The sequence below is a fragment of the Salvelinus alpinus genome, chromosome 27 (genome assembly GCF_045679555.1).
Source record: "Salvelinus alpinus chromosome 27, SLU_Salpinus.1, whole genome shotgun sequence".
Taxonomy (NCBI): Eukaryota; Metazoa; Chordata; class Actinopteri; order Salmoniformes; family Salmonidae; genus Salvelinus; species Salvelinus alpinus.
The window spans coordinates 22107114-22234367 of record NC_092112.1 but is presented as its reverse complement, the minus strand read 5'-3'; the positions used below and the strand labels follow the sequence as shown (position 1 = coordinate 22234367).

At 41.6% G+C, this 127254-nt stretch overlaps 5 protein-coding genes, 2 long non-coding RNA genes and 121 other non-coding genes across 141 annotated transcripts; 125 read left to right on the top strand and 3 right to left on the bottom strand.

The window, feature by feature from the left end:
* Positions 1-14245: 14245 nt before the first annotated feature.
* Positions 14246-19501, bottom strand: LOC139556170 (mitotic checkpoint serine/threonine-protein kinase BUB1-like). The gene is made up of 11 exons (XM_071369759.1): positions 19172-19501; positions 17811-17979; positions 17529-17598; positions 17148-17364; positions 16587-17058; positions 16385-16485; positions 16021-16182; positions 15550-15707; positions 15149-15326; positions 14951-15057; positions 14246-14779 (listed from the first exon to the last, which is right to left on the bottom strand). Exons 1-11 carry the CDS (start codon positions 19187-19189, stop codon positions 14584-14586), a joined length of 1848 nt encoding a protein of 615 aa, XP_071225860.1. The 5' UTR covers positions 19190-19501; the 3' UTR covers positions 14246-14583.
* A 1528-nt stretch (positions 19502-21029) lies between these two features.
* Positions 21030-29363, bottom strand: LOC139556168 (mitotic checkpoint serine/threonine-protein kinase BUB1-like). 4 transcript variants are annotated; one of them, XM_071369755.1, is made up of 24 exons: positions 29206-29363; positions 28940-28999; positions 28223-28561; positions 28107-28150; positions 27910-27998; positions 27750-27796; positions 27472-27656; positions 27103-27239; positions 26474-27003; positions 26233-26279; positions 26000-26119; positions 25661-25777; positions 25337-25418; positions 25153-25228; positions 24839-25007; positions 24510-24579; positions 24129-24345; positions 23367-24039; positions 23164-23264; positions 22800-22961; positions 22329-22486; positions 21928-22105; positions 21730-21836; positions 21030-21559 (listed from the first exon to the last, which is right to left on the bottom strand). In XM_071369755.1, the coding sequence occupies exons 1-24, from the start codon at positions 29226-29228 to the stop codon at positions 21364-21366; spliced, it is 3927 nt and encodes a 1308-aa protein (XP_071225856.1). In that variant the 5' UTR covers positions 29229-29363; the 3' UTR covers positions 21030-21363. The 4 variants fall into 4 exon arrangements, with proteins under 4 accessions (XP_071225856.1, XP_071225857.1, XP_071225858.1 ...); XM_071369756.1 differs by having other exon boundaries at positions 25337-25412; XM_071369757.1 differs by lacking the exon at positions 26000-26119.
* Positions 29364-29448: 85 nt separating this feature from the next.
* LOC139556171 (uncharacterized) lies at positions 29449-34229 on the top strand. Its single transcript, XR_011671079.1, has 3 exons — positions 29449-29599; positions 30129-30161; positions 34124-34229. It is a non-coding gene; the product is annotated as an uncharacterized lncRNA (long non-coding RNA).
* On the top strand, positions 34213-34284 carry LOC139556747 (small nucleolar RNA SNORD50). Its single transcript, XR_011671224.1, has one exon. It is a non-coding gene; the product is annotated as a small nucleolar RNA SNORD50 (small nucleolar RNA).
* A 177-nt stretch (positions 34285-34461) lies between these two features.
* LOC139556752 (small nucleolar RNA SNORD50) lies at positions 34462-34533 on the top strand. Its single transcript, XR_011671229.1, has one exon. It is a non-coding gene; the product is annotated as a small nucleolar RNA SNORD50 (small nucleolar RNA).
* Positions 34534-34704: 171 nt separating this feature from the next.
* LOC139556713 (small nucleolar RNA SNORD50) lies at positions 34705-34776 on the top strand. The gene has a single exon (XR_011671192.1). It is a non-coding gene; the product is annotated as a small nucleolar RNA SNORD50 (small nucleolar RNA).
* Positions 34777-34953: 177 nt separating this feature from the next.
* LOC139556712 (small nucleolar RNA SNORD50) lies at positions 34954-35025 on the top strand. The gene has a single exon (XR_011671191.1). It is a non-coding gene; the product is annotated as a small nucleolar RNA SNORD50 (small nucleolar RNA).
* A 169-nt stretch (positions 35026-35194) lies between these two features.
* Positions 35195-35266, top strand: LOC139556746 (small nucleolar RNA SNORD50). The gene has a single exon (XR_011671223.1). It is a non-coding gene; the product is annotated as a small nucleolar RNA SNORD50 (small nucleolar RNA).
* A 176-nt stretch (positions 35267-35442) lies between these two features.
* Positions 35443-35514, top strand: LOC139556714 (small nucleolar RNA SNORD50). The gene has a single exon (XR_011671193.1). It is a non-coding gene; the product is annotated as a small nucleolar RNA SNORD50 (small nucleolar RNA).
* Positions 35515-35694: 180 nt separating this feature from the next.
* On the top strand, positions 35695-35766 carry LOC139556711 (small nucleolar RNA SNORD50). Its single transcript, XR_011671190.1, has one exon. It is a non-coding gene; the product is annotated as a small nucleolar RNA SNORD50 (small nucleolar RNA).
* A 171-nt stretch (positions 35767-35937) lies between these two features.
* On the top strand, positions 35938-36009 carry LOC139556745 (small nucleolar RNA SNORD50). Its single transcript, XR_011671222.1, has one exon. It is a non-coding gene; the product is annotated as a small nucleolar RNA SNORD50 (small nucleolar RNA).
* Positions 36010-36187: 178 nt separating this feature from the next.
* On the top strand, positions 36188-36259 carry LOC139556779 (small nucleolar RNA SNORD50). The gene has a single exon (XR_011671255.1). It is a non-coding gene; the product is annotated as a small nucleolar RNA SNORD50 (small nucleolar RNA).
* A 180-nt stretch (positions 36260-36439) lies between these two features.
* Positions 36440-36511, top strand: LOC139556710 (small nucleolar RNA SNORD50). Its single transcript, XR_011671189.1, has one exon. It is a non-coding gene; the product is annotated as a small nucleolar RNA SNORD50 (small nucleolar RNA).
* Positions 36512-36690: 179 nt separating this feature from the next.
* Positions 36691-36762, top strand: LOC139556709 (small nucleolar RNA SNORD50). The gene has a single exon (XR_011671188.1). It is a non-coding gene; the product is annotated as a small nucleolar RNA SNORD50 (small nucleolar RNA).
* Positions 36763-36941: 179 nt separating this feature from the next.
* On the top strand, positions 36942-37013 carry LOC139556769 (small nucleolar RNA SNORD50). Its single transcript, XR_011671245.1, has one exon. It is a non-coding gene; the product is annotated as a small nucleolar RNA SNORD50 (small nucleolar RNA).
* Positions 37014-37184: 171 nt separating this feature from the next.
* Positions 37185-37256, top strand: LOC139556744 (small nucleolar RNA SNORD50). Its single transcript, XR_011671221.1, has one exon. It is a non-coding gene; the product is annotated as a small nucleolar RNA SNORD50 (small nucleolar RNA).
* Positions 37257-37432: 176 nt separating this feature from the next.
* On the top strand, positions 37433-37504 carry LOC139556708 (small nucleolar RNA SNORD50). Its single transcript, XR_011671187.1, has one exon. It is a non-coding gene; the product is annotated as a small nucleolar RNA SNORD50 (small nucleolar RNA).
* Positions 37505-37681: 177 nt separating this feature from the next.
* Positions 37682-37753, top strand: LOC139556707 (small nucleolar RNA SNORD50). The gene has a single exon (XR_011671186.1). It is a non-coding gene; the product is annotated as a small nucleolar RNA SNORD50 (small nucleolar RNA).
* A 171-nt stretch (positions 37754-37924) lies between these two features.
* LOC139556743 (small nucleolar RNA SNORD50) lies at positions 37925-37996 on the top strand. Its single transcript, XR_011671220.1, has one exon. It is a non-coding gene; the product is annotated as a small nucleolar RNA SNORD50 (small nucleolar RNA).
* Positions 37997-38172: 176 nt separating this feature from the next.
* LOC139556706 (small nucleolar RNA SNORD50) lies at positions 38173-38244 on the top strand. The gene has a single exon (XR_011671185.1). It is a non-coding gene; the product is annotated as a small nucleolar RNA SNORD50 (small nucleolar RNA).
* A 179-nt stretch (positions 38245-38423) lies between these two features.
* Positions 38424-38495, top strand: LOC139556768 (small nucleolar RNA SNORD50). Its single transcript, XR_011671244.1, has one exon. It is a non-coding gene; the product is annotated as a small nucleolar RNA SNORD50 (small nucleolar RNA).
* A 171-nt stretch (positions 38496-38666) lies between these two features.
* On the top strand, positions 38667-38738 carry LOC139556742 (small nucleolar RNA SNORD50). Its single transcript, XR_011671219.1, has one exon. It is a non-coding gene; the product is annotated as a small nucleolar RNA SNORD50 (small nucleolar RNA).
* A 178-nt stretch (positions 38739-38916) lies between these two features.
* Positions 38917-38988, top strand: LOC139556778 (small nucleolar RNA SNORD50). The gene has a single exon (XR_011671254.1). It is a non-coding gene; the product is annotated as a small nucleolar RNA SNORD50 (small nucleolar RNA).
* A 180-nt stretch (positions 38989-39168) lies between these two features.
* Positions 39169-39240, top strand: LOC139556705 (small nucleolar RNA SNORD50). Its single transcript, XR_011671184.1, has one exon. It is a non-coding gene; the product is annotated as a small nucleolar RNA SNORD50 (small nucleolar RNA).
* Positions 39241-39419: 179 nt separating this feature from the next.
* LOC139556703 (small nucleolar RNA SNORD50) lies at positions 39420-39491 on the top strand. Its single transcript, XR_011671182.1, has one exon. It is a non-coding gene; the product is annotated as a small nucleolar RNA SNORD50 (small nucleolar RNA).
* A 179-nt stretch (positions 39492-39670) lies between these two features.
* On the top strand, positions 39671-39742 carry LOC139556767 (small nucleolar RNA SNORD50). The gene has a single exon (XR_011671243.1). It is a non-coding gene; the product is annotated as a small nucleolar RNA SNORD50 (small nucleolar RNA).
* Positions 39743-39913: 171 nt separating this feature from the next.
* Positions 39914-39985, top strand: LOC139556741 (small nucleolar RNA SNORD50). Its single transcript, XR_011671218.1, has one exon. It is a non-coding gene; the product is annotated as a small nucleolar RNA SNORD50 (small nucleolar RNA).
* Positions 39986-40161: 176 nt separating this feature from the next.
* On the top strand, positions 40162-40233 carry LOC139556702 (small nucleolar RNA SNORD50). The gene has a single exon (XR_011671181.1). It is a non-coding gene; the product is annotated as a small nucleolar RNA SNORD50 (small nucleolar RNA).
* A 177-nt stretch (positions 40234-40410) lies between these two features.
* On the top strand, positions 40411-40482 carry LOC139556701 (small nucleolar RNA SNORD50). Its single transcript, XR_011671180.1, has one exon. It is a non-coding gene; the product is annotated as a small nucleolar RNA SNORD50 (small nucleolar RNA).
* Positions 40483-40653: 171 nt separating this feature from the next.
* LOC139556740 (small nucleolar RNA SNORD50) lies at positions 40654-40725 on the top strand. The gene has a single exon (XR_011671217.1). It is a non-coding gene; the product is annotated as a small nucleolar RNA SNORD50 (small nucleolar RNA).
* Positions 40726-40901: 176 nt separating this feature from the next.
* On the top strand, positions 40902-40973 carry LOC139556700 (small nucleolar RNA SNORD50). The gene has a single exon (XR_011671179.1). It is a non-coding gene; the product is annotated as a small nucleolar RNA SNORD50 (small nucleolar RNA).
* A 179-nt stretch (positions 40974-41152) lies between these two features.
* Positions 41153-41224, top strand: LOC139556766 (small nucleolar RNA SNORD50). Its single transcript, XR_011671242.1, has one exon. It is a non-coding gene; the product is annotated as a small nucleolar RNA SNORD50 (small nucleolar RNA).
* A 171-nt stretch (positions 41225-41395) lies between these two features.
* On the top strand, positions 41396-41467 carry LOC139556739 (small nucleolar RNA SNORD50). Its single transcript, XR_011671216.1, has one exon. It is a non-coding gene; the product is annotated as a small nucleolar RNA SNORD50 (small nucleolar RNA).
* A 176-nt stretch (positions 41468-41643) lies between these two features.
* LOC139556699 (small nucleolar RNA SNORD50) lies at positions 41644-41715 on the top strand. Its single transcript, XR_011671178.1, has one exon. It is a non-coding gene; the product is annotated as a small nucleolar RNA SNORD50 (small nucleolar RNA).
* Positions 41716-41892: 177 nt separating this feature from the next.
* Positions 41893-41964, top strand: LOC139556698 (small nucleolar RNA SNORD50). The gene has a single exon (XR_011671177.1). It is a non-coding gene; the product is annotated as a small nucleolar RNA SNORD50 (small nucleolar RNA).
* Positions 41965-42135: 171 nt separating this feature from the next.
* LOC139556738 (small nucleolar RNA SNORD50) lies at positions 42136-42207 on the top strand. Its single transcript, XR_011671215.1, has one exon. It is a non-coding gene; the product is annotated as a small nucleolar RNA SNORD50 (small nucleolar RNA).
* A 176-nt stretch (positions 42208-42383) lies between these two features.
* Positions 42384-42455, top strand: LOC139556697 (small nucleolar RNA SNORD50). The gene has a single exon (XR_011671176.1). It is a non-coding gene; the product is annotated as a small nucleolar RNA SNORD50 (small nucleolar RNA).
* Positions 42456-42634: 179 nt separating this feature from the next.
* On the top strand, positions 42635-42706 carry LOC139556765 (small nucleolar RNA SNORD50). The gene has a single exon (XR_011671241.1). It is a non-coding gene; the product is annotated as a small nucleolar RNA SNORD50 (small nucleolar RNA).
* A 171-nt stretch (positions 42707-42877) lies between these two features.
* Positions 42878-42949, top strand: LOC139556736 (small nucleolar RNA SNORD50). Its single transcript, XR_011671214.1, has one exon. It is a non-coding gene; the product is annotated as a small nucleolar RNA SNORD50 (small nucleolar RNA).
* Positions 42950-43127: 178 nt separating this feature from the next.
* LOC139556777 (small nucleolar RNA SNORD50) lies at positions 43128-43199 on the top strand. The gene has a single exon (XR_011671253.1). It is a non-coding gene; the product is annotated as a small nucleolar RNA SNORD50 (small nucleolar RNA).
* Positions 43200-43379: 180 nt separating this feature from the next.
* Positions 43380-43451, top strand: LOC139556696 (small nucleolar RNA SNORD50). The gene has a single exon (XR_011671175.1). It is a non-coding gene; the product is annotated as a small nucleolar RNA SNORD50 (small nucleolar RNA).
* A 179-nt stretch (positions 43452-43630) lies between these two features.
* Positions 43631-43702, top strand: LOC139556695 (small nucleolar RNA SNORD50). Its single transcript, XR_011671174.1, has one exon. It is a non-coding gene; the product is annotated as a small nucleolar RNA SNORD50 (small nucleolar RNA).
* Positions 43703-43881: 179 nt separating this feature from the next.
* On the top strand, positions 43882-43953 carry LOC139556764 (small nucleolar RNA SNORD50). Its single transcript, XR_011671240.1, has one exon. It is a non-coding gene; the product is annotated as a small nucleolar RNA SNORD50 (small nucleolar RNA).
* A 171-nt stretch (positions 43954-44124) lies between these two features.
* On the top strand, positions 44125-44196 carry LOC139556735 (small nucleolar RNA SNORD50). Its single transcript, XR_011671213.1, has one exon. It is a non-coding gene; the product is annotated as a small nucleolar RNA SNORD50 (small nucleolar RNA).
* A 176-nt stretch (positions 44197-44372) lies between these two features.
* LOC139556694 (small nucleolar RNA SNORD50) lies at positions 44373-44444 on the top strand. Its single transcript, XR_011671173.1, has one exon. It is a non-coding gene; the product is annotated as a small nucleolar RNA SNORD50 (small nucleolar RNA).
* A 177-nt stretch (positions 44445-44621) lies between these two features.
* On the top strand, positions 44622-44693 carry LOC139556692 (small nucleolar RNA SNORD50). The gene has a single exon (XR_011671171.1). It is a non-coding gene; the product is annotated as a small nucleolar RNA SNORD50 (small nucleolar RNA).
* A 171-nt stretch (positions 44694-44864) lies between these two features.
* Positions 44865-44936, top strand: LOC139556734 (small nucleolar RNA SNORD50). The gene has a single exon (XR_011671212.1). It is a non-coding gene; the product is annotated as a small nucleolar RNA SNORD50 (small nucleolar RNA).
* Positions 44937-45112: 176 nt separating this feature from the next.
* Positions 45113-45184, top strand: LOC139556691 (small nucleolar RNA SNORD50). The gene has a single exon (XR_011671170.1). It is a non-coding gene; the product is annotated as a small nucleolar RNA SNORD50 (small nucleolar RNA).
* A 179-nt stretch (positions 45185-45363) lies between these two features.
* On the top strand, positions 45364-45435 carry LOC139556763 (small nucleolar RNA SNORD50). The gene has a single exon (XR_011671239.1). It is a non-coding gene; the product is annotated as a small nucleolar RNA SNORD50 (small nucleolar RNA).
* A 171-nt stretch (positions 45436-45606) lies between these two features.
* Positions 45607-45678, top strand: LOC139556733 (small nucleolar RNA SNORD50). The gene has a single exon (XR_011671211.1). It is a non-coding gene; the product is annotated as a small nucleolar RNA SNORD50 (small nucleolar RNA).
* Positions 45679-45856: 178 nt separating this feature from the next.
* On the top strand, positions 45857-45928 carry LOC139556776 (small nucleolar RNA SNORD50). Its single transcript, XR_011671252.1, has one exon. It is a non-coding gene; the product is annotated as a small nucleolar RNA SNORD50 (small nucleolar RNA).
* Positions 45929-46108: 180 nt separating this feature from the next.
* Positions 46109-46180, top strand: LOC139556690 (small nucleolar RNA SNORD50). Its single transcript, XR_011671169.1, has one exon. It is a non-coding gene; the product is annotated as a small nucleolar RNA SNORD50 (small nucleolar RNA).
* Positions 46181-46359: 179 nt separating this feature from the next.
* On the top strand, positions 46360-46431 carry LOC139556689 (small nucleolar RNA SNORD50). Its single transcript, XR_011671168.1, has one exon. It is a non-coding gene; the product is annotated as a small nucleolar RNA SNORD50 (small nucleolar RNA).
* A 179-nt stretch (positions 46432-46610) lies between these two features.
* Positions 46611-46682, top strand: LOC139556762 (small nucleolar RNA SNORD50). The gene has a single exon (XR_011671238.1). It is a non-coding gene; the product is annotated as a small nucleolar RNA SNORD50 (small nucleolar RNA).
* A 171-nt stretch (positions 46683-46853) lies between these two features.
* On the top strand, positions 46854-46925 carry LOC139556732 (small nucleolar RNA SNORD50). The gene has a single exon (XR_011671210.1). It is a non-coding gene; the product is annotated as a small nucleolar RNA SNORD50 (small nucleolar RNA).
* A 176-nt stretch (positions 46926-47101) lies between these two features.
* On the top strand, positions 47102-47173 carry LOC139556688 (small nucleolar RNA SNORD50). Its single transcript, XR_011671167.1, has one exon. It is a non-coding gene; the product is annotated as a small nucleolar RNA SNORD50 (small nucleolar RNA).
* A 177-nt stretch (positions 47174-47350) lies between these two features.
* On the top strand, positions 47351-47422 carry LOC139556826 (small nucleolar RNA SNORD50). Its single transcript, XR_011671299.1, has one exon. It is a non-coding gene; the product is annotated as a small nucleolar RNA SNORD50 (small nucleolar RNA).
* A 171-nt stretch (positions 47423-47593) lies between these two features.
* LOC139556731 (small nucleolar RNA SNORD50) lies at positions 47594-47665 on the top strand. The gene has a single exon (XR_011671209.1). It is a non-coding gene; the product is annotated as a small nucleolar RNA SNORD50 (small nucleolar RNA).
* Positions 47666-47841: 176 nt separating this feature from the next.
* LOC139556825 (small nucleolar RNA SNORD50) lies at positions 47842-47913 on the top strand. The gene has a single exon (XR_011671298.1). It is a non-coding gene; the product is annotated as a small nucleolar RNA SNORD50 (small nucleolar RNA).
* A 179-nt stretch (positions 47914-48092) lies between these two features.
* LOC139556824 (small nucleolar RNA SNORD50) lies at positions 48093-48164 on the top strand. The gene has a single exon (XR_011671297.1). It is a non-coding gene; the product is annotated as a small nucleolar RNA SNORD50 (small nucleolar RNA).
* A 171-nt stretch (positions 48165-48335) lies between these two features.
* On the top strand, positions 48336-48407 carry LOC139556730 (small nucleolar RNA SNORD50). Its single transcript, XR_011671208.1, has one exon. It is a non-coding gene; the product is annotated as a small nucleolar RNA SNORD50 (small nucleolar RNA).
* Positions 48408-48585: 178 nt separating this feature from the next.
* Positions 48586-48657, top strand: LOC139556775 (small nucleolar RNA SNORD50). The gene has a single exon (XR_011671251.1). It is a non-coding gene; the product is annotated as a small nucleolar RNA SNORD50 (small nucleolar RNA).
* A 180-nt stretch (positions 48658-48837) lies between these two features.
* On the top strand, positions 48838-48909 carry LOC139556823 (small nucleolar RNA SNORD50). The gene has a single exon (XR_011671296.1). It is a non-coding gene; the product is annotated as a small nucleolar RNA SNORD50 (small nucleolar RNA).
* A 179-nt stretch (positions 48910-49088) lies between these two features.
* Positions 49089-49160, top strand: LOC139556822 (small nucleolar RNA SNORD50). The gene has a single exon (XR_011671295.1). It is a non-coding gene; the product is annotated as a small nucleolar RNA SNORD50 (small nucleolar RNA).
* A 179-nt stretch (positions 49161-49339) lies between these two features.
* Positions 49340-49411, top strand: LOC139556760 (small nucleolar RNA SNORD50). The gene has a single exon (XR_011671236.1). It is a non-coding gene; the product is annotated as a small nucleolar RNA SNORD50 (small nucleolar RNA).
* A 171-nt stretch (positions 49412-49582) lies between these two features.
* LOC139556729 (small nucleolar RNA SNORD50) lies at positions 49583-49654 on the top strand. Its single transcript, XR_011671207.1, has one exon. It is a non-coding gene; the product is annotated as a small nucleolar RNA SNORD50 (small nucleolar RNA).
* A 176-nt stretch (positions 49655-49830) lies between these two features.
* On the top strand, positions 49831-49902 carry LOC139556820 (small nucleolar RNA SNORD50). Its single transcript, XR_011671293.1, has one exon. It is a non-coding gene; the product is annotated as a small nucleolar RNA SNORD50 (small nucleolar RNA).
* Positions 49903-50079: 177 nt separating this feature from the next.
* LOC139556819 (small nucleolar RNA SNORD50) lies at positions 50080-50151 on the top strand. Its single transcript, XR_011671292.1, has one exon. It is a non-coding gene; the product is annotated as a small nucleolar RNA SNORD50 (small nucleolar RNA).
* Positions 50152-50322: 171 nt separating this feature from the next.
* On the top strand, positions 50323-50394 carry LOC139556728 (small nucleolar RNA SNORD50). Its single transcript, XR_011671206.1, has one exon. It is a non-coding gene; the product is annotated as a small nucleolar RNA SNORD50 (small nucleolar RNA).
* A 176-nt stretch (positions 50395-50570) lies between these two features.
* On the top strand, positions 50571-50642 carry LOC139556818 (small nucleolar RNA SNORD50). Its single transcript, XR_011671291.1, has one exon. It is a non-coding gene; the product is annotated as a small nucleolar RNA SNORD50 (small nucleolar RNA).
* Positions 50643-50821: 179 nt separating this feature from the next.
* On the top strand, positions 50822-50893 carry LOC139556817 (small nucleolar RNA SNORD50). Its single transcript, XR_011671290.1, has one exon. It is a non-coding gene; the product is annotated as a small nucleolar RNA SNORD50 (small nucleolar RNA).
* A 171-nt stretch (positions 50894-51064) lies between these two features.
* Positions 51065-51136, top strand: LOC139556727 (small nucleolar RNA SNORD50). Its single transcript, XR_011671205.1, has one exon. It is a non-coding gene; the product is annotated as a small nucleolar RNA SNORD50 (small nucleolar RNA).
* A 176-nt stretch (positions 51137-51312) lies between these two features.
* On the top strand, positions 51313-51384 carry LOC139556816 (small nucleolar RNA SNORD50). The gene has a single exon (XR_011671289.1). It is a non-coding gene; the product is annotated as a small nucleolar RNA SNORD50 (small nucleolar RNA).
* Positions 51385-51562: 178 nt separating this feature from the next.
* Positions 51563-51634, top strand: LOC139556774 (small nucleolar RNA SNORD50). The gene has a single exon (XR_011671250.1). It is a non-coding gene; the product is annotated as a small nucleolar RNA SNORD50 (small nucleolar RNA).
* Positions 51635-51814: 180 nt separating this feature from the next.
* LOC139556815 (small nucleolar RNA SNORD50) lies at positions 51815-51886 on the top strand. Its single transcript, XR_011671288.1, has one exon. It is a non-coding gene; the product is annotated as a small nucleolar RNA SNORD50 (small nucleolar RNA).
* Positions 51887-52065: 179 nt separating this feature from the next.
* Positions 52066-52137, top strand: LOC139556814 (small nucleolar RNA SNORD50). Its single transcript, XR_011671287.1, has one exon. It is a non-coding gene; the product is annotated as a small nucleolar RNA SNORD50 (small nucleolar RNA).
* Positions 52138-52313: 176 nt separating this feature from the next.
* On the top strand, positions 52314-52385 carry LOC139556813 (small nucleolar RNA SNORD50). Its single transcript, XR_011671286.1, has one exon. It is a non-coding gene; the product is annotated as a small nucleolar RNA SNORD50 (small nucleolar RNA).
* A 177-nt stretch (positions 52386-52562) lies between these two features.
* On the top strand, positions 52563-52634 carry LOC139556812 (small nucleolar RNA SNORD50). The gene has a single exon (XR_011671285.1). It is a non-coding gene; the product is annotated as a small nucleolar RNA SNORD50 (small nucleolar RNA).
* A 179-nt stretch (positions 52635-52813) lies between these two features.
* LOC139556759 (small nucleolar RNA SNORD50) lies at positions 52814-52885 on the top strand. The gene has a single exon (XR_011671235.1). It is a non-coding gene; the product is annotated as a small nucleolar RNA SNORD50 (small nucleolar RNA).
* Positions 52886-53056: 171 nt separating this feature from the next.
* On the top strand, positions 53057-53128 carry LOC139556725 (small nucleolar RNA SNORD50). Its single transcript, XR_011671204.1, has one exon. It is a non-coding gene; the product is annotated as a small nucleolar RNA SNORD50 (small nucleolar RNA).
* Positions 53129-53304: 176 nt separating this feature from the next.
* On the top strand, positions 53305-53376 carry LOC139556811 (small nucleolar RNA SNORD50). Its single transcript, XR_011671284.1, has one exon. It is a non-coding gene; the product is annotated as a small nucleolar RNA SNORD50 (small nucleolar RNA).
* Positions 53377-53553: 177 nt separating this feature from the next.
* LOC139556809 (small nucleolar RNA SNORD50) lies at positions 53554-53625 on the top strand. The gene has a single exon (XR_011671282.1). It is a non-coding gene; the product is annotated as a small nucleolar RNA SNORD50 (small nucleolar RNA).
* A 171-nt stretch (positions 53626-53796) lies between these two features.
* Positions 53797-53868, top strand: LOC139556724 (small nucleolar RNA SNORD50). Its single transcript, XR_011671203.1, has one exon. It is a non-coding gene; the product is annotated as a small nucleolar RNA SNORD50 (small nucleolar RNA).
* A 176-nt stretch (positions 53869-54044) lies between these two features.
* On the top strand, positions 54045-54116 carry LOC139556808 (small nucleolar RNA SNORD50). Its single transcript, XR_011671281.1, has one exon. It is a non-coding gene; the product is annotated as a small nucleolar RNA SNORD50 (small nucleolar RNA).
* A 179-nt stretch (positions 54117-54295) lies between these two features.
* On the top strand, positions 54296-54367 carry LOC139556807 (small nucleolar RNA SNORD50). The gene has a single exon (XR_011671280.1). It is a non-coding gene; the product is annotated as a small nucleolar RNA SNORD50 (small nucleolar RNA).
* Positions 54368-54538: 171 nt separating this feature from the next.
* LOC139556723 (small nucleolar RNA SNORD50) lies at positions 54539-54610 on the top strand. Its single transcript, XR_011671202.1, has one exon. It is a non-coding gene; the product is annotated as a small nucleolar RNA SNORD50 (small nucleolar RNA).
* A 176-nt stretch (positions 54611-54786) lies between these two features.
* On the top strand, positions 54787-54858 carry LOC139556806 (small nucleolar RNA SNORD50). Its single transcript, XR_011671279.1, has one exon. It is a non-coding gene; the product is annotated as a small nucleolar RNA SNORD50 (small nucleolar RNA).
* Positions 54859-55036: 178 nt separating this feature from the next.
* On the top strand, positions 55037-55108 carry LOC139556773 (small nucleolar RNA SNORD50). Its single transcript, XR_011671249.1, has one exon. It is a non-coding gene; the product is annotated as a small nucleolar RNA SNORD50 (small nucleolar RNA).
* Positions 55109-55288: 180 nt separating this feature from the next.
* On the top strand, positions 55289-55360 carry LOC139556805 (small nucleolar RNA SNORD50). The gene has a single exon (XR_011671278.1). It is a non-coding gene; the product is annotated as a small nucleolar RNA SNORD50 (small nucleolar RNA).
* Positions 55361-55539: 179 nt separating this feature from the next.
* Positions 55540-55611, top strand: LOC139556804 (small nucleolar RNA SNORD50). Its single transcript, XR_011671277.1, has one exon. It is a non-coding gene; the product is annotated as a small nucleolar RNA SNORD50 (small nucleolar RNA).
* A 179-nt stretch (positions 55612-55790) lies between these two features.
* On the top strand, positions 55791-55862 carry LOC139556758 (small nucleolar RNA SNORD50). The gene has a single exon (XR_011671234.1). It is a non-coding gene; the product is annotated as a small nucleolar RNA SNORD50 (small nucleolar RNA).
* Positions 55863-56033: 171 nt separating this feature from the next.
* LOC139556722 (small nucleolar RNA SNORD50) lies at positions 56034-56105 on the top strand. Its single transcript, XR_011671201.1, has one exon. It is a non-coding gene; the product is annotated as a small nucleolar RNA SNORD50 (small nucleolar RNA).
* A 176-nt stretch (positions 56106-56281) lies between these two features.
* Positions 56282-56353, top strand: LOC139556803 (small nucleolar RNA SNORD50). The gene has a single exon (XR_011671276.1). It is a non-coding gene; the product is annotated as a small nucleolar RNA SNORD50 (small nucleolar RNA).
* A 178-nt stretch (positions 56354-56531) lies between these two features.
* LOC139556771 (small nucleolar RNA SNORD50) lies at positions 56532-56603 on the top strand. Its single transcript, XR_011671247.1, has one exon. It is a non-coding gene; the product is annotated as a small nucleolar RNA SNORD50 (small nucleolar RNA).
* Positions 56604-56783: 180 nt separating this feature from the next.
* Positions 56784-56855, top strand: LOC139556802 (small nucleolar RNA SNORD50). The gene has a single exon (XR_011671275.1). It is a non-coding gene; the product is annotated as a small nucleolar RNA SNORD50 (small nucleolar RNA).
* A 179-nt stretch (positions 56856-57034) lies between these two features.
* LOC139556801 (small nucleolar RNA SNORD50) lies at positions 57035-57106 on the top strand. Its single transcript, XR_011671274.1, has one exon. It is a non-coding gene; the product is annotated as a small nucleolar RNA SNORD50 (small nucleolar RNA).
* A 179-nt stretch (positions 57107-57285) lies between these two features.
* On the top strand, positions 57286-57357 carry LOC139556757 (small nucleolar RNA SNORD50). The gene has a single exon (XR_011671233.1). It is a non-coding gene; the product is annotated as a small nucleolar RNA SNORD50 (small nucleolar RNA).
* A 171-nt stretch (positions 57358-57528) lies between these two features.
* On the top strand, positions 57529-57600 carry LOC139556721 (small nucleolar RNA SNORD50). Its single transcript, XR_011671200.1, has one exon. It is a non-coding gene; the product is annotated as a small nucleolar RNA SNORD50 (small nucleolar RNA).
* Positions 57601-57776: 176 nt separating this feature from the next.
* On the top strand, positions 57777-57848 carry LOC139556800 (small nucleolar RNA SNORD50). Its single transcript, XR_011671273.1, has one exon. It is a non-coding gene; the product is annotated as a small nucleolar RNA SNORD50 (small nucleolar RNA).
* A 177-nt stretch (positions 57849-58025) lies between these two features.
* LOC139556798 (small nucleolar RNA SNORD50) lies at positions 58026-58097 on the top strand. The gene has a single exon (XR_011671272.1). It is a non-coding gene; the product is annotated as a small nucleolar RNA SNORD50 (small nucleolar RNA).
* A 171-nt stretch (positions 58098-58268) lies between these two features.
* On the top strand, positions 58269-58340 carry LOC139556720 (small nucleolar RNA SNORD50). Its single transcript, XR_011671199.1, has one exon. It is a non-coding gene; the product is annotated as a small nucleolar RNA SNORD50 (small nucleolar RNA).
* A 176-nt stretch (positions 58341-58516) lies between these two features.
* On the top strand, positions 58517-58588 carry LOC139556796 (small nucleolar RNA SNORD50). Its single transcript, XR_011671271.1, has one exon. It is a non-coding gene; the product is annotated as a small nucleolar RNA SNORD50 (small nucleolar RNA).
* Positions 58589-58767: 179 nt separating this feature from the next.
* Positions 58768-58839, top strand: LOC139556756 (small nucleolar RNA SNORD50). The gene has a single exon (XR_011671232.1). It is a non-coding gene; the product is annotated as a small nucleolar RNA SNORD50 (small nucleolar RNA).
* Positions 58840-59010: 171 nt separating this feature from the next.
* On the top strand, positions 59011-59082 carry LOC139556719 (small nucleolar RNA SNORD50). The gene has a single exon (XR_011671198.1). It is a non-coding gene; the product is annotated as a small nucleolar RNA SNORD50 (small nucleolar RNA).
* A 178-nt stretch (positions 59083-59260) lies between these two features.
* On the top strand, positions 59261-59332 carry LOC139556770 (small nucleolar RNA SNORD50). Its single transcript, XR_011671246.1, has one exon. It is a non-coding gene; the product is annotated as a small nucleolar RNA SNORD50 (small nucleolar RNA).
* Positions 59333-59512: 180 nt separating this feature from the next.
* On the top strand, positions 59513-59584 carry LOC139556795 (small nucleolar RNA SNORD50). The gene has a single exon (XR_011671270.1). It is a non-coding gene; the product is annotated as a small nucleolar RNA SNORD50 (small nucleolar RNA).
* Positions 59585-59761: 177 nt separating this feature from the next.
* Positions 59762-59833, top strand: LOC139556794 (small nucleolar RNA SNORD50). The gene has a single exon (XR_011671269.1). It is a non-coding gene; the product is annotated as a small nucleolar RNA SNORD50 (small nucleolar RNA).
* A 179-nt stretch (positions 59834-60012) lies between these two features.
* LOC139556754 (small nucleolar RNA SNORD50) lies at positions 60013-60084 on the top strand. Its single transcript, XR_011671231.1, has one exon. It is a non-coding gene; the product is annotated as a small nucleolar RNA SNORD50 (small nucleolar RNA).
* Positions 60085-60255: 171 nt separating this feature from the next.
* LOC139556718 (small nucleolar RNA SNORD50) lies at positions 60256-60327 on the top strand. Its single transcript, XR_011671197.1, has one exon. It is a non-coding gene; the product is annotated as a small nucleolar RNA SNORD50 (small nucleolar RNA).
* Positions 60328-60503: 176 nt separating this feature from the next.
* On the top strand, positions 60504-60575 carry LOC139556793 (small nucleolar RNA SNORD50). The gene has a single exon (XR_011671268.1). It is a non-coding gene; the product is annotated as a small nucleolar RNA SNORD50 (small nucleolar RNA).
* Positions 60576-60752: 177 nt separating this feature from the next.
* LOC139556792 (small nucleolar RNA SNORD50) lies at positions 60753-60824 on the top strand. The gene has a single exon (XR_011671267.1). It is a non-coding gene; the product is annotated as a small nucleolar RNA SNORD50 (small nucleolar RNA).
* A 171-nt stretch (positions 60825-60995) lies between these two features.
* LOC139556717 (small nucleolar RNA SNORD50) lies at positions 60996-61067 on the top strand. Its single transcript, XR_011671196.1, has one exon. It is a non-coding gene; the product is annotated as a small nucleolar RNA SNORD50 (small nucleolar RNA).
* Positions 61068-61243: 176 nt separating this feature from the next.
* Positions 61244-61315, top strand: LOC139556791 (small nucleolar RNA SNORD50). Its single transcript, XR_011671266.1, has one exon. It is a non-coding gene; the product is annotated as a small nucleolar RNA SNORD50 (small nucleolar RNA).
* A 179-nt stretch (positions 61316-61494) lies between these two features.
* LOC139556753 (small nucleolar RNA SNORD50) lies at positions 61495-61566 on the top strand. The gene has a single exon (XR_011671230.1). It is a non-coding gene; the product is annotated as a small nucleolar RNA SNORD50 (small nucleolar RNA).
* A 171-nt stretch (positions 61567-61737) lies between these two features.
* On the top strand, positions 61738-61809 carry LOC139556716 (small nucleolar RNA SNORD50). The gene has a single exon (XR_011671195.1). It is a non-coding gene; the product is annotated as a small nucleolar RNA SNORD50 (small nucleolar RNA).
* A 178-nt stretch (positions 61810-61987) lies between these two features.
* On the top strand, positions 61988-62059 carry LOC139556750 (small nucleolar RNA SNORD50). The gene has a single exon (XR_011671227.1). It is a non-coding gene; the product is annotated as a small nucleolar RNA SNORD50 (small nucleolar RNA).
* A 178-nt stretch (positions 62060-62237) lies between these two features.
* LOC139556790 (small nucleolar RNA SNORD50) lies at positions 62238-62309 on the top strand. The gene has a single exon (XR_011671265.1). It is a non-coding gene; the product is annotated as a small nucleolar RNA SNORD50 (small nucleolar RNA).
* Positions 62310-62488: 179 nt separating this feature from the next.
* Positions 62489-62560, top strand: LOC139556789 (small nucleolar RNA SNORD50). Its single transcript, XR_011671264.1, has one exon. It is a non-coding gene; the product is annotated as a small nucleolar RNA SNORD50 (small nucleolar RNA).
* Positions 62561-62731: 171 nt separating this feature from the next.
* LOC139556780 (small nucleolar RNA SNORD50) lies at positions 62732-62803 on the top strand. The gene has a single exon (XR_011671256.1). It is a non-coding gene; the product is annotated as a small nucleolar RNA SNORD50 (small nucleolar RNA).
* A 176-nt stretch (positions 62804-62979) lies between these two features.
* LOC139556788 (small nucleolar RNA SNORD50) lies at positions 62980-63051 on the top strand. The gene has a single exon (XR_011671263.1). It is a non-coding gene; the product is annotated as a small nucleolar RNA SNORD50 (small nucleolar RNA).
* Positions 63052-63229: 178 nt separating this feature from the next.
* On the top strand, positions 63230-63301 carry LOC139556786 (small nucleolar RNA SNORD50). Its single transcript, XR_011671261.1, has one exon. It is a non-coding gene; the product is annotated as a small nucleolar RNA SNORD50 (small nucleolar RNA).
* Positions 63302-63480: 179 nt separating this feature from the next.
* On the top strand, positions 63481-63552 carry LOC139556784 (small nucleolar RNA SNORD50). Its single transcript, XR_011671259.1, has one exon. It is a non-coding gene; the product is annotated as a small nucleolar RNA SNORD50 (small nucleolar RNA).
* Positions 63553-63685: 133 nt separating this feature from the next.
* Positions 63686-65244, top strand: LOC139556167 (uncharacterized). Its single transcript, XR_011671078.1, has 3 exons — positions 63686-63932; positions 64133-64188; positions 64742-65244. It is a non-coding gene; the product is annotated as an uncharacterized lncRNA (long non-coding RNA).
* Positions 63731-63802, top strand: LOC139556751 (small nucleolar RNA SNORD50). The gene has a single exon (XR_011671228.1). It is a non-coding gene; the product is annotated as a small nucleolar RNA SNORD50 (small nucleolar RNA).
* LOC139556772 (small nucleolar RNA SNORD50) lies at positions 63974-64045 on the top strand. Its single transcript, XR_011671248.1, has one exon. It is a non-coding gene; the product is annotated as a small nucleolar RNA SNORD50 (small nucleolar RNA).
* A 4507-nt stretch (positions 65245-69751) lies between the features above and the next one.
* LOC139556165 (heterogeneous nuclear ribonucleoprotein Q-like) lies at positions 69752-81514 on the top strand. Of its 6 annotated transcripts, none has more exons than XM_071369752.1 (12): positions 69768-69922; positions 70642-70819; positions 73472-73590; positions 73682-73789; positions 74080-74193; positions 74469-74645; positions 75907-76042; positions 76211-76416; positions 76832-76981; positions 77088-77209; positions 77386-77767; positions 79329-81514. In XM_071369752.1, the coding sequence occupies exons 1-12, from the start codon at positions 69920-69922 to the stop codon at positions 79359-79361; spliced, it is 1728 nt and encodes a 575-aa protein (XP_071225853.1). In that variant the 5' UTR covers positions 69768-69919; the 3' UTR covers positions 79362-81514. The 6 variants fall into 6 exon arrangements, with proteins under 6 accessions (XP_071225848.1, XP_071225853.1, XP_071225852.1 ...); XM_071369751.1 differs by having other exon boundaries at positions 79326-81514; XM_071369749.1 differs by having other exon boundaries at positions 77386-77924.
* Positions 81515-81924: 410 nt separating this feature from the next.
* LOC139556164 (sorting nexin-14-like) lies at positions 81925-104101 on the top strand. 6 transcript variants are annotated; one of them, XM_071369743.1, is made up of 31 exons: positions 81925-82107; positions 82287-82438; positions 82649-82769; positions 83081-83154; positions 83387-83465; positions 83592-83635; positions 83740-83827; positions 84022-84106; positions 84240-84396; positions 84646-84721; positions 85008-85052; positions 85141-85221; positions 85583-85697; positions 85972-86127; positions 86248-86372; positions 89464-89522; positions 89901-89927; positions 90898-91027; positions 91385-91571; positions 91822-91905; positions 92069-92169; positions 92710-92821; positions 93113-93153; positions 93338-93454; positions 97691-97811; positions 98870-99034; positions 99349-99444; positions 99735-99826; positions 99939-99995; positions 100357-100437; positions 103935-104101. In XM_071369743.1, exons 2-31 carry the CDS (start codon positions 82302-82304, stop codon positions 103965-103967), a joined length of 2886 nt encoding a protein of 961 aa, XP_071225844.1. In that variant the 5' UTR covers positions 81925-82107; positions 82287-82301; the 3' UTR covers positions 103968-104101. The 6 variants fall into 6 exon arrangements, with proteins under 6 accessions (XP_071225844.1, XP_071225842.1, XP_071225843.1 ...); XM_071369741.1 differs by having other exon boundaries at positions 100882-104101; XM_071369742.1 differs by lacking the exon at positions 89901-89927 and having other exon boundaries at positions 100882-104101.
* Positions 104102-104831: 730 nt separating this feature from the next.
* On the bottom strand, positions 104832-113780 carry LOC139556166 (snake venom 5'-nucleotidase-like). The gene is made up of 9 exons (XM_071369754.1): positions 113188-113780; positions 111884-112106; positions 111402-111590; positions 110142-110339; positions 109173-109327; positions 108974-109082; positions 108646-108795; positions 106590-106790; positions 104832-106253 (listed from the first exon to the last, which is right to left on the bottom strand). Exons 1-9 carry the CDS (start codon positions 113515-113517, stop codon positions 106087-106089), a joined length of 1722 nt encoding a protein of 573 aa, XP_071225855.1. The 5' UTR covers positions 113518-113780; the 3' UTR covers positions 104832-106086.
* Positions 113781-127254: the final 13474 nt, after the last annotated feature.

The following is a 127254-nucleotide window of genomic DNA, read 5'->3' as shown; positions in this document are numbered from 1 at the left end:
AGAGCTTCCGGCGACAGTTCCCAGTCCAGAGCTTCCGGCGATAGTTCCCAGTCCAGAGCTTCCGGCGACAGTTCCCAGTCCAGAGCTTCCGGCGACGGACCACAGTCCGGAACCTCCTGAGACGGTCCACGGCCTGGAACCTCCTGAGACGGTCCGCGGTACGGAACCTCCTGAGACGGGTTCCCAGTCCAGAGCCTCCTGCGAGGGTTCCCAGTTCAGAACCTCCTGCAACGATCTACGGTCCGGTTCCTCCGGCGACAACCCACGGTCCGGAGCCTCCGGCGACGATCTACGGTCCGGTGCCTCCGGCGACGATCCACGGTCCGGAGCTTCCGGCGACGATCCCCGCACCAGAGCCGCCATGGAAGATGATGTATCTGCGAGCGGAGTGGGTACTTCGCCCCGCACCGGAGCCGCTCCCGACGGTAGATGCCCACCCGGACCCTCCCCTATTGAGTCAGGTTTTGCGGTCGGAGTCCATGGAACTGTCACGCCCTGACCATAGAGAGCTGCTTATTCTCTATGTTGGTTGGGGCGTGACAGTGACTAGGGTGGGTTATCTAGGTGAATAATGATCTATGTTGGCCTGGTATGGTTCCCAATCAGAGGCAGCTGTTTATTGTTGTCTCTGATTGGGGATCATATTTAGGCAGCCATTTCCCCATTGTGCTTTGTGGGATCTTGACTATGGATAGTTGCATGTTAGCACTATTGTTAGCTTCACGTTTCGGTTGAGTTTTATTGTTTTGTTTTGCTGTGAGTTTCACTTAGTAATAAAAAGATGTGGAACCCAGATCACGCTGCGCTTTGGTCCACTTAATATAACGATCGTGACAGATGGGATATTTACAGATGGGCTGTGTATAGCTGCAGCGATCGGTAAGCTGCTCTGACAGCTGATGCTTAAAGTAAGTGAGGGAGAGGGAGTTAGTGAGGGAGATATAATATATATATATCTCCAACTTCAGTTATTTTTGCAATTCGTTCCAGTCATTGGCAGCAGAGAACTGGAAGGAAAGGCGGCCAAAGAGGTGTTGGCTTTGGGGATGACCAGTGAAATATACCAGCTGGAGCACGTGCTATGGGTGGGTGCTGCTATGGTGACCAGTGAGCTGAGATAAGGCGGAGCTATACCTAGCAAAGACTTTTAAATGAACTGGAGCCAGTGGGTTTGGCAACGAATATGTAGCGAGGACCAGCCAACGAGAGCATACAGGTCGCAGTGGGTAGTATATGGGGCTTTGGTGACAAAACAGATGGCACTGTGATAGACTGCATCCAATTTGCTGAGTAGAGTGTTGGAGGCTAATTTGTAAATGACATTGCTGAAGTCAAGGATCAGTAGGATAGTCAGTTATACGAGGGTAAGTTTGGCAGCATGAGTGAAGGAGGCTTTGTTGTGAAATAGGAAGCAGATTCTAGATTTAACTTTGGATTGGAGACGCTTAATGTGAGTCTGGAAGGAGAATTTACAGTCTAGCCAGACACCTAGGTATTTATAGTTCTCCACATATTCTAAGTCAGAACTGTCCAGAGTAGTGATGCTAGTCGGGCGGGCGGGTGCGGGCAGCGATCGGTTGAAGAGCATGCATTTTGTTTTACTTGCATTTAAGAGCAGTTGGAGGCCATGGAAGGAGAGTTGTATGGCATTGAAGCGCGGTTGGAGGTCTGTTAACACAGTGTCCAAAGAAGGGCCGGATGTATACAGAATGGTGTCGTCTGCATAGAGGTGGATCAAAAAATCACCCGCAGCAAGAGCGACATCATTGATATATACAGAGAAAAGGGTCGGCCCGAGAATTGAACCCTGTGGCACTCCCATAGAGACTGCCAGAGGTCCGGACAACAGGCCCTCCGATTTGGCACACTGAACTCAATCTGAGAAGTAGTTAGTGAACCAGGGGAGGCAGTCATTAGAGAAACCAAGGCTGTTGAGTCTGCCGATAAGAATACGGTGATTGACAGAGTCGAAAGCCATGGCCAGGTCGATGAAGACGGCTGCACAGTACTGTCTTATATCGATGGCGGTTATGATATCGTTTAGGACATTGAGAGTGGCTGAGGTGCACCGGTGACCAGCTCGGAAACCAGATTGGCCTTCCTAAGCCAGGATTCAGACACGGCTAGGACATCAGGGTTGGCGGAGTGTGCTAAAGCAGTGAATAAAGCAAACTTAGGGAGGAGGCTCTGATGTTAACATGCATGAACCCAAGGCTTTTACGGTTGCAGAAGTCAGCAAATGAGAGCGCCTGGGGACACACAGGGCCTGGGATAACCTCTACATCACCAGAGGAACAGAGGAGGAGTAGGATGAGGGTACAGCTAAAGGCTGTAAGAACTGGTTGTCTAGTGCTTTGGGAACAGAGAATTAAAGGAGCAGATTTCTGGGCGTGGTAGTATAGATTCAGGGCATAGTGTACAAACAAGGGTATGGTAGGCCGCGAGTACAGTGGGGGTAAACCCAGGCATTGACCCAGGCATTGAGTGACGATGAGAGAGGTTGCATCTCTGGAGGCGCCAGTGAAGCTAGATGCGGTCTCTGCATGTGTGGGGGGTGAGACATGGGGGCTATCTGAGGCATGTTGAGCAGGACTAGGGGCTCCGCAGTAAAATAAAACAACGAGAGCTGCCCTAAACAACAGTATACAAGGCATATTGACATTAGAGCGAGGCATAAAGCAATCACAGGTGTTGCTTGGGAGCGCTGAGACAACAATGGGTAAACAGCTAAGACAAGCTCAATGGGTAAATGGCGATAAATGGGCAGAGAGGGTCAGTTAGCTACACACAGAGCCTGAGTTCGAGGCTGGGCCCAACAGATAAACAAAATGAAGTACCGTGTTAATGAACAGTTCAGCAGGCATCAGCTGTGTAGCCGAGTGATCATCGAGCATTGAGCAGCAATAGATTATCCTGTGTATCAAGAATGATCCACCACCCAAAGGACATCCAGAGAACTTGACACAACTGTGGGAAGCATTGGAGACATCATGGGCCAGCATCCCCGTGGAACGCTTTCGACACCTTGTAGAGTCCATGCCCAAACGAATTGAGGCTGTTCTGAGGGCAAAAGGGGGATGCAACTCAGTATTAGGAAGGTGTTCCTAATGTTTTGTACACTCCCGTGTATGTATATATATATATATATATATATATTGACATTTTAATAACAGCACTTGAATTAATGGTCACATTAAGCATATTTTACTGTGATTGTCAGAGGAAATGACATTTTAACCAGCTTTGCCCACTGAGAAGTACTGTTAGTGAGAATAAATGTGTGTGTTCCTTAATGGGTAAATCAGTTCATATGCATTACCTTACAATTCTCTCCTCTTTTAGCGGGCTCCTCTTTTTTCTTTAAATTACATTGGGGACAATATCATAACATTTAATTGATATTCTGTGCCATCGCACCTCTTTATTTACTCTTTACCCAAACAAACCCCTCAGCCCACTTAGTTTTAACGGCAGACTTTATATTCTGCATTGCAGAGCAGGTGTGAGCAGCTTCTTAATCTGCTTTGTGATCGCAGCGGGGTGGTAAGCAAACTATTGAAAGAGATTATTCGTTTGGAAATTAAATGCAGAGGTGGAACAAATACGATTGTGACTTAAACACACCTCTCTAGTAAATTAGGAAGCATGAATATGAAAATGTTTCTGCAGTTGTTTGAAGGGTTTTGAAAAGCAACGAGGGTCCAATAAAATGTGTGGCCTGTGGGAAGATGACCTATATCAACAATCTTCCAAATCAGACTGGGTAGCCTAGCAAACCCCAAGCTGAAAAAAAACATTCTAGGTTGGTGATGTTTTGCTTTAATTTGTAGAATTCTCAAACCCCACGACAAAAAAAATATAGACTATTGCTGTGTGTTCTTAGGGTATGACATATATTGTCCATAGGGTTAATTAGAGTGGCCTACAGAGGGACACAGCACGGGCATTTTTCTTTGAGGCATATTGGGCCATAGAGATTTCGATTAAGGATGCTTTGTGGTACCTCGCAACTGTTTACTTTGATTGCGTGACGCACTACACACCATGATTGAGTCATAATAGCGTGTCGCACACATGCAGCTTATATGGTTCACAACAACCTGTAACGGTCAGATAGATACACTTTATCAATCAGGCAGAGCAGTAACATTGTAATGTGGCTTCAACCCGACGTTCGCTCTTGGTAAAGAGCGCGCAACCACCAGAACAGAAATGAATCGAAGCTACATTCGTGGTTTCGCGGTAGAACATTAAATAACGTTAGGGAGGTCATCATGGCGATGTGTGACTGAAGAAGGAAGATGTTAACATGTTTGCCACTGCAGTAAGTTACATGGGCCTCTGTGTGCCCAGGCTCCTACAAGCATCCGAGGAGGAGTTCGGTTCAGACAAGGTCATCGGGCTCCACCTTTTCCTGATTCTCCTCTCCATTCTCCTGCTCCTGTTCTGGGCCATCCATTTGTGTAAGGACGATGTAAGTGCGCGCCACCAGTAGGGAGACGTTACTTCTTTATATAGTCTAATTGTGTTTGACGCGTGTGTGACAAACTGGCAGGGTGTGACAAACTGCCCACAAACCAGGGCTATATATTTAGAGAATTTTGAATATTCTAGACATTCAGTTACACAGGGTTTTTTAAATATCCCCCATATCATTTTAATGGGGAGCTAACATTGCTGCCATAGAATGTTGAAGTGTTATGTAAATGCACCATAATGCACAAACCGCATTGGCCCAACTCGCTAAATACATGGCCCTGCCACAAACGTGAAAACTCTATAGCTGGCTAGACAGTGGCGCTGTCCATTCAGCACTGCAGAGTGACTACCACTATTTATAAAGCGGGTGGTTGGAGCCCTGAATGCTGATTGACTGAAAGCAGTGGTAGGTATATTAGACCATAAATCACGGGTATGACAAAACGTTTATTTTTACTGCTCTAATTATGTTGGTGACCAGTTTATAATAGTGATGGCACCTTTGGGGTGTGGCGTCATGCCTAAGAGCAGCCCTTAGTCGTGGTATTTTGGCCATATACCACACCCCCTCGGGCCTTATTGCTTAAATACACATTACCAGTCAATAGTTTTGACACACCTACTCATTCAGGGGGTTTTCTTATTTTTTTACTATTTTCTACATTGTAGAATAATAGTGAAGACATCAAAACGATGAAATAACACATATGGAATCATGTAGTAACCAAAAACATGTTAAACAAATCAAAATATGTTTTATATTTTAGATTCTTCAAAGTAGCCACCCTTTGCCTTGATGACAGCTTTGCACACTCTAGGCATTCTCTCAACCAGCTTCATGAGGAATGGTTTTCCAACAGTCTTGAAGGAGTTCCTACATATTCTGAGCACCTGTTGGCTGCTTTTCCTTCACTCTGCGGTCCAACTCATCCTAAACCATCTCAATTGGTTTGAGGTCGGGTGATTGTGGAGGCCAGGTCATCTGATGCAACACTCCATCACTCTCCTTGGTCAAATAGCCCTTACACAGCCTGGAGGTGTGTTTTGGGTCATTGTCCGGTGGAAAAACAAATGATAGTCCCACTAAGCTCAACCAGATGGGATGGTGTATCGCTGCTGTGGTGGCCATGCTGGTTAAGTGTGCCTTGAATTCTAAATAAATCACAGACAGTGTCACCAGCAAAGCACCCCCACACCATCACACCTCCTCCTCCATGCTTCACGGTGGGAACCACACATGCAGAGATCATCCATTCACCTACTCTGCGTTTCACAAAGACACAGTGGTTGGAACCAAAGATCTGAAATTTGGACTCATCAGACCAAAGGACAGATTTCCACCAGTCTAATATCCATTGCTCATGTTTCTTGGCCCAAGCAAGTCTCTTCTTATTATTGGTGTCCTTTAGTAGAGGTTTCTTTGCTGCAATTTGACCATGAAGGCCTGATTCACGCTGTCTCCTCTGACCAGTTGATGTTGAGATGTGTCTTACTTGTGAAACATTTATTTGGGCTGCAATCTGAGGTGCAATTAACTCTAATGAAGTTATCCTCTGCAGCAGAGGTAACTCTGGGTCTTCCTTTCCTGTGGCGGTCCACATTCACAGCCAGTTTCATCATAGCGCATGATGGTTTATACGACTGCACTTGAAGAAACTTTCAAAGTTCTTGAAATGTTCCGGATTGACTGACCTTCATGTTTTAAAGTAATGATGGACTGTAATTTTTCTTAGCTTATTTGAGCTGTTCTTGTCATAATATGGACTTGGTATTTTACCAAATAGGGCTATCTTCTGTATACCACCCCTACCTTGTTACAACACAACTGATTAGCTCAAACGCATTAAGAAGGAAAGAAATTCCACAAATTAATGTTTAACAAGGCACACCTGTTAATTGAAATGCATTCCAGGTGACTACCTCATGAAGCTGGTTGAGAGAATTCCAAGAGTGTGCAAAACTGTCATCAAGGCAAAGGGTGGCTACTTAGAAGAATCTGAAATATAAAATAAATGTTGATTTGTTTAACACTTTTTTGGTTACTACATGATTCCATATGTGTTATTTCATCGTTTTGATGTCTTCACTATTATTCTACAATGTAGACTTTAGTAAAAATAAAGGTTAGGTGTGTCCAAACTTTTGACTGGTACTGTATATACAGTATATACGAGTGCTCTCCATTCAGTGGTGCTGAAGGTCGGCCATCTTAACTTCCTAATTTTGCCATTGTTTGCCATGTGTCACTGTACAGAATTTACAATTTATATATATTTAAAAATCCTTATCGTATACACATTTTTTATATTTTTTAAACAGGATGATGTCTTCGGCGACATTGACCAGTAAGTTTCATCCTTCATAATTCATTGTGATTTCAAAGAGATCTTTCATGTGGTTAAAACATTTGTAAAAATCATGAAAATGAATGGCTCTGAACTTAATTTTAACCCAGTCTTAAATGTTCTCTTGCAGAGTGCTGGTCAATAACTTCACAGAGGGAGTTCATCTCTACTACAGCTACCTCCAACGACTGGAGGAACTAACGTTACATATGGAGGACCTCACCTCTGAGGTGGACCTGGAATCCTGCTCTGACCTCCAATCGTGCTTTGACTCATGCTCATCCAGATCATCTTCTAGATCACATTCTAGATCTTCTAGATCCTCCAGATTTAGTGACTGCAGCACATGCCGAACCTGCAATAAACGGCGGAAACGTCCACCTGACAGGTTTAAATTCCTGAAAGGTGGTGGTCCAGATAGTCGCTGTTCTTCAAGTAGTCCCAGCCCACTGGCTAAGCCCTGCCTCAAGCTACCAGGAGGTGGTGATGTTAAGGACAGTCACCATGGCTCCACACGCGCCTCCTGTAGCCCCTCCTGCAGCTCCTCTAGGTACGTGACTCCTTCTGACTCCCCTCAACCTCTGGAATACCAGCCCTGCCCTCGTAAGCTTACTGCTATTGGTTGGAGGCTAAACTGGACTCTGATGGAGGCCAAACTGGACTCTCCTGTCGCTGTGCCTGTTGCTGCTGCTTCTACTGTCACTGGCTGTAAAGACATAGCTGCCGGCCGCACAGACCGCTCCAGGACTCCGACTGTGAGACATATTCAAACGGTGAGACAGCTGTTTGAGGTCGTACCGAGGAAAGGAGACCCGGCCGTCCTGTGCCGCTGGCACCGCAGACACTTGGAACTCAACGTGATACAGAAGGTCTGTAAAAAACAAAAACATTTTTACTGACCCTATTTCCTACATAGTGCACTATATAAGATATAGAGTGCCATTTGAGACACCCACTTCTGTTAAATATCTAGTTGATGAGTTGCTGGTTAGGTGTTTGTCTAACTGTCTAATTTCCTCCTTGGAGTTGAATTAATCTAATTTAATCTATAATCTAAGGTGGCCCGCAAGCGCTGGAGGATTGCCGTGCTGATGATCTCCATTGTTAGGTGGCTGCTCCCCGAGAGACTGAAGAGAGGAGGCACCACCAGCTCAACCTCCACCTCTGCGTCCACCCCGACCACCACCACTACCATCACCACTACCACCCAGTTCAACACCTCAACCACCTCTCAGGCTAAGAAAGGATCAAATATCACCAGGAAAACTGCCAGTGTTCCAGCTTTCTGCTCTCAGGGTGCCAACCCTCCATCTCCCTCCAAGGCTCCATGCCAGTCTCCAGGGTTAGAGGGTAAACCCAAGTCCATCATGATGTACGCTCAGGGCGCCAGGATCCCCTTCATTTGCCAGGAGGTCCGAGAGAAGCTTGAGTCTCATGTTTGCCGCAAGCAGAGCCAGCGCCTCTGGGGCTTCCCCAAGCTGGTCACCAGGTACGTGGGCGACCTTGCACTCCAGCAGCTCCCTACCTCCGGCAGCGCAGGCGACGGGAAGATCATGGGCAATGTGACCGACCGTCAGGCGGTGTTCTCTGGACGAGCGCACCGCAACACAGAGTTCAGGTTGAAGAACAAGACTACAAGGCCAGCAGAGGAGCCGCAGGCTACTGCAGCCGTAGCGAAGGACAGCTCACCAGCCACCAGACCTGTGGAGAAGACTACCACCAGCACCGTGCTCCAGCCAGCCGAGACCCACGATACCAAAACCTCCCAGACCAGACACTCTCTGAACCAGACATCCCCTGTGAGGAGCCTGACCCCAGAGAGATACTGGCTAGAGGAGAAGGTGAGGAGTAAGTGTATGGAGGTGAAGCTCAAACACTTTCCCGGCATGGTGGCCCAGTCATACCACTCCGCCCTTGCTTCGGCAACCAGCCAGCCAACTAGGAAACCCACCCAGGTGGCAGAAGCCCCCGCTGTTCTGAAACGCACCGCCCCACTCAGACGGCGGGATAAGGTGTTGTTCATGGACCAGGAGGAGCTCAGGCACCTAGAGGACAACCTGATCATGAAACACATGGAGCACCTTCAGAGGCAGGGAGTGACGACTGCCTCGGCCCCCTCGGCCCACACCCAGGGAGTGACCACCGCCTCGGCCCCCTCGGCCCACACCCAGGGAGTGACGACTGCCTCGGACCCCTCGGCCCACACCCAGGGAGTGACCACCGCCTCGGCCCCCTCGGCCCACACCCAGGGAGTGACCACCGCCTCGGCCCCCTCGGCCCACACCCAGGGAGTGACCACCGCCTCGGCCCCCTCGGCCCACACCCAGGGAGTGACCACCGCCTCGGCCCCCTCGGCCCACACCCAGGGAGTGACCACCGCCTCGGCCCCCTCGGCCCACACCCAGGGAGTGAAGACCGCCTCGCCCCACGCGCAAAGCTCACACAGCCTGGCTCTAGAGACCTCGACCCACACAGCCACTGTCTCACATCCCCATCCTGCCCTCATTAAACAGCTGGTGCTGATGAATGGTTTGGAAGGAGGCTTCGGGGAGCTCAAGACCCTGCTGGCTCCACAACAGCACGAGGTGAAACCTAGCTCAGCCACAGCCAAGGTGGTATCCGGACCAGCTGATTCTGCAGTATCATCCAACACTGAGGCCCAAAGGTCCAGCGGGCTCCCTCTGCCTCCTTTGATTAGGCCTCCCTCTCATTTTATTTCTGCATATTTTGCTTAAAGATGTATTCTTTCTACCAAATACATTGTTTTGCATTTCACATGATTTGACTCTGTTTGTTCTATGAGTACAGTATGTGTCTGTTCCTAATGAATACATTTGGTATGCCTATTGGTTTGGGCTAATTCATTTTGGTTTGTTTTAAATACAACATGCATAGTTTAGGCTACAGAAAAAAAGTAAATATCATAGTGCACTGTTTAAAATACACAATGTCAAAACGTGTCTTAGAACAGACACAAGCGAAACACAGCAGAATGGAGGTGAAATGGCAGGGATGTTGATGCTATAATACACTTTACAGTAACAAACTGACATGTTGAGCTATTTTGGTCTGAGGTGGTGCCTCTTGAAGTATTACTGCTGCTTACATTTCCATCGCAGAGCCCTTTTCCCAGTTAGCCTATGGGAATGACACTTGTAGATTCATTCCCCTGTGCTATTTTTCAGTCTATCTATGCTTGTGGATTCCTCTAGATGTCAGAAGAAAGCAAGACTACCTTGGAGACGGTGAGAGCAGAGATACAGAGCTATACTCCCACGCACTGACGCATAGCCCTACATTATACTACATGTCAGACACATGGAGCAATACAGGAATGAAGAGAGGAGCACGTGCTAAATTATGCCTGAACACTATAATTGGGGTGTTACTATAAATAGTCAGGATGCATCCCAAAATTGCACCCTATTCGTTTTATAGTGCGCTACATTTTAACCAGGGCCCAAGGCTGCATCACCACTTTTTATGGCAACTGCTTTGCCTCCGACCGCAAGGCGCTACAGGGGGTGGTGCGGATGGCCCAGTACATCACTGGGGTGGAACACCCTGCCATCTAGGACCTCTATACCAGGCGGTGTCAGAGGAAGACCCTAAAAATGGTCAAAGACTCCAGCCACCCAAGTCATAGACTGTTCTCTGCTACCGCACGGCAAGCGGTACCGAAGTCTGAAACCAACAGGACCCTGAACATCTTTTACCTCCAAGCCATAAGACAGCTAAATAGCTAGTTAAATAGTTAACCATAAAGCAACCCGGGCTGTATGTATTGACCCCTTTTTTGCACTTGACACTGTTAACACTTTGACTTGACACTTGACACTTTTTTGCTGCTACTGTTAACTATCTCGTACCCCGTGTATATAGCCAAGTTATTGTTACTCAATGTAATCTCTCCATTGTTGGGGAGGGTCTGTATGTAAGCATTTTACTGTTAGTCCACACCTGTTGTTTACAAAGTAGGTGACAAATACATTTTTATTTGACCTCCCCAGCCGTGTCACAGTTAGCTTCCTCTCTGGCAGACAACGAGGCTGACACTGTCAGACAGGATGATGCCTGCTGCACTCCACAAGGTGGAGCTCTGAGGGTTAAATGGGTGTTTAGATGGCTGCTGAGAGCCCAACTGGGACTGCTGAAGACCAGTGGTTTCTCTCACCACTGTGCATGGCACCCTATGGATGGGCTGTCACTGCTGCAGTCACAGCAATGGACGTTCAACTAAACTGAATATAAGGGGATAATGGGCTCTAGTCAAAAAGACAGACGACTGACATTGACGCTTGTAGTATGAACAGGTTTGCTGGCTGTTCTCATGGAAGCTTCTTATGGCAAATAATAATCACCTGCAAGCATCAGATTGATTTGTGAAATAATCAAACTGTTCAGTCTGAATCATTCACCTCAGAGTTCACATTTTTGGGGATTTATATGGGAAAGTAATGAAGTGCCCTTAATGTGATGATATACCCCATGGATATCTCACTCAATATACACTGCTCAAAAAAATAAAGGGAACACTTAAACAACACAATGTAACTCCAAGTCAATCACACTTCTGTGAAATCAAACTGTCCACTTAGGAAGCAACACTGATTGACAATACATTTCACATGCTGTTGTGCAAATGTAATAGACAAAAGGTGGAAATTATAGGCAATTAGCAAGACACCCCCAATAAAGGAGTGGTAAGTCGCTCTGGATAAGAGCGTCTGCTAAATGACTTAAATGTAAATGTAATGTTCTGCAGGTGGTGACCACAGACCACTTCTCAGTTCCTATGCTTCCTGGCTGATGTTTTGGTCACTTTTGAATGCTGGCGGTGCTTTCACTCTAGTGGTAGCATGAGACGGAGTCTACAACCCACACAAGTGGCTCAGGTAGTGCAGCTCATCCAGGATGGCACATCAATGCGAGCTGTGGCAAGAAGGTTTGCTGTGTCTGTCAGCGTAGTGTCCAGAGCATGGAGGCGCTACCAGGAGACAGGCCAGTACATCAGGAGACATGGAGGAGGCCGTAGGAGGGCAACAACCCAGCAGCAGGACCGCTACCTCCGCCTTTGTGCAAGGAGGAGCAGGTGGAGCACTGCCAGAGCCCTGCAAAATGACCTCCAGCAGGCCACAAATGTGCATGTGTCTGCTCAAACGGTCAGAAACAGACTCCATGAGGGTGGTATGAGGGCCCGACGTCCACAGGTGGGGGTTGTGCTTACAGCCCAACACCGTGCAGGACGTTTGGCATTTGCAAGAGAACACCAAGATTGGCAAATTCGCCACTGGCGCCCTGTGCTCTTCACAGATGAAAGCAGGTTCACACTGAGCACATGAGCACATGTGACAGACGTGACAGAGTCTGGAGACGCCGTGGAGAACGTTCTGCTGCCTGCAACATCCTCCAGCATTACCGGTTTGGCGGTGGGTCAGTCATGGTGTGGGGTGGCATTTCTTTGGGGGGCCTGCAAGAGGAAGGCATTGATGCTATGGACTGGCCCGCCCGTTCCCCAGACCTGAATCCAATTGAGCACATCTGGGACATCATGTCTCGCTCCATCCACCAACGCCACGTTGCACCACAGACTGTCCAGGAGTTGGCGGATGCTTTAGTCCAGGTCTGGGAGGAGATCCCTCAGGAGACCATCCGCCACCTCATCAGGAGCATGCCCAGGCGTTGTAGGGAGGTCATACAGGCACGTGGAGGCCACACACACGACTGAGCCTCATTTTGACTTGTTTTAAGGACATTACATCAAAGTTGGATCAGCCTGTAGTGTGGTTTTCCACTTTAATTTTGAGTGTGACTCCAAATCCAGACCTCCATGGGTTGATAAATTTGATTTACATTGATCATTTTTGTGTGATTTTGTTGTCAGCACATTCAACTATGTAAAGAAAAAAGTATTTAATAAGAATATTTCATTCATTCAGATCTAGGATGTGTTATTTTAGTGTTCCCTTTATTTTTTTGAGCAGTGTATATATTTTTTTTAAAGCAGCTAGCAGATAGTTAGTAAGTTGTGTTATCGTAAACAGTGCATGTTAAGGCCACCACACAACTACAAACTCAATTTTCAGTTTGTGACATTTAATATCTCACACACTGGAATACACCAAATAAAAAAGTAATTGCCTTGATTCGTATTCAATGTTATGAGGTTTGTTCTATGTGTAAATCCTCCCTATTCGTTAGGGTGTCTAGGTTCTCATTACAAGGTGTCAGATCAGTGGCCTGAATATAGTGATACATTTTCCTCTCAGAAGCTTTTGGTGGATATTTAAATGATCAGTCACACCTGACCCTTTTCCTTGTCCTAGCATATATCTATTCAACTATGAAAAACACCCCACTGTGAGCCACAGCATAACAGCCACATATTTATATTGAGGATTACTTTCAAAGTGCAGTTACTCAGGGGTTGATTGAGGACCACCTGTTTTGTTGTAGTCTGGCTGACACCAGCTCTCGATGTCCTACTGTAGTCACATGGGTCGCGTCAGCCAGGCTAGTATTGATGGTCTCTGATATCACTCTCGCCAGAGGGGATGGTAAAGGAAAAACAGATTGAGGCACGCTTCTATCATTAACACCCTTTGAGAGGTTTACTCTACTCTAGCGTCCACCCTAAAAGCCTGGTCTGTTTCTAAATACTGGACAGAAAAACTGTGACCAAACAACAAAGAAGCTCATTAATAATGCTGAGGACATCAGAGGGCAGGGCTGTTAATGTGGGAGTCAAACAGGGTCCCTAGCAATGGAATAGACAGTGGCAAAACTAGAGGCACCTCTGAGGGAACTGTACTGTAGAGGCACAGATTGTGGTAATTACATATGTAGCCTGGATCCAAACTGAATTGTAAGAAAGCCTTGTCCAAAACAGAACAGATCATAGGACACCTCCTGGGCAGGACACTAGCCTATCACAGGGGTTCATCACCCAATCCATGTCCTTAATGCCGAGCGCCAAGCAGAGGCATCGGGTTCCATTTTAAGTCTTCGGTATGACTCGAAACTGAATTGCTCCAAAGGGAAAAAATTACATTTGTATTCAAGTATTTTGTGCTCATTTCGTACATCACTTCCTTAATTTGTTTTGATCCGTTGTTCTGGATGAAAAGTAGTTTTTGATTGCTGTATTCTGCTGGTGCATTAACCTAGCTACTATCATCAAACATCTGGCAATAGGTACTGAAACATAAATAATTGCCTTGCCTTCATTTATCTTGCATTGTAGTATCAAGAGAATACACAACTATATACTGTGTTAATATCATATACTGTCCTTAAAATTGCACACTAAATTCACAAACTAGAGCATGTTGCTCAACTTCTTGAACAAGGGTGACACCTAGTGACATATTTCTGCATGAAGTTGGAGCCAAAAGAAATTCAAAGGCCATGATAAACTACACTTGCAAAACAGAAATGTTTTTATTTTTATTCTTTACAAATGAAAATACACCATAACATCTCCAACCTCACAATTTCTGTTATTTAAATGGACAAATGGTTATCACTAAAAAACATAAAAGGTTATCACAGTGACCGGACCCGATCTAAGGTCAATCTTTTGTATTTACAAATGGACTAGAAATTCGACATCGCAGTAGTATCCATCCAGGGTCGTGTTCATTAGGGTTGTTCATAAAGTACAGATAGTATCTCCCAAGTTCCACTCAGTTTCAGACCGCTTTCTTTAATTGTATACCTACTGAACAGGACCCAGGATTAGAAAGGTTCTCAGGGAGTTCTATCTCCGTGCCTTCCTGCTCTCTAACAGCTGGATAACCAGGCGGGTCTTCAGCGACGGCAGCTTGTTGCTGTAGTTCTGTTGGAGCACAGTGCTCAGTCTACTGCGCAGGCTCTGCAGGCAGGGCAGGGAGCTGCAGTCAGGTACATTCAGCAGAGTGTGGAAGAACTCTGTCCACAGATCACTGTGGGGATTTCTGGAGGAGAGAGACAGACATGGGGAATGGTAATATAGTGTGAATTTTAACTATTTACGGTGGAGTGGAGAGATGTTTTCAAAATCAAAACAAATATATTCAACGAGTTTGAGAGCAAAAAATAAGTTGTGGGTTGTGTAAAAAACAACCTCTCCTACTAAAAAGGGTTACCTTCTAAATACTGCATTTGTCTTCCACACGCCACCCTCCTGTGTCACTTGCATGTATGTTCCAAAAATCATGCAGTACACCGTTCCAGCTATTCCAAAGTAGTCCGTCTAAAACACAAAGAAACTTAATATCCTCAACAGGTATTATCAGACATCCACCATCATTACAGGAGCACGCACACAAACAAGCAATCTTTACCTGGTAGTTCCATGGTCTCCCACTCTGCATCTCTGTACACTGGAAGCCAGAGGTCATACACTTGGTGTTGAAAGCCGTGCCCTCTGGGAACAGAGTCATGTCAATGCTCTGACCCAGGTCAATTAGGGAGAGGCCATGATCCAGATTATCTTGGTCAAAAGACTTGTTCTCCAGGAACCTAAAGAACAACAGGCAAACAATTAAAACAGTTAAGAGGAGACATTGGAAATCCCTGGTAGAGTACTGCATCCACCCACTATTAAATAATTGGAAGGAAAATACTCAAAAATAAAAAAAGATGTTCCTCACTGAAATGACACAGTTGAACATATTGAACATAAGTTTAGCATTTGATACAGGATTCCTATCGGTCTGCTTTACACACTCAGGGACGTCACTACCTCTCTCCCAGCAGGAAGTTGTCTGGTTTGATGTCAGCGTGAACAATGTGGATATGGTGCAGCTGTTCCACCATGTGCAGGATGCAGACAGTGAAGTAGATCACCAGAGGCTGGGGAATCACCTTGCCACTAAGGTTCTTGTACAGGTTTACAGCATTCTAGAGGGGAATAATAAAACATGTTTAACTCCTTTCAGTGCTCTGCTGTGGCCTCTCCTTGGGTGAATCACAATAATATTTCCTTTCTCCTATAGTGTAAACTTGCTCACTACTTCCCACAAATCTAAAAGCATTGGATTGGTACAGAGGGAGAGGGAGTTTCCACTATATTTTTTATACCAGTCCTTTCAAATCAGTGAATGGAAGTGAAACATTACACACTTTGGGAAGAAAGGGATATAATTGGGACGTATCCTTGATCTTTAATTGCTCGATAAAGTCTGGTGGGTGATGAAGAGGGGTTACTACCCACCAATAGGGTGCCACAGGTGTAGAGCTCGCCCAATAGCACGCTACCATTCTGGAAGAGGTGGGCAGAGTGGATGTTATTAAAGAGGTGGCGCACGCTGGGCTGCAGCCGGGCATTCAGCTGAGAGTTGATGTAAAACTCCCACGGATTGGCTGGTTTCTGCACCTATAGATCAAGAAAGACACATTCAAGCATTGAGAATCAATCATCCAATAGTAGCGCATTAATTGTGAGGGCCAGCTCCATATAAACTTGCCATGTTCTCTGGCTTTAGTAATGGCAGAGGCAAAATAATTACTACTAATTATATTGATGGGTCAGGGGAGTCAACCGTTATAAATTAATATAAAGTCAAGATCCATCTTACCTTTAAAATCATCTTCTCTGAGGTGTTGAGGTCAGTTGCCTGGTAGACTGTGGCAAAGGCACCCTGTCCGAGTACACAGTCAACCCGTAAGGAGCCTTCACCTGTGTGATGACCATCAAAGCCATTTTCAGATGTCATTTTTTGGGGGGGTGATTTTTTATGTCACTGCTTGTAAACACACAAAGATAGACGACTTTCTTACCAATCTTGATGGTCATCTTGGGTGCAATGCTGGGGACTTTGCACTGCCAGGTGATGAAGTTAGGCTGTGAGGTGAGTGGCGTGGACAGCTTGGAGAGCAGGGAGGAAATCAGCTCCTCATCCCAGGGGTCGGAGACCAGCTCTACAGCCGCTGCCCCTTGTGCTGCTGGACTCATGGGCACATCCATGTTCACCTTTGAACCTTGGTCTGGGCTTATAAGAATATCCATGCCATACCTCACCTCTGGAGCTGGGCTCATAGGACTATCCATTCTGAACTTTGATGACGACTGGAATGGACTCATTGTTGTTGCTTTCTCTGGACAAGTTGGAACATCAAAGTTGGATTTGAGGGCATAGATCTGGCTCTTTGAAAGGAATGCTTCTGCCACAGGTGCACGCTGTGGGAGAGGAAAAGCTGGCTTTAAGGACTGCTCTGGGCTCACATAGACATCCCAGTCTGGCTTTGAGGCCTTGGAAGGAGGGCATAGGTTAAGTCCTGAGATTATAGACTAGTACTAAAACACTTGAAGTAGGCATTCTAGAGTTAAGTCACTACCACCTCAGCATGGGTCAGGGGGGCAGTCTGGTCTCTGAAGGACAGTGCGGCCGGGGCATGATGCTGCACTTCAGTCATGGAGCAGGTAGCCAGGCTTCGCTGGGCCAGGGCTAGCCCTTCTCCCACGATGGTGCCCTGCTCAGCAAAGCCCTGAGCTCTCATAGAGCACTCCGTGCCAGTCTCAGGTAGCCCATCAGGTGGGCTCTGCTCTATGATAGGGCTGAGGAAGGAGGTCATTATCACCGCCATGGAGGCAACTACATTGGTTTGACCCACACACTCTTGACTACACATCAAAAACATAGACCAACAAACATTCAACATAAACACATACAGTACACTGCAGTTACCGGTAGTCTACAATAGGGGGTTACTGGTAAGTACCTGAGTTTTGTGGGCTGTCGTAGGAAAGGGACTTCTTCCAGACCCCCAAAGCCTCTGGGTTGATCATGTTCTATAGGGATGAGAAAGAAACAAAAAAAAAGGTAAAGTACTTGCTATAGACAGCATTGTTGTTCTGAACTACAGACACGTTTTGCCAGGTGAGGGCATTTGATTTTTGAACAGCCAAATGGCACACTATTCCCTATATAGTGCACTACTTTTGACCAGAGCCCTATGGTACCAGTTGGGATGCATCCTGTATAAGCTCAGACAGAGGACTACCTTGATCCTGCTCAAAGTCCCAGGAGTAAGGAGCTTTGTTTTGGAAGGGCGTGGAGACCAGGTGAGCCGACAGTGAAAAGTCTCTGGTGCTGTTGGGGCAGGCGGCCAGGGAGTTGTAGCGTGCTTCCCACATAGTGCTCTCATCTGGTATCAATTCCGACGGAGATTCCTGATAAAAATAAATAAAAAACAAGCACACACACGAAACGATAAAGGTTTGCATTGTGTACTCAACTTAAAACCTTTCACGAGTCACAAACCCGGATCCGGGATCCCCCCCATCACAAAAGCTGACTAGCATAGCCTAGCCTAAAGTTACAGGGATATCATAAAATAAATTGTTCATGAAATCACAAGTCCAAGACACCAAATGAAAGATACAGATCTTGTGATTCAAGCCATCATCTCTGATTTTTTAAATGTTTTACAGGGAAGACACAATATGTAAATCTATTAGCTAACCACGTTAGCAAAAGACACCACTTTTTTTACCCCACCATATTTTTTTACTGCATCAGTAGCTATCACAAATTCGACCAAATAAAGATATAAATAGCCACTAACCAAGAAACAATTCTCATCAGATGACAGTCTGATAACATAATTATTGTATAGCATAGGTTTTGTTAGAAAAATGTGCATATTTCAGGTATAAATCATAGTTTACAATTGCAGCCCCCATTACAACTATCACTAAAATGACTAGAATAACTACAGAGACCATCGTGTATTAGCTAATTACTCATCATAAAACATTTCTTAAAAATACACAGCGTACAGCAGATGAAAGACACAGATCATGTGAATATAGCCAATATGTCAGATTTTCTAAGTGTTTTACAGTGAAAACACAATATAGCGTTATCTTAGCTTACTACAAGTCAGTCACACAGTAGCATTGATTCAAGCCAAAAATAGCAATAACGTTATAAACCACCAAACGCTATTAATTTTTTCACTAACCTTCTCAGAATTCTTCAGATGACAGTCCTGTAACATCATATTACACAATGCATATAGTTTGTTCGAAAATGTGCATATTTAGCCGCACAATTCGTGGTTACACAACGTGTTTAGTGGGCAAAAAATCAAGCAATCTGTCCGGCGCCATTTTGGAAAGGCACCTAATCTTATCAAAAACTATTCATAAACTTGACTAAAAAAATACAGGTTGGACAGCAATTGAAAGAGAAATTAGTTCTTAATGCAATCGCTGAATTACATTTTTAAAATTAACCTTACTGCGCAATACTGGGTACAATACAGGGTGCGATAGCGCAACGCTACATGGAAAATAATGGCGTCTAATACATTTTTCTTTTTCAACAGAACAACGTTTTATCAGCATAAAAAGTACCTACTATTAGCTGAACTCCCATCAGAATCTTGTGAAAGGTGTCCGTTGGCCAAAAGAATCGTTGCTGGGTTGGAGAATGTTTCCCTCGACGTTGTAATTAGCAGTACAGAATGGCATTCGAGAGAGAGACACCCACGTTTCTACAGCGCCATGGAAATAAATACCTGAAAATCGCAATATACTGACCTAAACTGGTATAATTCGGTTCAAAATAACAAGATTATGATGTCTTTAAACGCCTATAGCGAATAAAAACAGAGCCGGATACTTCTAGGAGCTAAAACCAGACGTTCTAAAAAGACATGCCAAGACCCTCTTTGCGTCAGCGCGAAGTCCCAAAAGGTCGGACACCTCGTTCCAATCAATTTAAAAACTTTGGGAACTACGTAGAGACGTCATTTCAACTCTCCCTATTCGCTAACAGCCAGGGGAAGGCGTATGCAGTGCATCTCAACCAATAGAAGACAGGCAAAGTTAAAGACAGGTCTCAAAGCAGATGATAAAATTTCCCATTCTCACACAGACATAGGAAAAGTGCTCTAAGTCGAGTTCTGTTTCACTTACAGACATAATTCCAACGGTTTTAGAAACTAGAGAGTGTTTTCTATCCAATAGTAAGAATAATATGCATATTGTACGAGCAAGAATTGAGTAGGAGGCCGTTTACATTGGATACACATTTGTGCTATGTCGAAATAGCACCCACCTAGTGGCAATAACCCAACCATCAACAACATTGAGTACTTGTTGAATCAACATGGGTATGTCACCATGTAATTGTGCACTTACATTTTGTTTCTCTGGTTTAGATACAGGGATTTCGGCTAGGGCCCTTGGTGGCTTTGCATTGTCCACCATAGCAGCACTAAATGGAACAGGAGAAGAACAATAATGCATTGTTAATAAATGTCCTTTGAGAATTAAAGAGACGGCAAAGAGAAAGGGATGCAGGGGAATAAATGCAATGCTTCACCTGCATTTCTCCTTTATGTCATTCTCATCTTGAAAGATGGCGAAAGGGACTGCACTGCGGGGCTTGCTGAATGAAGCGGCGCCTCCATTACATAATACAACAAAAACATTTATAGAAAGATCATTTAATCACTGTATGTAAAATCAAAAAGGGCGACCCGCCATTATGTGTCGCTTTTATTGTCTGTTGGCTTTAACCTCTTATTTTTTTATTTTTTTTTACTGTAAAATGTGATGCGATTTTTTACATGCACTTCTGAGGGAACTGTACTGTAGAGGCACAGATTGTGGTAATTACATATGTAGCCTGGATCCAAACTGAATTGTAAGAAAGCCTTGTCCAAACCAGAACAGATCATAGGACACCTCCTGGGCAGGACACTAGCCTATCACAGGGGTTCATCACCCAATCCATGTCCTTAATGCCGAGCGCCAAGCAGAGGCATCGGGTTCCATTTTAAGTCTTTGGTATGACTCGAAACTGAATTGCTCCAAAGGGAAAAAAATGACATTTGGATCCAGTCAAGTATTTTGTGCTCATTTCGTACATCACTTCCTTAATTTGTTTTGATCCGTTGTTCTGGATGAAAAGTAGTTTTTGATTGCTGTATTCTGCTGGTGCATTAACCTAGCTACTATCATCAAACATCTGGCAATAGGTACTGAAACATAAATAATTGCCTTGCCTTCATTTATGTTGCATTGTAGTATCAAGGGAATACACAACTATATACTGTGTTAATATCATATACTGTCCTTAAAATTGCACACTAAATTCACAAACTAGAGCATGTTGCTCAACTTCTTGAACAAGGGTGACACCTAGTGACATATTTCTGCATGAAGTTGGAGCCAAAAGAAATTCAAAGGCCATGATAAACTACACTTACAAAACAGAACTGTTTTTATTTTTATTCTTTACAAATGAAAATACACCATAACATCTCCAACCTCACAATTTCTGTTATTTAAATGGACAAATGGTTATCACTAAAAAACATAAAAGGTTATCACAGTGACCGGACCCGATCTAAGGTCAATCTTTTGTATTTACAAATGGACTAGAAATTCAACATCGCAGTAGTATCCATCCAGGGTCGTGTTCATTAGGGTTGTTCATAAAGTACAGATAGTATCTCCCAAGTTCCACTCAGTTTCAGACCGCTTTCTTTAATTGTATACCTACTGAACAGGACCCAGGAGTAGAAATGTTCTCAGGGAGTTCTATCTCCGTGCCTTCCTGCTCTCTAACAGCTGGATAACCAGGCGGGTCTTCAGCGACGGCAGCTTGTTGCTGTAGTTCTGTTGGAGCACAGTGCTCAGTCTACTGCGCAGGCTCTGCAGGCAGGGCAGGGAGCTGCAGTCCGGTACATTCAGCAGAGTGTGGAAGAACTCTGTCCACAGATCACTGTGGGGATTTCTGGAGGAGAGAGACAGACATGGGGAAAGGTAATATAGTGTGAATTTTAACTATTTACGGTGGAGTGGAGAGATGTTTTCAAAATCAAAACAAATATATTCAACGAGTTTGAGAGCAAAAAATAAGTTGTGGGTTGTGTAAAAAACAACCTCTCCTACTAAAAGGGTTACCTTCTAAATACTGCATTTGTCTTCCACACGCCACCCTCCTGTGTCACTTGCATGTATGTTCCAAAAATCATGCAGTACACCGTTCCAGCTATTCCAAAGTAGTCCGTCTAAAACACAAAGAAACTTAATATCCTCAACAGGTATTATCAGACATCCACCATCATTACAGGAGCACGCACACAAACAAGCAATCTTTACCTGGTAGTTCCATGGTCTCCCACTCTGCATCTCTGTACACTGGAAGCCAGAGGTCATACACTTGGTGTTGAAAGCCGTGCCCTCTGGGAACAGAGTCATGTCAATGCTCTGACCCAGGTCAATTAGGGAGAGGCCATGATCCAGATTATCTTGGTCAAAAGACTTGTTCTCCAGGAACCTAAAGAACAACAGGCAAACAATTAAAACAGTTAAGAGGAGACATTGGAAATCCCTGGTAGAGTACTGCATCCACCCACTATTAAATAATTGGAAGGAAAATACTCAAAAATAAAAAAAGATGTTCCTCACTGAAATGACACAGTTGAACATATTGAACATAAGTTTAGCATTTGATACAGGATTCCTATCGGTCTGCTTTACACACTCAGGGACGTCACTACCTCTCTCCCAGCAGGAAGTTGTCTGGTTTGATGTCAGCGTGAACAATGTGGATATGGTGCAGCTGTTCCACCATGTGCAGGATGCAGACAGTGAAGTAGATCACCAGAGGCTGGGGAATCACCTTGCCACTAAGGTTCTTGTACAGGTTTACAGCATTCTAGAGGGGAATAATAAAACATGTTTAACTCCTTTCAGTGCTCTGCTGTGGCCTCTCCTTGGTTGAATCACAATAATATTTCCTTTCTCCTATAGTGTAAACTTGCTCACTACTTCCCACAAATCTAAAAGCATTGGATTGGTACAGAGGGAGAGGGAGTTTCCACTATATTTTTTATACCAGTCCTTTCAAATCAGTGAATGGAAGTGAAACATTACACACTTTGGGAAGAAAGGGATATAATTGGGACGTATCCTTGATCTTTAATTGCTCGATAAAGTCTGGTGGGTGATGAAGAGGGGTTACTACCCACCAATAGGGTGCCACAGTTGTAGAGCTCGCCCAATAGCACGCTACCATTCTGGAAGAGGTGGGCAGAGTGGATGTTATTAAAGAGGTGGCGCACGCTGGGCTGCAGCCGGGCATTCAGCTGAGAGTTGATGTAAAACTCCCACGGATTGGCTGGTTTCTGCACCTATAGATCAAGAAAGACACATTCAAGCATTGAGAATCAATCATCCAATAGTAGCGCATTAATTGTGAGGGCCAGCTCCATATAAACTTGCCATGTTCTCTGCCTTTAGTAATGGCAGAGGCAAAATAATTACTACTAATTTTATTGATGGGTCAGGGGAGTCAACCGTTATAAATTAATATAAAGTCAAGATCCATCTTACCTTTAAAATCATCTTCTCTGAGGTGTTGAGGTCAGTTGCCTGGTAGACTGTGGCAAAGGCACCCTGTCCGAGTACACAGTCAACCCGTAAGGAGCCTTCACCTGTGTGATGACCATCAAAGCCATTTTCAGATGTCATTTTTTTGGGGGGGTGATTTTTTATGTCACTGCTTGTAAACACACAAAGATAGACGACTTTCTTACCAATCTTGATGGTCATCTTGGGTGCAATGCTGGGGACTTTGCACTGCCAGGTGATGAAGTTAGGCTGTGAGGTGAGTGGCGTGGACAGCTTGGAGAGCAGGGAGGAAATCAGCTCCTCATCCCAGGGGTCGGATACCAGCTCTACAGCCGCTGCCCCTTGTGCTGCTGGACTCATGGGCACATCCATGTTCACCTTTGAACCTTGGTCTGGGCTCATAAGAATATCCATGCCATACCTCACCTCTGGAGCTGGGCTCATAGGACTATCCATTCTGAACTTTGATGACGACTGGAATGGACTCATGGTCACATCCGAGCCAAATTTAGGTGGATCTGGACTCATGGGGATGTCCATGGTCCCCAGAGGGATGCCGACTGTTCTCTGACCCTGATGGGCACTCATGAAGGCATCCAAGTCAGGTTCAACCACAACCTCTGGGCTTTTGACCACTAACCAGTCTGACTTGGGTGCACACTCCGGACTCATGGGGATATCGAAGGCAGGCGTTGTTGCTTTCTCTGGACAAGTTGGAACATCAAAGTTGGATTTGAGGGCATAGATCTGGCTCTTTGAAAGGAATGCTTCTGCCACAGGTGCACGCTGTGGGAGAGGAAAAGCTGGCTTTGAGGACTGCTCTGGGCTCACATAGACATCCCAGTCTGGCTTTGAGGCCTTGGAAGGAGGGCATAGGTTAAGTCCTGAGATTATAGACTAGTACTAAAACACTTGAAGTAGGCATTCTAGAGTTAAGTCACTACCACCTCAGCATTGGTCAGGGGGGCAGTCTGGTCTCTGAAGGACAGTGCGGCCGGGGCATGATGCTGCACTTCAGTCATGGAGCAGGTAGCCAGGCTTCGCTGGGCCAGGGCTAGCCCTTCTCCCACGATGGTGCCCTGCTCAGCAAAGCCCTGAGCTCTCATAGAGCACTCCGTGCCAGTCTCAGGTAGCCCATCAGGTGGGCTCTGCTCTATGATAGGGCTGAGGAAGGAGGTCATTATCACCGCCATGGAGGCAACTACATTGGTTTGACCCACACACTCTTGACTACACATCAAAAACATAGACCAACAAACATTCAACATAAACACATACAGTACACTGCAGTTACCGGTAGTCTACAATAGGGGGTTACTGGTAAGTACCTGAGTTTTGTGGGCTGTCGTAGGAAAGGGACTTCTTCCAGACCCCCAAAGCCTCTGGGTTGATCATGTTCTAGAGGGATGAGAAAGAAACAAAAAAAAAGGTAAAGTACTTGCTATAGACAGCATTGTTGTTCTGAACTACAGACACGTTTTGCCAGGTGAGGGCATTTGATTTTTGAACAGCCAAATGGCACCCTATTCCCTATATAGTGCACTACTTTTGACCAGAGCTCTATGGCACACTATTCCCTATATAGTGCACTACTTTTGACCAGAGCCCTATGGTACCAGTTGGGATGCATCCTGTATAAGCTCAGACAGAGGACTACCTTGATCCTGCTCAAAGTCCCAGGAGTAAGGAGCTTTGTTTTGGAAGGGCGTGGAGACCAGGTGAGCCGACAGTGAAAAGTCTCTGGTGCTGTTGGGGCAGGCGGCCAGGGAGTTGTAGCGTGCTTCCCACATAGTGCTCTCATCTGGTATCAATTCCGACGGAGATTCCTGATAAAAATAAATAAAAAACAAGCACACACACGAAACGATAAAGGTTTGCATTGTGTACTCAACTTAAAATAACCCAACCATCAACAACATTGAGTACTTGTTGAATCAACATGGGTATGTCACCATGTAATTGTGCACTTACATTTTGTTTCTCTGGTTTAGATACAGGGATTTCGGCTAGGGCCCTTGGTGGCTTTGCATTGTCCACCATAGCAGCACTAAATGGAACAGGAGAAGAACAATAATGTATTGTTAATAAATGTCATTTGAGAATTAAAGAGACGGCAAAGAGAAAGGGATGCAGGGGAATAAATGCAATGCTTCACCTGCATTTCTCCTTTATGTCATTCTCATCTTGAAAGATGGCGAAAGGGACTGCACTGCGGGGCTTGCTGAATGAAGCTGCGCCTCCATTACATAATACAACAAAAACATTTATAGAAAGATCATTTAATCACTGTATGTAAAATCAAAAAGGGCGACCCGCCATTATGTGTCGCTTTTATTGTCTGTTGGCTTTAACCTCGTATTTTATTTATTTAATTTTTTTACTGTAAAATGTGATGCAATTTTTTACATGCACTTTTGATTTGACCTACAGTCTGAAACAAAGGTTTTGAGAAGTTCCAATCAGATGGGAATTGAATTACCCATTCTCTGGTAGCCAGCATCAAAGCTCTTCTCCGCCTGATGTGGATGCATTGGCATGCTGCGGAACTGGTCCTCCTGCAGGAGGGTTGGAGCCTGGAACATGTCCATGATAGCATCTGGAGGTGAGGGTAAAGAGGAATGAGATACTAAGGACTCCATTGGTTGTACCGTCTTTCCCATACACAGGTATGGTAATAGAATATATCCACCAAAAAAAGGGACTGGGTGTAGTAGATAGCACCACAGTGGTTTTTCTGCATTTTAGACATCTAAATCACCAATATGTAAACACAACATGGTTTATGACTGAGTCATCAATAAAAGTATGCATTTATCACCAAGTGCCTCCCGTGTGTTGACTGTGGGGGATGGGAGCACCCTGGACGGAGTGGCTTGCACCAGTCCCAGAGAAGTGTTAGGAGTGATATGGGACACGTTTCCAGTCCCTCCCTGTGACACTGCCAGAGAGAATAGGAGGTGAGTGAGGGACGGTGTGATTAAATAATCTTTTAATTCCCATACGGATTCCAATGAAGGGGATAACGGGCCCAGGTTACGATCCTTTACTCACCATCTAATTTCACCTCCGACTCAGGAGCTTCACTGACAGACACCTCACTGGAAAAAAACAAATTAGAGATTAGCTTGGAGATGAGCGGGAAATTAATTAAAAACAGATTAATTAGCTTAATCTCTGAGGCGTTTCACTCTGACTAAGCAGTGGCATAAGAGATGTAATTAAGTCTGGTTGGGAACAATTACACATCTGAAAAACCAGAACCAATCTGGAGACATGACTCATTATCACTTACTGATGATCACTGCCATTGTGCTGCTGGAAAATGCTGCTGAGGTGAGAGTGACCACCCTGATTTGGAACTCCACCAAGCTGCACGTCAGATCTGTAGGCTGCTGGCTTCTGTGGGGCCGACCCAAATGGCTTAGGGTTTTGTTCTGGTTGGGGCTGAACTAGAGAAGCTTGTAGAGAATATGCCTGGGAAGCGACTGCAAATGGTTTTGGAGCTTTTGTACATTCACCCAAGTGACCCATTGTTGCTTCTGGCATGTGGAGGGAGCGTCTAAGGGAGGTGTTTACCTCCTCCAACTGTCCAGATGGGGAAACGGATCTCTGTGAGCGCAGTGTGTCTGTAATGGGAGCCCTGAGATGGTCGCACTGAAGGTGTGTCTCAGATTCCCTAACCATGCCTTGTCTGGGGTCCTGTCCACTGTTCAGTCTAAAGCCTGGAGTGAGTTTGATGCCGAGGTTGCTCGAGAGTATAGGTTGCCTTAAGGAATGTTGGAGGAACTCAGGATTCAGATCTGTTGCAGGTGTGCAGAGTGCCTGAAACAGAAGTGACCTACCAATGTAAAAAAAAAAAGTGTACTAGGGAAACTATAACAGAAACGACTAAAGATAAAAAGGCAATGTGTTTTCTCTCACCTGCTGCACTGGTAGAGCACTGGCGGTGCTTCCCTGGCCTGTAGACCTCACACAGAGATTACTCTCCAGCTCCTCCAACAGCCGGTTCATCCTCATTACCTCCTCCTCCTGCTCTCTAACCAACCTCTGACGTTCCTCTGGTTACAGAACACAAAGAAAACGTTGGTCAAAACCCACAATTAGCCCTGTGGTAGTGCGTTATGCAACCAGTTGTTAATGCATTTGATTTAGATGAAGGGTGTCTGTAAAGGATATCATGTGGCCTGTTCATATCGATGTCCTTGACTACACTAAAATCCAGCCATGCATTTCTTCTCTTTAGAGGAGTGTGATGGAACAGCGCTGGGTTAAGAAGTCATATGAACCTACCAAACTCTCTCCGTTTCTTCTCTTGCTTGCGTCTCACAAAGTATCGTCTGGCTCTGACCTCCTCAAAGCATAGTTCAGACCCATCGCAGACGAGGTCTTCCGTACGGTACATCGACACTGTCTGCAGGCTCACAACCGGGCCTTGATTGGGTTTATTTACCACCACATTTTCAGACCGGGAGATTCTGTGGTAGAGTAATTTCATTAGAGGGAATATAATGTAACGTTCCGAAAATAAGGGACAAGAAGAAGTATTGGTATTCTGTCTAGTGACTTACATGCGAACAGTTCTGTCTGTAGAGAGTTGGTACAGACGTTCAGGGTCCTGTGGCAAAAAAAAAAATCTCATATTGGTCACTTTTTATGAACAACACATGAGAAACGTCCATTAACCAATGTATACCAAGTTTGAAGCTACAAAAACTGTTAGTAACTCACTGTGGGCTGGGCACTCTGTGGGCTGGGCACTCTGTGGGTTTGCAGCCGATTTACCAAGTTGGAATTCTGAAGAGGATTCCGTACAGCTTCTGTTTTCATAAACACAGGTTAGATAGTGGATACATTAGTTTCCTTTGATAATTTCCACAGCCAAAGATCGGGTCCAGAAGGAAGAAATGCACACAAAACAGTCTCACCTGAAGCCCCTGCCCCACTTCCAGAAGTCCTGGTTTGGAACATTCTGTGAATACATTAAAATGTATCAACAATAGAAACTTCAACATGGAAAGGTAAACACAATACTTCAAGTTACCTGTATTGCTGAAGGACAGTGTCAGTTGGCTTAGCTTGGTTTTCCATGGCTCTCTGGTACACGGCATCAGCCTGTTGAAGCAGGCCCTGCTGCTCAAACTGTTGAGCCCACGCCACATAGAGGACTGCATCTCTGGTGCCAATGCCCTTACTGTATATGTGGCTGTATAGTTTGATGGGCTCATTGTAATAACTTGCACATTTAATGCAGTAGTTTACGTATCGAATGTCATTGGTATAACGCTCTTCTTGGAGAAATCTTTGTACTAGACGATCTAGCACAAGAGACATCGCTTTGGAGTCTTCAGCAGGTAATCTCTTCTCTAGATATTTTATAAACCTGAAATAATGTAAATGTATGGTAAAGAGTTACACACCAACACATTCAAGCTGGCCAAAAAAACATAGATGACTAATCACAATCACTTGCTTGATCAGTACTTCGATTTCGTATTTTTTTTACAGAGTTATGTTGCTCTTCATTGTCTACTTTTCGTTGGTGGCCCCCTCTGAAGGGCGACAGGTAGCCTAGTGGTTAGAGCGTCGGGACAGTAAAGGTTGCTGGATCGAATCCCCGAGCTGAAAAGTTAAAAATCTGTTGTTCTGCCCCTGAACACTGTTCTCCGGCAGGCCGTCATTGTAAGTAAAAAGTTGTTCTTAACTGACTTGTCTAATTAAATAAAGGTTACACACATTATGCAATGCATCGACAAGTTACCTGTCCCATGGATCGAGTGGGTCGTCTCCAGTATAGTTGATTAAACTTTGCTCAAAACTCCTGTAGAACCAAAACATTTGTTTAAAACCCTGGTATCAAATAAACATCTATAACTATCAAATGTAATATTATTCACACATTTTTGGGAGAAATCATTAGTTAGTTAGGTAGTTATCTTATTTGCAATAATTAGCGTTAGTTGGTTGGGGAAAATCAACAGTTAACGCGTAAAGTTAGCTAGCTCGTTAACTAAATTCGGAACTTACTGTAAATGTGAACCAACATCCATGGTGTACTGAACAACCAATTTTATAACAATACAAATACGAGCAATTTACAAGCAAGTTAAATTAATGAATTAACAAAATATCGCTCCGCTAGATTCACAGCTAGCTAGTTAGCTTAGCTGGTACATTTCAAATTGCGCGCTTAGCTGGTACGTCATCAGTAAGCACGGCGACAAATCCGAATGGAGCAAATCAGCGCCCTTGGAGCGAGAAAAACGCGATTTCAATGGCACTTTCGCCAATGTTTGAATCGGCTGTTTTGAATCGTGTGATAATATGAATATAAGTACTTCACGAAACGCTTACAGGATCTCTTTTATCTGCAAAGTCCAACTTGTTAACTCAGTTAGTGTGCTGGCGAAGTTCACTGGAAGTAAGACTATTAGCAATACATCTGCAGTTATAACCTAGCGACAGTAGTAGTTGCGGAATTGTTAAGTTAGATTACTTGTTGTTATTACTGCATTGTCGGAACTAGAAGCACAAGCATTTCGCTACACTCGCATTAACATCTGCTAACCATGTGTATGTGACTAATAAATTTGATTTGATTTGATTTGATAACCTAGCGACAGATAGCTATTGACATTAGTTGTCCGTCCAATCGTCACTTTTAAAAATGATATGTGAAATAATATTAAGCCAAAGTAGAGCACCACGTGTTAGCGAAGTTTGCTTGCTTTCCAAGCACCTTTTGCAACCCAGAAACATTAGGTAGAAGGAAAAACTAACGGCTGTATGAATTAACTGCTGCTACTGACGAATCTGACTTCTGAAATTCGACAACACTCGTATCTGACTACTGAAATACAATTTACATTACATTAGCTAGCTATGCTATATTTGAACATGCACAATAAATGTACATGTTAACAGGCTATTCTTGTCTTAATGTCTTTCAGGGGACTGCAGACATGGAAAAAAATGCAACTCCTGTAAGTCAATTTAACTGCTGCTAGTTTTGTGAAATAGTGTGGCATAACATTAAAGTCTGTATGCAAAAACAAGACAACCTGTAAGAATATACTGTATTTTAACAGCTGCTAGTTTTGTTGAAGATTGTATTAAAAAAGAGCGACTGCTCCTAAAAGCAACTTTAAGTTTTGATAACGGCCTATGTGTGGCATCGATATGAGTCAAACATTTATTTTTGTGTAAATATAATAATTTGTGGTCAATGGGCATTCCTACTACCCAGTGCCTTTTGGTAAAAATGTATATTTGTTTTATTTTCTTAGTATTCTATCACAAAAAGGACACGTTTGACTTTAAGAAAAACATTGGTCAAGCACATGAATCCTAATATTTATAGGCAGATTGTTCAAACATGGACCTTGAGGTATTTCCTCCCTATTAGAGACAATACTATCTGCAAATGTCTAAGACCTCAAATTTAGCTAACTCTTATCATATACAGTTATGTTTATGTTATGTTTATTTAAGTCAATATAAAACAATGATTATTGAGTGAAATATGTTATTTTCAGAACCAGTGCTTTATTTGCACCCTATTTTTCCAAACAAGAATAACAATTGAATTTTGACAACATTATTTTTAGTCGAACCCTTCTATCTCTACACGTTAGCACAAAAATATGCATGACATTTGATGGTGTTAAATTATGATTTTAAAATACTGACCTAACTGCGTTGAATGAAGCATAAGAGGGTGGAAAGCAATACCACTGTGGAAATAACACTACTAATGAATACAAGATTTAAACAATTAAAGGTATTCTAACTTTGGCATAATTTTGAAATGGTTGAAAAATACCTGTAATAAGAATGAATATTGTACATTAGTTTACTTAACTTTCAATTTATTTATTTTTTTATATTTTTTACCTGTCTTTTTAAAAACATTGTCAACCTTCAGTTTGTAAAATATGAAAATAGAGTATTTATATATTGTTGCTAGCTAATATTATTACTAATTGCATTTATATATGCATTACAATTACGTACAGTGCATTCCCGGAAAGTGTTCAGACCCCTTCCTTTTCCCCCCGTTATTCTAAAATGGATTTTAAAAAATGAATAAAACTCAATCTACACACAATACCCCATAATGACAAAGCAAGAACAGGTTTTTTGCAAATGTATTAATAATTTTAAAAACTAACTTGTTTACATAAGTATTCAGACCCTTTGCTATGAGACTCGAAATTGAGCTCAGGTGCATCCTGTTTCCATTGATCATCCTTGATGTTTCTACATGATTTGGAAAGGCACACATCTGTATAATGTCCCACAGTTGACAGTGCATGTCAGAGTAAAAACAAGCCATGAGGTTGGAAGAATTGTCTGTGGAGCTCGAAGACAGGATTGTGTCGAGGCACAGATCTGGGGAAGGGTACCAAAACATTTCTGCAGCATTGAAGGTCCCCAAGAACACAGTGGCCTCCATCAATCTTAAATGGAAGCGGTTTGAAACCGCCGAGACTCTTCCTCGAGCTGGCTGCCCGGCCAAACTGAGCAATCGGGGGAGAATGGCCTTGGTCAGGGAGGTGACCAAGAACCTTATGGTCACTCTGACAGAGCTCCAGAGTTCCTCTGGAGATATGGGAGAACCTTCCAGAAGGACAAGCTTCTCTGTAGCACTCCACCAATCAGGCCTTTATGGTAGAGTGGCCAGGCGGAAGCCACTCGTCAGTAAAAGGCACATGACAGCCCGCTTGGAGTTTGCCAAAAGGTACCTAAAGGACTATCAGACCATAAGAAACAAGATTCTTTGGTCTGATGAAACCAAGATTGAACTCTTTGGCATGAATGCCAAGCGTCATGTCTGGAGGAAACCTGGCATCATCCCTGCGGTGAAGCATTGTGGTGGCAGCAACATGCTGTGGGGAAGCTTTTCAGCGGCAGGGACTGGGAGACTAGTCAGGATCAAGGGAAAGATGAACGGAGCAAAGTACAGAGAGATACTTGATGACAACCTGCTTCAGAGCGCTCAGGAGCTAGCTGTGCAGCGACACTCCCCATCCGACCTGACAGAGCTTGAGATGATCTGCAGAGAAGAATGGGAAAACTCTCCAAATACAGGTGCCAAGCTTGTAGCATCATACCCAAGAAGACTCAAGGCTGTAATTTCTGCCAAAGGTACTTCAACAAAGTACAATACTGTGCAGCTGTATTCATCGACCTGGCCAAGGCTTTCGACTCAGTCAATCAACACATTCTTATCGGAAGACTCAACAGCCTTGGTTTCTCAAATGACTGCCTCGCCTGGTTCACCAACAGACAGAGTTCAGTGTGTCAAATCGGAGGGCCTGTTGTCCGGACCTCTGGCAGTCTCTCTATGGGGGTACCACAGGGTTCAATTCTCGGGCCGACTCTCTTCTCTGTATACATCAATGATGTCTCTTGCCGCTGGTGATTCTCTGATCCACCTCTACGCAGACGACACCATTCTGTATACTTCTGGCCCTTCTTTGAACACTGTGTTACCTAACCTCCAGACGAGCTTCAATGCCATACAACTCTCCTTCCGTGGCCTCCAACTGTTCTTAAATGCAAGTAAAACTAAATGCATGTTCTTCAACCGATCGCTACCAGCATCTGCCCGCCCGTCCAGCATCACTACTCTGGACAGTTCTGAATTAGAATATGTGGACATCTACAAATACCTAGGTGTCTGGCTAGACTGTAAACTCTCCTTCCAGACTCACATTAAGCATCTTCAATCCAAAATTAAATCTAGAATCGGCTCCCTATTTCGCAACAAAGCATCCTTCACTCATGCTGCCAAACATACCCTCGTAAAACTGACTATCCTACCGATCCTTGACTTCAGCAATGTCATTTACAAATTAGCCTCCAACACTCTACTCAGCAAATTGGATGCAGTCTATCACAGTGCCATCTGTTTTGTCACCAAAGCCCCATATACTACCCACCACTGCGACCTGTATGCTCTCGTTGGCTGGTCCTCGCTACATATTCGTTGCCAAACCCACTGGCTCCAGTTCATTTAAAAGTCTTTGCTAGGTATAGCTCCGCCTTATCTCAGCTCACTGGTCACCATAGCAGCACCCACCCATAGCACGTGCTCCAGCAGGTATATTTCACTGGTCATCCCCAAAGCCAATTCCTCCTTTGGCTGCCTTTCCTTCCAGTTCTCTGCTGCCAATGACTGGAATTAAATGCAAAAATCACTGAAGCTGGAGACTCGTATCTCCCTCACTAACTTTAATCACCAGCTGTCAGAGCAGCTCACAGATCACTGCACCTGTACATAGCCCATCTGTAAATAGCCAATCCAAGCTACCTCATCCCCATAATGTTATTCATTTATTTATTTTGCTCCTTTGCACCCCAGTATCTCTACTTGCACATTCATCTTCTGCACATCTATCACTCCAGTGTTTAATTGCTATATTGTAATTATTTCGCCACTACGGCCTATTTATTGCCTACCTCCCTTATCCTACCACATTTGCACACACTGTATATAGACTTTTTCTATTGTATTATTGACTATGTTTGTTTATTCCATGTGTAATTCTGTGTTGTTGTTTGTGTAGCACTGCTTTGCTTTATCTTGGCCAGGTCGCAGTTGTAAATGAGAACTTGTTCTCAACTAGCCTACCTGGTTGAATAAAGGTGAAATAAAATAAAAAATAAAAACTGAGTAAGGGTTGGATTACTTATGTAAATGTGATATAATTCAGAGTGTTTTAATTTTTTACAAAAAAATAAAACCTGTTTTTGCTTTGTCATTATGGGGTATTGTGTGTAGATGAGGATTTGTTTTATTTTATGCATTATAGAATTAGGCTGGAATGTAACCAAATGTAGAAAAAGTCACTGGGTCTGAATACTTAACAATTGCACTATACATTTGAACATGAACGCACAAGAAAGTTAATGTTAATATTTTTACTGTACCGTCTTTCAGGGAACTGCAGACCAGAATGCAATGAAAAAGTACATCTTGTAGCTAACTGTAAGTATCTGCTAGTTTTGTGCAAACTCGTTGCAAGATTGTATTAAGGATGAACCTATCCCAAACCTGATTCCTGTAAGATTGACAACCCTGTCGGATCTGACTTCTGAAATACAATTTGCAGATTTCTGATACCACAGTTGAACATGCACCAGGGTTTAATGTGAAACTGTTCATCTTACCGTTTGTCAGATATGCAGACCAGAAATGGAATCCTCCACACCAGAACATGGCTTCCTGTAACGCCTGTAAGATTCTGTTGTCTACTCCTAGTTTTTTTGCAAAGATTGTATTAAGGATGAACCTATCCCGAACCTGATTCCTGTAAGATTGACAACCCTGTCGGATCTGACTCCTGAAATACAATTAGCATAATTGATCATGATACATTTGAACATCCAGGCACAAACTTCATGTTAATATTTTGACTGTACTGTCTTTCAGGGAACTGCAGACCAGAATGCAATGAAAAAGTACATCTTGTAGCTAACTGTAAGTATCTGCTAGTTTTGTGCAAACTCGTTGCAAGATTGTATTAAGGATGAACCTATCCCGAACCTGATTCCTGTAAGATTGACAACCCTGTCGGATCTGACTTCTGAAATACAATTTACAGATTTCTGATGCCACAGTTGAACATGCACCAGGGTTTAATGTGAAACTGTTTATCTTACCGTTTGTCAGATATGCAGACCAGAAATGGAATCCTCTTCACCAGAACATGGCTTCCTGTAACGCCTGTAAGATTCTGTTGTCTACTCCTAGTTTTTTTGCAAAGATTGTATTAAGGATGAACCTATCCCGAACCTGATTCCTGTAAGATTGACAACCCTGTCGGATCTGACTTCTGAAATACAATTAGCATAATTGATCATGATACATTTGAACATGCATGCACAAACTTCATGTTAATATTTTGACTACTGTCTTTCAGGGAACTGCAGACCAGTATGCAATGAAAAAGTACATCTTGTAGCTAACTGTAAGTATCTGCTAGTTTTGTGCAAACTCGTTGCAAGATTGTATTAAGGATGAACCTATCCCAAACCTGATTCCTGTAAGATTGACAACCCTGTCGGATCTGACTTCTGAAATACAATTAGAAGATTTCTGATACCACAGTTGAACATGCACCAGGGTTTAATGTGAAACTGTTCATCTTACCGTTTGTCAGATATGCAGACCAGAAATGGAATCCTCCACACCAGAACATGGCTTCCTGTAACGCCTGTAAGAATCTGTTGTCTACTCCTAGTTTTTTGCAAAGATTGTATTAAGGATGAACCTATCCCGAACCTGATTCCTGTAAGATTGACAACGCTGTCGGATCTGACTTCTGAAATACAATTAGCATAATTGATCATGATACATTTGAACATCCAGGCACAATAAAGTTAATGGTAATATTTTTTTTCCCTATTGTCTTTCAGGTAACTTCAGACCAGACATGGATGGGAAAAATACAGACTGTAGCTAACAACTGTAAGTATCTGCTAGTTTTGTGCAAACTCGTTGCAATATTGTATTAAGGATGAACCTATCCCGAACCTGATTCCTGTAAGATTGACAACCCTGTCGGATCTGACTTCTGAAATACAATTAGCATAATTGATCATGATACATTTGAACATGCATGCACAAACTTCATGTTAATATTTTGACTGTACTGTCTTTCAGGGAACTGCAGACCAGAATGCAATGAAAAAGTACATCTTGTAGCTAACTGTAAGTATCTGCTAGTTTTGTGCAAACTCGTTGCAAGATTGTATTAAGGATGAACCTATCCCAAACCTGATTCCTGTAAGATTGACAACCCTGTCGGATCTGACTTCTGAAATACAATTTGCAGATTTCTGATGCCACAGTTGAACATGCACCAGGGTTTAATGTGAAACTGTTCATCTTACCGTTTGTCAGATATGCAGACCAGAAATGGAATCCTCCACACCAGAACATGGCTTCCTGTAACGCCTGTAAGAATCTGTTGTCTACTCCTAGTTTTTTTTGCAAAGATTGTATTAAGGATGAACCTATCCCGAACCTGATTCCTGTAAGATTGACAACCCTGTCGGATCTGACTTCTGAATTACAATTAGCATAATTGATCATGATACATTTGAACATCCAGGCACAATAAATTTAATGGTAATATTTTTTTACCCTATTGTCTTTCAGGTAACTTCAGACCAGACATGGATGGGAAAAATACAGACTGTAGCTAACAACTGTAAGTATCTGCTAGTTTTGTGCAAACTCGTTGCAAGATTGTATTAAGGATGAACCTATCCCGAACCTGATTCCTGTAAGATTGACAACCCTGTCGGATCTGACTTCTGAAATACAATTTGCAGATTTCTGATGCCACAGTTGAACATGCACCAGGGTTTAATGTGAAACTGTTCATCTTACCGTTTGTCAGATATGCAGACCAGAAATGGAATCCTCCACACCAGAACCTGGCTTCCTGTAACGCCTGTAAGATTCTGTTGTCTACTCGATAGTTTTTTTTGCAAAGATTGTATTAAGGATGAACCTATCCCGAACCTGATTCCTGTAAGATTGACAACCCTGTCGGATCTGACTTCTGAAATACAATTAGCATAATTGATCATGATCCATTTGAACATCCAGGCACAATAAAGTTAATGGTAATATTTTTTTACCCTATTGTCTTTCAGGTAACTTCAGACCAGACATGTATGGGAAAAATACAGACTGTAGCTATCAACTGTAAGTATCTGCTAGTTTTGGCAAACTCGTTGCAAGATTGTATTAAGGATGAACCTATCCCGAACATGATTCCTGTAAGATTGACAACCCTGTCGGATCTGACTTCTGAAATACAATTAGCATAATTGATCATGATACATTTGAACATGCATGCACAAACTTCATGTTAATATTTTGACTGTACTGTCTTTCAGGGAACTGCAGACCAGAATGCAATGAAAAAGTACATCTTGTAGCTAACTGTAAGTATCTGCTAGTTTTGTGCAAACTCGTTGCAAGATTGTATTAAGGATGAACCTATCCCAAACCTGATTCCTGTAAGATTGACAACCCTGTCGGATCTGACTTCTGAAATACAATTAGAAAATTTCTGATACCACAGTTGAACATGCACCAGGGTTTAATGTGAAACTGTTCATCTTACCGTTTGTCAGATATGCAGACCAGAAATGGAATCCTCCACACCAGAACATGGCTTCCTGTAACGCCTGTAAGAATCTGTTGTCTACTCCTAGTTTTTTGCAAAGATTGTATTAAGGATGAACCTATCCCGAACCTGATTCCTGTAAGATTGACAACCCTGTCGGATCTGACTTCTGAAATACAATTTACAGATTTCTGATGCCACAGTTGAACATGCACCAGGGTTTAATGTGAAACTGTTTATCTTACCGTTTGTCAGATATGCAGACCAGAAATGGAATCCTCTTCACCAGAACATGGCTTCCTGTAACGCCTGTAAGATTCTGTTGTCTACTCCTAGTTTTTTTGCAAAGATTGTATTAAGGATGAACCTATCCCGAACCTGATTCCTGTAAGATTGACAACCCTGTCGGATCTGACTTCTGAAATGCAATTAGCATAATTGATCATGATACATTTGAACATGCATGCACAAACTTCATGTTAATATTTTGACTGTACTGTCTTTCAGGGAACTGCAGACCAGAATGCAATGAAAAAGTACATCTTGTAGCTAACTGTAAGTATCTGCTAGTTTTGTGCAAACTCGTTGCAAGATTGTATTAAGGATGAACCTATCCCAAACCTGATTCCTGTAAGATTGACAACCCTGTCGGATCTGACTTCTGAAATACAATTAGAAGATTTCTGATACCACAGTTGAACATGCACCAGGGTTTAATGTGAAACTGTTCATCTTACCGTTTGTCAGATATGCAGACCAGAAATGGAATCCTCCACACCAGAACATGGCTTCCTGTAACGCCTGTAAGAATCTGTTGTCTACTCCTAGTTTTTTGCAAAGATTGTATTAAGGATGAACCTATCCCGAACCTGATTCCTGTAAGATTGACAACCCTGTCGGATCTGACTTCTGAAATACAATTAGCATAATTGATCATGATCCATTTGAACATCCAGGCACAATAAAGTTAATGGTAATATTTTTTTACCCTATTGTCTTTCAGGTAACTTCAGACCAGACATGTATGGGAAAAATACAGACTGTAGCTATCAACTGTAAGTATCTGCTAGTTTTGGCAAACTCGTTGCAAGATTGTATTAAGGATGAACCTATCCCGAACATGATTCCTGTAAGATTGACAACCCTGTCGGATCTGACTTCTGAAATACAATTAGCATAATTGATCATGATACATTTGAACATGCATGCACAAACTTCATGTTAATATTTTGACTGTACTGTCTTTCAGGGAACTGCAGACCAGAATGCAATGAAAAAGTACATCTTGTAGCTAACTGTAAGTATCTGCTAGTTTTGTGCAAACTCGTTGCAAGATTGTATTAAGGATGAACCTATCCCAAACCTGATTCCTGTAAGATTGACAACCCTGTCGGATCTGACTTCTGAAATACAATTAGAACATTTCTGATACCACAGTTGAACATGCACCAGGGTTTAATGTGAAACTGTTCATCTTACCGTTTGTCAGATATGCAGACCAGAAATGGAATCCTCCACACCAGAACATGGCTTCCTGTAACGCCTGTAAGAATCTGTTGTCTACTCCTAGTTTTTTTTGCAAAGATTGTATTAAGGATGAACCTATCCCGAACCTGATTCCTGTAAGATTGACAACCCTGTCGGATCTGACTTCTGAATTACAATTAGCATAATTGATCATGATACATTTGAACATCCAGGCACAATAAATTTAATGGTAATATTTTTTTACCCTATTGTCTTTCAGGTAACTTCAGACCAGACATGGATGGGAAAAATACAGACTGTAGCTAACAACTGTAAGTATCTGCTAGTTTTGTGCAAACTCGTTGCAAGATTGTATTAAGGATGAACCTATCCCGAACCTGATTCCTGTAAGATTGACAACCCTGTCGGATCTGACTTCTGAAATACAATTTGCAGATTTCTGATGCCACAGTTGAACATGCACCAGGGTTTAATGTGAAACTGTTCATCTTACCGTTTGTCAGATATGCAGACCAGAAATGGAATCCTCCACACCAGAACCTGGCTTCCTGTAACGCCTGTAAGATTCTGTTGTCTACTCGATAGTTTTTTTTGCAAAGATTGTATTAAGGATGAACCTATCCCGAACCTGATTCCTGTAAGATTGACAACCCTGTCGGATCTGACTTCTGAAATACAATTAGCATAATTGATCATGATCCATTTGAACATCCAGGCACAATAAAGTTAATGGTAATATTTTTTTACCCTATTGTCTTTCAGGTAACTTCAGACCAGACATGTATGGGAAAAATACAGACTGTAGCTATCAACTGTAAGTATCTGCTAGTTTTGGCAAACTCGTTGCAAGATTGTATTAAGGATGAACCTATCCCGAACATGATTCCTGTAAGATTGACAACCCTGTCGGATCTGACTTCTGAAATACAATTAGCATAATTGATCATGATACATTTGAACATGCATGCACAAACTTCATGTTAATATTTTGACTGTACTGTCTTTCAGGGAACTGGAGACCAGAATGCAATGAAAAAGTACATCTTGTAGCTAACTGTAAGTATCTGCTAGTTTTGTGCAAACTCGTTGCAAGATTGTATTAAGGATGAACCTATCCCAAACCTGATTCCTGTAAGATTGACAACCCTGTCGGATCTGACTTCTGAAATACAATTAGAAAATTTCTGATACCACAGTTGAACATGCACCAGGGTTTAATGTGAAACTGTTCATCTTACCGTTTGTCAGATATGCAGACCAGAAATGGAATCCTCCACACCAGAACATGGCTTCCTGTAACGCCTGTAAGAATCTGTTGTCTACTCCTAGTTTTTTGCAAAGATTGTATTAAGGATGAACCTATCCCGAACCTGATTCCTGTAAGATTGACAACCCTGTCGGATCTGACTTCTGAAATACAATTTACAGATTTCTGATGCCACAGTTGAACATGCACCAGGGTTTAATGTGAAACTGTTTATCTTACCGTTTGTCAGATATGCAGACCAGAAATGGAATCCTCTTCACCAGAACATGGCTTCCTGTAACGCCTGTAAGATTCTGTTGTCTACTCCTAGTTTTTTTGCAAAGATTGTATTAAGGATGAACCTATCCCGAACCTGATTCCTGTAAGATTGACAACCCTGTCGGATCTGACTTCTGAAATGCAATTAGCATAATTGATCATGATACATTTGAACATGCATGCACAAACTTCATGTTAATATTTTGACTGTACTGTCTTTCAGGGAACTGCAGACCAGAATGCAATGAAAAAGTACATCTTGTAGCTAACTGTAAGTATCTGCTAGTTTTGTGCAAACTCGTTGCAAGATTGTATTAAGGATGAACCTATCCCAAACCTGATTCCTGTAAGATTGACAACCCTGTCGGATCTGACTTCTGAAATACAATTAGAAGATTTCTGATACCACAGTTGAACATGCACCAGGGTTTAATGTGAAACTGTTCATCTTACCGTTTGTCAGATATGCAGACCAGAAATGGAATCCTCCACACCAGAACATGGCTTCCTGTAACGCCTGTAAGAATCTGTTGTCTACTCCTAGTTTTTTGCAAAGATTGTATTAAGGATGAACCTATCCCGAACCTGATTCCTGTAAGATTGACAACCCTGTCGGATCTGACTTCTGAAATACAATTAGCATAATTGATCATGATCCATTTGAACATCCAGGCACAATAAAGTTAATGGTAATATTTTTTTACCCTATTGTCTTTCAGGTAACTTCAGACCAGACATGTATGGGAAAAATACAGACTGTAGCTATCAACTGTAAGTATCTGCTAGTTTTGGCAAACTCGTTGCAAGATTGTATTAAGGATGAACCTATCCCGAACATGATTCCTGTAAGATTGACAACCCTGTCGGATCTGACTTCTGAAATACAATTAGCATAATTGATCATGATACATTTGAACATGCATGCACAAACTTCATGTTAATATTTTGACTGTACTGTCTTTCAGGGAACTGCAGACCAGAATGCAATGAAAAAGTACATCTTGTAGCTAACTGTAAGTAGCTGCTAGTTTTGTGCAAACTCGTTGCAAGATTGTATTAAGGATGAACCTATCCCAAACCTGATTCCTGTAAGATTGACAACCCTGTCGGATCTGACTTCTGAAATACAATTAGAAAATTTCTGATACCACAGTTGAACATGCACCAGGGTTTAATGTGAAACTGTTCATCTTACCGTTTGTCAGATATGCAGACCAGAAATGGAATCCTCCACACCAGAACATGGCTTCCTGTAACGCCTGTAAGAATCTGTTGTCTACTCCTAGTTTTTTGCAAAGATTGTATTAAGGATGAACCTATCCCGAACCTGATTCCTGTAAGATTGACAACCCTGTCGGATCTGACTTCTGAAATACAATTTACAGATTTCTGATGCCACAGTTGAACATGCACCAGGGTTTAATGTGAAACTGTTTATCTTACCGTTTGTCAGATATGCAGACCAGAAATGGAATCCTCTTCACCAGAACATGGCTTCCTGTAACGCCTGTAAGATTCTGTTGTCTACTCCTAGTTTTTTTGCAAAGATTGTATTAAGGATGAACCTATCCCGAACCTGATTCCTGTAAGATTGACAACCCTGTCGGATCTGACTTCTGAAATGCAATTAGCATAATTGATCATGATACATTTGAACATGCATGCACAAACTTCATGTTAATATTTTGACTGTACTGTCTTTCAGGGAACTGCAGACCAGAATGCAATGAAAAAGTACATCTTGTAGCTAACTGTAAGTATCTGCTAGTTTTGTGCAAACTCGTTGCAAGATTGTATTAAGGATGAACCTATCCCAAACCTGATTCCTGTAAGATTGACAACCCTGTCGGATCTGACTTCTGAAATACAATTAGAAGATTTCTGATACCACAGTTGAACATGCACCAGGGTTTAATGTGAAACTGTTCATCTTACCGTTTGTCAGATATGCAGACCAGAAATGGAATCCTCCACACCAGAACATGGCTTCCTGTAACGCCTGTAAGAATCTGTTGTCTACTCCTAGTTTTTTGCAAAGATTGTATTAAGGATGAACCTATCCCGAACCTGATTCCTGTAAGATTGACAACCCTGTCGGATCTGACTTCTGAAATACAATTAGCATAATTGATCATGATCCATTTGAACATCCAGGCACAATAAAGTTAATGGTAATATTTTTTTACCCTATTGTCTTTCAGGTAACTTCAGACCAGACATGTATGGGAAAAATACAGACTGTAGCTATCAACTGTAAGTATCTGCTAGTTTTGGCAAACTCGTTGCAAGATTGTATTAAGGATGAACCTATCCCGAACATGATTCCTGTAAGATTGACAACCCTGTCGGATCTGACTTCTGAAATACAATTAGCATAATTGATCATGATACATTTGAACATGCATGCACAAACTTCATGTTAATATTTTGACTGTACTGTCTTTCAGGGAACTGCAGACCAGAATGCAATGAAAAAGTACATCTTGTAGCTAACTGTAAGTATCTGCTAGTTTTGTGCAAACTCGTTGCAAGATTGTATTAAGGATGAACCTATCCCAAACCTGATTCCTGTAAGATTGACAACCCTGTCGGATCTGACTTCTGAAATACAATTAGAACATTTCTGATACCACAGTTGAACATGCACCAGGGTTTAATGTGAAACTGTTCATCTTACCGTTTGTCAGATATGCAGACCAGAAATGGAATCCTCCACACCAGAACATGGCTTCCTGTAACGCCTGTAAGAATCTGTTGTCTACTCCTAGTTTTTTTTGCAAAGATTGTATTAAGGATGAACCTATCCCGAACCTGATTCCTGTAAGATTGACAACCCTGTCGGATCTGACTTCTGAATTACAATTAGCATAATTGATCATGATACATTTGAACATCCAGGCACAATAAATTTAATGGTAATATTTTTTTACCCTATTGTCTTTCAGGTAACTTCAGACCAGACATGGATGGGAAAAATACAGACTGTAGCTAACAACTGTAAGTATCTGCTAGTTTTGTGCAAACTCGTTGCAAGATTGTATTAAGGATGAACCTATCCCGAACCTGATTCCTGTAAGATTGACAACCCTGTCGGATCTGACTTCTGAAATACAATTTGCAGATTTCTGATGCCACAGTTGAACATGCACCAGGGTTTAATGTGAAACTGTTCATCTTACCGTTTGTCAGATATGCAGACCAGAAATGGAATCCTCCACACCAGAACCTGGCTTCCTGTAACGCCTGTAAGATTCTGTTGTCTACTCGATAGTTTTTTTTGCAAAGATTGTATTAAGGATGAACCTATCCCGAACCTGATTCCTGTAAGATTGACAACCCTGTCGGATCTGACTTCTGAAATACAATTAGCATAATTGATCATGATCCATTTGAACATCCAGGCACAATAAAGTTAATGGTAATATTTTTTTACCCTATTGTCTTTCAGGTAACTTCAGACCAGACATGTATGGGAAAAATACAGACTGTAGCTATCAACTGTAAGTATCTGCTAGTTTTGGCAAACTCGTTGCAAGATTGTATTAAGGATGAACCTATCCCGAACATGATTCCTGTAAGATTGACAACCCTGTCGGATCTGACTTCTGAAATACAATTAGCATAATTGATCATGATACATTTGAACATGCATGCACAAACTTCATGTTAATATTTTGACTGTACTGTCTTTCAGGGAACTGCAGACCAGAATGCAATGAAAAAGTACATCTTGTAGCTAACTGTAAGTATCTGCTAGTTTTGTGCAAACTCGTTGCAAGATTGTATTAAGGATGAACCTATCCCAAACCTGATTCCTGTAAGATTGACAACCCTGTCGGATCTGACTTCTGAAATACAATTAGAAAATTTCTGATACCACAGTTGAACATGCACCAGGGTTTAATGTGAAACTGTTCATCTTACCGTTTGTCAGATATGCAGACCAGAAATGGAATCCTCCACACCAGAACATGGCTTCCTGTAACGCCTGTAAGAATCTGTTGTCTACTCCTAGTTTTTTGCAAAGATTGTATTAAGGATGAACCTATCCCGAACCTGATTCCTGTAAGATTGACAACCCTGTCGGATCTGACTTCTGAAATACAATTTACAGATTTCTGATGCCACAGTTGAACATGCACCAGGGTTTAATGTGAAACTGTTTATCTTACCGTTTGTCAGATATGCAGACCAGAAATGGAATCCTCTTCACCAGAACATGGCTTCCTGTAACGCCTGTAAGATTCTGTTGTCTACTCCTAGTTTTTTTGCAAAGATTGTATTAAGGATGAACCTATCCCGAACCTGATTCCTGTAAGATTGACAACCCTGTCGGATCTGACTTCTGAAATGCAATTAGCATAATTGATCATGATACATTTGAACATGCATGCACAAACTTCATGTTAATATTTTGACTGTACTGTCTTTCAGGGAACTGCAGACCAGAATGCAATGAAAAAGTACATCTTGTAGCTAACTGTAAGTATCTGCTAGTTTTGTGCAAACTCGTTGCAAGATTGTATTAAGGATGAACCTATCCCAAACCTGATTCCTGTAAGATTGACAACCCTGTCGGATCTGACTTCTGAAATACAATTAGAAGATTTCTGATACCACAGTTGAACATGCACCAGGGTTTAATGTGAAACTGTTCATCTTACCGTTTGTCAGATATGCAGACCAGAAATGGAATCCTCCACACCAGAACATGGCTTCCTGTAACGCCTGTAAGAATCTGTTGTCTACTCCTAGTTTTTTGCAAAGATTGTATTAAGGATGAACCTATCCCGAACCTGATTCCTGTAAGATTGACAACCCTGTCGGATCTGACTTCTGAAATACAATTAGCATAATTGATCATGATCCATTTGAACATCCAGGCACAATAAAGTTAATGGTAATATTTTTTTACCCTATTGTCTTTCAGGTAACTTCAGACCAGACATGTATGGGAAAAATACAGACTGTAGCTATCAACTGTAAGTATCTGCTAGTTTTGGCAAACTCGTTGCAAGATTGTATTAAGGATGAACCTATCCCGAACATGATTCCTGTAAGATTGACAACCCTGTCGGATCTGACTTCTGAAATACAATTAGCATAATTGATCATGATACATTTGAACATGCATGCACAAACTTCATGTTAATATTTTGACTGTACTGTCTTTCAGGGAACTGCAGACCAGAATGCAATGAAAAAGTACATCTTGTAGCTAACTGTAAGTATCTGCTAGTTTTGTGCAAACTCGTTGCAAGATTGTATTAAGGATGAACCTATCCCAAACCTGATTCCTGTAAGATTGACAACCCTGTCGGATCTGACTTCTGAAATACAATTAGAAAATTTCTGATACCACAGTTGAACATGCACCAGGGTTTAATGTGAAACTGTTCATCTTACCGTTTGTCAGATATGCAGACCAGAAATGGAATCCTCCACACCAGAACATGGCTTCCTGTAACGCCTGTAAGAATCTGTTGTCTACTCCTAGTTTTTTTTGCAAAGATTGTATTAAGGATGAACCTATCCCGAACCTGATTCCTGTAAGATTGACAACCCTGTCGGATCTGACTTCTGAATTACAATTAGCATAATTGATCATGATACATTTGAACATCCAGGCACAATAAATTTAATGGTAATATTTTTTTACCCTATTGTCTTTCAGGTAACTTCAGACCAGACATGGATGGGAAAAATACAGACTGTAGCTAACAACTGTAAGTATCTGCTAGTTTTGTGCAAACTCGTTGCAAGATTGTATTAAGGATGAACCTATCCCGAACCTGATTCCTGTAAGATTGACAACCCTGTCGGATCTGACTTCTGAAATACAATTTGCAGATTTCTGATGCCACAGTTGAACATGCACCAGGGTTTAATGTGAAACTGTTCATCTTACCGTTTGTCAGATATGCAGACCAGAAATGGAATCCTCCACACCAGAACCTGGCTTCCTGTAACGCCTGTAAGATTCTGTTGTCTACTCGATAGTTTTTTTTGCAAAGATTGTATTAAGGATGAACCTATCCCGAACCTGATTCCTGTAAGATTGACAACCCTGTCGGATCTGACTTCTGAAATACAATTAGCATAATTGATCATGATCCATTTGAACATCCAGGCACAATAAAGTTAATGGTAATATTTCTTTACCCTATTGTCTTTCAGGTAACTTCAGACCAGACATGTATGGGAAAAATACAGACTGTAGCTATCAACTGTAAGTATCTGCTAGTTTTGGCAAACTCGTTGCAAGATTGTATTAAGGATGAACCTATCCCGAACATGATTCCTGTAAGATTGACAACCCTGTCGGATCTGACTTCTGAAATACAATTAGCATAATTGATCATGATACATTTGAACATGCATGCACAAACTTCATGTTAATATTTTGACTGTACTGTCTTTCAGGGAACTGCAGACCAGAATGCAATGAAAAAGTACATCTTGTAGCTAACTGTAAGTATCTGCTAGTTTTGTGCAAACTCGTTGCAAGATTGTATTAAGGATGAACCTATCCCAAACCTGATTCCTGTAAGATTGACAACCCTGTCGGATCTGACTTCTGAAATACAATTAGAAAATTTCTGATACCACAGTTGAACATGCACCAGGGTTTAATGTGAAACTGTTCATCTTACCGTTTGTCAGATATGCAGACCAGAAATGGAATCCTCCACACCAGAACATGGCTTCCTGTAACGCCTGTAAGAATCTGTTGTCTACTCCTAGTTTTTTGCAAAGATTGTATTAAGGATGAACCTATCCCGAACCTGATTCCTGTAAGATTGACAACCCTGTCGGATCTGACTTCTGAAATACAATTTACAGATTTCTGATGCCACAGTTGAACATGCACCAGGGTTTAATGTGAAACTGTTTATCTTACCGTTTGTCAGATATGCAGACCAGAAATGGAATCCTCTTCACCAGAACATGGCTTCCTGTAACGCCTGTAAGATTCTGTTGTCTACTCCTAGTTTTTTTGCAAAGATTGTATTAAGGATGAACCTATCCCGAACCTGATTCCTGTAAGATTGACAACCCTGTCGGATCTGACTTCTGAAATACAATTAGCATAATTGATCATGATACATTTGAACATGCATGCACAAACTTCATGTTAATATTTTGACTGTACTGTCTTTCAGGGAACTGCAGACCAAAATGCAATGAAAAAGTACATCTTGTAGCTAACTGTAAGTATCTGCTAGTTTTGTGCAAACTCGTTGCAAGATTGTATTAAGGATGAACCTATCCCAAACCTGATTCCTGTAAGATTGACAACCCTGTCGGATCTGACTTCTGAAATACAATTAGAAGATTTCTGATACCACAGTTGAACATGCACCAGGGTTTAATGTGAAACTGTTCATCTTACCGTTTGTCAGATATGCAGACCAGAAATGGAATCCTCCACACCAGAACATGGCTTCCTGTAACGCCTGTAAGAATCTGTTGTCTACTCCTAGTTTTTTGCAAAGATTGTATTAAGGATGAACCTATCCCGAACCTGATTCCTGTAAGATTGACAACCCTGTCGGATCTGACTTCTGAAATACAATTAGCATAATTGATCATGATCCATTTGAACATCCAGGCACAATAAAGTTAATGGTAATATTTTTTTACCCTATTGTCTTTCAGGTAACTTCAGACCAGACATGTATGGGAAAAATACAGACTGTAGCTATCAACTGTAAGTATCTGCTAGTTTTGGCAAACTCGTTGCAAGATTGTATTAAGGATGAACCTATCCCGAACCTGATTCCTGTAAGATTGACAACCCTGTCGGATCTGACTTCTGAAATACAATTAGCATAATTGATCATGATACATTTGAACATGCATGCACAAACTTCATGTTAATATTTTGACTGTACTGTCTTTCAGGGAACTGCAGACCAGAATGCAATGAAAAAGTACATCTTGTAGCTAACTGTAAGTATCTGCTAGTTTTGTGCAAACTCGTTGCAAGATTGTATTAAGGATGAACCTATCCCAAACCTGATTCCTGTAAGATTGACAACCCTGTCGGATCTGACTTCTGAAATACAATTAGAAGATTTCTGATACCACAGTTGAACATGCACCAGGGTTTAATGTGAAACTGTTCATCTTACCGTTTGTCAGATATGCAGACCAGAAATGGAATCCTCCACACCAGAACATGGCTTCCTGTAACGCCTGTAAGAATCTGTTGTCTACTCCTAGTTTTTTTTGCAAAGATTGTATTAAGGATGAACCTATCCCGAACCTGATTCCTGTAAGATTGACAACCCTGTCGGATCTGACTTCTGAATTACAATTAGCATAATTGATCATGATACATTTGAACATCCAGGCACAATAAATTTAATGGTAATATTTTTTTACCCTATTGTCTTTCAGGTAACTTCAGACCAGACATGGATGGGAAAAATACAGACTGTAGCTAACAACTGTAAGTATCTGCTAGTTTTGTGCAAACTCGTTGCAAGATTGTATTAAGGATGAACCTATCCCGAACCTGATTCCTGTAAGATTGACAACCCTGTCGGATCTGACTTCTGAAATACAATTTGCAGATTTCTGATGCCACAGTTGAACATGCACCAGGGTTTAATGTGAAACTGTTCATCTTACCGTTTGTCAGATATGCAGACCAGAAATGGAATCCTCCACACCAGAACCTGGCTTCCTGTAACGCCTGTAAGATTCTGTTGTCTACTCGATAGTTTTTTTTGCAAAGATTGTATTAAGGATGAACCTATCCCGAACCTGATTCCTGTAAGATTGACAACCCTGTCGGATCTGACTTCTGAAATACAATTAGCATAATTGATCATGATCCATTTGAACATCCAGGCACAATAAAGTTAATGGTAATATTTCTTTACCCTATTGTCTTTCAGGTAACTTCAGACCAGACATGTATGGGAAAAATACAGACTGTAGCTATCAACTGTAAGTATCTGCTAGTTTTGGCAAACTCGTTGCAAGATTGTATTAAGGATGAACCTATCCCGAACATGATTCCTGTAAGATTGACAACCCTGTCGGATCTGACTTCTGAAATACAATTAGCATAATTGATCATGATACATTTGAACATGCATGCACAAACTTCATGTTAATATTTTGACTGTACTGTCTTTCAGGGAACTGCAGACCAGAATGCAATGAAAAAGTACATCTTGTAGCTAACTGTAAGTATCTGCTAGTTTTGTGCAAACTCGTTGCAAGATTGTATTAAGGATGAACCTATCCCAAACCTGATTCCTGTAAGATTGACAACCCTGTCGGATCTGACTTCTGAAATACAATTAGAAAATTTCTGATACCACAGTTGAACATGCACCAGGGTTTAATGTGAAACTGTTCATCTTACCGTTTGTCAGATATGCAGACCAGAAATGGAATCCTCCACACCAGAACATGGCTTCCTGTAACGCCTGTAAGAATCTGTTGTCTACTCCTAGTTTTTTGCAAAGATTGTATTAAGGATGAACCTATCCCGAACCTGATTCCTGTAAGATTGACAACCCTGTCGGATCTGACTTCTGAAATACAATTTACAGATTTCTGATGCCACAGTTGAACATGCACCAGGGTTTAATGTGAAACTGTTTATCTTACCGTTTGTCAGATATGCAGACCAGAAATGGAATCCTCTTCACCAGAACATGGCTTCCTGTAACGCCTGTAAGATTCTGTTGTCTACTCCTAGTTTTTTTGCAAAGATTGTATTAAGGATGAACCTATCCCGAACCTGATTCCTGTAAGATTGACAACCCTGTCGGATCTGACTTCTGAAATACAATTAGCATAATTGATCATGATACATTTGAACATGCATGCACAAACTTCATGTTAATATTTTGACTGTACTGTCTTTCAGGGAACTGCAGACCAAAATGCAATGAAAAAGTACATCTTGTAGCTAACTGTAAGTATCTGCTAGTTTTGTGCAAACTCGTTGCAAGATTGTATTAAGGATGAACCTATCCCAAACCTGATTCCTGTAAGATTGACAACCCTGTCGGATCTGACTTCTGAAATACAATTAGAAGATTTCTGATACCACAGTTGAACATGCACCAGGGTTTAATGTGAAACTGTTCATCTTACCGTTTGTCAGATATGCAGACCAGAAATGGAATCCTCCACACCAGAACATGGCTTCCTGTAACGCCTGTAAGAATCTGTTGTCTACTCCTAGTTTTTTGCAAAGATTGTATTAAGGATGAACCTATCCCGAACCTGATTCCTGTAAGATTGACAACCCTGTCGGATCTGACTTCTGAAATACAATTAGCATAATTGATCATGATCCATTTGAACATCCAGGCACAATAAAGTTAATGGTAATATTTTTTTACCCTATTGTCTTTCAGGTAACTTCAGACCAGACATGTATGGGAAAAATACAGACTGTAGCTATCAACTGTAAGTATCTGCTAGTTTTGGCAAACTCGTTGCAAGATTGTATTAAGGATGAACCTATCCCGAACCTGATTCCTGTAAGATTGACAACCCTGTCGGATCTGACTTCTGAAATACAATTAGCATAATTGATCATGATACATTTGAACATGCATGCACAAACTTCATGTTAATATTTTGACTGTACTGTCTTTCAGGGAACTGCAGACCAGAATGCAATGAAAAAGTACATCTTGTAGCTAACTGTAAGTATCTGCTAGTTTTGTGCAAACTCGTTGCAAGATTGTATTAAGGATGAACCTATCCCAAACCTGATTCCTGTAAGATTGACAACCCTGTCGGATCTGACTTCTGAAATACAATTAGAAGATTTCTGATACCACAGTTGAACATGCACCAGGGTTTAATGTGAAACTGTTCATCTTACCGTTTGTCAGATATGCAGACCAGAAATGGAATCCTCCACACCAGAACATGGCTTCCTGTAACGCCTGTAAGAATCTGTTGTCTACTCCTAGTTTTTTGCAAAGATTGTATTAAGGATGAACCTATCCCGAACCTGATTCCTGTAAGATTGACAACCCTGTCGGATCTGACTTCTGAAATACAATTTGCAGATTTCTGATGCCACAGTTGAACATGCACCAGGGTTTAATGTGAAACTGTTCATCTTACCGTTTGTCAGATATGCAGACCAGAAATGGAATCCTCCACACCAGAACATGGCTTCCTGTAACGCCTGTAAGAATCTGTTGTCTACTCCTAGTTTTTTTTGCAAAGATTGTATTAAGGATGAACCTATCCCGAACCTGATTCCTGTAAGATTGACAACCCTGTCGGATCTGACTTCTGAATTACAATTAGCATAATTGATCATGATACATTTGAACATCCAGGCACAATAAATTTAATGGTAATATTTTTTTACCCTATTGTCTTTCAGGTAACTTCAGACCAGACATGGATGGGAAAAATACAGACTGTAGCTAACAACTGTAAGTATCTGCTAGTTTTGTGCAAACTCGTTGCAAGATTGTATTAAGGATGAACCTATCCCGAACCTGATTCCTGTAAGATTGACAACCCTGTCGGATCTGACTTCTGAAATACAATTTGCAGATTTCTGATGCCACAGTTGAACATGCACCAGGGTTTAATGTGAAACTGTTCATCTTACCGTTTGTCAGATATGCAGACCAGAAATGGAATCCTCCACACCAGAACCTGGCTTCCTGTAACGCCTGTAAGATTCTGTTGTCTACTCGATAGTTTTTTTTGCAAAGATTGTATTAAGGATGAACCTATCCCGAACCTGATTCCTGTAAGATTGACAACCCTGTCGGATCTGACTTCTGAAATACAATTAGAAAATTTCTGATACCACAGTTGAACATGCACCAGGGTTTAATGTGAAACTGTTCATCTTACCGTTTGTCAGATATGCAGACCAGAAATGGAATCCTCCACACCAGAACATGGCTTCCTGTAACGCCTGTAAGAATCTGTTGTCTACTCCTAGTTTTTTGCAAAGATTGTATTAAGGATGAACCTATCCCGAACCTGATTCCTGTAAGATTGACAACCCTGTCGGATCTGACTTCTGAAATACAATTTACAGATTTCTGATGCCACAGTTGAACATGCACCAGGGTTTAATGTGAAACTGTTTATCTTACCGTTTGTCAGATATGCAGACCAGAAATGGAATCCTCTTCACCAGAACATGGCTTCCTGTAACGCCTGTAAGATTCTGTTGTCTACTCCTAGTTTTTTTGCAAAGATTGTATTAAGGATGAACCTATCCCGAACCTGATTCCTGTAAGATTGACAACCCTGTCGGATCTGACTTCTGAAATACAATTAGCATAATTGATCATGATCCATTTGAACATCCAGGCACAATAAAGTTAATGGTAATATTTCTTTACCCTATTGTCTTTCAGGTAACTTCAGACCAGACATGTATGGGAAAAATACAGACTGTAGCTATCAACTGTAAGTATCTGCTAGTTTTGGCAAACTCGTTGCAAGATTGTATTAAGGATGAACCTATCCCGAACATGATTCCTGTAAGATTGACAACCCTGTCGGATCTGACTTCTGAAATACAATTAGCATAATTGATCATGATACATTTGAACATGCATGCACAAACTTCATGTTAATATTTTGACTGTACTGTCTTTCAGGGAACTGCAGACCAGAATGCAATGAAAAAGTACATCTTGTAGCTAACTGTAAGTATCTGCTAGTTTTGTGCAAACTCGTTGCAAGATTGTATTAAGGATGAACCTATCCCAAACCTGATTCCTGTAAGATTGACAACCCTGTCGGATCTGACTTCTGAAATACAATTAGAAAATTTCTGATACCACAGTTGAACATGCACCAGGGTTTAATGTGAAACTGTTCATCTTACCGTTTGTCAGATATGCAGACCAGAAATGGAATCCTCCACACCAGAACATGGCTTCCTGTAACGCCTGTAAGAATCTGTTGTCTACTCCTAGTTTTTTGCAAAGATTGTATTAAGGATGAACCTATCCCGAACCTGATTCCTGTAAGATTGACAACCCTGTCGGATCTGACTTCTGAAATACAATTTACAGATTTCTGATGCCACAGTTGAACATGCACCAGGGTTTAATGTGAAACTGTTTATCTTACCGTTTGTCAGATATGCAGACCAGAAATGGAATCCTCTTCACCAGAACATGGCTTCCTGTAACGCCTGTAAGATTCTGTTGTCTACTCCTAGTTTTTTTGCAAAGATTGTATTAAGGATGAACCTATCCCGAACCTGATTCCTGTAAGATTGACAACCCTGTCGGATCTGACTTCTGAAATACAATTAGCATAATTGATCATGATACATTTGAACATGCATGCACAAACTTCATGTTAATATTTTGACTGTACTGTCTTTCAGGGAACTGCAGACCAAAATGCAATGAAAAAGTACATCTTGTAGCTAACTGTAAGTATCTGCTAGTTTTGTGCAAACTCGTTGCAAGATTGTATTAAGGATGAACCTATCCCAAACCTGATTCCTGTAAGATTGACAACCCTGTCGGATCTGACTTCTGAAATACAATTAGAAGATTTCTGATACCACAGTTGAACATGCACCAGGGTTTAATGTGAAACTGTTCATCTTACCGTTTGTCAGATATGCAGACCAGAAATGGAATCCTCCACACCAGAACATGGCTTCCTGTAACGCCTGTAAGAATCTGTTGTCTACTCCTAGTTTTTTGCAAAGATTGTATTAAGGATGAACCTATCCCGAACCTGATTCCTGTAAGATTGACAACCCTGTCGGATCTGACTTCTGAAATACAATTAGCATAATTGATCATGATCCATTTGAACATCCAGGCACAATAAAGTTAATGGTAATATTTTTTTACCCTATTGTCTTTCAGGTAACTTCAGACCAGACATGTATGGGAAAAATACAGACTGTAGCTATCAACTGTAAGTATCTGCTAGTTTTGGCAAACTCGTTGCAAGATTGTATTAAGGATGAACCTATCCCGAACCTGATTCCTGTAAGATTGACAACCCTGTCGGATCTGACTTCTGAAATACAATTAGCATAATTGATCATGATACATTTGAACATGCATGCACAAACTTCATGTTAATATTTTGACTGTACTGTCTTTCAGGGAACTGCAGACCAGAATGCAATGAAAAAGTACATCTTGTAGCTAACTGTAAGTATCTGCTAGTTTTGTGCAAACTCGTTGCAAGATTGTATTAAGGATGAACCTATCCCAAACCTGATTCCTGTAAGATTGACAACCCTGTCGGATCTGACTTCTGAAATACAATTAGAAGATTTCTGATACCACAGTTGAACATGCACCAGGGTTTAATGTGAAACTGTTCATCTTACCGTTTGTCAGATATGCAGACCAGAAATGGAATCCTCCACACCAGAACATGGCTTCCTGTAACGCCTGTAAGAATCTGTTGTCTACTCCTAGTTTTTTGCAAAGATTGTATTAAGGATGAACCTATCCCGAACCTGATTCCTGTAAGATTGACAACCCTGTCGGATCTGACTTCTGAAATACAATTTGCAGATTTCTGATGCCACAGTTGAACATGCACCAGGGTTTAATGTGAAACTGTTCATCTTACCGTTTGTCAGATATGCAGACCAGAAATGGAATCCTCCACACCAGAACATGGCTTCCTGTAACGCCTGTAAGAATCTGTTGTCTACTCCTAGTTTTTTTTGCAAAGATTGTATTAAGGATGAACCTATCCCGAACCTGATTCCTGTAAGATTGACAACCCTGTCGGATCTGACTTCTGAATTACAATTAGCATAATTGATCATGATACATTTGAACATCCAGGCACAATAAATTTAATGGTAATGTTTTTTTACCCTATTGTCTTTCAGGTAACTTCAGACCAGACATGGATGGGAAAAATACAGACTGTAGCTAACAACTGTAAGTATCTGCTAGTTTTGTGCAAACTCGTTGCAAGATTGTATTAAGGATGAACCTATCCCGAACCTGATTCCTGTAAGATTGACAACCCTGTCGGATCTGACTTCTGAAATACAATTTGCAGATTTCTGATGCCACAGTTGAACATGCACCAGGGTTTAATGTGAAACTGTTCATCTTACCGTTTGTCAGATATGCAGACCAGAAATGGAATCCTCCACACCAGAACCTGGCTTCCTGTAACGCCTGTAAGATTCTGTTGTCTACTCGATAGTTTTTTTTGCAAAGATTGTATTAAGGATGAACCTATCCCGAACCTGATTCCTGTAAGATTGACAACCCTGTCGGATCTGACTTCTGAAATACAATTAGCATAATTGATCATGATCCATTTGAACATCCAGGCACAATAAAGTTAATGGTAATATTTTTTTACCCTATTGTCTTTCAGGTAACTTCAGACCAGACATGTATGGGAAAAATACAGACTGTAGCTATCAACTGTAAGTATCTGCTAGTTTTGGCAAACTCGTTGCAAGATTGTATTAAGGATGAACCTATCCCGAACATGATTCCTGTAAGATTGACAACCCTGTCGGATCTGACTTCTGAAATACAATTAGCATAATTGATCATGATACATTTGAACATGCATGCACAAACTTCATGTTAATATTTTGACTGTACTGTCTTTCAGGGAACTGCAGACCAGAATGCAATGAAAAAGTACATCTTGTAGCTAACTGTAAGTATCTGCTAGTTTTGTGCAAACTCGTTGCAAGATTGTATTAAGGATGAACCTATCCCAAACCTGATTCCTGTAAGATTGACAACCCTGTCGGATCTGACTTCTGAAATACAATTAGAAGATTTCTGATACCACAGTTGAACATGCACCAGGGTTTAATGTGAAACTGTTCATCTTACCGTTTGTCAGATATGCAGACCAGAAATGGAATCCTCCACACCAGAACATGGCTTCCTGTAACGCCTGTAAGAATCTGTTGTCTACTCCTAGTTTTTTGCAAAGATTGTATTAAGGATGAACCTATCCCGAACCTGATTCCTGTAAGATTGACAACCCTGTCGGATCTGACTTCTGAAATACAATTTGCAGATTTCTGATGCCACAGTTGAACATGCACCAGGGTTTAATGTGAAACTGTTCATCTTACCGTTTGTCAGATATGCAGACCAGAAATGGAATCCTCCACACCAGAACATGGCTTCCTGTAACGCCTGTAAGAATCTGTTGTCTACTCCTAGTTTTTTTTGCAAAGATTGTATTAAGGATGAACCTATCCCGAACCTGATTCCTGTAAGATTGACAACCCTGTCGGATCTGACTTCTGAATTACAATTAGCATAATTGATCATGATACATTTGAACATCCAGGCACAATAAATTTAATGGTAATGTTTTTTTACCCTATTGTCTTTCAGGTAACTTCAGACCAGACATGGATGGGAAAAATACAGACTGTAGCTAACAACTGTAAGTATCTGCTAGTTTTGTGCAAACTCGTTGCAAGATTGTATTAAGGATGAACCTATCCCGAACCTGATTCCTGTAAGATTGACAACCCTGTCGGATCTGACTTCTGAAATACAATTTGCAGATTTCTGATGCCACAGTTGAACATGCACCAGGGTTTAATGTGAAACTGTTCATCTTACCGTTTGTCAGATATGCAGACCAGAAATGGAATCCTCCACACCAGAACCTGGCTTCCTGTAACGCCTGTAAGATTCTGTTGTCTACTCGATAGTTTTTTTTGCAAAGATTGTATTAAGGATGAACCTATCCCGAACCTGATTCCTGTAAGATTGACAACCCTGTCGGATCTGACTTCTGAAATACAATTAGCATAATTGATCATGATCCATTTGAACATCCAGGCACAATAAATTTAATGGTAATATTTTTTTACCCTATTGTCTTTCAGGTAACTTCAGACCAGACATGTATGGGAAAAATACAGACTGTAGCTATCAACTGTAAGTATCTGCTAGTTTTGGCAAACTCGTTGCAAGATTGTATTAAGGATGAACCTATCCCGAACATGATTCCTGTAAGATTGACAACCCTGTCGGATCTGACTTCTGAAATACAATTAGCATAATTGATCATGATACATTTGAACATGCATGCACAAACTTCATGTTAATATTTTGACTGTACTGTCTTTCAGGGAACTGCAGACCAGAATGCAATGAAAAAGTACATCTTGTAGCTAACTGTAAGTATCTGCTAGTTTTGTGCAAACTCGTTGCAAGATTGTATTAAGGATGAACCTATCCCAAACCTGATTCCTGTAAGATTGACAACCCTGTCGGATCTGACTTCTGAAATACAATTAGAAAATTTCTGATACCACAGTTGAACATGCACCAGGGTTTAATGTGAAACTGTTCATCTTACCGTTTGTCAGATATGCAGACCAGAAATGGAATCCTCCACACCAGAACATGGCTTCCTGTAACGCCTGTAAGAATCTGTTGTCTACTCCTAGTTTTTTGCAAAGATTGTATTAAGGATGAACCTATCCCGAACCTGATTCCTGTAAGATTGACAACCCTGTCGGATCTGACTTCTGAAATACAATTTACAGATTTCTGATGCCACAGTTGAACATGCACCAGGGTTTAATGTGAAACTGTTTATCTTACCGTTTGTCAGATATGCAGACCAGAAATGGAATCCTCTTCACCAGAACATGGCTTCCTGTAACGCCTGTAAGATTCTGTTGTCTACTCCTAGTTTTTTTGCAAAGATTGTATTAAGGATGAACCTATCCCGAACCTGATTCCTGTAAGATTGACAACCCTGTCGGATCTGACTTCTGAAATGCAATTAGCATAATTGATCATGATACATTTGAACATGCATGCACAAACTTCATGTTAATATTTTGACTGTACTGTCTTTCAGGGAACTGCAGACCAGAATGCAATGAAAAAGTACATCTTGTAGCTAACTGTAAGTATCTGCTAGTTTTGTGCAAACTCGTTGCAAGATTGTATTAAGGATGAACCTATCCCAAACCTGATTCCTGTAAGATTGACAACCCTGTCGGATCTGACTTCTGAAATACAATTAGAAGATTTCTGATACCACAGTTGAACATGCACCAGGGTTTAATGTGAAACTGTTCATCTTACCGTTTGTCAGATATGCAGACCAGAAATGGAATCCTCCACACCAGAACATGGCTTCCTGTAACGCCTGTAAGAATCTGTTGTCTACTCCTAGTTTTTTGCAAAGATTGTATTAAGGATGAACCTATCCCGAACCTGATTCCTGTAAGATTGACAACCCTGTCGGATCTGACTTCTGAAATACAATTAGCATAATTGATCATGATCCATTTGAACATCCAGGCACAATAAAGTTAATGGTAATATCTTTTTACCCTATTGTCTTTCAGGTAACTTCAGACCAGACATGTATGGGAAAAATACAGACTGTAGCTATCAACTGTAAGTATCTGCTAGTTTTGGCAAACTCGTTGCAAGATTGTATTAAGGATGAACCTATCCCGAACATGATTCCTGTAAGATTGACAACCCTGTCGGATCTGACTTCTGAAATACAATTAGCATAATTGATCATGATACATTTGAACATGCATGCACAAACTTCATGTTAATATTTTGACTGTACTGTCTTTCAGGGAACTGCAGACCAGAATGCAATGAAAAAGTACATCTTGTAGCTAACTGTAAGTATCTGCTAGTTTTGTGCAAACTCGTTGCAAGATTGTATTAAGGATGAACCTATCCCAAACCTGATTCCTGTAAGATTGACAACCCTGTCGGATCTGACTTCTGAAATACAATTAGAACATTTCTGATACCACAGTTGAACATGCACCAGGGTTTAATGTGAAACTGTTCATCTTACCGTTTGTCAGATATGCAGACCAGAAATGGAATCCTCCACACCAGAACATGGCTTCCTGTAACGCCTGTAAGAATCTGTTGTCTACTCCTAGTTTTTTTTGCAAAGATTGTATTAAGGATGAACCTATCCCGAACCTGATTCCTGTAAGATTGACAACCCTGTCGGATCTGACTTCTGAATTACAATTAGCATAATTGATCATGATACATTTGAACATCCAGGCACAATAAATTTAATGGTAATATTTTTTTACCCTATTGTCTTTCAGGTAACTTCAGACCAGACATGGATGGGAAAAATACAGACTGTAGCTAACAACTGTAAGTATCTGCTAGTTTTGTGCAAACTCGTTGCAAGATTGTATTAAGGATGAACCTATCCCGAACCTGATTCCTGTAAGATTGACAACCCTGTCGGATCTGACTTCTGAAATACAATTTGCAGATTTCTGATGCCACAGTTGAACATGCACCAGGGTTTAATGTGAAACTGTTCATCTTACCGTTTGTCAGATATGCAGACCAGAAATGGAATCCTCCACACCAGAACATGGCTTCCTGTAACGCCTGTAAGATTCTGTTGTCTACTCCTAGTTTTTTTGCAAAGATTGTATTAAGGATGAACCTATCCCGAACCTGATTCCTGTAAGATTGACAACCCTGTCGGATCTGACTTCTGAAATACAATTAGCATAATTGATCATGATCCATTTGAACATCCAGGCACAATAAAGTTAATGGTAATATCTTTTTACCCTATTGTCTTTCAGGTAACTTCAGACCAGACATGTATGGGAAAAATACAGACTGTAGCTATCAACTGTAAGTATCTGCTAGTTTTGGCAAACTCGTTGCAAGATTGTATTAAGGATGAACCTATCCCGAACATGATTCCTGTAAGATTGACAACCCTGTCGGATCTGACTTCTGAAATACAATTAGCATAATTGATCATGATACATTTGAACATGCATGCACAAACTTCATGTTAATATTTTGACTGTACTGTCTTTCAGGGAACTGCAGACCAGAATGCAATGAAAAAGTACATCTTGTAGCTAACTGTAAGTATCTGCTAGTTTTGTGCAAACTCGTTGCAAGATTGTATTAAGGATGAACCTATCCCAAACCTGATTCCTGTAAGATTGACAACCCTGTCGGATCTGACTTCTGAAATACAATTAGAACATTTCTGATACCACAGTTGAACATTCACCAGGGTTTAATGTGAAACTGTTCATCTTACCGTTTGTCAGATATGCAGACCAGAAATGGAATCCTCCACACCAGAACATGGCTTCCTGTAACGCCTGTAAGAATCTGTTGTCTACTCCTAGTTTTTTGCAAAGATTGTATTAAGGATGAACCTATCCCGAACCTGATTCCTGTAAGATTGACAACCCTGTCGGATCTGACTTCTGAAATACAATTTACAGATTTCTGATGCCACAGTTGAACATGCACCAGGGTTTAATGTGAAACTGTTTATCTTACCGTTTGTCAGATATGCAGACCAGAAATGGAATCCTCTTCACCAGAACATGGCTTCCTGTAACGCCTGTAAGATTCTGTTGTCTACTCCTAGTTTTTTTGCAAAGATTGTATTAAGGATGAACCTATCCCGAACCTGATTCCTGTAAGATTGACAACCCTGTCGGATCTGACTTCTGAAATACAATTAGCATAATTGATCATGATACATTTGAACATGCATGCACAAACTTCATGTTAATATTTTGACTGTACTGTCTTTCAGGGAACTGCAGACCAAAATGCAATGAAAAAGTACATCTTGTAGCTAACTGTAAGTATCTGCTAGTTTTGTGCAAACTCGTTGCAAGATTGTATTAAGGATGAACCTATCCCAAACCTGATTCCTGTAAGATTGACAACCCTGTCGGATCTGACTTCTGAAATACAATTAGAAGATTTCTGATACCACAGTTGAACATGCACCAGGGTTTAATGTGAAACTGTTCATCTTACCGTTTGTCAGATATGCAGACCAGAAATGGAATCCTCCACACCAGAACATGGCTTCCTGTAACGCCTGTAAGAATCTGTTGTCTACTCCTAGTTTTTTGCAAAGATTGTATTAAGGATGAACCTATCCCGAACCTGATTCCTGTAAGATTGACAACCCTGTCGGATCTGACTTCTGAAATACAATTAGCATAATTGATCATGATCCATTTGAACATCCAGGCACAATAAAGTTAATGGTAATATCTTTTTACCCTATTGTCTTTCAGGTAACTTCAGACCAGACATGTATGGGAAAAATACAGACTGTAGCTATCAACTGTAAGTATCTGCTAGTTTTGGCAAACTCGTTGCAAGATTGTATTAAGGATGAACCTATCCCGAACATGATTCCTGTAAGATTGACAACCCTGTCGGATCTGACTTCTGAAATACAATTAGCATAATTGATCATGATACATTTGAACATGCATGCACAAACTTCATGTTAATATTTTGACTGTACTGTCTTTCAGGGAACTGCAGACCAGAATGCAATGAAAAAGTACATCTTGTAGCTAACTGTAAGTATCTGCTAGTTTTGTGCAAACTCGTTGCAAGATTGTATTAAGGATGAACCTATCCCAAACCTGATTCCTGTAAGATTGACAACCCTGTCGGATCTGACTTCTGAAATACAATTAGAACATTTCTGATACCACAGTTGAACATGCACCAGGGTTTAATGTGAAACTGTTCATCTTACCGTTTGTCAGATATGCAGACCAGAAATGGAATCCTCCACACCAGAACAGGGCTTCCTGTAACGCCTGTAAGATTCTGTTGTCTACTCCTAGTTTTTTTTGCAAAGATTGTGTTAAGGATGAACCTATCCCGAACCTGATTCCTGTAAGATTGACAACCCTGTCGGATCTGACTTCTGAAATACAATTTATAGATTTCTGATGCCACAGTTGAACATGCACCAGGGTTTAATGTGAAACTGTTCATCTTACCGTTTGTCAGATATGCAGACCAGAAATGGAATCCTCCACACCAGAACAGGGCTTCCTGTAACGCCTGTAAGATTCTGTTGTCTACTCCTAGTTTTTTTTGCAAAGATTGTATTAAGGATGAACCTATCCCGAACCTGATTCCTGTAAGATTGACAACCCTGTCGGATCTGACTTCTGAAATACAATTAGCATAATTGATCATGATACATTTGAACATCCAGGCACAATAAAGTTAATGGTAATATTTTTTTACCCTATTGTCTTTCAGGTAACTTCAGACCAGACATGGATGGGAAAAATACAGACTGTAGCTATCAACTGTAAGTATCTGCTAGTTTTGGCAAACTCGTTGCAAGATTGTATTAAGGATGAACCTATCCCGAACCTGATTCCTGTAAGATTGACAACCCTGTCGGATCTGACTTCTGAAATACAATTTGCATAATTGATCATGATACATTTGAACATGCATGCACAAACTTCATGTTAATATTTTGACTGTACTGTCTTTCAGGGAACTGCAGACCAGTATGCAATGAAAAAGTACATCTTGTAGCTAACTGTAAGTATCTGCTAGTTTTGTGCAAACTCGTTGCAAGATTGTATTAAGGATTAACCTATCCCGAACATGATTCCTGTAAGATTGACAACCCTGTCGGATCTGACTTCTGAAATACAATTAGAACATTTCTGATACCACAGTTGAACATGCACCAGGGTTTAATGTGAAACTGTTCATCTTACCGTTTGTCAGATATGCAGACCAGAAATGGAATCCTCCACACCAGAACATGGCTTCCTGTAACGCCTGTAAGAATCTGTTGTCTACTCGTAGTTTTTTGCAAAGATTGTATTAAGGATGAACCTATCCCGAACCTGATTCCTGTAAGATTGACAACCCTGTCGGATCTGACTTCTGAAATACAATTTACAGATTTCTGATGCCACAGTTGAACATGCACCAGGGTTTAATGTGAAACTGTTCATCTTACCGTTTGTCAGATATGCAGACCAGAAATGGAATCCTCCACACCAGAACAGGGCTTCCTGTAACGCCTGTAAGATTCTGTTGTCTACTCCTAGTTTTTTTTGCAAAGATTGTATTAAGGATGAACCTATCCCGAACCTGATTCCTGTAAGATTGACAACCCTGTCGGATCTGACTTCTGAAATACAATTAGCATAATTGATCATGATACATTTGAACATCCAGGCACAATAAAGTTAATGGTAATATTTTTTTACCCTATTGTCTTTCAGGTAACTTCAGACCAGACATGGATGGGAAAAATACAGACTGTAGCTATCAACTGTAAGTATCTGCTAGTTTTGGCAAACTCGTTGCAAGATTGTATTAAGGATGAACCTATCCCGAACCTGATTCCTGTAAGATTGACAACCCTGTCGGATCTGACTTCTGAAATACAATTTGCAGATTTCTGATGCCACAGTTGAACATGCACCAGGGTTTAATGTGAAACTGTTCATCTTACCGTTTGTCAGATATGCAGACCAGAAATGGAATCCTCCACACCAGAACCTGGCTTCCTGTAACGCCTGTAAGATTCTGTTGTCTACTCCTAGTTTTTTTTGCAAAGATTGTATTAAGGATGAACCTATCCCGAACCTGATTCCTGTAAGATTGACAACCCTGTCGGATCTGACTCCTGAAATACAATTAGCATAATTGATCATGATACATTTGAACATGCATGCACAAACTTCATGTTAATATTTTGACTGTACTGTCTTTCAGGGAACTGCAGACCAGAATGCAATGAAAAAGTACATCTTGTAGCTAACTGTAAGTATCTGCTGGTTTTGTGCAAACTCGTTGCAAGATTGTATTAAGGATGAACCTATCCCGAACCTGATTCCTGTAAGATTGACAACCCTGTCGGATCTGACTTCTGAAATACAATTAGCATAATTGATCATGATACATTTGAACATCCAGGCACAATAAAGTTAATGGTAATATTTTTTTGCCATATTGTCTTTCAGGTAACTTCAGACCAGACATGGATGGGAAAATACAGACTGTAGCTAACAACTGCTAGGTTTGTGTACGAGTGACAACCCTATCGGATCTGACTTACTTTTTTGTCATTTTTATTTATTTTTTTACCCCCTTTTCTCCCCAATTTCGTGATATACAATTACGCTGCAACTCCCTCGGGAGATGCGAAGGTCGATTCATGCGTCCTTCCCAAACCGCACTTCTTAACACCCGCCTGCTTAACCCTATGCCAGCCGCACCAATGTGTCAGAGGAAATACCATTCAACTGATGACTCTAGTCAGCCTGCAGGCGCCAGGCCTACCACAAGGAGTCGCTAGAGCGCGACAAGCCAAGTAAAGCTCCCCTGGCCAAACGCTCCCCTAACCCGGACGATGTTGGGCCCTATGTGCACAGCCCTATGGGACTCCCGGTCATGGCCGGTTGTGACACAGCCTGGGATCGAACCCCTGTCTGTAGTGACTCCTCAAGCACTGCGATGCAGTGCCTTAGACTGCTGCGCCACTCAGGAGTCCCCAATTTGCAGATTTCTGATGTCACATTTTAACATGCAAAAGGGTTTATCGTTAAATTATTTTCCTGGTTGTCTTTCAGGGCACTGCTAGTCGTGACTCCATCCTTCCAAATTGTCTCGTTGACTAGCGACGCCTGGGCTTCAGAGGTTGGGGGACAGCAGACCAGAAAAGGACACAGTGTTACACTTGTAAGAATGCATTTTGTGAAGTTGTTGCAAGATTGTATTTAGGATGACACTATCCCGAACATGATTGACAACACTGTCAGACCTGACTTCTGAAATGCAATTTGCAACCAAATGTGTTAGCAGGATTATGGGGAGAATAGCTTTATAAAGGTTGTAACAACGTGTTTTCTTTCATTTATTTAATTCCTAGTGACTGTCTTCGCAAGGGTCATTGTGATCTTTATCATACAATGGAGCTGGCCATCACTAGCAATGTGGAGACCGCATTATTGCCTTTTCATTTACAAAGCTCTAAATTGGAACTGAGCTAACCTAGGACAAAGTTTGTTATATTGACTGTATTGATTTGTGGAGTAACTGGATGTTTGAATTTAATAAAGATAATTTAAATGCATTCAGTCTTTCGTTTTTGTTTCACTGCATAGGCTTTTGTCCCAACTCATTTGGGTGTGAATGATGGCCTGTGGAATCTAATGCGTCATAATGTCAGATCTCATAATCACAATATCAGTGTGTCATTGTTAAATATTTATTCTGTAAATATCAATTCTCTAAAGATTAGATCTTATTTTCTAAGAAAAGCTGCATGTTAATTTTCTTAGTGGTATGAGAGCAGCAATTAAAAATAAATAAAAATTCACTTGGCTAGTCAGTTAAGAACAAATTCTTGTTTACAATGACGGCCTACCCCGGCCAAACCCTACACGTACGACGCTGGGCAAATTGTGCGCCGCCCTAATGAATTTGGCCTAATTTAAGTAATTTTGTCATTGAGGGAACGGAGTAAGACCGTTCTGTCGAGGTAAGGTCTGACTCAACTTTATTTGAGTAACATTAGGTGTAAAATACTTGGCATATGGCTTTCTCAACATGGACCTTATCAATCAAAGCATGTTAAACGGGTGAAAGATTCCCACAGTATGGCTTACTGACCACAACATGGAGATCCACAAGACAGCCTATTATTTGTGATGGGTGCATTTGTCCTATCACCTCCACCGAGGACCTTACCATTAGTGACTGGAACGAGCTGCAACAAACACTCAAACTGGACAGTTTTATCTCAATCTCTTCATTCAAAGACTCAATTATGGACATTCTTATTGACAGTTGTGGCTGCTTGGTGTGATGTATATTTGTCTCTACCTTCTTGCCCTTTGTGCTGTTGTCTGTGCTGCTACCATGCTGTGTTGTCATGTGTTGCTGCCATGCTATGTTGTCGTCTTAGGTCTCTCTTTATGTAGTGTTGTGTTGTCTCGTTGTGATGTGTGTTGGCCTATATTTTTATTTAATTCATTTTTAGGTAATACCTTTGCCCCATTCTCAATTAATCTTTCCTCAATATGTCCAATCCTCAAAAGCCAAAGGAAAAGGTCTGAGTGGAGGGACCGTTGAGATGAGACAAATAGAAATGGAGCCTCTGACTCTTTGCAATGTATGTTTTTCCTTGTACTGTAACACAACTGAAGCAATGCAAATGTTGGGCCCTCCCAAATTTCTTGTGGTCAGGCCCAATAACTGAGCAGTGGCATGCAGAAGGTGTGTGACTGAAGTCACCCAGAGGGTGCAAGACCTGCATCAGGCAGAACCTACTCAGGAACAACCTGTTGATGTTGGTCTGTTTTTCACCACAGCTTCCAATTTAAAATAAATCAATCTTTGCTTTATTAGTGTCCATTTTTAAGGACTTGTTTTCTGGACATAGATTCATTCTAATCCCGGACTATAAAACACCCCAACGTGTTTCTCAAATTGTGTACGTTAGGTGCTGGTAAAATGGAATTGATGCCCTGAAGGGGTGAAAGTGGCATAGTGGTAATTTACGAGGTATTTATCTTGAAAGACTGGTGCAAATTGTAGAGCACTTTTATTTGGGTCCATACAAGCATTTCGCTACACTCGCAATAACATTTTTTTTTTTATTTAACCTTTATTTAACCAGGTAGGCAAATTGAGAACACGTTCTCATTTACAATTGCGACCTGGCCAAGATAAAGCAAAGCAGTTCGACACATACAACAACACATAGTTACACATGGAGTAAAACAAACATATAGTCAATAATACAGTGAAAAAAAAAATAAGTCTATATACATCTGCAAAACATATTGTAATGAAACAGCAGGGAGCAGGTCTCAAACCCTCGACTTCCTAGGTCCGGCGCGCTATCGACTGTGCCGCAAAAGCATGCTCGAACCGCAGAGTCGATTTCCGCGCTTATAAACCCAGGGTCGTTACACTACTCCCTCCTTTCAAAGAGCGCGTCCTCGCGCTAGCTTGCGACTCTACGTCTTAGGGGAACGCGCTCACCGGGCAAGCACACGCACTGTCGTGGATGCAAGGTCCGATCACTTCTGACACCAGTGTAATGAAACAGCAGGGAGCAGGTCTCGAACCCTCGACCTTCTAGCCCGAAGTCCGGCGCGCTATCGACTGTGCCGCAAAAGCATGCTCGATTTCCGCGCTTATAAACCCAGAGTCGTTACACTATGTATGTGACCGATAAAATTAGATTTGATAATGCCCTTATAACTTCTCTTGTGAGAACTTATTTATAGGACATGACAAAGGGATGAAGATGGCATATGAAGAAGATAGATATGATGCCTGAAATATCTAACACCTTTATAAAAATGCCTCCCTGTTTGTTCTGGACAATGTCACTAGGCCACTGCTTCTGTTATGTGCCAAAAGCACTTAGTAGCCCTAGCGCTTGATCAGTTCCATTACATTACACATAAATCATTGGACAAGGCGTCTTCTGTATGGGGAGTTGTTAACCTTAAGAGCCCCAACACTTATTTAGAACACACATCACTTGCAGTAAGGTTTTGGAAGGACATATCTTTATCAGCGATAAATAATTGTCAAAAAACGATGTTAAATGTATACATTTTTTATAGGGTTAGGGTTCCCACGGTGCTTACGGAAAACGTCTCCTAAAACCTGTGTGTAAACGGAAGACGTGTTGTCACTGAAAAATACTGTTGGCTGCAACTGTTAACTGTGTACAGTACGTATATTTGTCATTTGTGAAATTATTTTCATGTGGTATGAAAGTAGAGCGATTGATGGTTCTAGAACCGTACCGCAATTGAGAATCGATTCACGTTTAGGTTGAGTATATGGCTGTTTTGTCCTCCAGAGCCAATTCGCCTTTAAACAGTCAGAACATGTAAGGTCCTTGGACTACAGGAAGTAACGTCAGGCTCATTTGGTCCATTATTGGGCTATCAGTAGCCTCAGCCCCATTAATAAACTGTTGGCTATAAAATATTATGGATATACTGACAAGATAGCTCCCGGTCCTAACCGTGTGGGGAGTCGTCCACAAAACAGCACAGCGAGCTATCTAGCTCCCGCCTAACCTTTCTTTGGATTGGTGGATACATCTCATTTAACATAGCCACCTTGCGACAACTCCGATATAACGTGTTTTTTCTTAAAGTTGCCGGGATATTACGTATCCTACTGACACTACTTGACCAAAAGTATGTGGACACCTGCTCGTCGAACATTTCATTCCAAAATCATGGGCATTAATTAGCCCTTTGCTGCTATAACAACATCCACTCGCCTGGGAAGGCTTTCCACTAGATGTTAGAACATTGCTGTGGGGACTTGCTTCCATTCAGCCACAAGAGCATTAGTGAGGTCGGGCACTGATGTTGGGCGATTAGGCCTGGCTCGTAGTCTGTGTTCCAATTCTAAGGTCTTTGTTGGGGTTGACGTCAGGGCTCTGTGCAGGCCAGTCAAGTTCTTCCACACCGACCTCAACTAACTGTTTCTGTATGGACCTCGCTTTGTGCACGGGGGCATTGTCATGCTGAAACAGGAAAGGGCCTTCCCCAAACTGTTGCCATAACGTTGGAAGCACAGAATTGTCTAGAATGTAATTGTATGCTGTAGCGTTAAAATTTCCCATCACAGGAACAAAGGGGCCTAGCCCAAACCATGAAAAACAGCCACAGACCATTGTTCCTTCTCCAAACTTTACAGTTGGCACTATGTTTGGGGCAGGTAGTGTTCTTCTGGCATCCACCAAACCCAGGTGGTGAAGCATGATTCATCACTCCAGAGAACGTGTTACCAATGCTCCACAGTACAATGGTGGCAAACTATACACCACCCAAGCCTTCGCTTGGCATTGCACATTGTAATCTTAGGCTTGTGCAGCTGTTTGGCCCTGGAAACCCCTTTCATGCATCTCGCTACAAACAGTTCTTGTGCTGACGTTGCTTCCAGAGGCACTTTGGAACTCTGTAGTGACTGTTGCAACTGAGGACAGACAATTTTTACACGTTACGCCTTCAGCACACGTTCTGTGAGCTTGTGTGGCCTACCACTTTGCAGCTGAGCCGTTGTTGCTCCTAAAGGTTTTCACTTCACAATAACAACACTTACAGTTGACCAGAGCAGACATTTGACCAGCTGACTTCTTGAAAAGGTGGCATCCTATGACAGTACCACGTTGAAAGTCACTGAGCTCTTTAGTAAGGCCATTCTACTGCCAGTGTTTGTCTATGGAGATTGCATGGCTATGTGCTCGATTTTATACGCCTATCATCAATGGGTGTGATTGAAAAAGCAGAATCCACTAATTTGAAGGGGTGTCCTACTTTTGCATATATAGTGTATATCAGTACACTCGTAAGAACTTAAACATTACAAAACGTATATTCGATCAAGTAAACTTCACGTTACAAATAAGCCATTCATTTGCTTGTTGACCAATTTCGACACTACTGACCATACAAAAACTCCTCGCTTTGGTTGGCGAAAGAACGACAAATCGCCATCTGCTGGAGGGAGACAGATTTTCCACCGAGTTGGCCCTCTCCCTTTTCGAGTCTACTCTACATCGTCAAAATGCACCAGCCCGTGGTTTGCAGCTGCAGAAACCCCATAGATGTAGAAGCACTCGCGGCGTCAACTAGCCGCCATTTTACATTATCGGGACAGGAGTGAAAACCCGACCTACGCCGGGAATCGTAGATTTTTTTTCTTTTTTTTTTGTAACACCCTGAAATCAGACAAAATCAGCACCGTGCACCTTAGTGAACTATCAAATGGTAAATATTTGCATGACGTGCCAACTAGTCAAGCTAGGGATAGGTGAAGATGTTTGTTCTTGCAGTGTTTTCAAACAATGTGTAACGTGGATAACGTTAGCTAACTAGCTACTCCTACCCGGCATTTTGAAAATGGATTCCAGAGCTAATGTCGTTAGCTAGATAGCTAACTAGCTAGTTATTTGGCGGCTGGACACCAGGCCGGGGCCACGGAGTAGTATGGCAGTTTCACTAATGTTACTAGCGAACAGGGGGCAAATATTTCAGACAAATTCCTGAAGGGGTTAACATTAGCTAATGTATTAGCAAATACGTTAATTGTAGAACAATGAGGTTTAGTTATATCTGTGGTATTAGTTTACTAGCTAACGTTACTTCACAATGCATTGCTAAACAAGTCTACAGCAGTGCCGTCAGTGCGCACAAAACACGTGTAACGCTAGTTTTCTGGTTCCTAAATGAGTCCAAAAACGCATCCAAATGTCAACTACTTACTGTAGCTAACGTTAGTTATATTTAACGGTTATCTTAATTTCCGAAGTTCAGTATAAAGTCTGGTACCTCTGGACTTAATTATTTAAGGCACTGTTTGCTTAAAACAAGACCATCGTAAAATATTTATCTTCGTTGCAGGAGTTTAATGATTCGCATGATCATAAAAGGGTTGTTGCTATACTACATTTCCCCGTCTAATTTATTTGACTCATTGCATTACACAGATGTCTGGAGACATGGTGACTGATCAAGTAAATGGAAATGGTACAGAAGAACCAATGGACACAACTACAGTGGACACAACTGCAGCAGAAGTTAAACATTCAGACCATTTCCAGACTTTATTAGACGCTGGTTTACCACAGAAAATTGCTGAAAAATTAGATGCAATTTACGTAGCAGGTGAGCGCAACTACAGTAATTGTTTGCCTTTTTATTTCTATCTATTAACAGTTTGTATTTACCACAGTAACTTTGTCAGATTTCTTTACAAAATGGGTACAAACAAAGCTATCCTCACCATACCAAAAAGCTGTAATTCTGAGTGGGAATTTTAATGAATTGTGTTTGGACAGAGTAGAGAAGCTGTTGCTTAATATGGATGGAAGCCTATTGTGGTTTAGTATACATTTTGAAACTGAGAAACTGGAGTGGATGGGGGAGGGTTGTCTTGATATGGTCTCAGGGGGAATCTGGGGCCATGGCATATGCAGGAACAATGGCACCAGCTGCCTGGACTGGGACAAGTGTTGTCCCCCAGAAGCACAATGTGGACATGCTAATTATAATATAAAGAAAAGCATAACAGGGCCCTTAAGACATCTGTATTTACTTGTACAAGTACAGCTGACTGACCTGGGTTTTACAGTGTGATACTTGCTTGTGGGTGCAGATTAGAGGTCGACCGATTATTGGAGGACCAAAAAAGGCAGATACCGATTAATCTGCAGATTTTTATTTATTTATTTGTAATAATGACAATTACAACAATACTGAATGAACACTTATTTTAACTTAATATAATACAGTACATCAATAAAATCATTTTAGCGTCAAATAAATAATGTTCTATTTGGTTTAAATAATGCAAAAACAAAGTGTTGGAGAAGAACGTAAAAGTGCAATATGTGCCATGTAAGAAAGCTAAAGTTTAAGTTCCTTGCTCAGAACATGAGAACATATGAACGCTGGGTTCCTTTTAACATGAGTTCAATATTCCCAGGTAATAAGTTTACGGTTGTAGTTATTATAGGACTATTTCTCTCTATACGATTTGTATTTCATATACCTTTGACTATTGGATGTTCTTATAGGCCTCGAAGCAGCGTTACCCATGCAGAGCAAGGGGAACAACTACTCCAAGCCTCAGAGCGAGTGACGTTTGAAACGCTATTAACGTGCACCCCACCCCGCTAACTAGCTAGTCATTTCACATCGGTTACACCAGCCTAATCTCGGGAGTTGATAAACAGCGCAATAGCTGCTGGCAAAATGAACAAAAGTGCTGTTTGAATGAATGCTTACGAGCCTGCTGGTGCCTACCATCGCTCAGTCAGACTGCTCTATCAAATCATAGACTTAATTATAACATAACACACAGAAATACAAGCATTAGGTCATTAATATGGTCGAATCTGGAAACTATCTTCTCGAAAACAAAACGTTTATTCTTTCAGTGAAATACGGAACCGTTCTGTATTTTATCTAACGGGTGGCATCCATAAGTCTAAATATTCCTGTTACATTGCACAACCTTCAATGTTATGTCATAATTACGTAAAATTCTGGCAAATTAGTTCGCAAAGAGCCAGGCGGCCCAAACTGTTGCATATACCCTGACTCTGCGTGCAATGAACGCAAGAGAAGTGACAGAATTTCACCTGGTTAATATTGCCTGCTAACCTGGATTTCTTTTAGCTAAACATGCAGGTTTAAAAATATATACTTCTGTGTATTGATTTTAAGAAAGGCATTGATGTTTAAGGTTAGGTACAGTTCTGCAACGATTGTGCTTTTTTCGCGACTGCGCTTTTGTTAAATCATCCCCCGTTTGGCGAAGTTGGCTGTCTTTGTTAGGAAGAAATAGTCTTCACACAGTTCGCAATGAGCCAGGCGGCCCAAACTGCTGCATATACCCTGGCTCTGTTGCAAGAGAAGTGACACAATTTCCCTAGTTAAAATAAATTAATGTTAGCAGGCAATATTAACTAAATATGCAGGTTTAAAAATATATACTTGTGTATTGATTTTAAGAAAGGCATTGATGTTTATGGTTAGGTACACGTTGGAGCAACGACAGCCCTTTTTCGTGAATGCGCACCGCATCGATTATATGCAACGCAGGACACGCTAGATAAACTAGTAATATCATCAACCATGTGTAGTTAACTAGTGATTATGATTGATTGATTGTTTTTAATAAGATAAGTTTAATGGTAGCTAGCAACTTACCTTTGCTTCTTACTGCATTTGCGTAACAGGCAGGCTCCTCGTGGAGTGCAATGTAAGGCAGGTGGTTAGAGCGTTGGACTAGTTAACTGTAAGGTTGCAAAATTGAATCCCTGAGCGGACAAGGTAAACATCTGTCGTTCTGCCCCTGAACAAGGCAGTTAACCCACCGTTCCTAGGCCGTCATTGAAAATAAGAATGTGTTCTTAACTGACTTGCCTAGTTAAATAAAGGTGTTAAAAAATACAGATTTCCGATTGTTATGAAGACTTGAAATCGGCCCTAATTAATCGGCCATTCCGATTAATCGGCCGACCTCTAGTGCAGATAGTGAGATATTCTTCACCTCTTTTGATAAGCTGCATGCTTGTTAATTTCCTTATGTTTCTGTTATCCTTGTTCATGTTTTCACTACTAACCCAACTTTTTCTAGCAATATTGACTACTTTGTGTTGATTGTTCACATGATATCTATTACTCAAATCCTGGAGCAACTCAACATTGCTGTGATGTTTTACCGCTAAGATTTGATTGGACATAATGCCATGTCTTATTGTGATGTCTTTGGTGAACAAAATTGTTATATTTGGAATGTCTCATCTACAGGACTGGTAGCACACAGTGACCTAGATGAAAGGGCTATTGAAGCGTTGAAAGAATTTAATGAAGAAGGTGCTCTGCAAGTCCTGCTTCAGTTTAAGGAAAGTGATCTGTCGCACGTGCAAGTAAGTGGGGCAGCATTACTCTTGGTTGAGGATGATTTTCTGATTTAGTGAAACGCTGGGAGGACCTAAAAGCTAAAATTTTCCCATGCAGAACAAAAGTGCATTTCTCTGTGGAGTAATGAAGACTTACAGACAGAGGGAGAAGCAAGGGACCAAAGTTTCAGATTCCACAAAGGGACCAGATGAGGCAAAAATAAAGGTATGTCAATACCAGGAAGTTTACTTTCCATGCTCTTTGTAGAAATGAAATATTTCTGTTCCAATCTCTTCCCACTGCCTTGGCATATTGTAATAGTTGGGCATTTGTTGGCAGACTTGATCTAGACTCCACTTAGCTTGTCAGAGTATTATACCAAGGTTCATAAAGTCTGTCAATTTAGGCTGTGATCATAGATTTTTTTTGTATAGCTGAATATTTTGGTTATTTGTGACAATCAAGCATTGTTTTTGTGTAGTTGCAACATTTAATCTATTTATTTTGATTGTCAGGCTCTGCTTGATAGAACCAGCTATACACTTGATGTGACAACGGGTCAGCGCAAGTATGGAGGCCCCCCTCCAGAGTCTGTGTATTCAGGTGCTCAACCCACTATTGGAACAGAGGTAAGGTCTTTACCTTTCAGTGAACAAACGCACATGAATGAGACCATCAAACATCTACAAATTGCTGTTTGTCCTAATGATGACATTTGTAGTTCTGGAGAGACTGAGAGCTTACTACTAAGATCTGACTGGGCTTAAACTTAAAACACTAAAGTGTAATAATAAAAAAAGAACCTATTAAGTTCCATAAATATTTTGTGTATTCATTTCCAGAACCGAGCACTTTCGCATCTGCTCGCAGATGTTTCTTCATGACATGTTCCCTCCCTTTCCAGATATTTGTTGGGAAAATTCCTCGAGACTTGTTTGAGGACGAGCTGGTGCCGCTCTTTGAGAAGGCGGGACCTATCTGGGATCTACGTCTAATGATGGATCCCCTTAGTGGCCTGAACAGGGGGTACGCCTTTGTCACTTTCTGCACTAAAGAGGCTGCCTCAGAGGCAGTAAACCTGGTGAGTGTGTCTTCGTGCCTTGAGAGGGTTGCAAAATTCCAGGTACTTTCAATAAATTCCCTGGTTTTCCAGAAATCCTGATTGTAGGATTCCGCATTTCATAATTATTTGCTCCTGATTCCAGGAATCCTCCAACTGGGATTTCAGGAATACCGGGGAATTTTGCAACCCTAACCTTGACACTCCAGTTATGGCATCCTCTACAGCAGGGATCTCCAACAGGTCGATCGCGACCTACCAGTAACTCGCAGCCCACATATGAGTAGCTCGCCAAACAATTCTGAAAGTACATGCAATTTCCATATGTTCCACTGCAAACTGATAAACAAATCTCACCAGTATCCGCTACGATCTAATCAACCCAACATTGACATTATCTCAACCCCTGGTTAGCCACTATTGGCTTAAAAAGCTAAATCTAACACAATCTGCCAGTTAATTTGCAGCAATATTGCCCCTGTCTGTGTGGTGCACGTATTTCTATCGCTCCGTGTGTAGCTAGTTGATGTGATAAGTCTTGTGGGTTGACAGAAATGCTTTCCCCAAAGCCGTCTCAATTAAATGTTAACTGCAAAGTAGGCTAACCTGGCAGAAGTATATTATTTGTATCTATTATTTGTTAACTGGAAACGTTGCCACGAAATTTGAGCAGCAGCAGTACAGAACCATCGCTAGACCGGCACATCAGATGGCACATTCCTCACCTGCCAGATGCACAATTAAAGGTAGAATTACACAAAAAATTGAAATGGCTTCATTTTCTTCCAGACTTATAAAAATGGTCTTCAGGTGTGATTTAAGCATTGTCATGGACTCAGAACATCCAATTTCGTAGTTTTTTTTGTTGTTGAACAATTGCATTTTTTATTTCAAAACAAATCTAAAACCAGGAAAAATTTAATTGAGAACATAATTTAGGGAAATATTCAACATAATTTGGAGAGAGAAAAAAATCTTTGTTTATTAACCATTATTTTACCTGGTATATTTACCGAAAACGCAGTGCACTACTTTCTCTTGTACATAAGGACCTTGGGAAGAGTTGCGGGGGAGGGTGGAAAATGTGCCTATTTAAAAGCCACATTTCTTTTTTTAAGTAGCTCATGCTAGAAAAGGTTGGAGAACCTTGCTCTATGGTATTCCTCAAATTTGTTTTCAGGCTTCATCGGTTTAATCAATTTGAAAATATGAACTTTCTGTGCCATGGTGGTTTCATATTTATGCTTGTCACCCTGGTTGACGAGTTCCTCTCTTTCCGTAGTGTAATAATCATGAAATACGCCCCGGCAAGCACATTGGAGTGTGTATATCTGTTGCCAATAACAGGCTGTTCGTCGGCTCCATCCCCAAGAGTAAAACGAAAGAGCAGATGGTTGAGGAGTTTGCTAAAGTCACAGGTAAGAAACATCTTTGCTGATGGGTGAGATTAGGGCTCTTCATTTTATTAAATTAATGACATGTCTTCTGGTTGTAGCTAACTACATCAAGAGCAGATTTGCTTTAGCTATGAGAATGTGATATTTAATGCATTTCAAACCTGAACTGACTTTTTCTTTTTCCAACAGAGGGTCTTAATGATGTCATACTGTACCATCAGCCGGATGACAAAAAGAAGAACAGAGGTTTTTGCTTTTTGGAATACGAGGACCACAAAACTGCTGCTCAGGCCAGACGCAGGCTGATGAGTGGCAAGGTGAAAGTCTGGGGGAACGTGGTTACTGTGGAATGGGCAGACCCCATCGAGGAACCCGATTCGGAGGTCATGGCCAAGGTAGGTGATCTGATTATTACAAAGTGATGAAACACTGGATAAATGAGTGTGTGTCCCTAATGATACCCTATTCCTTATATAGTGCACTACTTTTGACTAGGGGCCATTGGACCTGCGTAGAAGTTGTGCACTATATAGGGTGTCATATGGGACGACGCCAGGGTTTCTGAATGTTGCCTATTTAACTTTATCTCGGGTATAAAAATCCCTCTGTTGAAGGACAGGGGATGTACATTGATTGGTTTCCCACCTGAAGTCTTGCTTCATAGGCTTGCAGTTGAAAATTGATCAACCTCAAGTCTTGCATTTAACAAAATACAACAGCTAGTCTTTAACTGGGTGGAGATCACACTGACGTCTTTGTGGAAACCATGTAATTCATAACACGTTTCCTTTCATGCATTTCAATCCACAGGTCAAAGTTTTGTTTGTTCGAAACCTTGCGAACAGTGTTACGGAAGAAATACTGGAAAAATCCTTCGGCCAGTTTGGTAGACTGGAGCGAGTGAAAAAGCTGAAAGATTACGCGTTCATTCACTTTGATGAGAGAGACAGTGCAGTCAAGGTACTGCCGTTGAGTGATAATATAATGAGAATACACTGCTGTAAGTACATGACGGTGCATAGGTGTGTAATTGTATGATGACTGTAGTTTGCCACCATCTCCACAGGCATTGGCTGAAATGAATGGCAAAGATCTAGAGGGAGAGCACATTGACATAGTCTTTGCAAAGCCCCCCGATCAGAAGAGGAAAGAACGCAAAGCTCAGAGACAAGCAGCCAAAACAAACATGTAAGAAGTCTTCCCAAATGTTACACCTCTTTACAAAAGGCTCCACTTTTCAAAGCCCAAATTGAAATAGTTGCATGACCAATTCTAAGTTCTAATCCCATAAGAACAGTAATGAGTCCATATGTGTATAGTGCCTTGAACATTTTTGCATTGTTCTGCTTGTCTTTCCCACATAGGTATGATGATTATTATTACAACTACGGCCCCCCTCAGTTGCCCCCTCCCACAAGAGGCGGAAGGGGTAGAGGTGGTGGTAGGGGAGGGTATGCTTACCCCCCTGACTATTATGGCTACGAGGATTACTACGATTATTATGGTTATGACTACCACAATTACCGTGACGGATACGAGGACCCCTACTACGGCTATGATGACTATCAGGCTCCCGCTAGAGGAAGAGGGGGCAGAAGTGCCTGGGGGCCATCTCCAGCCAGAGGCCGAGGCGGTGCAGGCGCTTTCAGGGGCAGAGGTGGCTTCTCACCGCGTGGTGGTCCAGGATCAAGCAGAGGAGGTGTACGAGGTGCCAGAGGAGGTGTGCAGCAGAGAGGCCGCGGCGGGGTACGTGGTGCAAGGGGTGGCCGCGGTGGAAATGTAGGAGGAAAGCGCAAAGCTGATGGGTACAACCAGCCAGATTCCAAGCGGCGCCAGACCAATAATCAGAACTGGGGCTCTCAACCCATTGCTCAGCAACCGCTCCAAGGTGGTGATCGTTCTGGTAACTATGGTTACAAATCTGACAACCAGGAGTTTTATCAGGATTCTTTTGGGCAACAGTGGAAGTAGAACTTTAGGGCTATGATTTCAAATCCTTTTTTTTTAGAGGCTTGATCTGATTAGTCGTAAATCCATACGGTCACCTCCATTTTTTCCAATTTGGTAACATCTGGCAAGTTTTGTATATAATAATCCGCTTGGATTTGAACCGTAGATACAATCCCACCTGCTTCTGGCGAACTGGTACATTTTTTATAAAGTTGATTGTGATTTCCATACTGTTTTGACATTTTAAATTTGCAGTCATGTGCTCCAGCTCTCTATTTGGCTATAGTAGTATTATGTATGTTTTTAGCAATTCTGATCTCCATGTCTTAAGTAGCTAACAGCAACAACGCTTATGTCTCTTAAATATGAAGCCTCGCTTTTAAAAACAAATGAAATTACAATTTGTATGTTACACAAGGTAATTCTAGGAAATAGCTTGTCTTGTAAAAAAAGAAAAAGGGACTAGTCCTATTTTTTGCCTTTACATTTTGGCTTGTATTCTTTGCTGTTTGTCTGCTTTAATAAACATACACACACAAGTGTACAAAACTTCAAATTGTGTTGCAAATTCATGTTTTGGCAAATTCTCTTTTTAAATTGCCTTCAAATTTAAGGCTCCTTGTGGAAGAGAAGGACTAAAGGTTTGCCTATGTTAGCCACATGCTGCAACGTCACTTTTGCATGCCATCAAATTTATCACCTAGTTCAGCAGTCGGCATCTTTCCACAATTCAAGTGTTACGTATGTGTAGAGACATACCCCATTAGAGCATAAAAAAAAAATGAAACGCCATATCTCAAACATTGTCACTTTGATTTCACTTTTTTTTGTAGCCAAAATTTAAATGGATTTTCATTAAAGACATGCCCTGAAAACAAGTGTGAAATCTTTCTCTGGTGGCCACTTCAAATCTGTACCTTCGGCTATTAAGAAAGCACAATTTGTGAAGCTTTTCGTGTCTTAGGAAGATCTATATAGTCATTGGTAGCCTTAACACTGATCTTGCATGTTTCTCAAATTCCTAATTGAGTAATGGTGGGAAATAATTGTCATGCATGGACTGTCTGTCTGTAGAGCTTGTAGTTTGGCCATAACCCCTAATCTTTCCACATCCCAACTACTTAACTTGTCTCCTTTTAAAGAACACAGCAAAGCCACTGTTCTGCTTGACCTTTTCCTAAAGGCATAGACTTGTTGCATGTGACGTTGAAAGGTGTGGAAGTCGATGAATGCTTACAAGAGTTTTTGTCTTTAGTGTGCAGTAGCCCATTTTCTGTAGTTACATGTGTGTAGATGTTATGTGGTCTTCTGTTGTGGTCTATCTTCTAATTGCATCCTTTTGTTACCTGACTAGCAGGGAAAAGAGGTCGAGGCCGATCCTGACCTGTAACTATGAAGACTGACCTGCTACTTACTGTATGTGGGGGTTACACCAGGAAGCTGCCAATGGAAGTGATGGTAAGGTCAACTCAATGGTCCAATGATATTCCAGCCTTAAAGCAGCATATCTCCCAGAACTGCTACAGGAGAAGATGATCAAAAGAGAACTCAAATCACTTGCTTGGACTTTTTTACATTAACCTGTCACCTTCCCCCATATCCCCAAAGAATATGCCATTTTAAATGACTGAAGATGTTGAGATTTCCCAGGGGACTCTTCATCCTGAAATGAAATGTAATTATGTCTTTTGCACTTTGTCTAAGTTTGAAGTGGCTCAGAGGAGCTTGATGCTAATGTACAGTTGTGTGGTTAATGCAGCTTTATGCTGGAATAGACATGTTTTAATCCTGTTTTGATTTGGATTGGTTTTAAGAGAATGTTTTCAGGCGTAACCCCCTGGCATAAATAGTCAGGCATTCCAGGAAGGTGGTTATTTTCAGAATTTATTTTAAAGAGTTGGTTAACTACAGTGGTGAAAAAATGTACTGAATTGTCATACTTGAGTAAAAGTAAAGATATGTTAATTAGAAAATGACTCAAATAAAAGTGAGTCACCCAGTAAAATACTACTTGAGTAAAAGTAAGTATTTGGTTTTAAATATGCTTATTTATCAAAAGTAAATGTAATTTAAGTATCAAAAGTATACATTTCAAATTCCTTATTAAGCAAGCCACACGGCACCATATTCTTGTATTTTTATTTATTTACGGATAGCCAGGAACACACTCCAACACTGACATAATTTACAAACGAAGCATTTATGTTTAGTGATTCCGCCAGATCAGCGGCAGTAGGGATGACCAGGGATGTTCTCTTGATAAGTGTGAATTGGACCATTTTCCTGTCCTGCTAAGCATTCAAAATGGTTTTGGGTGTCAGGGAAAATGTGTGGAGTAAAAAAGTACATTATTTTAGTTAGGGAATGTAGTGAAGTAAAAGTTGTCAAAAATAGTAAAGTACAGATAAGCAAAAAATCGACTTAAGTAAAAATACTTTGAAGTACTACTTAAGTACTTTACACCACTGGTTAACTACCTCCATACAGAGGATTCAACTGCCCTGTTTGTACTGTAAATAGGAAAACTTCATTGATGAAAGAAGGGCTTGTTCACCCACTAAAAATTAAGACTGTGAAAGTACCAGTATCGCACAATTTTTTCCCATGGCAAAAATGACAACACGAAGCAGACAACTCTTTGTTACTTAAAACATCTACTCTATGTAAAGTATTGTGTGCTATAGCTTGGAAAGTAAATGTACATGTGACTCTGGATGACACCATAATGTTTGTTTCCAACATTAGGGTTTTGTTTTCTTGCCACAATACGAGTATCGCGATACTGGTATCGTCCCGACCCTACTAAATATGCACAAGGGCAACAGCAGAGCACATGTAGTTTTATTATAGGTGCTGCGTGCTATTTGTCTGACACTGCGAACAGTCAAACTCTGCATGTTAAATAATCTCATGTAATGAGCCTGAATGAACAAGCCTTGCTTTCATCTAGGCTGAACTGAATTTGCGGTGTGCTTCTTCAGATAATGTAGTTACTGGTTGTATTATAGTTTAGGAAAATGTTACTTTTGTAAAAGCTTGAACACCAGAAAAACATCAATGTTTTTCAAGCTTTAAAGTGTCCCTTTCTTTGTTCGATGGGATAGGAAGTCTAACTTTTGTATATAATCACATCCCTTTGTTAGGTTGCATACACTAATGTTTGAAAGCCATCCATCTACTTTGTGTACAGATATTTGCCTAATCATGTTGTACAACGTGAGCATTGATCAGACATCCAACCAGCTGCCTTTTTGTCACATTTGACAAGTGTCTTCAATCTGCATCATGTTGAACATATGATTAGTAGCGGAGCTTTTTTTTTTTTTCTTTTTTTTTTTTAATTGCATAAAGGATACTGAACAACTTGATCAGGTTTTTTACACAGTTGACTCCCTCAGTAAGTCTTATCATTAGACAACCTTTGAAAATACCCGTGTTAAAATATTGTTGGCTGGCTAACAAATGTTTTTTTTTTTTCAGTCTTGCAAATAAATTGTTTTATACTGTAAATTGAGGCGAGTAACTTATTTTAAAAAAAATAAAGGTCTTGATTTTATTGTAGTGCTCTTGCTACTGTATACATGTGTATGACTATATCCATCTAACAAGTGTATAGATGTAATGGAAATTGGTGAAAAGACTGATAATCAGCATGTTTGAGTTGAATTAGTACACTACATTCACTACCCTTTTTCTGGAATTTACAGCAATAGTCACAGATTTTATTTTGTTTACTGATCATGTCACTATCAAAACTACGAGTTTAATTGGAAATGCCAGAATTTCCACTATCAATAATAAGGGGATTATTAACAAACGTTACAGAAAATATGAACGCTAATACAACTAAAGTCTACTGGTACTAAAGATTTCCCATTCGCATTTCCGACCTGCCTCTGCTGGGCCTTTCTACTAGTGGCGAGGATTAGAGCCGGAAGTGACGACTGTAGGATTAAGGAAACAGTCGATCTGTCAAGGAAATAAACAACACTTTCTGGCATAGGAAATAATAACGCCAGCTAGCTACAATTAAAATGAAGACATAGTTAGCTATACTTACTTCTATCTGAAACTGACACAAAAGTACAACATGGTTCGCTGTCTGAAGTAGAACTAGCTGCCTGGATTACTCATTTGTAAGTAGCCAGCTAGTTAATAATGTCGCGTGCCCCTTGATAATTTAAGTAAATTGTAGCTGGGGTGCTGTTACTTTATACTGGTATTACTTCAAATTAGTAGGCTATCCATGTAACTAACTTGCTAGCTACATCTTTCAAGCTAGCGTGAGTAAATAAAATGTTCACATCTTCAACAGACCCCATTTGTAAAAATGGAATGTATTCGAGTTTATCTGGAGAGCCTGAAGCAAGGACTGCAAATTGATGTCTTGAGGGAAGTTGGACGTCAATATCCTGTCTTTTGCTTTCTTTTGGTTTTCATGCTGTCATTAACTATACTTCTTAATAGGTAGGTTTTGTGGACAAACGAGGTGGATGTCTATTTTTGAATAAATGACAAATGTTATACCTCATGCTCATGTAATCTGAAGGTCAATTCAGAACTGTCGCGGGGAAAAGTCAGTATAGCATCGTGTCTATACTCATTCTTTCAGAATATTTCATTTTTTTCAGTTGAGGTATTAGACATCTAGCTATGTGTCTGACCTGGTTATTCTAGGTATCTTCACATTCTGATGGTGTTTTGGTCCTTCCTGGCTGGAGTGATTACGTTCTATTGCTCCCTCGGTCCAGAATCACTCCTGCCCAACATCCTGTACACCATAAAGCCCAAGAACAAAGTAAGCACATTCCAAAAACTTAAAGTACAAGGGTCATGTTCACTATGCATCAAATCGAAGAATACGGATTGAAACAGGGAGGGACAGCCTCCTGAACTAAACACTCGTTTTACTTTTCTGTTGCAAATGTTTTCCTTCAGTGTGCCCTAATTAATATGACCCAATAGTCAGAGGGCAATGCAGTGTTTTGTAATTGAGTTGCTTATTACGTTTCTGTAAACAGTTGGTAATTTCTCATTAGTCAGTGGGATATCCAAAAGTAAGTGACAAGTGTTGTAGCTACAGGGTCTCCCTATCTATTCTTCCACCAGCAAGAGCAACAGGAGCTGTTTCCATTGGGACACAGCTGTGCAGTGTGTGGGAAAGTAAAGTGCAAACGTCACAGGTATGTTAGACCACTCAATATAAGCCTAGCACAAATGGAGAACAGACCAAATGTCACGTTTACTTGTATGGCTAATGAATGGAAGCTTGTGTTGAGCAGCAATGAACAGCAGTGGCATTGATTGATTAGTAAAGTCAAAGAAGTATTTGGCATAGTTAATCTGCCACCTAGTGGACACTATGAGTCGGTACTTCTCATTCACATCACTATTGAAATATGTTGTCCTTCACAGACCAACATTACTCCTAGAAAACTATCAGCCATGGTTGGACTTGAAAGTCTACTCCAAAGTCGATGCTTCCATGTCTGAGGTATTGCAATGGGTCATTTTAAATAGGATTTTGATTAGAAATCACAATTATAACAGATTGTTAATCAGTCAATGTCTTTATTGTCCAAATCAGGAAATCCATTTTGTATTATCGTTTGGCCCGTAGGTGCTCGAGTTGGTTCTGGAGAATTTTGTATATCCCTGGTACCGGTGAGTAGATTCTACCACAGTTTTGAACATTTGACTTCTCTGTTCTGGGGAGAGGAGAGGGAAGTGTGAATGCATATTTCATTATGCTTTTCTTTACATGACAGGAACATCACAGATGATGAGGCATGTGTAGACGAACTGAGAATGACCTTTCGGTTCTTTGCATCTGTGTTAGTTCGGCGCGCTCAGAAGGTGATGCATAGTTCTCAGTCGATTCAAGTTATGTATGCCTTTAAAAATATATATATATATTTAACCAGGAAAAGCCCATTGAGACCCAGAGTCTATTTTTCAAGGGAGACCTTGGGTCCACATATTGCTGATTATGGTTAATACATTGTTAATGTACTCAGGCTTTACACTAACTGTGAAAATGTTTCATACAGGTTGATGTCTCCTCAGTTATTTCTGGCAAAATGATGAAAGCAGCCATGAAGCATGTTGAAATAATTGCAAAGGCCAAGCAAAAAGGTTTATTTTCTGTAGATTGGTAACACAAATTGCAGTAAGTTTCTGCACTGCAAGATGTTGGTCAGTAGAGAACTAAATGTGCACTGACTGTGCAAGGCTTAATACTGTGTGTGTGTGTTTGTGTGTGTTTCAGTGAAGAACACTGATGGTTTGCAGCAGGCTGCTCTGGATGAGTATGGCCCTGACTTACATTTTGCCCTGCATAGTCGCAAAGATGAGCTCTGTTATCTCAGGAAGGTGACAAAGATGCTATTTGCCTATCTCATGCCTCCCAAAGCCACTGACTGCAGGTAGGCCAAACCAACCAGACAGTTGCATCCCAAATGGCACCCTGCACCCTGTATTGTGCACTACTTTTGACCAGGGCCCATAGGGCAATAGTCAAAAGTAGTGTTGTATCAAGGGAAAAGGGTGCCATTTGGGACACAGCCAGAGTCCGTGTACCTGTTGAAGGGAAAGGAAAACTAAAACATTTATTTTTGAAACAAGGCAATTGGAAACCTGTCTTACTCTGAATCCTGTGTCTTACTCTTTGTCAGATCTCTAGCTGTGCTGATGCAAGAGATCCTGGTAGGCTCTGTGTTCCTCCCCATCATGGATTTCATGGCTGATCCTGTAAGTATGATGATGTATGTGTGCTTAGTGATAGAGGGTGTAGAAGCTAAAGGCCATTCACATGACTCTTGCAAGAACAGCTTTGCGCTGAGCAAGCCATTGTTTTTCAAAGGAGCAGAATCAAGTGAATGGGCCAATTATACAAACTCAGAACTCTCTGCATTAAGATTGTATCGATGAAATGCATGAACGAGCAGAACATTTTAGAACTGGAATTTTAGCAATGTAACTGAGTGGTGGTTGACACATTCCATCTTACTGATGCATTCCTCCTGTTGCTTTTCAGGATTCTGTGAACCACATGGTGCTAATATTCGTTGATGACACTCCAGTAAGTAAATTGCACATTTTACCAATCTTCTAGTGGAAGCATCATGCAGTCGTGCATTTGTGATTCATTCCTCAAATTGTTTTCCCAGTCTGAGCCGGCCATGGAGCCACCATCTACCCTGGTTCCATTCCTGCAGAAATACGCTGACCGTCGTACCAAGAAGACATCTGTAAGTACTTAGTCCTATGGGCACAGAAAGCCCTTGTTACCGACATATCCAGTCCACTGACCAATTAATTGTCTGTACAGTACCCTATCAGCCATTACAAGCACAGTGAGAAAGGTAGTTAATGAACTTAAACAGAATACAAAAAAAGAGAAGAGATTGATAGATGAAATATTGGTAGAGAGTTTTGCATGCACAAACACAGGATGTGTTCCAAATGGCCTCCTATTCCCTATATAGTGCATTACTATGGGCTCTATGGGCCCTGTTCAAAAGTAGTTGACTATAAAGGGAACAGGGTGCCATTTAGGGAGCACACACAGCTGCTGAACTCTGTCTTTCCTCCTGCCATCTGGTTTCCCAGGTGCTGAAGCTGGAGCTGAAGGAGATCCGGGAGCAGCAGGACCTTCTGTTCCGCTTCATGAACTTCCTAAAGCAGGAGGGAGCCGTGCACGTGCTCCAGTTCTTACTCACCGTGGGTAAGGACAAATCTCATAGAACCTCATTGGGATTCAAGGTCTTTCCTGCATACTGCTCTATTGAGAGGCATTTATATAAATTCATCAAAGATCCATTTAATGTAAGTCCAGGAGGACATGTAAAATAACCATAGTCAAGCCAGTGATATTTAGAGAAGTACTACACAACCCCACTTATTTTCAGTTATGATTTTGAATTTGAAAGTTTTATAAAGCATAGATCAATCTGGTAACACTAACAGCATTCATCCACTTCTCCTTCATGGTATTACAGAGGAGTTCAATGATAAGATCCTGTGTCCAGAGCTGAGTGAAGCTGAACTGCAGCGTCTGCATGGTGAGGTGCAGCACGTCTACAAGACCTACTGCTTGGAGGAGAGTATCGACAAGATCAGTTTTGACCGCTTCATCGTTGAGGAAATACGAATCAGTAAGCTGTGGTAGTCACTTGGTGCTCACAATTTTACCACAATCATTTAACACAGTGTGATGTGAGATGTGCTCTTTTCTGGAAGTCCATAAACCTTTAAAAACATGTCTCTTGTTTTAGTTGCAGAGGGGTCGTACGAGGGAGTGGTGAAGCTGCAGACTATGCGCTGCCTGTTTGAGGCCTACGAGCATGTCCTGTCCCTGCTGGAGAGCGTCTTCACCCCTATGTTCTGCCACAGCGATGGGGTGAGCCCCAGCCATGCACTGACACTACTCTGGTTGAATCCCAATAATCTCTCCTACTTCCTGAAGTTTGTGCTCGTTCACTACTGTCCACCCATTTTAAAACAATGTAATGGTCAAGTAGGCTTCGACTAGAGGGAGTTTCCATCTCGGAAGTTTACATACACTTAGGTTGGAGTCATTAAAACTAGTTTTTTTCAAACACTCCACAAATTTCTTGTTACCAAACTATAGTTTTGGCAAGTCGGTTAGGACATCTACTTTGTGCATGACAAGTCATTTTTACAACAATTGTTTAAAGACAGATTATTTCACTTATAATTCACTGTATCACAATTTCAGTGGGTCAGAAGTTTACATACACTAAGTTTACTGTGCCTTTAAACGGCTTGGAAAATTCCAGAAAATGATTTCATGGCTTTAGAAGCTTCTGATAGGCTAATTGACATCATTTGAGTCAATAGGAGGATGTATTTCAAGTACCTGTGGATGTATATCAAGGCCTACCTTCAAACTCAGTGCCTCTTTGCTTGACATCATGGGAAAATCAAAAGAAATCAGGCAGACCTCAGAAAAAAAATTGTAGACCTCCACAAGTCTGGTTCATCCTTGGGAGCAATTTCCAAACGCCTGAAGGTGCCACGTTCATCTGTACAAACAATAGTACGCAAGTATAAACACCATGGGACCACGCAGCCATCATACCGCTCAGGAAGGAGACGCATTCTGTCTCCTAGAGATGAACGTACTTTGATGCGAAAAGTTCAAATCAATCCTAGAACAACAGCAAAGGACCTTGTGAAGATGCTGGAGGAAACAGGTACAAAAGTATCTATATCCACAGTAAAACGAGTCCTATATCGACATAACCTGAAAGGCCGCTCAGCAAGGAAGAAGCCACTGCTCCAAAACCGCCATAAAAAAGCCAGACTACGGTTTGCAACTGCATATGGGGACAAAGATTGTATTTTTTGTAGAAATGTCCTCTGGTCTGATGAAACAAAAATAGAACTGTTTGGCCCTAATGACCATCGTTATGTTTGGAGGAAAAAGGTGGAGGCTTGCAAGCCAAAGAACACCATCCCAACCGTGAAGCACGGGGGTGGCAGCATCGTGTTGTGGGGGTGCTTTGCTGCAGGAGGGACTGGTGCACTTCACAAAATATATGGCATCATGAGGAATGGAAATGATGTGGATATATTGAATCAACATCTCAAGACATCAGTCAGTAAGTTAAAACTTGGTCGCAAATGGGTCTTCCAAATGGACAATGACCCCAAGCATACTTCCAAAGTTGTGGCAAAATGGCTTAAGGACAACAAAGTCAAGGTATTTGAGTGGCCATCACAAAGCTCTGACCTCAATCCTATAGAAAATTTGTGGGCAGAACTGAAAAAGCGTGTGCGAGCAAGGAGGCCTACAAACATGACTCAGTTCCACCAGTTCTGTCAGGAGGAATGGGCCAAAATTCACCCAACTTATTGTGGAAGGCTACCCAAAACGTTTGACCCAAGTTAAACAATTTAATGGCAATGCTACCAAATACTAATTGAGTGCATGTAAACTTCTGACCCACTGGGAATGTGATGAAAGAAATAAAAGCTGAAATAAATCATTCTCTCTACTATTATTCTGACATTTCACATTCTTAAAATAAAGTGGTGATCCTAACTGACCTAAAACAGGGAATTTTTACTTGGATTAAATAAATGTCAGGAATTGTGAAAAACTGAGTTTAAATGTATTTGGCTAAAGTGTATGTAAACTTCCGACTTCAACTGTACCTGTCATTTTCCTTTCTAATCCATGAAGGGAAGTGAACAAGTGCACATTTCTGGAAAAAAATTGAGATTATTGGGACGCATTCTGTACATTCTATGTGGACATAAACCGTACACCCTAATCTAATCTCCTTCAATGGAATTGTCCTACAACGAGCCTGAACATGATACATTTACATTTTACATTTAAGTCATTTAGCAGACGCTCTTATCCAGAGCGACTTACAAATTGGTGCATTCACCTTATGATATCCAGTGGAACAACCACTTTACAATAGTGCATCTAACTCTTTTAAGGGGGGGGGGGGGGTTAGAAGGATTACTTTATCCTATCCTAGGTATTCCTTAGAGGTGGGGTTTCAGGTGTCTCCGGAAGGTGGAGATTGACTCCGCTGACCTGGCGTCGTGAGGGAGTTTGTTCCACCATTGGGGTGCCAGAGCAGCGAACAGTTTTGACTGGGCTGAGCGGGAACTGTACTTCCTCAGAGGTAGGGAGGCGAGCAGGCCAGAGGTGGATGAACGCAGTGCCCTTGTTTGGGTGTAGGGCCTGATCAGAGCCTGAAGGTACGGAGGTGCCGTTCCCCTCACAGCTCCGTAGGCAAGCACCATGGTCTTGTAGCGGATGCGAGCTTCAACTGGAAGCCAGTGGAGAGAGCGGAGGAGCGGGGTGACGTGAGAGAACTTGGGAAGGTTGAACACCAGACGGGCTGCGGCGTTCTGGATGAGTTGTAGGGGTTTAATGGCACAGGCAGGGAGCCCAGCCAACAGCGAGTTGCAGTAATCCAGACGGGAGATGACAAGTGCCTGGATTAGGACCTGCGCCGCTTCCTGTGTGAGGCAGGGTCGTACTCTGCGAATGTTGTAGAGCATGAACCTACAGGAACGGGTCACCGCCTTGATGTTAGTTGAGAACGACAGGGTGTTGTCCAGGATCACGCCAAGGTTCTTAGCACTCTGGGAGGAGGACACAATGGAGTTGTCAACCGTGATGGCGAGATCATGGAACGGGCAGTCGTTCCCCGGGAGGAAGAGCAGCTCCGTCTTGCCGAGGTTCAGCTTGAGGTGGTGATCCGTCATCCACACTGATATGTCTGCCAGACATGCAGAGATGCGATTCGCCACCTGGTTATCAGAGGGGGGAAAGGAGAAGATTAATTGTGTGTCGTCTGCATAGCAATGATAGGAGAGACCATGTGAGGATATGACAGAGCCAAGTGACTTGGTGTATACAATGACAACGTGAACGTTTCAATATACAAAAGCAAGTTGACTAACTGATAACATTTTTCCCATTCATAACTCTATCTCTGCAGTATTTCACACACCTGCTGATGGGGGCAGAGTCTCCAAAAAGGGACTCCAGAATGAACAGGTTTGTGCTCCTGATGGCAATGACTGTAACATTAGAAAGAGGTGTAATATTCTTCTAAGCTGAAGTGTTTAGTATTGTTTATTTTCACTCAATTATATTATATACACACATTGTCTCTTTGCATCTAAATAGAGACTTGATTGGAGAGCTTTCATCTTCTTCTAAACAGAAGTGTTAAGTGTAGTTTCAATGGCTATTTCTACACCGTGCATCTTTACTTCTCAGCCAAGACTCCACATTAGGGTGGTGTCTTGCTATTTTTGGACCCTGTAACATAGGCCTGTTTACGCCCACCACAAATGATGGCACTGAAGCTATTTTGTACTATTTGAAGCCTGTAGCTATGGGCTTATGCTGTTTATCTTGCTATTATTCCAGGAATAGTCTGAGTGTGGATGATATGAGGTGAGTATGTGTTTGGGAATGATGCAGACCAGGTTAATGTCCTGCTGCCGACTGCCGTTGAGTTTGCTGCATGCCAGATATAATTAGCCCAGACTGCAGTGAATGGAACCAAAATGTGCCTTAGAAAAAGCATTGTGGGGCAATAAGCACTTTTCTTCAGTAGGCTTTTGCAAGCTAGCGTTTTTGTTAAGACTTGCTCTTTACCTTGTATTGCTGTAACTGAACAAGAGTTGGGGTTATATGTAATTGTTTCCAGGTAGCAGGTGCTTTGAATAGTATTTTAATTTCTAGTTTTGGCGTTGAACTCGAGCCACAGAATGGAGAAAGAGGAGAAATATGGTGTTTCCCATGGCCCCATAACTAATCTCCTCTCATACTGTTTCTCTAATGGTCTATCCATGTCTTGTGTGAGCGCCCATAGTTCTCTTGTGTATAATGGACGCCAGATCTCCTTGTCGGGACAGCGTTGGAGGGCCTAAATTTCACCTCTTCAACCTTCCCTTCTTGTCCTTAATATTTGGTCTGCACTAAGTTGCCCATCCAACATTCAAACCTGCACCTTTACTGACATATGGCTAGATGTGAGCCTCAGTCTGTAAGCAAGGACTCTTGTACACAACTACAAACTACCTCTCATTGCTTGAGTGCATCTGTTCTCATCTGTCTGCTTGGCATTAGTAGAATGTGCAACGTTTCATAATGTGTTTCTCTCTTTGTGTGTTCATGTTTGGATTTGGACCTCAGCATGGCATTTTGACTTTGGACTTATAATTTCAACATCTTTGCAGCATTTTGAATTATTTTGATCTGCATAGCACCATTTGAGGCATCGCTGCATTAACAGCAGATGTTTGGATTAGTGGCATCAACTGTTGATAGCAACAACACATGCAGTTTCAGACAGCTGCCTGTCTGGCATTCCATTTCCTTGTGTGTGTTCACTTTTGTGTTCATGTGTGTGCCTGTGAAGGAACATCTCAAAACGAGGGGAGATGTTCGGGATCAGCCGGTTCGGCAGCAAAATCAAAGGCGTCTTCAAGAGCACCACCATGGAGGGGGCGATGCTGCCGTACGCCATGGTCGATGCTGAAGATGAAGCGGTGAGAACTACCCCCCCCCCCCCCAAAACAAACACTGACACCGAAACCATGATCACATCCCCATCCTCCACCGTGCATATGAATGGGGGATTTCTATTTCTGCATATTGTAACCGCAGGCTGGGTTTCCATAGTGATTTTGATTGAATTGTCAGTTACTTTAGTAGTAAGTACAGTTAAAAAAAAAAAATACACTCCGAGGATAACACTTTAAAGTATCACACAACAATTATTTCCAATTCCAATATAGTTCTTGAATTTTCACACACTAACACATCATTGAACATGCCATACAAATAAAGGATTTTTTATTAATTATATGATGAGTGCCTTTTTGACATCCCATGTTGTGTTGCAGGTTGAGGAAGCGACTATGGTGATGGAGGATGACTCCCCTGTGGAGGCAGCTAGTACTCCAGGAGTCCTGAGGAACTTGTCAGCCTGGAGCATCACCATCCCCTACATTGACTTCTACGATGACGAGGTGAAGAAGGAGAGGGTCCCCGTGTTCTGCATCGACGTGGAACGCAATGACATGAAGGAAGGTGAGGGCACGGCCAGAGCTGTTTATGTTAAAGTCCCAAATGTCACCCTATTCCCTACACAGTGCACTACTTTTGATCAGAGGGCTCTGGTCAAAAGTAGTGTACTTTGTACGGAATATGGTGCCATTTAGGATGCACTATATATGTGTTCTATGAATTATGTGTGTGGGAATTGGGGAAATATAAAACTGCAGTATTGATGTTGGTTTTCAATTGTGTTGATTCTTGAGTGATTTCTTTTCTGTTTCAGTGGGACATGAAACAGAGGACTGGTCCATCTTCAGACGATACATGGAATTCTACGTTCTAGAAAATAAACTCACTGAGTTCCATGGTAAGACGGCATTGTGTACTTTCTCACATTTCTTCAGAGGAAGTTTACCTGTTTGGCTTTGTCATCTCTGAAGTCCTGTGGTTAGTAGATGTGAGCTTCCATTACCTTTTTTCACATTTGTTATGTGTCACTCGTAGTTTTTAACTTGCTTTTTTTTGCACAGGCTCATTTGCAGATGCACAGCTCCCTTCGAAAAGAATTATAGGACCAAAGAACTATGAGTTCCTATCATCAAAGAGGGAAGAATTTGAGGAGTATTTGCAGGTATTCCTACAAAACATTATGAACTGCTCTTTCCATGATATAGACTGACAAGGTAAAAGCTATGATCCCTTATTGATGTCACCTGTTAAATCTACTTCAATCAGTGTAGATGAAGGGGAGGAAACCAGTTAAAGAAGGTTATGGTAGTAGGTGCCAGGTGCACCTGTTTGTGCCAAGACCTGCAACGCTGCTAGGTTTTTCAGGCGCAACAGTTTCCTGTGTGAATCAAGAATGGTCCACCACCCAAAGGACATCCAGCTGACTTGACACAAATGTGGGAAGCATTGTAGTCAACATGGGCCAGCATCCCTGTGGAACGCTTTCGACATAGACGTATGTCTTTCGACGTAGAGTCCACACCCCGACGAATTGAGGCTGTTCTGAGGGCAAAAGGGGGTGCAACTCAATATTAGGAAGGTGATCTTAATGTTATGTACACTGTGTACGTAGGCCTGTTGCTCTGTAGTGTACAGTAACTGTAGTACCTATACAGTTCTATGAAATCGAAACTACTATAATACATGTCTGTGTTGTAAACAGAGACTGCTGCAGCACCCAGAGCTGAGTAACAGTCAGCTGTTGGCAGACTTCCTGTCACCTCACAGCATGGAGACTCAGTTCATGGACAAGATGATGCCTGATGTAAACCTGGGTATGGAGCATCAAATAACACTTATGTATAACACAAGGAGCACTAAAAAGTAATGGGATGTATCCCAAATGGCACCCTATTTCCCATATAGTGCACTACTTTTGACCAGAGCCTAATAGGTGTGCAATGTGTAGGGAATAGGGTGCCAATTGGGATGCATCTTTAATAACCCACACATTCATACAAGGAGGCCTAAAGATGCCATAGAGAAATATAGGATAAATTAATTGTTGATTAGCTATGTAGCACCATGTGTAGCCGTGTTGACAAATTGATTTTATTCCTTCTCAGGTAAAATATTCAGGTCTGTCCCTGGAAAAATTATAAAAGAGGTAAGAGGCATTTATCCAATGGGATTTTAATAGTAGAATATCTCTTGGGATATACTGTGGTTAGTCACTGAAATTATTTCACTCTTAAATAAAGAATATATGATCAGACAATGGCGTTGCAGACCTCCCAGCTCAGTGGTCTGATATTAATCATGATGTTCTGTCTGTTTCCTCTGCCTGCCAGAAAGGACAGAACCTAGAGCCTTTCATCCAGTCCTTCTTCAACTCTTGTGAATCTCCCAAAGTCAAACCCAGCAGGCCTGAGCTGACCATCCTCAGCTCTACTGCGGAGTACAACAAGGTCAGCTAATGTAAATTTCCCAAAACTTTCCCCAAATTCCCTGGTTATACCTAAGTTAAAATCACTGTGCAAAACTCTCCATCTGTCCTGAGTACACTTGGCCTATACATACTTCACAGTGGAAACACTATGTACACCCCTCCCATCCAGCTCAGCTATATGTAAGGATATATCCTGCCTCAGTGGACAGCCTTAATAACTGATTATCTTCTTGCCCCTGCTCTCTGCCAGGATGTTCTCACTTACAGTTGAAGTCGGAAGTTTACATACACCTTAGCCAAATACATATAAACTCAGTTTTTCCACAATTCCTGACATTTAATCCTTGTAAGAATCCCTGTCTTAGGTCAGTTAGGATCACCACTTTATTTTAAGAATGTGAAATGTCAGAATAATAGTAGAGAGAATGATTTATTTCAGCTTTAATTTCTTTCATCACATTCCCAGTGGGTCAGAAGTTTACATACACTCAATTAGTATTTGGTATTGTAAAGTGGTTGTTCCACTGGATATCATAAGGTGAATGCACCAATTTGTAAGTCGCTCTGGATAAGAGCGTCTGCTAAATGACTTAAATGTAAATGTAAATGTAAATGGTAGCATTGCCTTTAAATTGTTTAACTTGGGTCAAACATTTTGGGTAGCCTTCCACAAGCTTCCCACAATAAGTTGGATGAATTTTGTCCCATTCCTCCTGACAGAGCTGGTGGAACTGAGTCATGTTTGTAGGCCTCCTTGCTCGCACACGCTTTTTCAGTTCTGCCCACAAATTTTCTATAGGATTGAGGTCAGGGCTTTGTGATGGCCACTCAAATACCTTGACTTTGTTGTCCTTAAGCCATTTTGCCACAACTTTGGAAGTATGCTTGGGGTCATTGTCCATTTGGAAGACCCATTTGCGACCAAGTTTTAACTTACTGACTGATGTCTTGAGATGTTGATTCAATATATCCACATAATTTCCATTCCTCATGATGCCATCTATTTTGTGAAGTGCACCAGTCCCTCCTGTAGCAAAGCACCCCCACAACATGATGCTGCCACCCTCGTGCTTCACGGTTGGGATGGTGTTCTTCAGCTTGCAAGCCTCCCCCTTTTTCCTCCAAACATAACGATGGTCATTATGGCCAAACAGTTCTATTTTTGTTTCATCAGACCAGAGGACATTTCCCCAAAAAGTACGATCTTTGTCCCCAGTTGCAGTTGCAAATCGTAGTCTGGCTTTTTTATGGCGGTTTTAGAGCAGTGGCTTCTTCCTTGCTGAGCGGCCTTTCAGGTTATGTCGATATAGGACTCGTTTTACTGTGGATATCGATACTTTTGTACCTGTTTCCTCCAGCATCTTCACAAGGTCCTTTGCTGTTGTTCTAGGATTGATTTGAACTTTTCGCATCAAAGTACGTTCATCTCTAGGAGACAGAATGCGTCTCCTTCCTGAGCGGTATGATGGCTGCGTGGTCCCATGGTGTTTATACTTGCGTACTATTGTTTGTACAGATGAACGTGGCATCTTCAGGCGTTTGGAAATTGCTCCCAAGGATGAACCAGACTTGTGGAGGTCTACAATTTTTTTTCTGAGGTCTGCCTGATTTATTTTGATTTTCCCATGATGTCAAGCAAAGAGGCACTGAGTTTGAAGGTAGGCCTTGATATACATCCACAGGTACTTGAAATACATCCTCCTATTGACTCAAATGATGTCAATTAGCCTATCAGAAGCTTCTAAAGCCATGAGATCATTTTCTGCAATTTTCCAAGCTGTTTAAAGGCACAGTCAACTTAGTGTATGTAAACTTCTGACCCACTGAAATTGTGATACAGTGAATTATAAGTGAAATAATCTGTCTTTAAACAATTGTTGTAAAAATGACTTGTCATGCACAAAGTAGATGTCCTAACCGACTTGCCAAAACTATAGTTTGTTAACAAGACATTTGTGGAGTGGTTGAAAAACAAGTTTTAATGACTCCAACCTAAGTGTATGTAAACATCCGACTTCAACTGTATGTCAGAACGATAAATCTTTACACACTCCTTCCCAGAAACATAAACCAAGACTGTTCCGGTCATTCCAGGGTTTATCACTTTTGGAAGAAGAACATTTTCCACTGAAACTATGCATATAAAAAACAGACTTTTGATATGTACAGTCGTGGCCAAAAGTTTTGAGAATGACACAAATATTAATTTTCACAAAGTCTGCTGCCTCAGTTTGTATGATGGCAAATTGCATATACTCCAGAATGTTATGAAGAGTGATAAGATGAATTGCAATTAATTGCAAAGTCCCTCTTTGCAATGCTAATGAACTGAATCCCCAAAAAACATTTCCACTGCATTTCAGCCCTGTCACAAAAGGACCAGCTGACATCATGTCAGTGATTCTCTCGTTAACACAGGTGTGAGTGTTGACAAGGCTGGAGATCACTCTGTCATGCTGATTGAGTTTGAATAACAGACTGGAAGCTTCAAAAGGAGGGTGGTGCTTGGACGCATTGTTCTTCCTCTGTCAACCATGGTTACATGCAAGGAAACACGTACCGTCATCATTGCTTTGCACAAAAAGGGCTTCACAGGCAAGGATATTGCTTCCAGTAAGATTGCACTTAATCAACCATTTATCCGATCATCAAGAGCTTCAAGGAGAGCGGTTCAATTGTTGTGAAGAAGGCTTCAGGGTGCCCAAGAAAGTCCAGCAAGCGCCAAGCCCGTCTCCTAAAGTTGATTCCGCTGCGGGATCGGGGCACCACCAGTACAGAGCTTGCTCAGGAATGGCAGCAGGCAGGTGTGAGTGCATCTGCATGCAGTGAGGCGAAGAGTTTTAGAGGATGGCCTGGTGTCAAGAAGGGCAGCAAAGAAGCCACTTCTCTCCAGGAAAAACATCAGGGACAGACTGATATTCTGCAAAAGGTACAGAGATTGGACTGCTGAAGACTGGGGTAAAGTAATTTTCTCTGATGAATCCTCTTTACGATTGTTTGGGGCATCTGGAAAAAAGCTTGTCCAGAGAAGACAAGGTGAGCGCTACCATCAGTCCTGTGTCATGCCAACAGTAAAGCATCCTGAGACCATTCATGTGTGGGGTTGCTTTTCAGCCAAGGGAGTGGGCTCACTTACAATTTTGCCTAAGAACACAGCCATGAATAAAGAATGGTACCAACACATCCTCCGAGAGCAACTTCTCCCAACCATCCAGGAACAGTTTGGTGACGAAAAATGCCTTTTCCAGCATGATGGGGCACCTTGCCATAAGGCAAAAGTGATAACTAAGTGACTCGGGGAACAAAACATTGATATTTTGGGTCCATGGCCAGGAAACTCTCCAGACCTTAATCCCATTGAGAACTTGTGGTCAATCCTCAAGAGGCGGGCGGACAAACAAAACCCCACAAATTCTGACAAACTCTAAGCATTGATTATGCAAGATTGGGCTGCCATCAGTCAGGATGTGGCTCAGAAGTTAATTGACAGCATGCCAGGGCAGATTGCAGAGGTCTTGAAAAAGAAGGGTCAATATTGCAAATATTGACTCTGCATCAACTTCATGTAATTTTCAATGAAATGCTTGTAATTATACTTCAGTATTCCATAGTAACATCTGACAAAAATATCTAAAGACACTGAAGCAGCAAACTTTGTGGAAATTAATATGTGTCATTCTCAAAACTTTTGGCCACAACTGTACAGTGCCTTGCAAAAGTATTCATCCCCCTTGGCGTTTTTCCTATTTTGTTGCATTACAACCTGTAATTTAAATAGATTTTTATTTGGATTTCATGTAATGGACATACACAAAATAGTCCAAATTGGTGAAGTGAAATGAAAAAAAATTACTTATTTCAAAAAATAATAATAAAAAGTAAAAGTGGTACTTGCATATGTATTCACCCCCTTTGCTATGAAGCCCCTAAATAAGATCTGGTGCAACCAATTACCTTCAGAAGTCACATGATTAGTTAAAGTCCACCTGTGTGCAATCTAAGTGTCACATGATCTCAGTATACATACACCTGTTCTGGAAATCAAATTATTACAAACCCCCAACAAATCAATTTTAATACCAGGTTGTAAGGCAACAAAATAGGAAAAATGCCAAGGGGGATGAATACTTTTGCAAGCATGTAAGACAGTGTTAGGAAGAAGATGGCTTTACTGACTGCCCTGTAGCTCTGAACTGCCTTGACAGTTGTATTTTTCATTCTGTCAATATAATAGTGTCCCTTCCAATCTCCCTAGCTCTCCAATGACCTCTACAAAAACAATGCTGATCTGTCTGGGACCCTGGAGACACATAACCGGAACTACTTTATGGAGATGATCTCAGTAGACGGGATGTATGACTACATGATGTTTATGGGTAAGTGACCAGGCACAAGTAGTAGTTCCCTTTAACAGAGAAGAACTGAACTATGTGGTACATTCCCCAGCACTCAAACAGAAGGGAGAACAAACAATGAGTCACTGACAACAACCAAAACAAGTGGGGTTTTAGGAGGTGTTCTGAAAGACACTCATGAGGGTGTCCACAGAAAGTTGACTAGCAACAACAACTGGAACCTAAGAGACCCACCATGAGTGCCCACTAAATTTGCAGAACAAGAAGCAAACAAAAGAAAAACCCACACCAAACTAAAGAGGTGGAGTGAAACAAAATCAGATAAAGGATTGTTTGTCTAAAAATCAAAATAGATAGCACCAACTAAAGGTGTTAACACTCCGCATCTATCAAGACAACTGGGGCAGCCACTCTTAAATAGCACTTGGGCCAGCACAGGTGAAACACCTTACCACTAACAAGACGGAAACCAGCACAGGTGTAACACATACTGACTAATGAGGTGACACCAATTGGTGCGCCCTACGTGGTAACGAGCTAAAGACCAACCTCAAAACATAAATGGAAAAAACCAAAGCTTGTAACATATGACAAACTGTTGTAGGATTCAGCCAAGAGACATTTTTTTATTTTTTTTTAGGCATTTAGCACAGTGTTTCCCAACTCCAGTCCTTCAGTACCCCCAACAGCACACATTTTTGTTGTAGCCTCGGACAAACTCACCTGATTCAACTTGTCAACTAATCCTCAAGCCCTCAATGAGCTGAATCAGGTGTTTGTCCAGGGCTACAAGAAAAATGTGTGCTGTTGGGGGTACTGGAGTTGGGAAACACTGATTTAGCAGACTCTCTTATCCAGAGTGACTTGCTCAAGGGCACATTGACATATTTTTCAACTAGTCGGCTCGGGGATTCGAACCAGTGACCTTTCGGAGTTTTAGCACTATCAGTGATGGCCACCACAGTGTTTGTCATGATAGAAAGTTTTTAGGATGGTTTGCGTATCCTGACTGTCAGACGCACACCTGTTGCCCAGTCATGATTCTTTTCATTGTCTTTGGTGTTGTGTTTGATGGACAGGTCGAGTCGTGTTCCACATGCCAGACTGGTTGCATCACATCCTGTCAGGGGGGCGGATCTTGCTCAAGAACACATTGGAGGCCTACATGGATAACTACATTCAAAACAAACTGGAGATGATCCTGCAGGAGCACCGTGTGGTGTCTCTCGTCACCATGCTCAGAGGTACTGTGTGTGTGTTGGTCTCTCTCCGTGTGTGTGTGTTTCTGCGTGCGGTCGCTTGTGTATGTTCCTTCAGTAACGCATCCTGTTTTGTTGACATTCTCCCCCAACCCCCTCCTATTTCCTTCCTAAGGCTCCACCAAAGGTTTTTAGGGCAGCATACAATCACTGTAGATGTGCTGTTTCACTTCAGTGCTCATCCAAATCCAATCACCATGATATTGTTTGTTATCCCATGTCCATTGAGGTCTGGGATTGCCCTGCCTTACTTAATCCAGCTCTCCTAAACTCATAATAAATTTTCTGCCCAATTTCAGATGCTGTGTTCTGCGAGAACAGTGAGGAACGCACCACAGGAGACAAGCAGAGAAGAGCCAAGAAGGCATTTGAAGAGATGATTAATTATCTGCCAGGTTAGACCCAGGCTTTGGCTGACTATTAATATTATCTCTACTCAGTAGTTTTCTTTTGCCATATTCACCTGCTCTGAGTGGGAAAAATAGTTTTGAGCGGTCATCCAACCTGGAATTGCAAGTCGGAAACTCTGGGATCATCCTAGACAGTTTCCTCCAATCCCAGATATTTTCCATTGTAGAAACATTACAGTTTCACCAATCAGTCCCATTAATGGCAAAGGCAGATAACATTGGCCTCAGTTCAGCTGTACAGTATTGCTGTGTCTTTCTGTCTTTTCACCTTGTAGACTTTATGGAAAAGTGCATTGGACAGGAGGCCAAGTACGAGGGCATCCGACTTCTCTTTGACGGCTTCCAGCAGCCACTTCTCAACAAGCAGGTAAAGCTGAAAGGCACACATGAAGACGAGTAACAGCTTCTCTGCAGCCAAGGTCTCATGGCGATATTAACTGTTTTCTCTCCTCTTGTTTCTGTCTTTTGGCTCCCCTAAGATGACTTACGTTCTGATGGATATTGCTGTCGAAGAACTGTTTCCAGAACTCTGCAAGGTAAACTTCTGAGAATCAGCTATACAGTGCCTTGCAAAAGTATTCATCCCCCTTGGCGTTTTTCCTATTTTGTTGCATTACAACCTGTAATTTAAATAGATTTTTATTTGGATTTCATGTAATGGACATACACAAAATAGTCCAAATTGGTGAAGTGAAATGAAAAAATTCCTTATTTCAAATAAAATGTAAAAGTGGTACATGTATATGTATTCACCTCCTTTGCTATGAAGCCCCTAAATAAGATCTGGTGCAACCAATTACCTTCAGAAGTCACATGATTAGTTAAAGTCCACCTGGGTGCAATCTGTGTCACATGATCTGTCACATGATCTCAGTATACATACATCTGTTCTGAAAGGCCCCAGAGTCTGCAACACCACTAAGCAAGAGGCACCACCAAGCAAGCAGCACTATGACGACCAAGGAGCTCTCCAAACAGGTCAGGGTTGGGTTATTTAAAAAATCAGGGTTGGGTTATAAAAAAAATCTGAAACTTTGAACATCCCACGGAGCATAATTAAATCCATTATTAGAAGAAAAAAAATGGAAAGAATATGGCACCACAACAAACCTGCCAAGAGAGGGCCGCCCACCAAAACTCACAGACCAGGCAAGGAGGGCATCAATCATAGAGTCAACAAAGAGACCAAAGATAACCCTGAAGGAGCTGCAAAGCTCCACAGCGGAGATTGGAGTATCTGTCCATAGGACCACTTTAAGCCGTACACTCCAGAGAGCTGGGCTTTACAGAAGAGTGGCCAGAAAAAGCCATTGCTTAAAGAAATAAATTGGTGTTCGCCAAATGGCATGTGGGAGACTCCCCAAACATTGAAGAAGGTACTCTGGTCAGATGAGACTAAAATATAGCATTTTGGCCATCAAGGAAAACGCTATGTCTGGCGCAAACCCAACACCTCTCATCACCCCGAGAACACCATCCCTACAGAGATTTGAGACTGGGACGGAGGTTCACTTGGGACGGAGGACAATGACCTTAAGCATACTGCTAAAGTAACACTCAAGTGGTTTAAGGGGAAACATTTAAATGTCTTGGAATGGCCTAGTCAAAGCCCAGACCTCATTCCAATTGAGAATATGTAGTATGACTTAAAGATTGCTGTACACCAGCAGAACCCATCCAACTTGAAGGAGCTGGAACTTGAAGAATGGGCAAAAATCCCAGTGGCTTGATGTTCCAAGCTTATAGAGACATGCCCCAAGAGACTTGCAGCTGTAATTGCTGCATCTTGCTCCTTTGCACCCCAGTATCTCTACTTGCACATTCATCTTCTGCATATCTACCATTCCAGTGTTTAATTGCTATATTGTAACTACTTCGCCACCATGGCCTATTTATTGCCTTAACTCCCTTATCTTACCTCATTTGCACTCACTGTATATAGACTTTTTGTTTTCTTTTGTTCTACTGTATTATTGACTGTATGTTTTGTTTATTCCATGTGTAACTCTCTGTTGTATGTGTCGAACTGCTTTGCTTTATCTTGGCCAGGTCGCAGTTGCAAATGAGAACTTGTTCTCAACTAGCCTACCTGGTTAAATAAAGGTGAAATAAATTAAATAAAAATAAGGTGGCTCTACAAAGTATTGACTTTGGGGGGGTGAAAAGTTATGCAAGTTCAGTTTTTTGTCTTATTTCTTGTTTGTTTCACAATAAAAACATATTTTACATCTTCAAAGTGGTAGGCATGTTGTGTAAATCAAATGATACAAACCCCCCCAAAATCCATTTTAATTCCAGTTGTAAGGCAACAAAATATGAAAAATGCCACGGGGGGTGAATACTTTCGCAAGCCACTGTATGCAGGGAAACCATTCGTAATACGTTTGTCATATGTATGCCTACTTACTACAATGCAATTACTATGCTGTATACGGTAACCTTAGCTGTGTTCTTAAAAGGAAACTGGACAGATTCTGTTTCTTATTCTGGGAGCTAATGAAGTTACTGTGTATTTGCTTGTATTACACCAATAAATGTAAAGTTACCAAACACAGCTTTAGATAGTGTCTTGCAAAAGTATTCAGACCCCTTGGATTTCTTCACATTTTATTGCGTTACAAAGTGTGATTAAAACAGATTTAATTATATATATTTTTTCAACAATATACACAATACTCTGTCAGTGTCTGAAGAATGCTAACTTTTTTGATGAATAAAAATGTAATAAATAAAATACAGTAATTGCATAAGTATTCAGCTCCCTTAGTCCATACATGTTAGAAACTCTTAAGGAGTGATAACAGCTGTGAGTCTTCTTGGGTAAGTGTCTAAGAGTTTTGCACACCACGATTGTGCAATATTTGCCTATTTTATTTTTCCTTGTAAATATTATTCATACTCTGTCAAGATGTTGAGGATCATGGCTAGACAGCAATTCAAGTGTTGCCATAGTATTTCAAGCAGATTGAAGTAAAACTGTAACTTGGCCACTCGGGAACATTCACTGTCTTCTTGGTAATCAACTCCAGTGTATATTTGGCTTTGTGTTGTATGTTATTGTCCTGCTGAAAGGTGAATTAATCTCCCAGTGTCTGGTGTAAAGCAGACTGAAGCAGGTTTCCCTTTAGGATTTTGCCTGTGCTTCTTTTTATCCTGATACCCATGCCATGCCGCAGCCACCACGCTGGACAATAAGAAGGCAATTACTCGGTGATGTGTTGTGTAGGGTTTTGCATTTATGCCAAAAAGTGTATTCTTTGCCATGTTTTTTTTGCAGTATTACTGTAGTGCCTTGTTGCATACAAGATGCATGTTTTTTTTGTTTGTATATTTGTCTTCTTTTCACTCTGTCATTTAGGTCATTATTGTGGAGTCACTACAATGATCCATCCTCAGTTTTCTCCCATCACAGCCATTGAACTCCATTTATGTTTTAAAATCACTAATGGTAACATCCCTGAGCAGTTTCCTTCCTATCCTGCAGCTCAGTTCTTTGATGTGTCTTGCTCGTTTAATACAGCATAACTAGAGCTGGGACGGGCAACCCTGGTCCTGGAGGGCCACAGGCACTTTATGCGTTTGATTTAACCAACCTGGAAGACCAGGTGTTTTGAATTTAGGTAATCACTGAACTGATCAATTAGCTCAGTTGGTCAAGTGTGGTGCCTAGTTGGAACAAAATGCTGCAGTACGTGCGGCACTCCAGGAACAGGGTTGCCGACCCCTGAACTAAACCATGCTGTGTCTGGGTGGTTTATTAATATACTGTATAATTCACAGCATAATTATTAACTACTAGACCATGCTTAAAGAGATATTCAATGTCAGATGTTTTATTGTCATCTACCAATCACGGCCCTTTTTATGAGGCTTTCAAAAAAGCTTCCTGGTCTTTGTAGTTGAATCTGTGCCTGAAATTCAATACTTGACTGAGGGCCCTTACAGATGTATGTATGTGGGACAAAGGAAGGGTTAGTCATTTAAAAATCATTTCAACCCCTATAATTTCAGTGAGTCCATGTAACTTTGTATTTGATTTGTTAAGCCACATTTTACTCCTGAACTAATTTAGGCTTGCCTTAACAAAGGGTCTGAATAGTTATGCAACAACTGTTAGTTATATATATCTTTTATTCATAAAAAAAAAAAAAAATCTTACATTTTGACAGAGTATTTTGTGTATATTGTTGACAAAAATAATATAATTATATCTGTTTTAATCCCACTTTGTAACACAATAAAATGTGAAGGAAATCCAAGGGGTCTGAATACTTTAGCAAGGCACCGTATATTGTATTTAACTTAAGCTTCTCTCTGCCATAGGGCCCCTGAAAGTAAACACTCACTTTGTGTTTCAACTAGGGGGTAATCAACCGGATGTCTTTTCCAAACTATTTATAAATGAAGTGAAAGTAGAACGGTAACAGAATGTAGGTTGTGTACCTCCCTGCTGATACTGTATGTTGTCTCTTCAGCAGGGACAAGGGGAGCCCTTCGGCAGACAGTAACCAGTGAATTTAGATAACAGCTTGCTTCCCTTTTCTGGAGCCAAAGTGCAATACAGCAAATTCCAATGTCTCTGGGAGCATATATCAACATTCCAATGTATAATGCATTAATAAAAATATATTTATAGATTTTACTGGGTGGTCAAATATTTTACTTATTGGATATAATAATGCCTTGCTGATCTTTAGTTAGATGTCTTCACTTCTCCAAGTGAGATGACTGTTTTAAAGACCAATTTGAATCTGTTTCTGTATTTTGTATGGTAACTGTAGGTTCATTTGTGTCATTTTACAGCTGAGAAGCAGGTTGGAGCAATAAGCTGAGCACTAAGACCTGTTTTGTTTCTCACATTCAATTTGTTTGTCAGCTTCTGTTTTCTAAAATGAGGTTGTGTCCTGCATATGACCTAATGTGATTTCCATCTCCCTTCCCTCCTTGGAGTCTCATTTCTGCCCTGATAATGTTTTAGTCCACTGTGAAAAGGAGATACTTTCCATGCAGTGTTCCATGGATGTAGTAATTGGCAACACCATGTACATTCCCACTGGTCAGAGCCAGCTGGGTCGGAGCCATCAGTGGAGACTAATAGCTGGCCCCTGTGAATAATGAAGCTTGTGTTTGTGGGCAATCCAGAGACAGAATGGTACTTGTCCTCAGAATACTACTCTACCCCGTGGCCCTGACATAGTTCTGATGAATAGTGAGAGCAGCAAAGCTCAAGGTTACATCACTCACAAGTTAAAGAGTAATTGTGAGGGGTGTTATGAAATTCTTTCCTTTGAGAAATACTACATTCGATGGAATTACGCCTGGGCGGCATTTCATAATTCATGTGTTTTTCTTTGTTTTTAAGAAGTTTAAGATGAGCTCATGACAATTTATTGGTATTTTTAAGTAACAGCGTTACTGTTGAATTGTTACAGTTGGTGAAATAGCTGCTAGACGTTCAAAAAACAGTAAGGAGAACAGTTTGTTCATTTACCTGTATAACCTTCAGGCTTTAGGTACATCATATCAGTATATTGTACTATTACCAACCTTGTTGCAATATCACAACACCAAATATAAAATGTTAGAGGTCACAATTTATCATAGGCTATTTAGAAATTACAACTCAGAAAAACATTCCCTCTTTGATGTACAAAACATTAAGAACACCTGTTCTTTCCATGACCAGGTGAAAGCTAGGATCCCTTATTGATGTCACTTGTTAAATCCACTTGAATCAGTGAATGATCAAGACAAAATATTTCAGTGCCTTTGAACGGGGTATGGTATTAGGGTGCTGGGCGCACCGGTTTGTGTCAAGAACTGCAACGCTGCTGAGTTTTTCACGCTCAGCAGTTTCCTGTGTGAATTAAGAATACCAAGTGTATCCGTTTCCTGCTACCTCATTACTTTGAGTGGGTATGTCCTGTAAATAGAGTTTCTCTAAATGTTTACAAAAGGTTGATCGCCAACTTGTTTATCCCACCTTGAGAGATTATATTTCATGTCTAAAAGAGCTTCAAAATATTGACAAAACTATTCTGGAGCTCTGTGTTTGGACACCCTATCCCATAAACAAAGTCTATTCTATCTGTATCATGGACATTCGTTGTTACAGCGTGATTGACATTTAAAGGTAATGTCCTCCTTTAGCGGAGACTGCATATGTCGGCTCAATCGGAAATTACCTTTACATTTCTATCCCAAAATCTGTAACGCTTCAGTCCTAATGCTGGTTAAGCAGGCTCTGCCAAGGGCACACACTTAAACAAGCACCGGTCATCTGTTTGAGCATAAAAATACATTTGCTTATGTACTCTAACTGGATCGCAGACCAAGAGCTTGACAGCAGCTACTGTACACGAGACTTACCAGTGCATCATTCCTAGTTTTAGCCATAGGATAATACATTTACAGCATTTTCCCTGAAGTTTCAATAGTGAATTTCATATCAAACTGCAGTATTAATAAAGAAATATCTGAGAGCATTGGTGAAATATCCATTCACCATATCCCTGTCCAATTTGTACTCAATAGACTAACTGGAGTTGAGCTCTTCCCTTGAATGCTGTTGGTGAGAGGAATATATCCAATGGTGAGCTTTGCATCATGATTGCAGCCAGGGATCTCTCATAGTCTCCCAAACAGAGCCATCACTAGCCCCAGCATGATTAACAGAGCCATGTGACCAGGCCCTCCTGAAGCTGAGTTGGAAATCTTGATACGTCCCTCTATAGCCGGATGCACCTTCTTCCTCTCAGCAATGTAGCTGGCCACCACCGATATGTCCATGTCACCTGAAAGAGAAACAGACACAGATAGTTTGTGACGTCAAGAACATTTTAATTTTCAACCCTCATGCAACAGTTCACCAACATTGCTTGGTCTGTAATGGTTGTACAACAGAAAATGACCAAAGGGTTCCTGTTCATAAGGAAGTTGAGTCTGCAGAGAGGAGCTCACCCATAGAGATAGATTGTCTACGTCGCAAATGGCACTCTTTCCTTCCTGTCCCCTATGTAGTGCACTACCTTTGACCGGGACCCTGGTCAAAAGTAGTGCACTATACAGGGAATAGGGTACCATTTAGGACATAACATAGTGTTTTAATCTGTTCAGTTCTGTGAGCTCACCGCTGTCATGTTTCAGGTTCTCCTCTTTAATCATGGAGAATCCGTCTCCTCCTTCCACCATGTATGAGGGCAGGACCACCTTGTATAGCCTTCTGTCATCCAGAGGCTCATAGACAGGCACCCGGCAGTCCGTACAGAGCACACTAATACTCCTAGCGCGCTCCCCAGGGGGCCTCGACATATCATACTCTACATGAAATCCTATTGAAATTGTACAAGAGGGAAATAAAATTAGTCCAAAACACAGCGGGAGACCAAACACCTGTCCTCATTCCTCTCCCTCATGTAGGTTCCTCAATCTGTTGCTGGACCTAACTTATGTAACCAATATGTAACAAAAACTAAATTCAATAAAGGTGCACAGGCTCTTGGGGATAGACAGCTACTAGAGACACACAGTGTTCCACTTCAATCAGTGTAGATGAAGGGGAGGAGACAAGTTAAAGAAGGATTTTTAGGCCTTGAGACATGGATTGTGTATATGTGCCATTCAGAGGGTGAATGATCAAGACAGACTTAAGTGCCTTTGAATGGGGTATGGTAGTAAGTGCCAGGCGCACCGGTTTGTGTCAAGAACTGCAACACTGCTGGGTTTTTCATGCTCAACAGTTTCCTGTGTGTATCAAGAATGATCTGTGGGGGAGTCTTGGATGGTTGAGGTCTCCGATTCGACAAAGTGGGGGATCTGTCGATTTGCCTTTGAGCGGGGCACTTGACCCTGGTTGCTCCTGTGGATTGCTCTGGAGCATCTGCTAGATGATTGAAATGTTGAGCGGCTTCACTGCGGGTAGATTGTATGTTTAAAAAAATCATTAAGATAAAAAATAAAAAAAGATTGGTCCACCACTCAAAGGACATCTAGCCAGCTTGACACAACTGTGGGAAGCGTTGAGTTTATTTTTACAGGGACAGTATACAGTAGGGACAGTTTCAGTAAAAGTGCCGGTTTTAGCCAGCCGGCTAATTTTCAACCACAGTCCCTGGGCAGGTTATTAAAAACAATTACAATAACAATACAGACAATCATTGAGCACACGCAGAGCCACATAGAACAAGTAAGATGTAGACAGCGCAAAATAGCACAAAAAGCAACAAGACAAAATCCATAAAAGCAACAAAGTGTTTCCACACCTCATAAGCTAGACAACATGGAAAGCGGCAATACACAACTAGGGATTATGTTCACAAATCTGATTGACCTTTAGCCATGTTTTTTGTGAAAGTGTGATAGGTAGCAGTTATGTGTGTCTGATGGCAGTGTATTCCAGACATGGGAAGCTCTCACAGAGAAAGCAGATTGACTAAAGGTACTTTTCCTTAAGGGAACTATACAGTCACCTCTCATGGCAGACCTTGTGGATCTGCTGCCATATGTTTGGGTTTTCTGTTTAACAAAAGTACTGAGTGGAGGGGGAGTCAGGCCATTTCCGATCTTGAATACAAGACATGCATCGGTGTATTGCACAAGATTTTTCCAACTCAGGACCTCATGCTTTCTGAGGATGTAACAGTGATGATGGCTATTGGGCTTCCTATCAAGCACTTTGAGAGCCTGTTTGTAGACAGACTGAATGGGTTTTAATGTTGTACAGCAAGCTTGGGCCCAACTAGTCAAGCAGTATGTTAAGTGGGGGAGTATCATAGATTTGAAGTACAGTTTTGCTACCTCTGTAAAATTTCGTATAAATCATAAATTAGCTCGGTTGAATTTGGTTATTTGAATGACCTTTTTCACCTGCTTTATAAAAGAGAGGTTGGAATCAAGTATGATGCCAAGGTACTTAAAATCAGATACCACCTGGAGCTTCTGCCCTGACACAGACATCTGGCTCAGTAGCATTAGTTGTTGGAGTCAACATTGGCCAGCATCCCTGTGGAATGCTTTCGACCCTTTGTAGTCTATTCCCAGACGAATGAGGCTGTTCTGAGGGCAAAGGGGGGTGCAACTCAATATTAGGAAGATGCTCCTAATGTTTTGTACACTCAGCGTAACTGCCCCTGCATGATGTCATATTGTGACCCTCCGTACCAATTAAAATAAAACAGTGTCTGATACCTGATACTTGAAGGAATTCCCCTGTGTTCCCTCCATATCTCCTGACGGAGTGCTCAAAAGCCTTCCTCAGAGTAGATCCCTTCAGCTGAACCAGATCATAGGTGCCTCCAAACGGCAACACAGCAATGAGGTCCTCCATCGTAATGGAACCTAATAAAAGACATTTCACTCAGTTTCCTCAGCCATTGCTGGAGTTTATTCTCTCAAACACACAGGGCCAGTTTCCTGGACACATTAAGACTAGTCCTGGAAAAATTGAAAATATTTTTTTTGTCCAAGATTATGCTTAATCTGTGTCCAGGAAACGGACCCATAAAGGCACACACACCGTTTCGACTCCGCTCATCTATGGATGACCGTATCGATCCCCCTTGGAGGATGCAGGAGCTAACATGGTTCCATTGAAGCTCATCTGCATATTTAATGTTGTGGTGTACCTACAGCGAAAAAACAGAGGATTTCAGTAGGTTACAGACTGGCCCAAAGGTACCTGCTTTGGTTAGCTTTTCTGAATACTACTACCTCACCATAGCGTCACAGATTAGGTTTCCCAGGTTGCATTCTCGGAACCTGCACTCTTCAAACGTTCCATTGAGATACACCAAGGTCTGCCCCACATACTGGGAGGAGTAATTTGCCAGGGCCTTTTTCCACTCGTTGACTTCAGCCAGAATACTGGGGTCTGACAAAACGGAATCATATACACTTACTATATACTCCATACAATATAAGAATTCTAATGCGTGTGTACATTATAATGATCCTGATAGTGATAATAACAGTGTTGACGTTTTCATGGTGAACTCATGCTTATCATTGTATTAAGATAGTGACAGTGGACAGAGACATACTACAGTATAAATAAAATATCACCATGCACTACAAGTATACAACTACTGTATATCCCCATGCACTACAAGTATACAACTACTGTATATCCCCATGCACTACAAGTATACAACTACTGTATATCCCCATGCACTACAAGTATACAACTACTGTATATCCCCATGCACTACAAGTATACAACTACTGTATATCCCCATGCACTACAAGTATACAACTACTGTATATCACCATGCACTCACTGCTGATGCAATCGAAGTCCATTTCACTGTGTACGTCCCAAATGGCATCCTATTCCCTATATAGTGCACTACTTTTGACCAGAACTACTTCCTTGACAGGAGTAGAGGTAGAATTTATGTGCTTTGATTGGACATGAAACAGGCTATGTTGTTATGGAGTTTCTATGGTGCTGTTCTATGGTGCTGAGGTTAGAGGGAAACCTCTGGTGCTTTCAATTACATTTCCAGTCTGTTGTTGTTGCTTTCATGTTCAGTTCTGACAGACAGTTTTACCAGATGTAGGTGTTCTGAAGAAAGGGTGCCTATGGGTCCTGGTCAAAAGTAGTGCACTATATAGGGAATATGGTGCCATTTGGGATGCACTTACTGTCAACTTCCCCTCATTTTACTCAGCAGTACTGTACTCACCCTCTGGTACAGAGCTGTCCAGAAGAATGGGGTTGCCTGTGGACTGGAGCACGTTGCCAGCTTCGTCAAACGTAACCTTGAGGTAACCCAGATATTTCCCAAAGGCAAAGGCCTGCACCACAGGGACGTCACGCCCACCCTCTGACCTTACTATGACCGGGTAGGGACCTGCCGGGACCTCAGAGGAAGGCTGTTTTCCTAGAAACGGTGAATGTAAACCATTGAATTGATTAACATTGTTAATATCAGTCATCAGTTGCATTGTACTCATGCGTAAGAAAACAGCGTTGCAATTTATACAACGCCTAAATGACTGTGGGGTGAATAAAGATTCAATGCAGTCTTCTTGCATTGCTAATTTCTGTGCTTTCCCACCACATAAGTGAACTGTATAGGCCTCCGTTCAAAGGGAAACCTTATAGCAATCATTGAATCACTCTCTTAGTCCCTCCCTTAGTCCTCTCTGGCTCAACTTAACCCACTCTCCCCTACAGTTTATTGAATGTGCAGGTGTGGGAACCAGACAGTTTAATGGCCCTAACAAAACATTCTAACATTAATTATGGCTGCTGCTGTGGAAAAAGCGGTTAGCAGCACAGCTCAAGTTAACAAAGAGTAAGGCTATGATTGGCATCACTGGAGAGCAGGTAAGGCAGGTGGCAGATACTCATCGTTTCAGCTTTTTGAAATTGCACTAAGGATGAGATGGTCACAGTCATGGGCCAAGAGCTGCTGAGGCATACTGTACATACATCTACTGCATGTGTAGCAGAAACAGCATGGTTAGTGTGTTGGCTGAGCTATTAGTAGACCTACTTCCTTGACAGGACTGGAAGCAGAATTTATTTCCTTTTGATTGGACATAAAACATGCTACGTTGTTTTGGACTTTCTATGGTGCTGAGGTTAGAAGGGAAACTCTGGTGCGTTCATTTACATTTCCAATCTGTTGTTGTTACTTGATTTCACTGTTGGATCACTTGGATCACTTCTTTTCTTGAACTGCACTGTTGGTTAAGGGCTTGTAAGTAAGCATTTCATGTTAAAGTCTACACTTGTTGTATTCGGCGCATGTGACAAGTAAAGTTGGATTTGATTTGAAAACTGAAGACAGCCAGGGACACATGTTCAGTTCTGGAATAAATCAACTGTAGGCTCCTTACAAAAACGATGACAGTTTACCAGATGGTGTTCTGAAGAATTACAGCGGCTACTATGATTGTAAATAAGGAAAGTAGCCTATAGCAAACATTATGCATACCTGTGTACAGAAAGGTGTTACTATGTCCTCCGATGACCACATCCACACCCTTTACCCTTCTGGCTATTTCTTTGTCTGTAACGAAGCCAGAGTGACCAAGGGCGATAATCTTGTTTACCCCCAAAGTGATTAGTTTGTCAACCTGGAGCTGGAGGGCATCAATCTCATCCTCAAACACTAAATTAGGTCCTGCAACAGAATGGGGAACAAAAAATGGTTTTACACCAGGGTCATCCTCAAATGTAACTACGTATGGAAAGGCATCACAAAATCATATTTGCTTCAAAACAAAAATAGGAAGCAAATATGAAGCAACTTGGACAAAGTGATCAATATGGATTATTGTGAGGAGAGAATGCCTGAATATGAATAACAATGTATTAAGTGAATCTCAATAGAGGACAGAGGGATTGAGGAAAAGAGAAAGAGATTTTAAGAGAGGAAGATGGATGAAGAGGAGCTAGAACTTCAATCAATTCTACCTGTTTGTGACAGAGCAGGCGTCTCCTTTGATGTGTATCCCACCACGCCCACTTTCTTAGAGTCCACATCAAATACCTTATAAGGGAAATAAAGGCCACTGATGCGTGGTGCTAGTGTGTCGTCTGCTTTGATGTTAGCACTGAGGACTGTGCACTTCACTTCCTGGAGAAACGGCTTGATAAGTCCCTCCACTTTATTGTCAAACTCATGATTCCCCAGAGCCTATAAAGACAGTTCAAAACCACAGGAGGCTGCTTAGGGGAGGAAGGCTCATAATATTGTCTGAAACGGAGTAAATGGAATGGCATCAAACACATGAAAACCATGTGTTTGATACCATTCCATCTATTCCGCTCCAGCCATTACCACAAGCTCATCCACCCCAATTAAGGTGCCACCAACCTCCTGTGTAATCAAAACAAAGGTAAAAGTCATCCCCAATATTTCACCTGTTAACAAAGTGTGCAACAAATCAGCCATAATGTTCAGTAGTTATTGTGCTGCCAAGTTCATCTTATAATCTAAAAATATGTTTGTTTGTTTTCAATCTAATCGAATCAAAAGTAATATTTGTCCTCATCTAATGTCTACTAGCCTCTGCCACAGGCTTCCGCCTCCCCTGGTTAGCGGAGCATAGGAGTAGAGGCTACATGTCTACTAACAACTGATGGAATTAAAAACATTTGTGATTGGACATATCCTGGGGTTGGCTTCCTAAACATAATATGAAGATGCCTGGAATTATTCCCGGGCCAGTGTCACACTGGGAATTGTAGTCCTTTGTCAGGACTAGTTTTACCCACTACCTCATTGACACCTTACTCCAGGTTACCTGTCCCTTGTACATCACAGATGTCCCCATTGTACCTGTATCTTTTTGTTGGGGGGGCTTTCAATTTAGGCTACTGCTGTTGAGAGTTGTATCGTAGAATGCAAAAGGTAAAATGACAAAATATTTTGCTATCTCATTCACTGACAGACCTTAGAGAGCTTTTCATAAACTGTCAGAAATGTTCAGTGGATCAACTACCAGCCCATGTTAGCTAGTTAGGCTAACCAGCTATCTAAATCTTGTAGTTATCATTGCCAGATTATGTGCCCAGTGGCCTCGACTGCCAGGGGGCCCCCATTGATTCTGTCACTCAGGTATCATATGTTACTACACCGATAAATTACAATATCTATCAGGACCTTTGCCACCTAGGAAATGTGTGTGACCGGACCTTCTCAAATAGTAGTTGAGTACCCCAACACTAGCCCATATTAATATTAATTCTTACCTAACTAGGACTAAACGGCTTACCATTGCATCGTAGCCAAGTTTGTTCATAAAATGTGCAGCCTCTGCTCCCTTATAGACATTAAACCAAACGGTTCCTTGAAATTGATCGCCTGCATCCAGCAGCATCACATTTCTCTCTCGGTTCCGGATCTCCTTTATTTTCGTAAATCTCCGTGCCACCCCGGCAAAACACGGAGGCTTGGTGCATTTGCCGGAGTCCTTGCTTGTCTCCTCAACCCGTGCGTGGACATCGTTGGTATGAAGCAGCGTGAGTTCCCACTCTTCAGTACAAACATGACTACAGATGCAAAGGTAGAATAAAATGCTCTTCACCGGCTCACGCACTCCCATTTTATCTGCTCGTTGCCAGCGCAGTGTATTAGGACACTGAAGTTATCCCCCTACTTTCAGTGACTACACCAGAAGGCGTGGACACTGTTCTTCTCCGATCGTAGCATTTAAGAGAGAGAGAGAGAGTAATCTGGGCAAAAGATTGTGCCTTCCCATGTACACATTCTATAGTTATAATATTGTAGTGTCTTCTTAGCTTTTACCACAGAGGTGTATACAGCATATGAAGAACATTTCCTGCTATCTGAATTGTTCAATTCAATCACCACCCACACACTGAATTATGGCAGCCACAGGATGTAGGGGTGCTGAAGCACCCCCTGATTAATCACAATTTAAAATAAAAAAATGTTCTCACCAAATTACTGCACTCGGCCTTTATTACGCCTGTATGAGCAGAGAAAAATACTAATTGACAAAAATTCCCCCCACCCCAACCAATCGACAGCACCCCCACCCCAAAGCATCTTCCCACTGCCATGCATTACAGCATAAAGATTAAGCACAATAAGCAGACATTTAGACATGCACCACTCCTCTTTCCAGTCACTCCACTCTCTCCCTCCCCTAACCAGTATCTGTTTACAGTTGAAGTCAGAAGTTTACATACACTTAGGTTGGGGTCATTAAAGCTCGTTTTTCAACCACTCCGCAAATTTCTTGTTAACAAACTATAGTTTTGGCAAGTCGGTTAGCACATCTACTTTGTGCATGACACAAGTAATTTTTCCAACAATTGTTTACAGACAGATTATTTCACTTATGATTCACTGTATCACAATTCCTGTGGGTCAGAAGTTTACATACACTAAGTTGACTGTGCCTTTAAACAGCTTGGAAAATTCCAGAAAATGATATCATGGCTTTAGAAGCTTCTGATAGGCTAATTGACATAATTTGAGTCAATTGGAGGTGTACCTGTGGGTGTATTTCAAGGCTTACCTTCAAACTCAGTGCCTCTTTGCTTGACATCATGGGAAAATCAAAAGAAATCAGCCAAAACCTCAGTAAAAATAATTGTAGACCTCCACAAGTCTGATTCATCCTTGGGAGCAATTTCCAAACGCCTGAAGGTTCCACGTTCATCTGTACAAACAATAGTATGCAAGTATAAACACCATGGGACCACGCAGCCGTCATACCGCTCAGGAAGGAGACGTGTTCTGTCTCCTTGAGATGAACATACTTTGGTGCGAAAAGTGCAAATCAATCCCAGAACAACAGCAAAGGACGATGTGAAGATGCTGGAGGAAACAAGTACAAAAGTATCTATATCCACAGTAAAAAGAGTCCTATATCGACATAACCTGAAAGGCCGCTCAGCAAGGAAGAAGCCACTGCTTCAAAACCGCCATAAAAAAGCCAGACTACGGTTTGCAACTGCACATGGGGACAAAGATCGTACCTTTTGGAGAAATGTCCTCTGGTCTGATGAAACAAAAATAGAACTGTTTGGCCATAATGACCATCGATATGTTTGGAGGAAAAAGGGGGGGGCTTGCAACCCGAAGAACACCATCCCAACCGTGAAGCACGGAGATGGCAGCATCATGTTGTGCCGGTGCTTTACTACAGGAGGGACTGGTGCACTTCACAAAATAGATGGCATCATGAGGGAGGAAAATTATGTGGATATATTGAAGCAACATCTCAAGACATCAGTCAGGAAGTTAAAGCTTGGTCGCAAATGGGTCTTCCAAATAGACAATGACCCCAAGCATACTTCCAAAGTTGTGGCAAAATGGCTTAAGGACAACAAAGTCAAGGTTTCGGAGTGGCCATCACAAAGCCCTGACCTCAATCCTATAGAAAATATGTGGGTAGAACTGAAAAAGCGTGTGCGAGCAAGGAGGCCTACAAACCTGATTCAGTTACACCAGCTCTGTCAGGAGGAATGGGCCAAAATTCACCCAACTTATTGTGGGAAGCTTGTGGAAGTCTACCCGAAACATTTGACCCAAGTTAAACAATTTAAAGGCAATGCTACCAAATACTAATTGAGTGCATGTAAACTTCTGACCCACTGAGAATGTGATTAAAGAAATAAAAGCAATCTCTACTATTATTCTGACATTTCACATTCTTAAAATAAAGTGGTGATCCTAACTGACCTAAGACAGGGAATTTTTACCAGGATTAAATGCCAGGAATTGTGAAAACTGAGTTTAAAGGTATTTGGCTAAGGTGTATGTAAACTTTCGACTTCAACTGTATGTGTGGGCTGCTACTGGTATACTCATGTAGAATAATAGATTAAACATTATATACTGGGCGGTCGAGCTCTGAATGTTGATTGGCTGAAAGACGTAGTATATCAGACCAAATACCACGTGTATTACAAAACATTTCTTTACTGTTCTCATGTTGGTAACCAGTTTATAATAGCAATTAAGGCGCTTTGGGGGTTTGTGGTATATGGTCCAACTGAATGTATTCAACTGAAATGTGTCTTCCGCATTTAACAACTTCGCGTTGCGTCGTGCATAAGAACAGCCCTTAGCGGTGGTATATTAAGAACAGCCCTTAGCGGTGGTATATTGTTCATATACCACACCCCCTCAGGCCTTATTGCTTCATTTCTTAAATACAGCAGTGGTATTTGAAAGTCGGGGTCGTAACCCCCTAGAGGAACTGCAGTGGGGTTATTGAGTAACATCGTATGGTTATGGTTTTATTTAATTTTGATAAGAGATTAACATTTGATGAATTGAAGGTTATTTATTGATGTAAAAATATATATTCTGGTGGAAAAAATGTGGTCCCCACTGAAAAAGTTTGAATACCACTGCTGTACAGGGAGAGTCACTTTTTTTAAATGTACAACTCCCAATAAATATTTATGTTTAAATACCAGATACTCTGTCTGTAAAAATGACAAAGTCTGCAGACTCATCACCACAAACGGTGGAGGCTATAATCATACTCCTTGCATACTGCTGTATTGCTACAATTATTGCTCACAAACACATTTTCTCTTACGTCTGCTGACAGAGGCATATAATGTACATGGACCAGAACTACCAGTAATAGTTTGTCTTGGGCTTGAGGTGATATCATAACAGGAGAGTTGGCTACAGTATGCTGGTACAGTATGTGCTGATGAGTAGGGTAACACAAAAGTTTTTTTCTATCAGTAAATAAGTAGCAGTGTGGATGCGTCCCAAATGGCACTCTATTCCCTATGTAGCACACTACATTTGACCAGGGCCCATTTGGGACCAATATTCTCTCTAAGCTATGCTAGAGTTTCCCGCCTTAGTTAACACTATGAACGTTTCCCTTTAAGGTGGGAATTATGATTGAATCAACGCAGTATTAGCCACTTTCAATGAACATACCAAAAACAAAATGAATTATGCAAGAATTAGTTTGCAAAACGAATAACTATGCAAGATATTTTGTTGTTGGCAGAACACATCGAAGTAGAATTCTATTGCATTGACACACATACACAGACCGGTGCGGCATAACCAATCAGACCTGCAGTAGACCTATATGCAAGTAGACCATTGCCATATATGGATCTGTGCCATTCACTTTGAACTGGACTGTTTACAGAATGAGCGGTCGTGAGTAGATGCGCCTGTGCATATTTGTTCATATCCTTCGCTAGTTAGTGAGTTATTAGCCCAGTTATAGATCATTTGTAGTCAGCAATAGGGGAGTGATTGCTTCCTACAAGAGCACAAAATGTGTACATTTCTAGACATCTTTGAAAAGCGAGTTGGGTAGAGTTTTTTTTGTCTAAAGGGGCACTGTTGTATTTTGAGACAGGCTTGAATAAGCTAAGTAGCCAATAGGCAGAGGGTAACATAACTTGTCGGATTCTCTGTAATAATGGTATGGTAATAATAATGAATTTTATATTGTAAAGTGGTTTCTTGCATCAAACACAGCAACATTTTCAGTCACCTTGTCTGAAGAACAAGTGGATAAACAGGTTCATTTCAAGCCCTGCATGTTTTTTTTTTACAGTCTCATGGAATGTAGGCCTACATTGAACACCACACATTGGCTGCTACTGTAGGCTGAATGATAGAACTGACGTCTGTGCCCAGTGGAAACAGCCAACCCAGTAGGGCCTGGAAGCTATAGTGACCTTCGATTGGTCAACCATACACGATGTTGCAGAATATTTGAATAAAGTTAAACTTTCTCCAACTTTAGTCCCTCCCCCATGCTCGCATGGCCCAACGGTCCCCCCACCCACTTGGCTTCCTTCATTTAAAATGAATGGGCTTCTGTTGTTTCATCGCCCCCAATGTGCTATATGGATCTCTGCTGTTAGTGGTTCCAGTGTAATGGCTCTTTTTTCATGTTGTAGACCTTTAGGGTCAATTACCCTGACACTTTCAATAGAGATTCTCCATTGGACATTCTTATTAGTTCAGGACTAGGCTTAATCTGTGTCTTGGAAACCGGAAATACATACCGGTAATTGTTTCCATAATAATCCTGTGTTTTTAAGATAATTTGTCCCATTATCCGTCACCACTACCTCTTCTGTGGCTATTTATTACACATTTACTAAACCTTTATTTGGTATGTTCCAATACTTTGAAAATCGTAGAGAAATGATAGTGTTATTAGTTAGACATACTGCAGGGGCACCTTTGACGCACAAGGTGGCAGTAAACATTAATTCATGGAGATATGTAGCTTTACCCAGAGATGAGGTACGCTGCATGTGGGACTGTTTTGATGTGTTACAGGGCTAACAACCGTGTCGTACCAGCACCTACCACCACCAGATACAAACAGATATGGTGACCGTTCAAATAATACAGACTACTACTTCACTGGATATTTGAAATGAAAGCCAAGCCTGATGTTAGATGAAAAATGTAATGGCTGAAACAATTCACAGAACATTTGACAGCTTCTCAAGAGTCCCTGTTTTTCTATAACAGCTGCTCACCAAATTAATGATGATCTGTGTGTGTGAGCTTGCACACTGACAGTCTCTCTCACCTTCCCACTTCACATTCAACACAAATGACAAATGAAAAACACAAAGACCTGCACGAGTACGTTTCACTATAGGCTGAGACAGAGAGAAAGAGAGTGGAGGCACCATGTGGAGAGGGAGTCCTTCCATTAGAAATAACTCTATTTCGTACTGATGGCCATTGGCCAACCCTCTCATACACCAGCCTTAATATGACTACCTATAATGATAGTGTTGGTGATAAGGGTCAGTGGTCCAATCTTACAAACAATGAATGAATGACCATGGCATTTCATACAAGGACCTGTAGCCAATCATGAATGGGTTTACCAGTCAAGAGCAGGCCTGTTATCCTCACGTACCTGTCCATGTCCTCAGTCGAAGATTAACCCCATGTTGTTGACATGGTGTGCATCCCAAATGGCACCATATACCTTTTTAGTGCACTACTTTTGACCAGGGCCCATAAGCCTTGTTCTGAATAGGTGAGGAAGAGGACCTGCTTGATATGAATGATGATTGATGAGGCCAAAGGACGAAGAGCACTTGGTGAGGAATTCAATTGTTGCTGGGCTCCTAGGGAACTATGGGTTGAAATAGAGTGATGAAATGACCTGCTGTGCATTACTGCATGTTCTTGTTCTTGCCCCCCATCCAGACTTGGGTGGGCGGAAAGGGAGGATGAAACAGAACTCTCCAAAAAGTAAAGGGGTTGGAGGAATGATAGAGTGATGAGGTACTGAGACTGTCAGAAATGATAGCCGGAGGGGCTAAGGGTGTGAGATTGAGACAGGAGGAGTTGAAAAGGAACATGTCGTCAAAGGGAAACCAAAGCTGTTATTTTACAATTTGTTCTAAGACACTCTAAATTCAAAGAGAGAAGTCATTTTTTGCATTGCTGTAATTTTCTCCATAAAGACTTTGAACATTTTTGATGCACAGTTTTGACACAATAGCTTTCTCAAAAGACTATAGCTCCCTCTCAATGAAGTCTTAAAATGCCAGATGGCGTCCTTTTCTAAAGACCTGCTGTGATTTTATTTCCGAGGTGAATTGAAATGGAGTGAATTTAGTGCCTATTCTTCATGAAAGGCATTTGAAAATATGTTTTCAACCTGCCAGCTGTGACTTCCCGACACCTCATCACAGCTTTCCAGCTGAAGAACTTGAGTTTTGTTTGATTCCGTGATCATTCCTTGATTTGATGAACACATGTTGGTGATAAATAACTTTTGGCCATGTGGAGAAGTTCAGTGATATCAGTTACTAGCCTAATTTGAAATGGTCACAAAATTATGGATGATATAATTGTATACAGTATTAGCAAATCTATAAGCTTTTTATGATTTTGGACCTCTCAAATCACTTACTGAGTTGAGATGTCACGATCGCTGTCGTCGTGGAAATGACCGGACCAAGGTGCAGCATGGTGAGCGTACATTTCTTTTATCGATAAATGTCGCCAACAAAACAAAGAAACGACCGTGAAGCTTACTTTGGCTATAATGCCACTAACAAAGACAACTACCCACAAATCCAAAACGAAAAAAGGCTGCCTAAGTATGATTCCCAATCAGAGACAACGATAGACAGCTGTCCCTGATTGAGAACCATACCCGGCCAAAACATAGAAACAAAGAACATAGAGTTTCCCATCCGAGTCACACCCTGACCAACCAAACATAGAGAATAAAAAGAACTCTACGGTCAGGGCGTGACATGAGACTTTTACTGTTTGACTAAACCAATACCTCACGGTACAATGCCTCTCTCCCATGTGACCTACTTGTTGTGTGTATGTACTGACATGTATGTGTAATTGATAGATGCACACACACACACACCACATGCTAATGTTTTAAAAGTATGTACATTTTGTCTTTAATGTCTTTTTCATCATGTGTCGGGCCCCAGTAAGACTAACTGTCACCATGGGGATACTAATATTTTTTATATACATCAAAAAAGGGGAGAAAGTAAGCAGTGACTTTGGCATCATCACAACTACAGAACATGGGGGTGGTGGTGTGGGAAACTAGCCCTCTTGCCTTGCCCGATCTTCTTGCCAAGTATTAAGCCACGAACACCCTTGTGGGTAGCAGCATGAATCAGTGACTGGTACACAGATGCTACTCTGAAAAATATAAAAGTTATTAGCAGAAATGAATTAGTAGAACAAAAATGGTCTGAAAAATAATGTTCCCAGTGGGCTGCAAACTAACTGAGATCTCATATGCGTATTTTGTAATCAATGGAGATTTGATTTAATTACATTTTAATTTAATGGTTGAATAGGAGATAAAAGCTGAGACTCATGAGTTCTGTGATGGAAAAGGATTCCGAACTCCAGTGGAACTCCTGTGGAACAGCACTATCCTATCCGCCCGGCACAATTTACATATCATTATCTGAATTAAATGTGAGACAATGTCATCAAAATTTAAAACAATTCTAAGCAGAAAGCAGTACACATGAGGATTGATACAAAGTCCTATTACAATGTTGATTCATATTCATTTCTATGCGAGCATAAAACCGAACCCCCCAGAACCAAATCACAAAAGTTCATATGAAGTCGGAGGGGATCATTTCATTTCATGTTGAATGAAATGTTATCAGATATAGCCTTACCTCATTTCCTGAAAGAGAAGAGAAATTGAATTTCTCTCTCACTCTATGCATCTCATTATCAGGCTTGGGAGTTCCATATCCCCTGTCTGATTCACTTCTAAGTTCTATTCATTCTAATTATATGGTTCTATCCACCTATTCAGCATGGTAGAGATGGTGTCACTTTTAAAAGTGTTTTCCCTAACCCCTATGTCACTCTCCTTGAGAGCTTAAGTACACTGAACAAAAATATAAAAACATGCAACAATTTCAAAGATTTTACTGAAACATGAGGTTATGGCGGCGGATGAATGACATGACAATGGCCCTCGGGATCTCGTCAAGATATCTCTGTGCATTCAAATTGCCATCGGTAAAATTAAATTGTGTTCGTTGTCCGTAGCTTATGCCTGCATGGGGCACTCTCTTCACAACATTGACATCAGCAAACCGCTGCCCGGTACAGTTGAAACCGGGATTCATCCGTGAAGAGCACACTTCTCCAGTGTGCCAGTTGCCATCAAAGGTGAGAATTGTCCCACTGAAGTCAGTTACGACGCCACTCTGCAGTCAGGTCAAGACCCTAGTGAGGACAATGAGCTTCTGACAGGCTGTACAGAAATTCTTTGGTTGTGCAAACCCACAGTTTCTTCACCTGTCCGGATGGCTGGTCTCAGACAATTCCGCGGGTTAAGAAGCCAGATGTGGTGGTCTGCGGTTGTGAGGCCAGTTGCAAAATTCTCTAAAATGAAGTTGGAGGCGGCTTATGGTAGAGAAATTAACCTTCAATTATCTGGCAACAGCTCTGGTGGACATTCCTGTAGTCATTTTAGAGTGGCTTTTATTGTCATTCCTGTAGTCATTTTAGAGTGGCTTTTATTGTCCCCAGCACAAGGTGTACCTGTGTAATAATCATGCTGTTTAATCAGCTTTTTAATATGCCACACCTGTCAGGTGGATGGATTATCTTGGCAAAGGAGAAATGCTCACTAACAGGAATGTAAACAAATTTGTGCACAACATTTGAGAGAAATAAGCTTTTTGTGAGTATGGAACATTTCTGGGATCTCTGATTTCAACTCATGAAACATTGGACCAACACTTTACACGTTGCGTTAATATTTTTGTTCAGTATATCAGTAAAGAAAGAAAACTATGTTTTCATTATAGCTAGTTCTAGACTCTAGGAGCTACACTACGCATTTTAAAAGGAGCAGGAAAAACATACACTTTTGACTGGGACCATCTGTACTTGTCTCTGCACATGTGTGGAGAACATTGATATATTTTAATTGTGAGAAGTAAGTGCTGCGGTGTCAGAGAGTCAAGATAGAAACAATTACAGAAGTCCATTAACTTGCCTTTTATAGGGGCTGACTGTATGACAGGAGGTAAGATTAGCACATAGTGCCCAAATGATTCTGCATCATTCAACATTTCAGCACTCAGCCTGATGACTACTGATACTTAAAGAGTCTGTTGCATTAGAAACCCTCCCACATCTGACTCTTTCCTCAGACTAAATTATCAAATCAAATCAAAGCAAATGTTATGTCATATGCGCCGAATACAACAGTGAAATGCTTACTTACAAGCCCTTAAGCAACAATTCAGTTTTAAGAAAACACCTAAAAAGTAAGAAATAAAAGTAACAAATAATTAAAGAGCAGCAGTAAAATAACAATAGCGAGGCTATATACAGGGGGTACCGGGACAGAGTCAATGTGCGGGGGCACCAGTTAGTCGAGGTAATTGGGGTAATATATACATGTACTGTAGGTAAAGTTATTAAAGTGACTATGCATAGATAATAAACAGAGAGTAGCAGCACCGTAAAATAGGGGGGGGGGGCAATGCAAATAGTCTGGGTAGCCATTTGATTAGATGTTCAGGAGTCTTATGGCTCCGGGATAGAAGCTGTTTAGAAACCTCTTGGACCTAGACTTGGCGCCCCGGTACTGCTTGCCTTGCGGTAGCAGAGAGAACAATCTATGACAAGGGTGGCTGGAGTCTTTGACAATTTTCCGGGCCTTCCTCTGACACCGCCTGGTAAAGAGGTCCTGGATGGCAGGAAGCTTGGCCCCAGTGATGTACTGGGCCGTACGCACTACCCTTTGTCGTGCCTTGGGGTTTGAGGCCGGGAAGTTGCCATACCAGGCAATGATGCAACCAGTCAGGATGCTCTCGATGGTGCAGCTGTAGAACCTTTTGAGGATCTGAGGACCCATGCCAAATCTTTTCAGTCTCATGAGGGGGAATAGGTTTTGTCATGCCCTCTTCACGACTGTCTTGGTGTGCTTGGACCATGTTAGTTTGTTGGTGATGTGGACACCAAGGAACTTGAAACTCTCAACCTGCTCCACTACAGCCCCATCGATGAGAATGGGGGTGTGCTCGGTCCTCCTTTTCCTGCAGTCCACAATCATCTCCTTTGTCTTGATCCCGTTAAGGGAGATGTTGTAGTCCTGGCACCACACGGCCAGATCTCTGACCCCTTCCCTATAGGCTGTCTCGTCGTTGTCGGTGATCAGGCCTACCACTGTTGTGTCATCGGCAAACTTAATGATGGTGTTGGAGTCGTGCCTGGCCATGCAGTCATGAGTGAACAGGGAGTACAGGAGGGGACTGAGCACGCACCCCTGAGGGGCCCCCGTGTTGAGGATCGGCATGGCGGATGTGTTGTTACCTACCCTTACCACCTGGGGGCGGCCCGTTAGGAAGTCCAGGATCCAGTTGCAGAGGGAGGTGTTTAGTCCCAGGGTCCTTAGCTTAGTGATGTGCTTTGAGGGCACTATGGTGTTGAGCTGAAGTCAATGAATAGCATTCTCACATTGATGTTCCGTTGGTCCAGGTGGGAAAGGGCAGTGTGGAGTGCAATAGAGATTGCATAATCTGTGGATCTGTTGGGGCGGTATGCAAATTGGAGTGGGTCTAGGGTTTCTGGGATAATGGTGTTGATGTGAGCCATGACCAGCCTTTCAAAGCACTTTATGGCTACAGACGTGAGTGCTACGGGTTGGTAGTCATTTAGGCAGGTTACCTTAGTGTTCTTGGGCACAGGGACTATGGTGGTCTGCTTGAAACATGTTGGTATTACAGACTCAGACAGGGAGAGGTTGAAAATGTCAGTGAAGACACTTGCCAGTTGGTCATTGCATGCTCGGAGTACACATCCTGGTAATCTGTCTGGCCCTGCTGCCTTGTGAATATTTACCTGTTTAAAGGTCTTAATCACATCGGCTATGGAGAGCATGATCACACAGTTGTCCGGAACAGCTGATGCTCTCATGCATGTTTCAGTGTTACAGTGGCTTGAAAGTACTCACCACCCTTGGCATTTTCTCTATTTTGTTGCCTTACAACCTGGAATTAAAACTGATTTTTGGGGGGTTTGTATCATTTGATTTACACAACATGCCTACCAATATGAAGATGAAAAATATTTTTTCTTGTGAAACAAACAAGAAATTAAACAAAAAAAACAGAAAACCTGAGCATGCATAACTATTCACCCCCCCAAAGTCAATACTTTGTAGAGCCACCTATTGCAGCAATTACAGCTGCAAGTCTCTTGGGGTATGTCTCTATAAGCTTGGCACATCTAGCCACTGGGATTTTTGCAGCAAAACTGCAGAAAAACTGCTCCAGCTCCTTCAAGTTGGAAGGGTTCCGCTGGTCTATAGCAATATTTAAGTCATACCACAGATTCTCAATTGGATTAAGGTCTGGGCTTTGACTAGGCCATTCCAAGACATTTAAATGTTCCCCTTAAACCACTCGAGTGTTGCTTTAGCAGTATGCTTAAGGTCATTGTCCTGCAGGAGGGTGAACCTCAGTCTCAAATCTCTGTAAGTCTGAAACTGGTTTCCTTCAAGAATTTCCCTGTATTTAGCGCCATCCATCATTCCTTCAATTCTGACCAGTTTCCCAGTCCCTGCAGATGAAAAACATCCCCACAGCATGATACTGCCACCACCAAGTTCTCGGGGTGATGAGAGGTGTTGGGTTTGCGCCAGACATAGCATTTTCCTTGAAGGCCAAAAAGCTACATTTTAGTCTCATCTGACCAGAGTACCTTCTTCCATATGTTTGGGGAGTCTCCCACATGTCTTTTGGCGAACACCAAACATGTTTGCTTTTTTTTCTTTAAGCAATGGCTTTTTTTCTGGCCACTCTTCCGTAAAGCCCAGCTCTGTGGAGTGTACAGCTTAACGTGGTCCTTTGGACAGATACTCCAATCTCCGCTGTGGAACTTTGCAGCTCCTTCAGGGTTATCTTTGGTCTCTTTGTTGCCTCTCTGATTAATGCACTTTTTGCCTGGTCCGTGAGTTTTGGTGGGCGGCCCTCTCTTGGCAGGTTTGTTGTGGTGCCATACTCTTTCCATTTTTAATAACGGATTTAATGGTGTTCCGTGGGATGACCCAACCCTGATCTGTACTTCTCCACAACTTTGTCCCTGACCTGTTTGGAGAGCTCCCTGGACTTCATGGTGCCGCTTCCTTGGTGGTGCTGCTTGTTTAGCAGAACACCAGTCTCAACGTCAACAGTGAAGAGGCGACTCCAGGATGCTGGCCTTCTAGGCAGAGTTCCTCTGTCCAGTGTCTGTGTTCTTTTGCCGATTTTAATCTTTTATTTTTATTGACCAGTCTGAGATATGCCTTTTTCTTTGCAACTCTGCCTAGAAGGCCAGCATCCCGGAGCCGCCTCTTCACTGTTGACATTAAGACTGGTGTTTTGCGGGTACTATTTAATGAAGCTGCCAGTTGAGGACTTGTGAGGCGTCTGTTTCTCAAACTAGACACTCTAATGCACTTGTCCTCTTGCTCAGTTCTGCACCGGGACCTCCCATTCCTCTTTCTATTCTGGTTAGAGCCAGTTTCTGTGAAGAGAGTCGTACACAGCGTTGTACAAGATCTTCAGTTTCTTTGCAATTCTCGCATGGAATAACCTTCATTTCTCAGAACAAGAATAGACTGACGAGTTTCAGAAAATTATTTTTGTTTTTGTCCATTTTGAGCCTGTAATCGAAACCACAAATGCTGATGCTCCAGATACTCAACTAGTCTAAAGAGGGATGGTTTAATTGCTTCTTTAATCAGAACAACAGTTTTCAGCTGCGCTAACATAATTGCAAAGGGGTTTTCTAATGATCAATTAGCCTTTTAAAATGATAAACTTGGATTAGCTAACACAACGTGCCATTGGAACACAGGAGTGATGGTTGCTGATAATGGGCCTCTGTACGCCTATGTAGATATTCCATTCAAAATATGCTGCTTCCAGCTACAATAGTCATTTACAACATTAACAATGTCTACACTGTATTTCTGATCAATTTGATGTTATTTTAATGGACAAAAATGTGTTTTCCTTTAAAAAACAAGGACATTTCTAAGTGACCCCAGACTTTTGAATGGTAGTGTATATGTTATTCATGTCGTCATTCAGCCACGACTCAGTGAAACATAAGATATTACAGTTTTGAATGTCCCGTTGGTAGGATATACGTGCTTGTAGTTCGTCCACTTTATTATCCAGAGATAGTACGTTGGCCAATAGCACCGATGGCAAAGACAGATTAGCCACTCATCTCCTTTCTCGATATCTCCTTTTTATTCTGCGAATGGCAGGGGATGATGGCCTCGTCGGGTGTCTGGAGTAAATCCCTCTCGTCCGACTCATGAAAGAAAAATTATTTGTCAAATTCAAGGTGTGTAATCACTGTTCTGATGTCCAGAAGCTATTTTCGGTCATAAAGAGACAGTAGCAGCAACATTATGTACAAAATCTGTTACAAACAATGCGAAAAAACTAACAATGGTGCCATTACTCACTGATTAAACTATGAACCGGTGACTAGAATCTCTTAGTATGAGGAAAAACATCAAACACTCGATTGTAACTCCTTGGGTGCCTGGTGTGTATTCAGACCCCGTACAAGCCACACAGACAAGATGTCCTTACCCCCCCCCCCCCCTCTGAGCCATCCACATCTCCTCGGCCCCAGAGACCTCCAGTCCTGTGTGATGGAAGAGCCTCTCCTCTGACTGCCTCTCTGCTTCTCTATTTATCAAGACGACTGAGTCCATCTGGAGAGTGATGGACAGAGCCATCAAAAGAGTACGGCAATCAAACACTCCCTGTTTGTGCCAGCCAGGCCTGAGCTGTCCAGATAGCCG

Coding starts and splice junctions, on each gene's coding strand:
- LOC139556168 (XM_071369755.1), bottom strand. CDS start 29,228: ATGGATGTTGGTTCACATTTACA. Junction 24,580..24,838: donor GGACTTTGAGCAGGATCAAG/GTAGTCCTCTGT, acceptor TCATCCCTCTAG/AACATGATCAACCCAGAGGC. Junction 24,040..24,128: donor CCCCCCTGACCAATGCTGAG/GTGGTAGTGACT, acceptor CCTCCTTCCAAG/GCCTCAAAGCCAGACTGGGA.
- LOC139556164 (XM_071369741.1), top strand. CDS start 82,302: ATGGAATGTATTCGAGTTTATCTGGAGAGCCTGAAGCAAGGACTGCAA. Junction 86,373..89,463: donor TGTTCTGCCACAGCGATGGG/GTGAGCCCCAGC, acceptor CTATCTCTGCAG/TATTTCACACACCTGCTGAT. Junction 97,812..98,869: donor TGACTACATGATGTTTATGG/GTAAGTGACCAG, acceptor TTTGATGGACAG/GTCGAGTCGTGTTCCACATG.
- LOC139556165 (XM_071369747.1), top strand. Junction 76,043..76,210: donor GGAGTTTGCTAAAGTCACAG/GTAAGAAACATC, acceptor TTTTTCCAACAG/AGGGTCTTAATGATGTCATA. Junction 76,982..77,087: donor AGAGAGACAGTGCAGTCAAG/GTACTGCCGTTG, acceptor CCATCTCCACAG/GCATTGGCTGAAATGAATGG.
- LOC139556170 (XM_071369759.1), bottom strand. Junction 17,599..17,810: donor GGACTTTGAGCAGGATCAAG/GTAGTCCTCTGT, acceptor TCATCCCTATAG/AACATGATCAACCCAGAGGC. Junction 15,708..16,020: donor ACACCTGTGGCACCCTATTG/GTGGGTAGTAAC, acceptor ATTCCCCTCTAG/AATGCTGTAAACCTGTACAA.
- LOC139556166 (XM_071369754.1), bottom strand. CDS start 113,517: ATGGGAGTGCGTGAGCCGGTGAAGAGCATTTTATTCTACCTTTGCATC. Junction 110,340..111,401: donor TAACACCTTTCTGTACACAG/GTATGCATAATG, acceptor CACCGTTTCTAG/GAAAACAGCCTTCCTCTGAG. Junction 106,254..106,589: donor GAACCTGAAACATGACAGCG/GTGAGCTCACAG, acceptor TTTCTCTTTCAG/GTGACATGGACATATCGGTG.